The sequence below is a fragment of the Vombatus ursinus genome, unplaced genomic scaffold (genome assembly GCF_900497805.2).
Source record: "Vombatus ursinus unplaced genomic scaffold, bare-nosed wombat genome assembly UNPS02011431.1, whole genome shotgun sequence".
NCBI lineage: Eukaryota > Metazoa > Chordata > Mammalia > Diprotodontia > Vombatidae > Vombatus > Vombatus ursinus.
In genome coordinates, this window is record NW_020951209.1 from 6,886,925 (window position 1) to 7,031,103 (window position 144,179).

A 144,179-nucleotide genomic window follows, 5' to 3' on the forward strand; every position below is an offset into this window, starting at 1 on the left:
TCTGCCATTGAAGATGCCAAGGTCATCTACTGTATCCCAGGCCATTGACAATTGTCCAGGCTTCTATCTTGCCACTGGACCTCGATGACTCAAGAAAAGAGAGTGAGACTGATGACTTTGTGCAATTCTGCCTCACTTGAATCCAATTCACCCATGAGTCAAGACATCACCCTATGATGTCACTGGTCCTCTTTGAAATGGACAAACAAGGGTCCTGCTGGTAAAGATGAAGTGCCTTCTAGGTGGAGCCAGGTTTCTCTGAATGAAAGATGGAAAATCTAAAAGGAAGAAGTCTAGGAAGAAGGAAAGTTTGCCAAGGAAAGAATGGTGTTCCAGAGACCACAATGCTAAACTTGGAGTAATAAAGAATTGCACAGAATCCTGCCTCAGACACTTACTGTGTGATTATGGGCAAATCACTTAACCACTCAGCCTTGGTTTCCTTAACTGCAAAATGGGGTAATAGCAACTTCCTCACAGGGATATACGAGGATCAGATGAGATAATATATGTAAAGAGCTTTGTAAACTTTAAAAGACTACAAATGTTAACTGTTAATATCACCACTAGGCTACTGCTCTAAGCTGAGGCTAATTAAGATTTCTAGAGTCAGAATTTTTTAAAAACTGTACATAAAGCAGTTTTATGATACAAATCATTTGAAGGCAGAAATGGTGCCTAGGTTTGGTTCTATTATAAATCACTTAAACCCTTGTGGAGGCTAAATCTATAATATAACATTGAATAAAATCCAAGGAAATAAAGCTGTAATTGTATAACTCCTATATCTGCCATAATGCAGCTACAAAATGCTTATACTCTATTGGTATTGTTTACACATGGAACCACCGTCATCTGTATTACATCAGTTTGTGAATCTCCACACTCCCCCATGATAAATATTTACTATAGCATTCATTAACCACTGCTTTTGCATGATATAATAGAAAAGTTAGCAGACTCGGACTGAAGTCCCTGCTCTGCCACTACTTAATCACCTTAGTTCTTCTGAAATAGCGAGTTAGATAAGGGTCTCTTCCAGCTTTAAAATTCTAAAATTTTAAAGCATCTGCCTAATTCATTATTGCTAAATGATGAAAAAAGGAGATTTTAAGCAAAGATAGTCAAGAAGAGAAAGCAATGAAATGTTTGTATAAATTATTTTTTATTGACATAACATACAAAAGTTATAAACATGATTCATGTAAAACCAGAGTTGACTGAGGGTGGCATCTCTCTAGACACTCAAGCAGAAAGCAGGGTGACTCTTCTGAAGATCAAAGGAAAAGCAAAAGAGAAAAGGAGAGGGATTAAATTTACAGCCTCAGGGTTGGCTCCTAGCTTCCAAGTTTTTCTGTCCACAATAGCTGAAGACAAGGGAACAACTTCAGTTAACTACCAGCTTATTACATCTGGCAGCAAGTTAGTGACCGAGGTCTAAAGGGCTGTGGGGCACTTAATGATGAAGCACTTGAGCCAGGCCTAAAATGGAAATAAATTAACAAAGGGAAGATTGGCAGGGTTGGTCCAAAGGGGATTAAATTTAAAGTCCTTTGATCTCCCCCCAGATTAATTTCCTACTCTAGGCATTTTGAAGAGAAGAGGAAGCAGGAAGTACTGGGTAGGGACTTAAGAAGGCTGAAGCAGGGAAATACATTGACAATTAATTCCTAAATTTTGGTGCAGATGTTACTACTTGATTTATTGAGATTTTCTAATAATCAGAACTTGTCAAACAAAGATATTGTGATTTGTGAGTGAAAGCAATGAAAGGGCAAGTTGTACCAAAATACAAAGGCTTTGGTGACACTGAGCACTAGTAATATCTATGCCAGGAAGGGCCAAACTCTGCCCATCTGAGGGTTGTAGAGTTAATAAGATAGCTAATTCTAGGACCACCAAAATGTATAGGAACAAACACTTTTCCGCTGCCACCGTTTTTCCCTTTTATTTTTTAGACATATAAGATAGCTGAAAGCTTCAATAGATAATTCCTGCTGGAGATTACATTCCCTAGGTGAACGGCTTCATAGACACCTACACACAGGAGGCACTGCTGGGTTGAAAATAAGGGCAGCTGCAAAACCACTTGGTGAAGCCATCTCCAGTACTTGTGCCTTGAAGGCACCATTGGCATCATTCTGAGAAGAAAAGGATTTTAATCTTTACAACAAAATTAAGATAGTTACATTAAATAATCCTTCACTGGTTACACACTTGATAGCCACTTTTCTACCTGGGATTGGTGCCAGCTGACTAGTCAGTTTTGAAACTAAGAGGGTTTCACACTGACACAAGAACCTCTGGTCCTAAGGGAGAAACTAAACTAGTTTCAAAAAGCAGATGCTTAATCTCCTCAAAAGGGAGCTCAACAGTCAAACAGATAACATTCTGGACAATCTCCAAGGGCTTATATAGACTCTGGCTAAACAGAGCATTTCTTTGAGGATGGGGAAGAATGATGGATGCTGCTTCTTCCCATAGGACCGGATGTGGGTAAGTCAGCATACATGAGCCATTGGTGAAGTGTCAAAGTGATAAATCACTTTGGATTGCTCTGGCCCTGGTAGATCATTCTCTGGAAATCATCATTGCTCAAACAAGTCAAAAGCTGGATCCAAATGGACACATACTACTATGGACACATAAGCTTCATGGCCTTGGTCATTTAATCTACAGGATGGTAGAAGGAAGCAATAGCAGGAATGGAGGCTTTTTTTACATAATCAGTCCTCCCATTTATGAGCTCTGGACCACAGGCACAAGCTATAGAACCTCCTCTGTTGCTGAAAAGTTGTCTTAGCATGAGTTACTGATGTGGGCAAAAGAATGTTAGGAAATAACAGTCCCTTTCTGAAAACAGATAAGTACCTGAAATAATCTGAACCTGATGTCAGATGCAAGAGATTCCAGGCATAGGAAAAACTGATCTTTGAGGCACAGGATAAGTGAGCCTCATTAATGTGCTATAAGTAAAATTTTTTTTTGCAGCTTGAATAATCTTTCATCTATTCTGGGTTGGTAGGGGCTGGAAATTCCAGTGAACAGTTTTTTTGTATATGTTGGAATCAATCCAAAAAGTACTGGCTGACTTTTCTCATCTCTTTCACACTTTGGGGAGAGAAGTTATTTTCTCCCTAAGCTTCACGGAGTGAGAAACAGGTTTGGGGCATGACTTGTCTTCTTTCATTCACAAGCTAGCTTGCTGTCAAAGCTGGAGAGCCCAATAGCAAAGGCCTGGAGGGCACACATGGGATAGTTGTAGTCCAGTGTGAACACATCTTCTGCTATACGTCCAAACTGCATGACTATATATTCAGCTGCAGAGGCAGAAAAAACAGTTGAAGGAAATTAGAGAATGTTTAAGATAATGATAAGGAAAAACCTATTTTAATTTTAGAAAGAATTATAAAGCATAGGTAAAAACTAATTAAAATTTGTCTTATGTTAAAAAGTGAAAAAAAAAGAAACTTTTTGAGGTTAAAAAAGGGTTTCCCAATCTTGAGCAGTTTTAGTTTACTGCTTCTTCCATCCACTGGAAATGGAAGACTGTTCCTGACTACCATAAAGGATACTGGCAAGAAGAAGGAAAGGATGAAAACAACTAACTAAGGGCACTACAGATTAGTTAAACAAAAGGACTCAAGCTATGGGAAACCTTTGCCGTATGTCATCTGAGTTGGTCTTTCCCAAACAGCCCAGCCTAAGACTCTCTCTGTGGCAGCCACAGCAGCTGCTTGACATTCTCTTCACCTGTTCATGCAGTAGAGTTCAGAAGCTCTTCTCCTAAAGTACGACTGTCTTCCCAGAGGAAGTTGTCTCTCTCAAATAATCGTATAAACCCCATAATTTACCCATGAAAAAGCACTTTCAGAATTTATCCTACCCAAAATGCAATTCAAAATCTCCCTTCCAAAAAAGCCCCTCTCACTGCCCCCACTTGGTCCTTTCCAGGGGGCTTACGGTCATTTGCATGGACGATCTGAAAATTCTTCACAGATGCCTGAGTGACTCGGCCATGGAAATTTAAGACATAGGACTGAGTGTCATCATTCCAGACTGGGGCTTTGTTGTGTAGTTCTATCACATTTTCCATGTTTTTATTTTGCCATTTGGAAAGCAAGTTCTCATGCTCCTGCTCAAGGGAAAAAATATCATGTTGTATTGAGATTGCATCTACATCAGAGGCACTTCTGCATTATGATCTTATTCATCCTTAAATAACAGTCAGGGAGTGCTGTGGAGGTTCTGTTTGACATTTCAGAGAGGGTAAAGCTAAGGTACAGAAAGAAAAAAAAAACCTGAACTAGGATTTTCGATACTTATCCCAACGCTCCATGTTACTATTTCATAGAGAACATGCCTTTTAATCAGCAATTACACTACTGTAGCTTTAGTCAGTAAGTAATTATTAAGCACCTACTATGTGCCAGGTACTATGGTAAATGATGGGAATACAAGGAAATGCAAAAAAAAAATCCTTGCTCTTAAGGAGTTCACAGTCTAATGGAGAAGACCAACATGTAAACAACCATGTATAAACAAGATATATACAGGACAAGTGGGAGAAAATCAGCAGAGAGAAGGCACTAGCATTAAGGCAAATTGGGAAAGGCTTCTTGTAGAAGGTAGAAATATGAGGAGAGAGAGAATTCCAGGCAAGGAAGACAAGCAGTGATGATGTCCAGGGCCAGGAAGTAGACTGTCTCTCTCCAGGAGCATCAGGAGGCCAGTGTCACTGGATCAAAGAGTATTTGCGGGGGAGTAAGATGGAAATACAGGAAAGGCAGGAGGGAACCATGTTATGAAGTGTTTTAAAAGCTAAAAGGAGGATCTGATGTTTTGATCATGAGGGTAACAGAGAGATACTACAGTTTATCTGTATTTTAGGAAAATCAACTTAACAACTAAGTGGAGGACAGACTGGACTGGGGAGAGATTTGAGGCAGGGAGACCAACCAAAAGGTCACTGCAATAGTCCGGGTGTAAGTTGATGAACGTGCACCAGGGTGATGGCAGTACCAAAAGAACAACCCATACAATGACTAACAACAATTTAAATAAAGATAACACTAGTGCTGGTATCATGATGTGAAATTTAAAGCAAATATTATTCCTTTCTGGTAACTTACAATAGTGCAAAGTGATATGTATTTTCAGTGACAATCACACGTTGTTAGGTGACTTTGCTTAACTTTTCAGGTAATATATTTTTATAGGAGATGATTCTGGAGGTGTATTATAGGAAATGTTTTTCTCTATCACAACAAAAAGGATCAATAAATTTTTTAAAAGAAAAAATAAGGCTTTACCCCAGAGATCTGGCAATTATAATCTGAACTGGAATGCAGGGAAAATTGAACAGATTTCTTAACAGCCTTTCAAACCCTCTTTGCAAATTAGGTATGTCCCTACTTACATTTCGTGGCCGGAATGGGATTCTTTCATGACTCATATTCATCCCTGGAATAATCACAGACATTTTCCTGGGACCCTTAAACCCAAGCACATTGGTTTCCTAGAAAACAGAGAAACCTCTTGGAAAGTGAAGCAGAACTCTTGAAAAAAAAGAAAAAAAAGTGACAACTTTTTAACTATCCTTCTTTAGTGCTTTTTATGGTAGTAACAAGAAAGTAATAATAATAATAATATTAATAATGTCAATATCATGGTGAAGTGGACATAAAACTGGTTTGGAGCAAAAGGACTCCCTCAAGTTCTGCCACCTAATAGCTCTGTGAGTTTGGGGAAGTCACTTAACCTCTTCAAGCCTGTCTCCTCATTTATAAAATGAGGGGTTTAAAATAAATGATCTCAAAGGTCTTTCCCAGTTTACAAAGCATTTCTTTACTATAACTCTGTGAAGGACTATTATCTCCATTTTATAGATGAAGAAATTAAAATCCAGGGAATTTGCCCACAATCACACTGTTAGTAACTGATGGAATGGGATTTAATAAGGTCTTGTGATTCCATATGTCGTTTTTTTTCCCCTTTTTCATTAAACTGTCAAAAACAGGAAGCATTATCTCTGTAGGGTGACAGTAATGCAGTTGCTATAAACATAACAGAGACATAACCATATCAATCCATATAGATCTCTGTAACAGATACTGTTGTCCTAAAATTCATCTTCTTTTCTCTAATTAAAAAGAAAATGACAAGTAACTTTAGCAAATTATCTAACTTAGTCATCCTCAAATATTTAACAGAACTATGAACTATGGAAGTGATAGATTTCAAGTTAAATATGGTCTCTAATCTTGAGACAATTTAATAAGGAAGAATATGATCACATAATATTTATTTGGAATATATAGAAATTAAATGTATTATGGACATAAAGATGATAAATGGATAGGGTTTGGTTCGTATTACACAGAACAAATATTACTGAAAGACATAGGCTGAACTATTATTTAAGATCAAAAGGATAAAGTTTGGCAGATAAATTAAAGATATTTCTGAAGAAACACCTCTTTTGGAAAAGCACAAAAACTAAAAAATAGTTATCTGATTTAAACTTGTCAGCAAACTGGCATTCTTAGAGATTTATAGTATTGTGATTTAAAGTTGACTGAAAACAAATGAAAGTTTTTAGTTTCATTCCTTAATATTTGGGTCTATATCAGCTAGTTCTGTTTTAATTTTTGCTAGAGATTATGCACCAAATACAATAGGAAGTAACTTGAAATTACAACTGTTCATAATCCCTGGAGGTTAACCAAATTTCTCTGTTATTACCAAGTAATTACTGAAAGCATAGGGTTAGGTTGGGTCCTCTGGAATTACTTGGTTTATATTCTCCAGAAGTTTATATAATCTTACTGGGGCTTGTAGGTAGAAGCAACATAGTTCTAGATCCATTCTCTGTTTCTAATCTTAGCTGGGAGTTCAGAGAAGGGATTAAATAGCAAGAATGGCACTTACATAACAGATGGCTGCAAGCTCCTGACGAGTATGGGCCTTTTCCACTAGGCCCTGTGCCTTAGTTGGGCTGACTCCATGGTCATACACTGTAAACTTAGTTCCCATGAGATTGGACCTAGAACCAGAAAGAGACTGTCACCAATGTAGTCTCATTTTTCTCTTATGCAAACAAGAATATGCTACATTAAGTGACACAACAGGTAACTGTTTGTATATTCCCTAAAATGTCAAAGTATATTGATCTCATCTGCAGCTTTTACAAATTCTTTCATTAGAAAAAAGCAAGAACTCTGACTCAGTTCAAATCAAAAGACTGGGTTCCAACAACACTCGGTGGTAGCAAGTCTCATTGACTCACTGAAACTACCAGAATAAAGGCAGGACACCTTTTGGCAGAGGTGATGGATAAAGGTGCTGAAGGAGACATACATTTTCAGATACAACCAATGTACTAAATGGTTTTGCTTGACTATACATATTTGTTATGAGGGCATCTATTATTCAGTCAGTTGAGTCAATAAGCATTTATTAAGTGCCTGCAATTTGGCAGGCACTGTGCTAAGCAATGGAGATACAAGGGAAGGGCAAAAAACAGTTTTTGCCCTCAAAGATCTCACAATCTAATGGGGGAGACAATAGGCAAACAACTATGTACAAACAAGTTATATATAGGATAAAAAGGAAATAATGCATGGAAAGAAGGCACTAGCTGTGTGACCCTTGGGCAAGTCACTTAACCCCAATTGCCTCAAAAAAAAAAAAAAGAAGAAGAAGAAGAAGAAGGATTGATAAAGGCTTCCTGTAGAAGGTGGGATTTTAGTTGGTACTTGAAGGAAGTGAGGGAAGCCAAGAGGCAGAGATGAGGGAGAGCATTCCAGGTATGAAGGACAACCAGAGAAAATGGCCAGAGGCAGGAATGAATGCCTTGACCTTTTTTTTTTTCTTTAAGGAAAACATGAGGCAAAGTTCTCAGCTGAGAGAGTAGGTGGAGGGAAATCATGAAGGCATGGGAAATTTCAGGAGGGATGAAAAGGTCTGGAAGAGCTACTGTGATGAGTAGGAAAGTGAGTTAATTTAGGGTGGTGTAAAAGGACTGCCTAGCAGCAAACCCAGTTGAGTTATGTAACATAAATTTGTAGTTGATCCAGTCAGATTGATTGCTTGATTCTTCTATTAGCAAAGGACAGGGGAACAAAAGAATTGCTGGTGACAGAAATGCAAAAATAAAAAAGAATAATATATTTAAAGATATACAGAAGAAAACAGAAGAAAGTCTATAAGAATACAAACCAGGCAATTTTGTTACTATCACATTAAACTTAATACATTCTTAAAACAACAATCTGTATATAACAGAAGTTGATGATTTCATATGTAATTCTCTTTTTTGTTCCTTTGTATACTATAACATTCATGTTTGTTGATTATTATTAAGCTCACAATAGAAAAGAAAAATTTAGCTAAAAAAAAGAAAGGGCAAAGAATAGGGAAACTAAATAAAGTCCTTTAGTCCCTCTTGACTTCTGTTTGCTAATTTGTAAAAGGAGGGGTTGGACTGAATGGTTTCTGAGGTGACCCCCAATCCTAGACTAGAACACTTGTCGACCCTGGGGCTCTCACCTGAGTTTGCCAATGTAGCTATCTCCTTCCCGAGATAAATCTGTCGGGTCAATGGAAATGAGGTAATTGGATGTTTTGCTCTTTTTTCGCTTTCTCCCGGCAAGAAGGAATGTCTGAAAAATGCAAAATGTCAAGTCAGGTCTGGAATGAAGAGAGCACAAATCTTACTCTATCTACTCAAGCAGTAAACCTTTTTGATTTCTCATTCCAATCTCCAACCTACTTCCACAAATTGAGTGTCCAATGTTTTTCTTTCTTTCCTTTTTGGCAGTGAGGTAGCACAGTGGAGTTAGTGTGCCCAATGGTAAAACTGGGTCGTGAGGACTCAATGAGATAATTTTTGTGAAGTGCTTAGTGCCTGGCACATAGGAGGCACCTAATAAACACTTACTTCCCTTCTATAGTTTTCTAGGTTTGCTTCAAACCTTGTTCTCTGTATTGTCACTTATTTTTCTATCACTATGGACCCAACAAAACATCTTTCTCTCTCACCATGGACTTAACCTAATTGATCAGTGCAGTCGCCTTGTCCTACCTTTAGTTTTACAATCTTTACTGCAATAATTCCCTTGCTATTCTGCACCTCATCACTTCTGTGACATGACTACTTCAGCATTAAGTTCTGCCTTCCAATAAAATCAATTCTGGGAATCCTATGTTAACTCTTCAGCCCTGGTGTCTATACAGAATGAATTACTCATGAACAAGTTTAAAAGTGCTGAAAAGCCCCTTCCACTTCCGGGAGCCAATAAGGCAGAGTAAGAGGTGAGTCCCTCTTACCCTCCCTTATTAACCCCTGAAAACCTAGAAAATATTGCCCCAAGAAAAACCCTAGAACAGCTGAACCAGAAGAAAGATGGGGTGCAGAAGTCCAGTAGCCCAGGTAGCTTGAGGGATTAACTGGAAAGGCCCCTCTTACCCTGGGGGAAGGGAAGCAGTACAGAATGGGAGGCATCCTGGCAAGCTAGTGGAAAGCCCCACTTCAGCATACCAGGAGGAGATCCTGAAGCCCAGGTGGTGGAGCAGGCAACACCAGCACCTGGACTCCAAGTGCCTCATTGAGGGTGGAGGAACCGGTGGAAACCAGCTCAGAAAATCACCAGGTGCCTCATAATTCTACAGCAACTGGCTCTTCCAGTGCCTCAGCAAAACTAAGGGAAGCAGCGCTCCAAGGTGCCCCCAGTGGATAAATACCCTACAATATCCATCTGAAAAGAGCTGAAGAAAGCAAATGGAAGGAAAGGCCTGGGTGAGCAGGAAATCTCCAAGAGCCACACTCACTACCCAATCCTACCCTAGAGTTCCAGTATTGCTGTTTCCAGCCCAACACCAGGTAAGCTGCCAGAATCCTATAGCCTCCAACTGCTAACACTGGAGGCCCCAGCACACAAAGCCATCGACCAGGCCCTAGGCTCCCAATACAAGAAGCTTGGGTCAGTGCCCTCTGTTCCCCAGCAGGAGAGCCCAATCTGTTTAAAGGCCAAGAAATAAGCAAACACCATGAGCAAAAAGAAACATATGATAGATTCTTATTATGGGAAGAGCGAAGATCGAGGCAGAAATTCTGAAGAGGACAACATTGTCAACAAACTCACATCTGGAACCTCAAAAGGGAATATGAACTAGTCTGAAGGCCAAAAAGCCTTCTTAGAAGAGCTTAAGAAGGATTTTAAAAGTCAAATGAGAGAGGTAGAAGAAAAAATGGGAAAAGAAATGAGAGGTATGCAAGACAGAGTCAATAGCATTGAAAAGGAAGGACAAAAATTAACTGTTGAAAACAAGTCCTTAAAAAATACAATTGGCCAACTGGAAAAAAAGTACACTGAAGAAAACAAGTCCCTAAAAAATACAATTGGCCAAATGGGGAAGAAGGTACAAAATCTAATAGAAGAAAACAACTTGTTAAAAATTAGAATTGAGCAAATGGAAGCTAATGACTCTATGAGAGAGCAAGAATCAGTCAAACAAAAACAAAAGAATGAAAAAATACATGAAAATGCAAAATATCTCATTGCTAAAATAATTGATCTGGAAAATCAATCCAGGAGAGACAATTTAAAAATTATTGGTCTATCTGAAAATCACAATGAAAAAAAGAGCCTGGACAGTATCTTTCAGGAAATCATAAATGAAAACTGCCCTGAGGTCCTAGAACCAGAGGGTAAAATAGCCATAGAAAGAATCTAGCGAGGTCCCAAGGAAATACGCCAAGGAATATAGTAGCCAGATTCCAAAATTACCAGGTCAAAGAGAAAATACTGCAAGCAGCCAGAAAGAAACAATTTAAATATCACGGAACCACAGTCAGGATTACACAAGACCTTGCAGCTTCTACATTAAAAGACCGTAGGGCGTGAAATATGATATTCTGTAAGGCAAAGGAGCTTGGGCTACAACCAAGGATCAACTACCCAGCAAAAATGAGCATGATCTTTCAGAGGAGGAGCTGGACATTCAACAAAATAGGGGCCTTCCATTCCGTCCTGATAAATAGACCAGAGTTCAACAGAAAGTTTGATCTTCAAATACAAGACTCAGGAGAGACATAAAAAGGTAAACGGGACAGAAAGAAACAACATGTTATTAATAAGGGCAAACTCTTTACATCCCTACAAGGTAAGATGACACTTGCAACTCTTGAGAACTGTATTGTTATTACACCATGTTAAAGGGGCATACATAAAGGGGGTGGGTATAAATTGACTTTGATGTAATGATGAAAAAAATCTAATCAAGTGGGTCAAATGGATCCAAATGAATTAATCTGATCTAACTAAGAAAATGTACTGAGAGAAAAGGAAAGGAGGAGGCAGACAAGGGTAAATTACATCACAGGAAAAGGCACAAAAACCTATTACAAGCAGAGGGAAAGAAGGGAGGGAGATGAGCATTGTTTGATGAACCTTAGTCTCATCAGATACGGCTTAAGAAGGGAATAACATCAGTTATTAATTTATTAATAAAATCAGTTGGGTATAGAAATTCAACATGCCCCATAGGCAGTAGGCGGGAAAAGGGGAAAGAAAAGGGAGGGGGCTAGGGAGGAGGAACTGAGGGAGGCGGTGGTCAAAAGCAAAACATTAGTGAGGAGGGAAAAGGAGAAAGGAGAAAGAAAAGCATAAACGGGGGGGAAAAAGGATGGAGAGAAAGACACAAATAGTTATCATAATTGTGAATGTGATACATGAATGTAATGGAATACTTTCGTGCTGTAAGAAATGATGAACAGGCAGACTTCAGATAAACTTGGAAAGACTCGTATGGTTTGATGCTGAGTGAAGTGAGCAGAACCAGGAGAATGCTGTACTCAGTGACAGCCACACTGAGTGATGACTGACTTTGATAGACTTAACCCCTCTCAGAAATACAAGGATCTAAGACATCTCCAAAAGCCTCATAATGGAAAATGCTATCCACATCCAAAGAAAGAAATACGGAGTTTGAATGCAGATCAAAGCATACTATTTGCTATTTTTTTTCTTGCTATTTGTTTCCTCTTTCTGGTGGTTCCTCCTATTAGTTCTAATTCTTACTTACAACATCACTAATGTGAAAATATGTTTAATAAGAATGTATATGTATAGCCTATATTAGATTGCACACTATCTTGGGGAGGAAAGGAGGGGGAGGAAAATCTAAAACTCAAAAGCTTATGGAAGTAATTGTTGATAAATCAAAATAAATTAATTAAAAAAAAAGTGTGAAAAGCCCAAGTCTGAAATAAACTAGGATTGTTGGGGCATTTAGCTTGTCTCTTCTTCTGACTATACTTAGGTCATTCCCCCTCCCAACCCACATGTCCTTATTTTCCTTTGTCATTATTCTTCTTTGATTAAACCGAGATACTTCCCCCAGGAAAAAAAGAAAACATTTTATATTATTTAAAAAATAAATGTATGGATACTCTCTAATGTATCTTGTGTATCAAAACAAAATGAAACAATTTAAAATACAATTTTCCTTAAACAAATCTAACAAAACAGTCTATATATTAAAACTTTCATTTCCTTATATTTAATTCATTGAAGAGAGCACTAACACATATTTACAAGGAATGGAAGTTCACCCACTTGCACTGAATGTGGCCTAACAGCACAGGATAAAAGGATAATAGATGTATAACTGAAAGAAACCATGTAGGCCAACTCTTTCATTTTACAAATGAGGAACTGAGGCCCAGAGTCACAGAGTTATTGGTAAGCAGCAGGGTTGGGATTTGAATTCAAGTCCTGTGACAGTACTCTTTCCAAGGTACTATATTCCCTCCACCAGTATTTTTTCCTTATTATAAAATCCAACCTTCCATTCTTCCCCTCCTGAAAGCTTTGCCCTAAGAGATCATTCACATACCTTTCGATTTTCATCCCTTTCCAAGTGCATGTAATAGGTGGGGTAGAGGCCCCTGTCCATTCCCTTCTTATCCCTGGTGATTCGACACTTCACTGTAATCCCCCGAGGAGCAGGACGAAATGCAAAATCTTCTAAATTTTCTACTTCTCCTAGCTGGTTATCAGCCTGAAGGGATGATGTACAGGAGGCTCCTGTATCCTGAGGGAACAGTGATACCTGAGTAAGAGGAGACCAGGCCAGAAGCTACCACATTCTTGTTAGGGATAATCTGCCTTTGGATCTTCACAACCCAGGCCTTCTCACAATGGCAGAAGAAATTCAGGGACATCAAATAAAATGATAAACATTTGACACAAGAGAAGACAGCAAAAAGGTGATGCCCCTAAAAGTTATTTTAAATGAAGGTTCCTGTAGGCACTAATCTGTCTATATTCAGGTATGAGCCCTATAAAGCCATTTTCATTTAACAAAAATATTTTTATTGATATCTTCTGTTTTTACATTGCCTACATGTCACAGTAGGTCTTTCCTCTGTTTCCTCACCCCTCTCAAAGCAATCTCTTATAACATAGGATAAAAGGTGGGGGAGGAGGGAAATGTTTCTCAAAATTAACCAACATATACAAAAATTTGAAAATATTTGCAGCCATAGTCTCCCACCTCTGCAAAGAAATGGAGGGAGGGATGGGGGTAGAAATCACCCTAATTTAACAGTGCTATTACATTATGAAGATAAGCTCTGGGAAGAGTTGGTCTAATTTACCCAAAAGGAAGAGCTTCCAGAACTACATACTGTAGCTGATTTCTGGCTGGATCCAGAACTGGGTTGCTGTGTTTCTGAGTAAGGTGAATGAGTTCTTGATTTCTTTCCTTCTTCTTCCTCCCCATCAGTTGGCTCTTCATCAAAGTTCAAACTGTCAGAGATACCTGATCAAATATAGAGATAAAACTGTCAAAATTAACTAAGAAAGATTCTGAAAATTTAAGTAAAAAATTAATTCCCTTCTCTGCCCAGCCCCTCTACCCACTTCATATACACATACTCTAGTAAACCTTCTTATCCAAATTGTTGCAAATCTTTCTTCTCCTGGATTATTGCAACAGATTTTTTATTGGGTTTCCCCTCACCAATCCAAATTAATCATTAATCTTCCCAAAGTACCTATCATTCTGTTATTCCTTTACTCAAAACCACTTTTAGTGGGTCCCCATAAAGCACTATCCTAAATTTCTTAGTTTGGCACGCAAGCCTTTAGCAATCTTGCTACAATCCTCAGTTTACAGATTTTAACACTGAGGACCTATGACTCACTTAAGGACAGGAAAATAATACACAGTAGAGTTGGGATTAGACTCTAGATCCTCTAAGTCTAAATCCTATCCTCTTTCCAAAATTGTCTATTCACTGTTCCTCATATTTCCTTGCTTCCAAGACTTTTTTCCCTAGTGCTCTCCCTGCTTTTAATAACCTTCTTTCCCCCTTCCACCTAGAAAATCCCCACCTATGCTTCAAGGACTAAGTCCTACCCATTCTGTAAAGCCTTTCCTAATAATCCCCACCCTTACTCCCCTAGCTGGAAGTGATCTCTCAATCCTTTGAACTCTTAAATTAAAACATTTATTCTCTAGACCACTGATTTGGGATTTAGCATACTGCCTTATATGGTAAAGTTTTTTGTCTTTTTAAAAATGTTTATAAGCCTCCTATTTCCAGCTAGATTAAAGCTGGGATTGTACTTTATGAGTTTTTGTATTCTCAACAGAAAAACAGTGCCAAGCACATAGTAGATAATCAATCAATACTTCTTGATTCAATCAAACAATTCAACAAGCATTTATTAAATGCCTACTATGTGTCAGGCACTATGCTACATGCTGAACATGGGAAGACAAAAATAAATCAGTCTCTGCTCTCAATAAACTTACATTCTAGGGTATAGGGGAAGAGGAAATAACATATACACAGATAAGTAAACACAAAGTAATTTCAGGAGTAGCAGTAACAACCACGGGAATTAGAAAAGGTCTCTTTAAAGGAGTGGCCTTTAAACTGAAGCTTGAAGGAAGCTGGGACTCCAACAGGCAGAGGGAGAACATCCCCAGGTATGGGGGGAAGCCTGTGCAAAGGAATATAGAGAGAAGAGGTCATGAACAGGGTAGAGCAAGTAAGCCAATTTGGCTGGAATACCACGTGTGTACAGGTCAGTAATATGTGCTCAATCTAGTAAGATAGGCCAGAACCAGATTCTAGAGTTCTAAATGTGAAAGGAGTTTACATTTGATACCAGAAGCATTAGGGAGCCACTGAAGCTTTTTGAATAAGGAATGACATGAAGAGAATGTCAATCTGGCATCTGTGGGAAGGGAGAACCTGTATGATGGAAAGGCTGAATGCCAGGATGCCAAAAAGGAGGTTACAGCAGCAGCCTTGGGGAAAGGTGATGAGGGCCTGAATTAGGGTGGTGGCTACGGAAGTAGAGAAAAGGGAGCAGATACGAAGAAATGACAATGTGAATAGGAAGATCTGGCTCAACTGATCAATCTGTTCTATTCTCCTTACTGTTTTCTTAAAGAAAAAAGAAATGGGATTTCTTTTCTTTTATTATTTTTAGTAAATAGTATTTTATTTTTTCTAATTACATGGAAAGATAGTTTTCAACACTAATTTTTTATAAGATTTTGAGTTACAATTTTTCTCCCTCCCTGTCTTTCAACCCCCCCCCATGGCAAACAATATAGCTTACACATGTGCCATCATGTTTAATATATTTCCACATTAGTAATGTTGTGAAAGAGAAACAGAAGAAAAGGTGAAAGCCATGAAAAAAAAAACCAAAAGAAGTAAAACTAGTATGCTTCAATCTACATTCAGACACCATCAGTTCTTTCTCTGGATGTAAACAGCATTTTTCATCATGAGTCTTCTGGAATTTTCTTGGATCACTGTATTGCTGAGAAAAGCTAAGTCAACCATAGTTGATCTGTGCACAATGTTGCTCTTACTATGTACAATGTTCTCCTAGTTTTGTTCACTTCACTCAGCATCACTTCATGTTAAGTCTTTCCAAGTTTTTCTGAAATCTGCCTGCTTGTCATTTCTTATAGTATTCCATTACATTCATATACCACAATTTGTTCAGCCATTCCCCAAACTGATGGCAATTCTTCTATTTCTAATTCTTTGCCACCACAAAAGAGCTGCTATAAATATTTTTGTATATGTAGGTCCTTTTCCCTTTTTTATGATCTCTTTGGGATACAGACCTAGTAGTGGTATTGCTGGATCAAAGGGTATGCACAGTTTGATTGTCCTTTGGGCACAGTCTCAAATTGGTCTCCAGAATAGTTGAACTGCTTCACAACTCCACCAACAATGCATTAGTGTCTCAATTTTCTCACATCTGCTCCAATATTTATCACTTTCTTTTTCTGTCATATTAGCCAATCTTATAGGTGTGAGATGGTACCTCAGAGTTGTTTTAATTTGCATTTCTCTAACCAAGAAATGGGGCTTATTTTCTCTAGTTACACTGTGGACATGCAAAAGCTTTGAGAGGGACTCCAAAGCCACCCCAAAAGTCCACATCAGAACCTAGCTGAAACCAGTTCCTTTAGGTTAGGGTTTTCCCTAGCAGACAACAGAATTACAGAATTTCAGAGCTAGAATGGACCTCAGAGGCTATTTAGCCAAACCTCTACCTAAAAAGGAATACCCTGTGTTATAAGGTGATGGCTCTCTAAATAATGGGAAGGGGAGAAAAATATTTGGAAATGAAGGGGATATAAATCAATCAATCAACCCACAAGTATTTATTAAGTGCTTATTATGAGCCAGGAACTGAGGATACAAGTACAAGGAATGGAACAGTCCCTCCTTGCAATGAACTTACATTCAAATGGAGGACAGAGGTGTGTATGTATATTTTTACACACATACATGTACATATGTATGGATAAGGTTAATAAATATAAATGTATATATAAAGCAGTTAAATACAAGGGAGGGAGGGCTCCAGCAGTTGGGGGAGGGATCAGGAAAGGCTTCATGAAGAAAATGGTGCTTGAATTGCATCTCAAAGAGAGGGACTCTATGACGTGGAGGTAAGAAGGGAGTGAACAGAGATTGGCAAAAGCAAAGAGACAGGAGATGGGCATGTCATGTGTGAGGAACAGAGAGAAGGCCAACTGGGCTATCTCAGAGCATACAGGAAGAGACTTAACATCCAACAAGGCTGAGAGATAGGTTGGGCTGCTTGTACATGGATTTAAAAGCTTTGCAAAAGAGTTTACATTTTACCCTAGAAGCAGCAGAAAAACACTGATGTTGGCCGAGTATGGCAATCACAGTCAGATCTGTGATTAATGAAAATTACTTTTGGTAGCAGTGTGCCCGATGGACTGGGGGTGACAGACTTGAGGCAAGGAAATCAATTAGGAAGCTTTCAAAAAAATCTAGGCAAGAGGTGATGAGGGCCTGAACTAAAGTGGTAGTTGTTTGAGTTGGATCGGAGAAATATTATAAGAATGAAAATGGCAAAATGTAGCAATTGATGTGTGGTGAGGAATGTAACATAATGCTAAGATTATGAAACTGGGAGACTGGAAGGATGGTGGGACCTTTGAAAAAAATAGGAAAGGATGGGGAGGATTTGGGGGAAAGACAATGAGTTAAGTTTTAAGCATGTTGAGTTTAAGACATTTATGAAACATCCAGTTTGAAATATCCAATAGGCAATTGGTAATGTGTGACTGTTAAGATTGAAATTAAAGTAAATTGAGGCACAAAGTTCTAAGTACATTCAATTTATTGTTAAAGCTAGCAATTGCAAATAAAATGGTTCTTTCAGCTCCTCAGTAAGCAACATGAGGTAAGGCTTACTAGCCTTCACACAGTTTTGAGAAGTACAAGGGAATAAAGAACAAGAGTATTACAGAAGGAAAACAATATGACTGGTTACAGAGTCCGAAGTACCATAGATGATGGAAAACAACATGACTGGATGGAAATCTGGAATACAGGGCTAGCAACAACCTCTCGGTCCATCTTTTTGCTATGGAAAGCTCATTGCTGGTGTCCTCTTGCATGGCTAGTTAGTGTCACAGTGATAACAGAACAGACTTTCTTGAAGGATGGCCAGGATTGCAGAGATAACAAACCAGACTCCCTGTCATCCACCTGCACCCTTCAAGGAAAACAGATTTCTTCTAATTGTAAAAGGGCAGCTAGGGATACAGAGATAACTGTTTTCTTTCAATTAAAGTGATTTATAGGGAAACAACTTTTAAACTTAACTCAGATAGGAAAACTGAACTTTTGGATTCATGAACTTCTGAACTTAACTCAGAGACAAAGAAATATTGCTAAGGCCATGAATAGAATCAATATAGAATGGATTAAAAAATAAAATACAAGATCAGTATTTTATTTTCTCGGGACTAAAGTTCAGATTGGAGACGAGGGCTGGCTATATATATTGAAAAGTCATCTACATAGATATGATCATTAAACCTGTAGGATCCAATGAGGTTACCATGAAAAAGAGAACAGAAACTTGGACAGAACCTTATGGGATGTGATGTTGATGAGCAGCCAGAAAAGGGGACTGAGAAGGAGCGATCAGATAGGTAGAAGGTGAAAGAGAGTAGGGTCAGTTCCCACAAGCAGCACTGGTAGGATTTGACATCATCACCATGATGTCATCACACCATCATCATGCCCTCAAGCCAGGCACCTTCTCCCTCCACCTTTTTTAGCTTTCTTTTGTATGTTGCCTTCCTCCATTAGACTGTAAACTTCTTGAGTACAGGGACAGCCTTTCTTTTTCTTATTGGTATCCCCTGTTCTTAATACAGTGCCTGGTACATAGCAGGTACCTAATAAATGTCCACTGTATTGAAACTAAAAAAAAATTAATTAAAAATGTTTATTGTATTGTATTATTGTGTTGTGTCACGAAAACCTAGAAAGGAGAGAGTATCCAGGAGGAGGGGGTGGGGAATGGGAATGAGAAAAGATCATCAGATTTAGCAATTAAGAGATCAATGGTAACTTTGGTGAGAGTGTTTTCAGTTGAGTGACAAGATCCTAAGTCAGACAAGCAAAGGCTTGAGGGATGGAGGTAAGGTGTGGTTGGGAAAGAGAGGAGAGAGGATTATAGCCTGGTCTAGTGAAGGTTTTAAGGATATGGGAGATTTGCATATGTTTGAGGGCATGGAAGAAACAAGTTGATAGGGGGAGGCTGAAGATTTGAGAAAATTTGGGAATGCCTGAATAAAAAAACAGAAGGCATCAACTTTTAAAAATGGATACTATCTGCAACATATCTGACAGGTGGTCCCCAGGCTCTACTTTAAAGTTTCAAATGAGGGGGAACCTACTATTTCCAGAGCTCATTTTATGTTTTTAGCTCTAGTTTTTAGCACCACTTTCCTTGCTTCACGCTTCTATAGGCCTCTTTACAACTTCAATTCACTGTTCCTGGTTCTGTCCTCTGGGACCAAGGAGAATTAGTTTAAAATTCCCTCTTTCATGTGATAGTCTTACAAATATTTGAAGTCAACTATCAATTCCATGGGGCAGTTAGGTGGCATGGTAGATAGAGCACAGGACCTAGAGTCAGGAAGACTCATCTTCCTTAGTTCAAATCTGGCCTCAGACACTTACGAGCTGTGTGACCCTGGGCAAGTCACTTAACTCTGTCTGTCTCAGTTTTCTCATCTGTCAAATGAGTTGGAGGAGGAAATGGTGAACCACTCCAGTGTCTTTGCCAAGAAAACCCCAAATGAGGTAATGAAGAATAGAACATGACTGAAAAACAAATGAAAATCATTTCCTCCCTCCCACACCTTCCCATTTCACTTCTCTCCTCTAGGTTAAACATTCCTATTTCCTTCAATCAATACTCATATGCCATGAAGTTAAGAAGGCATGCTTATAATATTTGCAAATGACACAAAACAGCTTCCAGGAATAAGGAGGTTAATGTACACTAACGCACACTAATGTACTTTGCCCTGGTCTGAACATTTCTGCAGTACTGTTCAGTTTTGGATGCCACTTTATACTCAATGCCATTGACAAGCTGAAGAGTGTCCAGAATAGGACAACCAGGATGGAGAAGGCTCTTGAACTCAAGCCATGGGAGGATAAGAGTGAGGAACTGGGGATGTTAAGACTAAGCCTAGAGAAGACAAGACTTCTGTCATCAAATACTTGGAAGACTGTCATGTAGAAGAGGGATTAAAATTGCTCTGATTCATCCAGGAGGCAGAACTAGAAGCAGTAGGTGCAAAGTTGCAAAAGGAGAAATTTAGGCTTGATGTAAAGAAAAACTTCCTAATAATTAGAGTTATCCTAAAGTGAAATGTGCTGCTTTGGGAAATAATGGGATCCTACTCAGTAGGGGTCTTCAAGCAAAGGCTGGCTAATCACTTGTCAAGTGTATTGTAAAAGAGACTCTTTTTTTGGGCTATGGATTAGACTAGGCAGCAGTAGCAGTCCTCCCACTTCCAACTCTGAAAGTCTATGATTCTTCGAACTCAAGGCACTTCCCCATCCTGGTTATCTTCCTCTACATTTTCTCTAGCTTATCAATTTCCTTCCCAAAATGTGACCAGAACAGAATACAATATTCCACATATGGTCTGTATGGTGGGACATCACTTGGCCTATACATATGCCTCTCAATATAGCCTAAGATCAAATAAGCACAAGAACATAATATTACTTTCTGTACCAGTTTTACTTCTTAAAATACTTTAAATGTACTTTTGCAATTTTGGAATATGTTATTTCTTGTTTCCAAGAAATATGAAGTTAAAATTTCATTATCATCTTCTATCAATATTAATTGAATATAACAAAATGTGTGACTCACTGGTTCACTTTGTTAAAATTAACCTTAGTTGTACAATGCCTTATATAACAAATGTCTTCCAAACAAGCTGGATCGTTATAAGTGGAATCATATTTTTCTTTTTAATCATGTTGCTTTTGACTTACTTTGTAACTTAGAACTCTTTATTTCTGATTTAATGCTCAATTTAGTTCTCTATACTTTATGCCTTATTTTCTCCAACTGTGCCTTCTTCACAAAGTCACTCAGTCAAAAGTGCATATGAATTTGTAAACCATTTTACTTGTAAATATATAAAAGTTGTAAAAAACAAAACACCCCCCCAATTAAATCCCATAGAATTTAAATGTAAATAGGTATATATACACATACATGTGTCTGTACCATACACGTTGTCTTCCCTGTATAAGATAAGCTCTTTGAGGGCAGAGGTGTTTCACTTTTATCTTTGGATTCCCTATGCCACAGAGGAAGCATGGTGTGGGGTGTAGAGCACTCTGACTTCAAGCCAGCAAGATATGGGTTCAAGTCCTGCCTCTGACCCTGGGTGAGTCTCTCAGCCTCTCAGTACTTTAGATATTCTATAACTCTAAGGGGCAAAGAAGGTACAGACTCGTTGGAAGGAGATTCCATATAACAGTGAAACTACAGAATCCATCTCAGCACCTAACACAGAGCCTGGTACCTAAGTATTTAAAAAATGCTTGTTTAATGATTAATAAAAGTCTTAATATGGAGGAAACTTGAGGCTAATCTTTTGTTGTGCCAATTTATTTAACTTTTTAGGAGCAAATTTCAGTGAAAATAGCTATGTACCTCTTACCTTTTGTGAAAATTTGATCATTCCCTTGAAGACTGCATAATTTGTACAACCTGACACTGCTATGCTTCTGCTGTATTCCAGAATGTTTACTAAGACTTCTAGCATTTTGTTCTCACTCATATCTGGGGACTCTGGGAGTTGATAATAGCAACAATAATACTAAAACCTTGGAATTACAGAACATTTTTATTCTAAAAGTCTCAAGGTAAACTATTCATAAATTATTCATATCCCTTCAAAATTCTAATTTTATCGTCACATTTGAGTTACAGCAGATATTAACTTCCTTTGAGGGCTAGGGAGAGTGATTTGTACTCCTGCCTCCATCACGCAGTATGTGGCAGATGAAGGACTAAAACACTGAATCTAGAGTTAATGTCTTACTCTTTTTTCGCTCTTTAAGCTCAAGTTTACACTGAGATAAAGTTTCCAAATCACAGATTTCTAGGACTATTCTCATCAATGAATTCTGAACCAGGCTGTACCGCCTACTCTTATTCAACTTAGATGCCCTACTGAAATGAATGAGTTGTTCACATTTGCACATTGTCTAAATCAGTGGTGTCAAACAGGAGGCCCCAACAGGCCAGTGGCTAGAATCAGATTAAAAAGCAATTGGGAAATAGTTAACAAAATAAATAAAAAAACATAAATAATATTACTTTGTAGTTTTCAAAGTCAATAGGTGGTCCACAATGATCTTTACATGTGGTTTGGTGGCTCCTTTTTCTATCTGACTTTGACACCACGCTTTAAAGGATTCAGGGTCTGTGGCAGATTGATCGAGGGCCATCTGAATTCTCAAACTATTTTCTTCAGCTCTAGACTGCATTGGCTTAAGCCTTAACAAGACTTATTTGTATTTACCTAAATTGAATGAAATGTGTATTCTGGAGCAGCTATTTACCCTGTAAGATAAGGTTTTCATGCGGAGGTCCTCTGCCTACCATCAAGAATTATTGATTTCATTTAATATGAAATCCAAGCACACCCATCATTCTGAGAATTTTGCTACATGAAAATGGAAACCCAACATTTGAGATTGTGGGAATTTTGTGGAAAAGTAACTGTACTGCTTTACTCTCTTTTTTTTGTAGTTATATAAAATTGCATGCTAACTTAAGCCCATCAATGGAGCCTTGAATCCTAAGTATGTCCTAGGATGATTTTTATTTCTCAATCAACAAACAAATATACTGTAGGCCTTAAATAGTTGTTGAATTGAATATCTGAGTGCTTACTATGTGCAAGGCACAATTTTAGCTTTCTTTCTCATCTGTGTTGTTTTGGAATTCATAATCCAGAATACTTTCACTTAAGATTGCATAAAAGTTATTTGGTTTCAGTATATCATACATTTTCCCCAAGTGATACATATAACAAAGAGAAATAACACCACTCTTAATTCAAGTACTTTAGAAAATGAATTAAAATTCTTCCCCAATAATCTACATTGGAGCAATATGATTCATGTAATTTTCCACATTTATCAATGAAAATGTCTATTTGTAGAAAGACAGGGCCAACTTAAACAATTAGTGCTTAAAACTGAATTATAGGACATGGCATAATCTGAAATGCTAAGAAATTTCTATTTCCATTCTTTAATACATTTCTGAAACCCTCACAAAACAATTCAATATGTCAAAGAATAAATGTTAAAAGCTTAGCTGAAATGTCTGGAATTTTATTCTGAATTATTTTAGTCATCGTTAACTCAAAATACATGTAGTTGGAATACAATAATGAGCAGCTAGAGACTGGATATTATCTGTTCCAAAAGTAAGAGGAAACAGGGCATAAGCAATGGATATGATGGTTTTTCTATGCTACTAAGATTTCTTTGCTGGTCAAAGGACATGAATAGCAGCTTTCAGAAAAAATCAAAGCTATCTACAATAATATGAAAAATACTCTAAATCACTACTGATTAGAGATATGCAAGTTAAAACAACTCTGAGGTACCACCTCACACCTATCAGATTGGCTAAAATGCCAGAAAAGGAAAATGACAAATGTTGGAGGGGATGTGGGAAAATTGGGACAATAATGCACTGTTGGTGGAATTATGAACTGATCCAATCATTCTGGAGAGCTATTTGGAACTAAGCCCAAAGGGCTATAAAACTGTGCATACCCTTTGACCCAGCAATACCACTATGAGGTCTGTATCCCAAAGAGATAAAAAACAAAAAGGAAAAGGACCTAGGTATATAAAAATATTTATAGCAGCTCTTTTTGTGGTAGAAAAGAATTGGAAATTGAGGGGATACCCATCAATTGGGAATGGCTGAACAAGATGTGGTACATGATTGTGATATAATACTGTTGTGCTATAAGAAATGATGAGCAAGCACATTTCAGAAAAACTTGGAAAGACACGAATTGATGCCAAGTGAAATGAGCAGAACCAGGAGAACTTCATACCAGTGTCAACAATATTGTATGATGATCAACTGTGAATGACAGTTATTCTCAGCAATACAATGATCCAAGACAATTCTAAAGGACACATGATGAAAAATGCCATCTATAGAGAAAGAACTGATAGAGTCTGAATATAGTCCAAAGCATACTTAAAAAAAAAAACCCAACTTTCTTTACTTTGTTTTTTTTTTGGGGGGGGGGTGGGGGGGAGAGACCTGTTTTCTTTCTCTCTCTCTCTTTCTTCCTTTTTGGTTTGGCGAGGCAATTGGGGTTAAGAGACTTGCCCTGGGTCACACAGCTACTAAATGTTAAGTATCTGAGGCCAGATTTGGACTCAGGTCCTCCTGACTCCAGGGCCAGTACTTTATCTACTATACCACCTAGCTGCCCCCCTGTTTTCTTTTACAAAATGGCTAATGTAGAAATATGTTTTGCATGACTATATACATATAATCTATATAAAATTATAAACTGCTTGTCTTCTCAGGAGGTGGGGAGGAAAAAGAAATAATTTGGAATTCAAAATAAAAAAAACCAAATGTTAAGAAATGTTTTTACATTTAATTAGAAAATATAAAATTTTTAAAAATGTTTTCTACGTTTATCTGTTGATCGATCTATCTATTTATCTCGAATAAGTGACAGTCCCACTGTGCTCTGGACAGATGATACATGACATACTGTACGATGAAGAACTGTGAATGATTTAGCTATTCTCAGCAATACAGTGATCCAAGACAGTTCCAAAGGACTTGTGATGAAAAATGCTATCCATTTCCAGAGAAAAAGCTGTTGGAGTCTGAATGCAAATTGAAGCATAATTTTTCTCACATTTTTCTTGCCTTTTTATTTTTTTTTACAAAATGGCTAATATGGAAACATGCTTTGTATATACAATTTCATATGCATAATTGATATTTCATTTCTTGCCTTCATAATGGGTGGGGAAGGGATGTGAAAGAAGGAGTGAATTCAGAACTCAAAATTTTAAAAAAAGTTGAATGTTAAAAACAAATAATAAAAATTAACAGAGACTGCTTAGTTCACAATAAAAAAAGAAAATTTAATTAAAAAAAGAATGTTTCTGAAAGTAGAACAAGATATCATCAGTATATATATATAAGTTTTAAAGGATGTAATTTTCCTACCAATAACTTACATTTAATAGATTCATCTCTTGAAAGACATCAAATGATGCTTGCTCTTAAAGAGTTTTAGACTAAATAAATTGGAACTACTTAAAAAAAATCCTGTCAAACGAATACCTTTGAAGAGCCCCTTTACCTACATGATAATGGTAGATTTTAAAAATAGATATATTTTGGTGAGACAGACCTAAAATGGCTTCTTTTTATCCAGTATTTTAAAGCCACTTCTGAGGAGGAATATGTCAGTAGTTATAATATGGCAAAACAACAAGATCTAGTAGTTTCGTATAAAGAGCTAGCTGCTCTGGTTTCTGTCCCAGATCTTGCACTTATTAACTTAGCTATGTGACAGCTAGTAGGGGCAGCTAGGTGCTGCAGTGGATAGAGCGCCAGGCCTAGAGTCAGGAAGACTCATCTTTCTGAGTTCTAATCTGGCCTCATGATATTTACTAGCTAGCTGTGTGACCCTGGGCAAGTCATTTAACCCTGTTTGTCTCAGTTTCCTCATCTGTCAAATAAGCTGGAGAAGGAAATAGAAAACCATTCCAGTATCTTTGCCAAGAAAACCCCAAATGGGGTCACAAAGAGTCAGACACAACTGAAATGACTGAACAACTGTGTGTGTGGGTGACACTGAAGAAGTCACTTCATCTCTCTGTGTGCCTCAGTTTCATTTGTGAAATGGAGGAGTTGGCAAAATGATCTCTAAAGAGTCCTTCCAGCTATTAAATTCTATGTTTCTATTCCGAAGGGAGGTAGAATACTATGGTTAAGTAAAACACAAATGAGTTTTAGAAGAACATGACCTATTAAAAGAACACTAGAAAAAGAAATGTTTTGATTTAGCTTGTGCTCTTTCTAGGTTAGTTACTTATATTTTACCCATCACCTGCAGTGAAAGACACAGCTTCAGCATTCAACAGAAGCTTTGCCAGAGGAAGGGGAAGACACTGAAACTGAACATTCCTAAGACAGAACTAAATTCATGTACAACAATTTTGCTGCTGAGGCTCTGGTTTACTCTTAGAGTCATTCTCTAATGTGTTATTCCAGATTATTAAGATAATTGACAACAGTATTGAAAACCATCAATACTCCAGTGTCAGTGATGCTTGCTATCTTCACCTCTGTAAAGCCCTTTGCTGTCTTGATAAATTAATGATCCAGTTGGAAGTGGATCTGACCGATCAACTTAAACATTAATGACAAGAGTATAAAAAAAAAAATCACAAATGGTAAAATGAGACTGTGAACAGAAATCAACACCAATCCTCACCACGTTTCTGCAGAAGTTCCTGGAGATCTGGTTTTGAGACAGTGTCAACAATATTCTCCCCATCCAAGTCTGTCTCAGTCTCCTCTTCTGTGGTAGAAGAGCCCACTGAGAGAACGTGGAGTTTGGTTCTCAAATCTTGAGCCTCTGGTTTCATGAAGGCAGCTGGGCCATCAATTCCTAGGGGAAATAAAAGGAAAGGGAACAGAGAAAAGGGCTATCTGTTGTTCTCCTGAATAGCCTGATATATTTGGTCAAGTTAAAGGCTGTTTAATTGGATCATTTCTCCTTCTCCCTCCTCTGACATCCCTATAGTCCCTCATGATGTATTTACTGAGGAAGTATTCCAGTATCAATATTCATAGCAGGTACATATTAAAAGGCAGTGTGGCAAGGCTAACTTATTTAGAAGCTAGGAAGACTGGGGTTCCAGTCTGATACATCCTGGCTATGTGACTCTGGGCACACAATATCCTCTAAAATCAAATCTATGAACAAGAGAAATGTTGAAAGAATTACTAGTACTGTCCCTTTTGCCCACCTGTTTTCCCAGGAAATTTGCTGGCCTACCCTCAACCTTGGTAAGAAAGAATGCTAGCTAGGTACATACCATGTAAGACCACATCACTGCAAAGATGAATGTGAGGCTCTACCAAAGGGGTCTGCTCTTCACAAGCTTTTGGTTTTGACCGGCGCAGCCTGGCTTCTGGGTTTGGCTGCACCATGAGGGGCTCAAGACGCTTCTTCCTTTGCTTCTTTTCCAGCAAAGCTCGCTATGAAATAATTATGACATTGAGAACTACAGCTGTCATTTAGCATAACAGTAATAACAACAGAATCTTGGATTCATCATTTTAATAAACTTGAGACTTTGAAAGTATCTTTCAGTGATCCTCACAACCCTATGAGGTAATGAGGGAAGAGCTTATTCTCCCTGTTTATGATCTGGGGAAACTGTGGTATAGACGGGCATGTAATTGTCTAAAATCACACCATTTATTATTGGTAGAACTGAGACTATTATTCAGGTAAAATTAAAAACAGACAATGGGCAGCTAGGTGGTGCAGTGGATTAGAGTGCCAGCCCTGGAGTCAGGAAGACTTATCTTTCTGTGTTCAAATCTCAGATACTCACTAGTGTGTGACCTTGGGTAAGTCACCTAACCCTATTTACCTCATCTATCAAAGGAGCTGGAGAAGGAAATGGCAAACCACTTCAGTATCTTTGCCAAGAAAACCCCAAATAGGGTCACGAAGAGTCAAGACATGACTGAAAACAACTGAACAACAAAAAAACAAATTAAGACAACTTTTTGGGTAAACAATTCATATCCAACAAATTAGCAAAAACAAATGAAAGTGAGAAAATGCAATGCTATCTGGGTTGTGGAAGAATAGATAAATTCACAGATAAGTGCAAATGGACAAAATCTTTTTGAAGAATAATTTGGAAGCCCAGTTACAAAAATAATCATACTCTTTCACTTAATAATCTCATTATGGAGAATTTTTTTTAAATAGCCATCTGTGCAAAGATATTTATAACTGTTACTGTAATGATAAGTAACTGAAAATGTGTAACGGGGGTTCTAAATAAACTATGAGAAATTAATGTCAGAGAATATCATAATGAACTTAAAATGATTAAAAAGTATGGAAAAATATGAAATAATTTTAAGTAAAAAAGCAGAACCAAAATAACAGTATAAATATTGGTAATTAAATATACAAATAACACTGGTGAAATAGACAAACCAAGAGAACAGAAGGGATACACAAAAACTATTATTACATATATGCTTACAAAGGGAAAAAAATCTGTGGAATTGCTTTTAAACATTTATATGAAAGGTGAGGGTTGACACATGCTAAGGCTGACCACAGTCAAGTTACTTAACTTTTATGCCTCAGTTTCCTTATCTGTAAAATGGAAATAGTAATACTTGTACACTTACCTTAGAGTTCTTCTGAGGAAAGAAAGGCTTTGTGAATCTTAAAGTGCAATACAAGTGTGAGCTGCTGTCATGCTGAAGGTCATTTTTAAATGGAAGTTATCATAAATGAAAAATTGTTTTCATTTAAAGTTTTGTTAAAACACTTCAACATAATAAATTGTAAAGAAAAAAAAGACATAAGCAGTAAAAGCTGGGTACTATATAACTTTGTACTGCGGAGACAACCTGTAGTTAATATATCCTTCCTTTTAAACTTAACTACATTGTAATAAAAGTCTGATTAAACAGCCTTCACACATGTCCCTTACTATGAGTTTAAAAAGAGTTATTCAATTACTTGCATTTGTAAATAAAGTGCTATATGTATATCTTAAAAAGAGTAAATTCACAATTAAATAATAGGGTCCTAACTCGCTAGCTAATTCATTAAACTTAAAGATCCAATCTGAAGTGATTTTTGGGTTTGGATTTCTTACTAGAAGATAATTAGGTTTACTTTCTTTTTTTTTTTTAATTTTATTTATTTATTTATTTTGCTTTTTGGGGAGGCAATCGGGGTTAAGTGACTTGTCCAGGGTCACACAGCTAGTAAGTGTCAAGTGTCTGAGGCCGAATTTGAACTCAGGTCCTCCTGACTCCAAGGCCAGAGCTCTATCCACTGCGCTATCTCACTGCTCCTTAGGTACAGAAATGAATCAGAGAGGTACAGAGGACAGGAAAATAGCAGAACAGGGAAAGAATCTAAGAAGCTCAAGAACTCCCGTGGGAAGCTATCAGCAATCTGAAAAGTAAACAAAGAGCAGAGTGGTAAGATGGAAATAGTACTAAAGAACAGTAAAAATGTGAGAGACTATAAGGGGAAAAAAGGGAAAACCTCACAATACTGACAATTTTAAATGCTTAGCATGTAAATAGTTAAATAATCTACAATGCTTGAATCAACTGTCAAGTCTCAAGTTAAAAAATAAGAGAAGCCAAGGCTGTTAAACAAGAGTTCTAAGTGAAATTTGCCCACGAAGCAAAAGAACAAGCTTTCACTTTGCCCTTTTTCACTAACACTGCTTCAGAAAAGTTTTGGCAGGGAAGAAGAATCGATGGATAGAAAGGGAATAGATTGCTAAAATAACACTGTATTTCCCTCCAGTGATCTCTGAAGGCAACCAAATATTTCAGAAGGTATTGGGGAAATTAAGTTGTCTTTTTTTTTTTTAACCTAGTCTGTTTTGTATGGAAGAAAAAGGACTCAGATAATATGGTAACTTGGGCCATACCATTAGCAGTTAACAGTGGTTAGGGAGAGAGAAGAAATAATTACAACTAAGTTAATATGAGCTCATTTTGATTTAATGGAAGGAAAAGTCAAACGAGAGACAAACTGTAAACTGTAAGCCAAAGTTACTACAATATGGTGCTGAAATCTAACCTATTTACTACCCTGCCACATTGTAAACTACATATACAGTAATAGCAATCAGCTAGCAAATTACTGTCATGAGAAAGTAGTATTGTGATTCATTGTTCTAAATAACTTAGCTTCTTCACAAGGTCTAGGTTTTGAGATTCAATCTAATTCAGGAAACATTTATTAAGCAAGGCACTATGCTGTATAGGTGATATATAAAAGTAACCCAATATACTCAAGAAGTTTCTAATCAAATAAGAGCATAAAACATATAGACAATTAACTGTGTTATAAGAGAAAGTGAGACAAGTGCAAAGTATTTCAGGCATAATATTATGGGAAATTTAAGCCTGTTCTCGGGCTCACTAAGCTAAAGATAATGAGGAAAGGCTTTCATGAAGTGAAGTAGCACCTGTGTTAAGCCTTAAAGGCCAACATAAGGAGGCAGGGAGATGGGGGTGGGGTGGGGGTAACAATCAATTCCAGAAATGTGGATGACATAAAGACACAGAGATGGCAAAAGACAGAGTAAGAATGGAGGGGGTGAGGGCAGGATGAAGTAGTCAAATTTAGCTGGAACACTAATACATGAAGAGAAGTAGTATGAGATAAGTGTTGAAAGATGAATTGGAGTCAGGTTCTGGAAAGTCTTGAATACCAGGAATCAAGATGACAAATGCTAAGTAAATTGGAGCATAACATTGACAACTGACACCTATTTATAGTTTCACTTTTCTCTTAAATTCTAAAAGTGCTCAAATAGAAGAAATAAAAGTGCAATAGCTTTTTGGAAGTCAGAGAGGTGACAAATTTGATTAAACTCTATTATACTGTGGTTTTATCCACTGCTAGATCATATTGCCTTCATGAATACATACACACACACATACACACACACACACACACACACACACACACACACACACACACACACACCCCCATATGGACCAGAAATTCAGCAACTTCAAGAAGTTCCTTATGATTTGAATGGTAACTTGAAGAATCCTACTCTCTCTCAAATCTGACAATTTAGTTTACTCTTATAACCCTGGGGAGAACAACTGAAAAGCAAAAGTTGTAATAAAGGACAAAAGGATGGATTAAATTATACGGTAGTATAACTTTCTTTCACAGAGAATTAGGGACCTCCTCAGTTAACAAGAATAAAACTCAAGGGAGTTATCAGAAGCCCCAATTAATTACTATCTAGCTTTTCTGATAGTCATTTTTCTGAGGACTCCTCGAAGGCCTTACACTATCACCAGATAGGTTGGCTATGGTCTTTGTATATATCCAGTTAAAAGTACTAAAAGTTCTCTGACATAACCCATTGGGTCCTAGGCAAAAGGTCAATCTGGTCTACAAGTTCATTCCATCATCAGCCATTTGTTTGGGAAAAGTTTCTACACCTAAGAGGTACACTGAAAATAGGATATGGAGGACTAAGCCATTATCAAAAGGGCTGTGATAATTTAAAGTTTTCCACCAAATAGCTTTAATATTCCATTACTAAGATATCTCTGTGTTCCTAAGGAACTATATTCTGATTCTCAATTCTCTGATTGCCACACACTGCACTAGATGCTGGGAATACAAAACCAAGGGAAAACAACACACACACATACACATATATGTAAACATCTATGCATACATATACATATATACTCACACACATAATATTTTTCCAATTGGACTTATGATTTCAGCAGTGTAGGGTGGTCTTGGTAAGGAACTTCTTTTAACAATGGACACTGACATCTTTCCTGCAAATTTATAGTTTTAGAGAGTTGCCTGAGGCATTGGCAGAAATTAAGTGACTTGCCCATGATCTCTCACACACATACATAGCCAGTATGTGTCAAAGGTGGTACTAGAACTCAGGTCTTCCTGACTCAGAGAACAGGTTTTTATCTACCATGCCAAATTGTTTCTTGTAAAAAAATATATATATATATACACACACACACAAAAAATAAAAACAATTAGGAAGTTGATTTAGTAACTTAGGTATAACACCATGAGGGCCTATATTAATAAAATAGCAATGGGAATAGAAAGGAAAGAATAAGACACATTTTGAAAAAAAATAAGTGAAAGAATTTGATGACGTATCAATGTAGAAGGAAAGGGATGATCTGTATTTTGATTGAGAGACCAGGCGAATGGTGGCACCAGTGATGGAGGAAACTTGCTGCAGGTATGGAGATCATGAGTTCAGAATGCATGAGATCACTGTGGGTCATTCAAATAGAAATGGCCAATATACATCTGAAGATACAAGATTAGAGCTAAAACAAGACCAAGACCGAAGATAAAAATTATCAAGGCACTGGCATTAAATGATAAAACCATAAGAATGGATAAACTTTCTGAAATAAGAGTTAAGGGAGAACATGCCCAACAGTATGGATGGAGACAGAGAAGTATCTGACACAGTCCCTACCCTCTAAGAACTTACATTTCTAATCAAACTTCATTATAAAACATGTCACTTTTCATAGACTTCTCAAACTTACTAGATCAGAGATTAATATTGATTATATCATATTTGTCCTCTTATCCCACTTACAAAACTACCATTCTAGTTCAGTGTCTTATCACCTCCCATCTATATTACTCAAATAGCCTCCTTATTGGTTTTCCTACTTCTAGTCATTACCCTTTCCAGTATATTATCCAAACAGAAGCCAAAATAGTCTTCCTAAAGCGCAAGTCTGCCTACATTTCCCTTGCTCAAAAATTTCCAGTGGTTCCCTATTGCCTCTAAGTTGAAACACAAACCCTCACCTTGAGCATTTTGAATCTGTCACAATACGGTTCCAGTCTATCTTTTGTATTACTTCCCTTTAAATCTCTTGGATTCTCTTAGCTACTTCATTCTAACACTAAAGATGTCTCCTTACGTAAGGTGTAAATATACTCCTTAAGACTTGTAAGGATTAACTAAATCACATAAGTCATATTCATGAGCTTGTCCTTGGAGAGAGAAAGACAGAGACAAAAGACAAAAAGAGAGATAGAGACAACTCACAGAGAGCCGACATAGGTCTCTGTTGGAATGGGGAGAAGCCTACACATCTAAGTAGCCCGCCCAGGAAACAACACAGCCTGGAAACAAGAGCAGAGTGGCAAAGGAATGCCTAGAAGAGAAGCCATATAGCTGAGGACTCCCTAGATCAAACCTTCTGGAAATTTCTGGAAATCATGTATTTCCTGGGACAACTATAAGAGGATCATAGACCTGGAGCTGCAAGGAACCTCAGGGCTATCTAGTCTAACTCTCTTTTTTCACAGACGAAGAACCTGAGGTCCAGAGAGGTGAAGGAAGTGTCAGGGGTGGGATTTAAACCCAAGTCAAGTCCTCTCACTCCAGGGCAGAGCCAATGCTCCTTCCATTATACTAGTAGTTCTGCAGCAGAAAAGGACACAGCCACAACATAGAGAAGCAAACCCTAATCTGGCCCTCATTAGCCAGAGAACATGATAATTTACATACAGTTAATTCATATAGATGAGTTATATGGACTAGGTAGGGCCAAAGGAAAAAGGATTATCTATCAATACTAAGTTCTTTTCCTTCTTAGAGAAAGCTGAATGAAGGTAATACCTTTGGACTTGGAGTGCCACAATAAGTCCTTGGGGAGGAGATGAGCCCACCAGAAAAGGAAGGACTTACCTTCATCATTAATGAGGTGGAGATCTGTGTTCTTTTTGTCTTGAATTGTTTTTGTTTAATTAAATAAAGGCTGACCTGTAGCCTCTGTATTATCAGTCTGAATTCTTACATTAGAAGCAAAGAACACTTTTATTTTTCTGTAAAGATATAGACGAGCTATTTTCTGATCCTTCTACAGAAGCTGCCCCCAAGACTGAACCTGGTCTATGTAAACAGAGAACTGTATGTTTTATACCAACTCAAAAGACACCATTTAGTGAATAAACTTAAGTACCTATCCCTTCCCAGCCCTTGTTCCATTAAGTGATCAAGGAGAAAATCTATTTTGCTTAGGAAGAGTCAAGACCATCAAAGACCATGATATTATTAGAAGGAGTTCAGCACTAAAAAGTAGACTCTAGCTTACCTGATTATCCAATTTCAATTGCCGGAGCTTCATATTTTCATCTTCAAAGACCCTATTTTAAAAAACAGACAGAAAGAAAAAAACTTGTGAAAAATCTGGCTAGTTTCATCTCACACATGGACCTGCCCCTCTGAGTTCTCTCAAGGCAATTGATTTTGCCCAGGGAAGATCAGTTTCTTAGACGTTCTTCATACTATGTATGACCTGTCACCCTGCCTGCCCAACAGAGCCCACAGGTATTCTTGACAACATCTGTGCGCCACTGCTCCAGCCTGAAGCCACCATGAGAAGCAATAGATCACAGACTTTTAGTCTATCAGGAATTACAGACCTATCATAAAGGGAAACTCGTCCTAAAAACAGCTTTTAAAATATATTATTTTTTAGAGATGGTTCTAGACTACCCCAACACATTAAGAAGAGTTCTTGTTCCAGCACTAACAATTATTTCTTTATGCCCAAGGATAGAACTTGTCTGTATTTCCTGGGTCTGAGGTAGTTATGCAATGCAGAGCTATCCTGGGATTTAAAAATTTCAAGATCAACCCAGTGAGTTAAATTTTGTGTCAATGTATATGTAATTAAGATTTAATAAACTCCATGAATTTAGATATGCAGTACTTTCTGGTTCTCCCATATCCCATTTTTGTATTTTATTGTTTTTGTTTTTAGGCAATTGGGGTCAAGTGACTTGCCCAGGGTCATACAGCCAGTAAGTGTCAAGGTCTGGGACCAGATTTGAATTCAGGTCCTCCTGACTTCAGGGCTGGTGCTGTATCCACTGTGCCACCTAGCTGCCCCCCCCCATTTTTGTATTTTAGAACACACTGTATGCTCACAAACAATTCCAAACTATCTAAACAGACTATTTTTGGGGGGGGGGGGTGAGGCAATTGGGGTTGTGACTTGCCCAGAGTCACACAGCTAGTGAGTGTTATGTGTCTGAGGCTGGATTTGAACTCAGGTCCTCCTGACTCCAGGGCTGGTGATTTACCTACTGTGACACCTAGCTGCCCCCAAACAGACTATCTTAACTAATCTTCTAGTTCCTTATTCCTATTTCATTTCCTCCAAGAAATCTGATATTGACCTAAGGTGGTGAGATATCTTAGTGGACCTTGATTCAGGAAGATATGAACTCAAATTTAGACTCAAAACATACTAGCTGTTTGATTGTCAGCAAGTCATTTAATCTGTCTGCCTCAGTTTTCTTATCTCTGTGATAACAATAGCACCTACCATACAGGGTTGTTGTAAGGATAAAATAATACTCGTAAAGCTTTTTGTAAACCTTAAAGTGCTACGTGAATGGTAGCTATTATTTATTAGTAGTAGTATTATTAAAGCTGTTACATGGAAGAAGTTTAAACTATTTAACCCCAGAAGGCAGAACTAGGAGCAATGGGCGGAAACTTTAAAGAAAGAAGCAAACTTAGGCTTGATATAAAGTAAAACTTCCTAACAGATACAGTTATCTAATAGTGTAATGGAACTGCCTCAGAAAATGGTGACTTCTTCCTCACTGGAGATCTTAAAGCAAAGGCTTGTTCAAGTATAGGTTGGACTACGTGCCCTAAGGTCCCTTTCCAACTTTCCTGGATTCTGTGATTCTGTAACTATTAAGATCTTTGCAGGGATTCTGTAAAGTCTGGGTCGCTACTTTTATCTTGGCACATGCCATGATGTAAGAAAGGTCAAGTTAGAAATGAAACAGACTTACTCCTATAGAGCAGTAGTTTCTACATTGTTACATAAAGCACATCTAGGGTACTCCCTGAAAGAACAGTCATGGATATGTGTTTAATGCAATATTACTCCACCATCAACATACCCAACCTTCAATACTGTACCAGAGTTAAGGTACTTTTATGAAAAAAAAAATGTATGCCCCAGAAGTATGCCACACAACCTTTGCTACAAAATAGAACTCTTCAAATATTTCTCTCAAGGTTTCTAAAGATGAAGAAATTACCACACCTTTCTAACTAAGATGTTTTAACTTGTAATATTCTTACAGGAATTCTTCCCCAACCCCTCTTAATTCTAGTGCCTTCTCTCATTAATTATTTCCTATTCATTCTGTATATAGCTTGCTTTGAATATATTTGTTTGCATGTTGTATCCCCATTAGATTGTGGACTCTTTGAGGGCAGGGATTGTCTTTTGCCTCTTTTTGTATCCCCGATGCTTAGCACAGGCACCTAAAAAATGTTGACTGATAATGTAAATATCAACAGATATAAACCATTTAAATAAAATTTTTAAGGGACTAAAGCCAAAAAGTTTTAGAACCGCAGGGTCATTTTCAATCTTCTTACATTTTTTCCCCTATTCTTTCATTTGTAATTTTGTTCTAATAATTCCAGCTGTCTCTTGGGGTTATTTTTTTTTGTGGTCTATTCTAGTTTTCAGGGAGTCCATTTCTTGGGTAAGGTTTACCACTTTTTCCTCTAAGTATTTTATTCTGCTTCCAGTCTTTTCCTTAAGAGATTTTACTTTTTTTTTAATTAATTTTTTTTTTTGGTGAGGCAATTGGGGTTAAGTGACTTGCCTAGGGTCACACAGCTAGTAAGTATCATATGTCTGAACACAGATTTGAACTCAGGTCCTCCCGACTCCAGGGCCAGTGCTCTATCCACTGAGCCACCTAGCTGCCTCTACTTTCTTTTAAAAAAAAAAATCTCTTGCTTCATTTCTTCTAGGTATGTAAACCTTGTAGAAAAACTATTTCTTGCAATTTGTAGAGTTAAATTTGCTATGATTTTTGATACCAGATAGTGTTTTCTTGGATTTACTCATCTCTTCAGCTTTAGTTCCTGAATTAGGACTTTATGCCAAGTCAACCTCCATCGCCTGCTGCTCTTTTGAGTAAGGTGATTGCCTCTACTTGGTCTGCTCTGAGTCCCCTGGATTCTTGTATCTCCCCCTCCCAAGTTCAGCCCTCCTAGATCTTTAAGGTTCAGAATGCTGGATCTTCAGGGTCTTCTCTGGTATGTCAGGACATAGTATTGGGGGCATCAGAGTCCCCGGATCTGTGCTTTTTGGATCTGAGTGCTGGGGACATCACATTGTTTTGGTCTCTGCCAGGTGCTGCCACTCCCCAAGGTTTCCAAACTCTCCACCATGGGACTTTTTCAGAGATTTCTCCACTTTTCCTGCCTCAGGACACAGAACCTTGAAGGTAACCCACATTCCTTGTCTCTTGTCACACTGAGGCCCTGCACTGGTGCTGGCTTTGCTGATAGAAGCCTCAGTTGACTTTTTGTGCAGTTCTGAGGCAGGCATCCCTTTACGTCATTTTTAATTGGATTTCTTGATCATTATCTGGTCTGGTCTTGAACTTCAGTGTTTTTCAATACATCAGTATGTGAGAGCTGGGCCATTCAGGCAGCTACTTTGGCTTCCCTGGCTTTAGTAATGAACATAATACACACCAACCTTTAACCCAATCTAGAGTCCCTCAAATTTATTTAAAAAAAAAAAAAAAAGATAACTGAAGGGGCCAAATGGGAGCTTGCTAATAGTAATATAGGCTAAACGTAGTCTAGAATGGGCAGCACAGGATAATGGATAGAGAGTTAGCCAGGAAACCAGAAAGACCTGGGTTCAAGTTTCACCTCTGACACATAGCAGCTATGTAACTCAGCAAGTCACTTAACTGGTCAGTGCTCTAGATCACAGGGTATCCAATATATATATGCTGACCAAAAGAGCTCCCTGCCAGAATGAGATTAAAATGTAACTGAGAAATATTTAACAAAATAAATAGAAATACAATAAAACAAAGGTAATGTTAATATATGGTTTTCAAAATCACCATCTGATATTTACTGGAGTTTGCTCTCAAGACTGTAAGCTACAGAGAAGGTGCTAACCTGCACTGGTAGAAAGAGTTTCAGGTCTAGTGCCTAATTTTTTCCTTAAGAATGGGCTAATTTCCTTAGTAGTTAGGTAATTCTGGTCAATGAATAATATATTTGAATTTCCATGACTTTTATTATAATTTTGGAGTATAAGGTTCAGTTAATATTTGTACATACTAATTCTGGGTAGACTTTTACAATAAAACTAGAAACAGACCTCTTGTCTTTCAAATAAAAGGTTCTTAATAAATGTTTGTTCAATTTGTTATTTGTACTATATATAATTCAAGATTTTGCTAAAGATTTTTCCATGCTGTGGATCTTGTGTTAACCTTTACAAATCACTTAGGGCATATTTCATAGTATTTTAGGAAATTAAAGGGAAGGAGCAGTGAAATATGGAACTAATGAAGAAAGAGAAATAATTTAATCAAGATCAAACAGCTGCACTCATTTTAAAATTTAGGGTACCTGATTCCCAGTTCATAATCTACCCAACAAACCATGTTACCAAATGAAGTTAAAGGTTTCAGGATAGCAACATAGCAAAGACAGAGTGATCTCATACCAGGCTCCCTCAGTTTACAATCAGTGTATTTATCTAGCTGCCAATGACACAAAATTTTAAAAGTTGCTGAAGACCATATGTTTTTGCTACCTACATCATACTAGATAATAAGTATGCTGCAATCAGCACTCAGCTAAAATATGGCTACAGGTGGAAGGGATAAATAAATAAATTAATAGGCTCCTATGACACTTAATAGAGAAATATAGGCTTTTCAATCTAAACTGCTCTTGAATTTTTCCTTTACTGACTATAATATAGTATCCTACAACCAACAAATCATTATTTTTTTGAGCAATCAACTTAATTTGAAAAGTCTATGAAGCAGTTTATTGGCAAAACATAAATCATTATGAATTATCTAGCCAATTTCAAGCTTTGGGTTTTTCCTTATATTTTAATGATGGAGTGGGTCCTTTATCACTTATAAATATACCACCAATGAAACATTTCATTCTTAGAAATTATAGTTAGGAAAGGGGGAAGAAAAGCTTTATACTTTAACTTTGGGGGACTAATGATATATACCATCTTTCAGTGGTAATTCTCTGTTTTCACTACCACTGAACAACCTCCAAAGCAATGCTTTTGCTGTATTCTTAAGAGACATATAATATGGTGACTTGTTTGAGGGCTTTTAAGTCAATTCTTCTAGCAACTCAAAGAACAAAAACAAATGGCAGGACTTTCAAAAATTACAAGTATTCAAATTCTCATTCCAGGGTTCTATTTACTTGATTTCTTTAGTCTTACAGGGAGGAATTTTTCATCAAAGTATAAAGTGGATCTAAAATAATGTATTTTTTTGCATTTTTTGCATTATTTTATTTTTCAAAATTCAAATGAATCTGCTATAAACTTAGAGATACTCCTGGAATCTGTAGGATGTCCAATTACTATATATAGTGTTCTAGTTAAGATAACTGGCTAAAGCTCATCTTCTCCAGTGTCCTCTGCTAAGTTTTCAACAAGCTTTATTGTCATCTAGATGGTGACACACTCTCATCTCTATCTCTTCCTAAGGTAACCAAAAGTATCACTTCATTCCAACTGTGGAGCCCACCACACCCATAAAGTATCAGGGGGGACATGTCACTGATCCCCAAATTCCACCTGGACTTACAAAGTAGAACAGGATGATGGAAGAGGCATGCTAATGACCTGTTGGTAGTGCTGTGAACTGATTTAGATTTTCTGAAAGGAGTTTACAGCTATACCCAAAAATCATTTCTCTGTACATACCCTTTAACCCAGCAACACCAGTACTACCATTACCAAAACAATCAAAGAAAAAAGGAAAGAATCCATAAGTTTATTTACAATAGCACTTTTTGCTGTGGCAAAGAAATGGTCAATTGGGGAATGGGTGAACAGATGAGGGGCAGCCAGGTGTCATAAATGGATAGTGAAATCCAGAACACCTGAGTTTAAATTATGCCTCATACATTTACTAGCTGTGTGACCCTGGGCAAATTACTTAAACTCTTTGAGTCTCAGTTTTCCCATGTGTAAAATAAAAATAATAATGGCACCTATTTCTCAAAGATCAGTAAATAAAGGAGATATTATATGTAAAACACTTTGCAACTTGGTCTATCACGCCACTTCTCTTAGACAGACCCTAGAGATAAAAATGAACTGAACCCAGAACAGAACAGAGGAAGAGAGCAGCCTGAATTGCATTTGGAAAATTACACAATGCTTTCAAAGACCTCAAGCTTCTCCATGAAACTTTTAATATCAATATCCCTCTAGATATGCTATATAACTGTGAACAACAGACCTCCATAGTCTACTACAGACATACCTTGTTTTATTACATTTCACAGATATTGCAGGGTTTTTTTTTTTTAAACAAACTGAAGGTTTGTGACAAGCCCGTGCTGAGCAACTCTATTGGCACCATTTTTCCAACAGCATGTGCTCACACTGTGTTTCTATGCACCATTTTGGTAATTCTTGTAATATTTCAAACTTCATTATTATTATTATTATTACTATTATATCTGTTTTGGTGATCTGTGATCAGTGATCTTTGATGTTACTACTGTAATTGTTTTGGGGCACTACAAACCACATCCATATAGATGGTAAACTTAATAGATAAATGCTGTATGTGTTCTGACTGCTCCACTGACTGGCCATTCCCCCCATCTTTCTTTCTCTCCTCAGGCCTCCCTATTCCCTGATGAGATACAACAATATTGAAGAATATTACACAGACTAAGCTGATAAAGCTGTGGCAGGGTTTGAGAGGACTGACTCCAATTTTGAAAGAAGTTCTACTGTGAGTAAAATGCTATCAAACAGAATTACATGCTACAGGGAAATCTTTTGTGGAAGATTTCCTTCTTCCTTCTTTGAAGGAAAAGTCAATCAATGAGGCAAACTTCATTGTTGTCTTATTTTAAGAAACTGCCACAGCTACTCCAGCCTTCAGCAATCACAACCCTGATCAACCATCAACATCGAGGCAAGACTTGCTAAAGGCTCAGATGATGGTTGGCATTTTTTTTTTTAGCAATAAAGTATTTTTAAACTGAATTGTGTGTGTGTGTGTATTTTTTTTTTTTGGTGAGGCAATTAGGGTTAAGTGACTTGCCCATAGTCATACAGCTAGTAAATGTTATGTGTCTGAGGCCACATTTGAACTCAGGTATTCCTGACTTCAGGTTCGGTGCTCTATACATTGCACCACCTAGCTGCCCGGTGTGTGTATTTTTTTAAAGGGGGTGCAGGTGATATAGCACCAGGCATGGACTCAGGAAGACCTGCCCATCTTCAAATCTGGCCTCAGATACTTACTAGCGGTATGACCCTGAGCAAGTCACTTAACCCTGTTTGCCTCAGTCTCCTTATTTGTCAAATGAGCTGGAGAAGGAAATGGCAAACCACTCCAGTATCTTTGCCAAGTAAACCCCAAATGGGGTCATAAAGAATCAGATATGACTGAACAATAACAAATACATTGTTTTTTGGACATAATACCATTGCACATGTAGTAGACTACAGTATAGTGTAAACATAATTTTTATATATATTTGGAAACCAAAAAATTAACATCACTTGCTTTATTGTGATATTTGCTTTATTGCAAGGGTTTGGAACCGAACCCGCAATATGTCTGAGATACGCCTATATGTTTAAATAAGAGACAGTTGTTTTTGGAACAAACAGATTCCTTCAGATAACAAGAAACACTTCAAAGGAATATAATGATGCAGTATATTAAGGAAAAATTGCATGTGGTTCTTTGAGAGAAAAGTATTTTAAAAGAGAAGGATAACAACAGCTATAGAGTTTATATAGCTTTTTAAAGTTTACAAAGCACTTTACAAATACTCTCCCATTTAATCCTCAAACAACCTTATATGGCAGGTGCTATTACTATCTCCACTTTGCAGCTGAGAAAACTGTGGAGGCAGTTGAGGCAAACAGAAGTTAAGTGACTTCTCCAGGGTCACACAGCTGAGGTATATGTGAACTCCGGTTCTCCTGACTCAACGTTTAGCACTCTATCCACTGTACCACCAACTGACTGCCTTTTGATATGACCTCCTGGGAAAACTGGAAAGCAGTTTGGCAGAAAGTAGGCTTAGACCAACATTTTACACCATATTCCACAATGAATTCAAAATGGATATATGACCTGAATATTAAAGATACCATAAAAAAATTGTAAGAGAAACAGACCTTCCATAGTTTTGGGCAGAAGATGAATTCTCAAACAAGGATAGAGGAAATTAGAAAAGATTAAATAAATAATTTTTATTAAACAAATTGAAAAGCTTTTGAACAATCAAGAATAATGTATTTTGGATAAAGGAAATAGTCAATTGAGAAAAAAAACTCTGTATCCCTATTTCTTGGATAAGGGTATTAATATATAAAATACATAGACAACTAAGAGAAATATATAAAACCAAAATCCATTCCACAATAGATAACTGCTCAAAGGATATGAACAAATGGTTCTCAAAAGAATTGCAAATTATTAGCAACTATATAAAATAATGCTCCAAATCACTATTAATAAAAGAACTGAAAGAGTTGGGGAAGAGGCAATGCTGGAGAGTTTGTGTAAAGACAGGCACACTAATGCAGTGTTGGTGGAGTTGTGAATTAATACAACCATTCTAAAAAACAATTTGGAATTATGAAAACAAAGTAGCTATTGTTTAAACTAGAGATTCCACTGACTGCCAGGCATGTATCCCAAGGCAGTCACTAATAAAATGAAAGACTTCACATATTCCCAAAAACTAATAGGAGCATTTTTTTTATAGCAGTATTGGAAAATGGCTAAACAAATTCTGATACACAAATATAATGACTACTGCTAAACTATAATTGATATCAAATTGCTTGCCTTCTCAAGGCAGGGAGAGGGAGAGAATTTGGAATTCAAAATTTTAAAAAATGATTATTTGTTATAAGAAGTTATAAACTGGTTGATTTTAGAAAAACAGTGGAAAAACTTGTATGAAATAATAAAGAGTGAAATGAGCAGAACCAAGAGAACATTGTATATAGTAACAGCAATTTTGTTCAAAGAACAACTGTGAATGCTCCATTAATTTGAGTATTACAAAAACTAAAATCAGCTACAAAGGAAGATGCTATCCAATTCCAAAGAAAGAACTGATAAACAGAAGTATGCTTAGCATGGTTTAACATATACCCATACATATGTGTGTATGTGTGTGAGAAATGGTGGCCTTCTCTGGTGTGGGGTAGGGAGGGAGGGAGTTTGGAACTTAAAATGTAGCAAAAAAAAAAATTTAAAAATGTTAAACAAAAAAACTTTCCATATAATTGGGAAATACTTAACAAAATAAATAATAATATATTTTAAAATATTACTATAAGAAATGAGAATGAATTACTATAAGAAATGAGAGACTTACAGGAACTGATTAAAAAGGAAAGTAAGCAGAGCCAAGAAAACAATATATACGACTACAACAATGTAAACAGAAAAAAAAACACAAAATAATAAAAAATGAATTTGCAGAATAACAACGAACATGGGGGAAGGGGCCAAAGAAGAGATAAAAGAAAACAACTCCTCACTTCTCTGTAGAGGTGGGGGGAGTCCACTGGGGTGAAATATTGTGTGTGTGTGTGTGTGTGTGTGTGTGTGTGTGTGTGTGTGTGTGTAAACAAGTATTCAAGTATTGATGGTTCCTTTTTTCTTTTCTTTTTAAACTTTTTGTTGTAAGGCATGGCTCTCTGGATGGAGGAAGACGACTGGGGAAAATCTACTCAACGGGAAAACAAAAGCTATCAATAAAATTGGTTTTTAAAAGACAACAAATGGATATTGAGAAGCAAATGGATAGTCTTATGTATTGCATATATGTCCAGTAATCAAGAAATGCAGAAGGCCCCTAGAACATTGTATGGACATGCTGTACAGGACATGGACAAGGGACACAAAGGATGAGAAGGCATGTATGGGTTTTGATCAATATTGGAGAAGAGAATGCACATATTGATTATATCATATGGAATACAAGGCATTTTACTGACCCAGACACTGGGTCAAACTCTCTACAACACTCCAAACACAAGGCAGTTGGAAATATAAGTCAAGTTATCACAGGACCTGGAAGTGGAAGCTCTGATCAAAAGATTCTTCCATCATCCTACAAGTGGCTCTGGCAAACTCCACCCACCTCTTGGCCCTATGATTGAGGGTAAGTGCCCACTGAGGTGCAAATACTTTCTCTGCAACTGCCCCCATATTTTCATCCCTATCCACTTGAGCCCTTCACAGTCCATATCCTCCTCTGCTTTTCTATTCCACTGAACCCTCAGGTATGACTTCTACAGTTAACAAACTCATAGGGACTTCAATATGCATATTGATGCCTGATCAAACACACTGACCTCCCAGGTCATCAACCCCAACTCCCATGGTGTGAATCTGTTCCAATTCAGAAGTGATAGTTGTACCCTAGATTTCACCATTACCTACTACAAATATGCCACAATCCTGAACTCTGAAATTGTCTCTGATTATAACATTTTATCTTTACACTTCTCTGCTTCATTCCTAAGCTATGTTCTTTATTCACTTATTTTGGATATTATTTCATCTATCATCTACCTTTCCTGTTCCTACTAAAATGTTGATTAAGACTGCTAGAGAAAGGCAACTGCCAATTAGGTTTTCAATGTTTCATGGACATCTTTTTATTCTTCCCTAATTGACACTATCTCACACATTCTACAGTAGCTGTTCCAAACCTTTCCTCATGTCACCTACCTCTCCCTTTTTCCTCAGAGTACTTCATCACTTACTTTACAGAAAAAAAATGGGAGTCTATACACTGTAAGCTACCCTGAAACCTCTCTACTTCATCCCCTATTTCTTCAAGTCTTTAAGGAAGGTATGCCAACACAAATTCCTCTAATTAGGTCTTGAACCAATTTTCTCCCACATCCTTTAGGAGCTAGTCTCCTTAATCATTCCCTGCCCCCAGCAATTTCATTTTTACCCAATCCACTGGCTTCTTCTCTGCTGCTGACAAACATGCCCAGATATTTCCCTTATTTAAAGAAAACAAAAGCAAAACCTTCTTTAATCCTGCTATTCCCTCCAAACTCTTTGAAGTTTATAAGCCTTGCTTCCATTTCCTCACCTTCCACTCACTTAACTCCTTGAAGTTTGTCTTCCAAGCCCACTACTTTACTGAAACTGCTCCAAGGTTTCCACCAATCTCAACTGCCAAACTGATGGCCTTTCCTCAGCTCTCATCCTACTCAATTTCTTGGCAGCTTTTGACCAGGTTGACCATTCTTCTCCTAGTCTCTCTGTGGATACTGTCCCTATCTGGGACACTCCTCTCTCTTGATTCTTCTCCTACCTATCTCCTCCTAACTATGCCTTCTCAGTATTCTTTGCTGAATTATCACCCATCTTGGCCAAGTGAAGATCCCTGGAGCACATCACTAAACATTGCCTGTTAAAGTGACACAACTATTCTTTAAGTCTAACTATTTAACTGTTTAGAATCCATCTAATAGTATTATTTCTGGGTTCAAATCTCTATCATCTTTTCTACAAAATGTGAGATACTTTACCAAAATTTTGTTTTATAAATCTAGGCAAACTCTACCTCCAGTATTACCCTCATATACAAATTTAGTAGTCTTGTCAAGAAAAAATGTTAGTCTAGCTTGACCTGTTCTTGTAAACTATGCTGTCTCTTTGTGTTAGATACTCACTTTAATAGTCTGATCTATATGAGAGAAATTAACATCTTAATAGGCAGAAAAGAGTTCAAGATTTAACTGAATCAGAAAGCTTTATTCATTATACAATCATTAAGAAAGTCCTAATATGGTAAAAAATCAGTAGATTTAGTGGCAGATTATTTCCAGTGACTAGATAAAAAGCAGTAGACATAAATCTGCCACAGATTTTCCATAGGAAAAAAGCCTTGCCAATTTGTTACCCTACTTTTTTTTTTTAAGGCCATTGGGGTTAAGTGACTTGCCCAGAGTCACACTGCTACTAAGTGTTACGTGTCTGAGGCCACATTTGAACTCAGGTCCTCCTGACTTCAGGGCCAGTGCTCTATCCTCTGCGCCACCTAGCTGCCCCCATTGTTACCCTACTTCAAAATAGCAGAAAGACTAAATTAATTGTGTGCATGATTCTCAAATCCTAAGTGGAGCAATGAATGAAGTGCCAGGCCTAGAAGCAGGAAGACCTAAGTTTAAATCAGGCCTCAGACACTTACTAGCTATCTTACCCTGGGCAAGTCACTTAACCGGTTAGCTTCAGTTTTCCTATCCGTGAAATGGAGATAATAGTATCTACCTCCCAGAGTTGTTGTGAGGTGCTCTAGCATAGTACCTGACACATAGTAATCACTAGATAAATGTTAGCTATCATCATCATCATCATCATCATCATCATCATCATCATTCTCAATGAAGCTTCTAATCTACTGAATGATTTAGAGATTTTTCACTTTTTGTACTAAGGGGAAACATCAAATTGGAGAGAAACAAATACAGAAGAAGCAACATAATTTCACACAGAAGGATGGATAACAGTAGAGCTACACAAAATCAAAGGTTAGGAGACCCAGAAATGTCCAATTTTTCTCCATTAACAATGCCAAGGAACAAAAATAACTAAACACACAGAAACTACCTTTCTAGTTCTGTAGGACTCAAAAATTGGGGAAAAACCCAAACAGGATGGATGTTTTTATCCATTTGCTGTAGCACTTTGTATCTGCTATCAAAATAATTTACTAAGTATTTTTAAAACACGGGGGATGTATATTTTGCAACAACAATTTGTGAATCTGATGAAACTCTGAGGAGCTAAGGGAGAGAAATAAAATGAAAAAGTTTACTTTGCGCAAAATCCCAGCAGAAATTGAAGTTTTATTTTTAACATCTAAAGAGAAATCACAGCTGATGAATGAATTCCATTATAAGAATTTTCAGCTCTGAAAATGAGCCACAACTAATCCTGATTCCTTTCATCAAAAGAACATGGTTCAGCCAAGCCCTATCATGAGGAAGAAATTTATACTACAAAACAGCCAATTCCCAAGAGGCTCCTGTGATTTAATCCCTATCAAAATCGCAAACTTGGCTTCTAATTTAAGATTTGGGGAAGGTTTATTTTACTTTGAAGACTTTTCTATTTATTATAAGCACATGTCCACTTCAAGGCAAAACAGACCAAGTACAAATTTTGTTTAGGTTACGGATTACTCCTCCTCTTAATATACATCTGTAATTTTTTGAACCTAGCCAACCCCTTATTTATCACCCCGAAATGAAAAGCATTTCTTTGTCCACATCTTTGATAAAAAATAAAAAATCTGAAACCTAAAAGCCAAAGTCAGTTCACACTCTCTAAGCCACAGATGAACTCAACAGCAATAGAAAGCTATACTACTATTACTTAGCAGAAACAAAAAACTTACCTGATTAAAAAATTATCCTCTGGTGTCAGTTTTCATTTTTAAAGGTAAGATTTCTTTTTTTAAGAAAACAGTCTCCAGTGGACATTCCTGCATTGTTCATAAAAGCTTTCTTTTCTCCCTACTGCTCCCTCTTGCCTGTCATTCCTCTCTTCTCTCCCTTTTCACTCCTCCAAAAAATTATCTCTTTAGATTTCAGATTCAGGGAATTAAAAATCTTTTACCTCCTGGTTACTGGATCAGAAAAACCTGCTTTTAAAGGCCATTAGTCATGTGAAACGTTAACTAATACCCATGTAATAAAACTTTAAATTCTTTAATTCATTCAAACCTCCACCAAAGTCCTGCTTGGGGGTGGGGGGTGATGATCTTGGTTCTAGCACAGCAGGTTCTTCCAAGGTAGACTTTAATCCATCCAGCAGACTAATGTCTGTCTAGCTAAGTCTTGAGAGGTTCATCACCAGGACGATGAACATCAGAACACAATTTTTTTCTAGTCACAGCAATACCATTAAGTCTACTCACAGCAATACACTAAGATAAATTATTAAAGAAAGCAGTGAGAGGAATTGTCATCTACATCAACAGAGGGAGCACTCAAACCAATGAAACCACAGATGCTTGAAGTTTTAGTCATTCAATAAATATCTGAATACCTACTATGTGTGAGGTATCTTGCATTCACTCAATAAATGCAATCAGAGAAGTAGAATATTTCTCATCCTTTTCCAAATACAATGAAGTCTAAGAAGAAAAAAGTGTGGATATAAAATAAATAATTAAATCAGTGAATAGGTTTCTGGGAATGCCAAATGAATGGAACTTGACTGAAGAAGGGGTTATCTCTTCCTCTCTACCCTTCCTACAAGCATTATGTCTATTCAGAGCAACTCATCATGAACATAAATTATTAAGCAGTGAAAGGAATTGTCATCTTCATCAGTGGAGGGAGTACTTATACCAAATGAAATCAAAGATCCTTGAGTATTTAAATATTCATTCAATAAATATTTGAACACCTACTATGCATAGTTCCTTGTACCTACCCTTCAGTAAGAAGTAGAGGAAAAAGGACCCATCTTCTTTTATTAAGTACCATTTTTAGCCAAACGTACTCTCTAAAATATGTTCACTAATTTATTTATTTTTCTGTCCAAAGGAGCTGCATCCACAGCTTCCTGGAAATCAGTGTGCTTGGAAAGGAAGGAGAAATTGCAGGGGAAGTATTCAACTTCTCTGATTGCATTTAATTAAAATTTATACGAACCAGATCTTTATCTGTAAGGAAACACATGGATTTAGGTTTACAGATAAGCTAAATGTCTTTCTCCAAAGATTTCAACCTTCTCAAGTCTCAGGCTGCCCTCTCAACACCTCATAAAGAAAGCAATCTGGCATCGTGGAAAGCATCAAAACTGAAGACCAAGCATACACCACTTAATCTTAGAACCTCAGTTTACTAAATGTAAAATAGGAGTAATTAATCATTACACTACCCATATCACAGAGCTGTTATGGGGAAAGTTCTTTTCAAACTGACAGGCTGTATAAATGTAAGTTATACAAAGGAAAACAGATTTCAGATGATTTTATTTCCCCAACTCTCCCTCTGACGGAAAAGCAAAGGGTGTGGGTAACGCACATACTGTACACAAAGATCTCGAATAATTCTGAACTAATAATACTTTATATTTGCAAACTAATTTTGCACTTTCAGCCTCCTGGTAACGTCCAAAAAGCTTCGAAGTTAGGGTCAGTTACTAAATCCTACCCAACAACGCTTCTGCCTCGACGTCCTTAAAAACGAACACACTTGGTTTTATTTTATTGATGTTATTTGGATACAGCATCTCTTGAAAGCAGAGCCTCGTTTTATCCTCCAACGAGAAAAAAAAGAGGCCTAGCGCCGGCAGAACTAGAAGATGCGACCCCCCTTTTCAGGGCGGAGAACGGGCAAGAAGGAGCAGCTTCCGAGGTGGGGGCGGCGCGGCCGGCCCGCCCCGGCTCCCCAGGGCTCCTCGCCTCCTGGCGCGCCCCTCCCCTCCCCCGGGCCCGCCGCGAGCCTCCCCGGCCCTCGCCCCCCAGGCCTGACCGCTCAGCCCCGATCTCCACAGCCAAGCTCCGTTCTCCAGACCCCAGGAGGAGACCGACCACTCCCCAGCGCTGACCTATCCCCGCCGGGCCCGAGCCTGTTGCGCGCCGCCTCCATGCCGGTCCGCTCGGAGAGCGGGAGCGGTATCCAGTCCCGGCGGTCCCAACCCCGGCTCCCGACGACGCCGCCGCCGCCGCCGCCGCCCGCCTCCTGGCAACCGGACCCCGCACCACCGCCAACCCCCATTGGTCCTGAGCGCCGCCACTGCCGCTTCATTGGCTGTCGCTCCGGTCCAGCGATGCGGGAGGGTTTCTAAGGAGGGGAAGGGGAGAGGGAGCGCAGAGCGCCTGCGTGGGAGCTGTCGGCCCTGGGACTGGGCGCCCGGGCTGTGGGGGAGAGGAAAGGGTCCGGGCCCCGGCGCCCCCAGCAGCCGCTGCCCGCAAGGGGCAGGCACGGCGGCAGACCTCGTAGCCTTCCCTCTCACCACGCGTCCGCAGCTCGCCTTCCACCAGGTCACATAGCCACCTCTCTTCTCGTGGCCCACCCCCTCTGCTTCTAGTCCTGGGGCTGTTCTGTAGGAATCCAGGCCACCACCAAGCCCACCTTCGAAGCACCAGTGTCTTGGTGGTCCAATGGATGGGGCTCTGTCCCATCTAGACTTACTTAGCTGTGAGACCTTGGGCAAGTCACTTAATCTGTTTACCTCAGTTTCCCCAACTGTAACACAGGAATAATAATGCACTTACCTCGAAGGTTTTGAGGATCATATGAGAGAATGTTTGTAAATTAAACCCATATCCCTTCTCTTTTCCTAATCTAAAATGAGAGCAGTTGTCTGACAAAGGATATTATTTGTGCAAAGCTTAACTACATATACACTTTCCTGAAATCTGGACTGCCTTGGAAAATTGGGACACAGCTATGCCCTAGTGCTTAGCACAGCACCTGGCACATATATTAGGCATTTCATAAATGCTTACTCCCTTCCCTTCCACCCAGCCTAAATCTGCTCTTCCTCTGGTCATCTACTGAATTTCCTTTGCTCAGTCTTAGACCTGCCCTAGACTACCTTGAGCTCTCCAGTCTATCAGGACAACCCCAAACTTGCCCTCTCCTGACCAGCTAGAGGCTTTCCTTTCTTCAGGCACCTATACCACCTAAGGAGCGGAAGCATTTTGTTAAATTGAAATAGTGCCCTACTACAGGCAAAAAGAAGCAGCATTCACTAATAGTTTTCTGCATTTATTTGTAATTTTTAATATTTTCTAAAAGTTATCTTCCCACCCTTAAGTGCATATTTACAATTTGTTGAAAATATTGTACCACCATTTTCCCTCTAACTGCTATGAATTATCTTTAAACTGGATAAATGGCAGGAAGAAAAATATAAAAAGAAGGGTTTGTATATGCTAACTAACAGTACCAAAAAACACATTAGGAAACTTCAGCTTTAGTTCACATAATGATTCTGGGGCATACGGTTCCCTATTAAATCAACAGAAAGGACCACAAGGGTCCTAAATGATACTTGAGTCTGTTGATTTGATATCTTCAAGGGCCAGAAATTGATTTAGCAGCACTATAAAAACCATCCATGGGGCAATGTAAATTTCTGCCCTTCTGGATCCAAGTTATTGGTAAAAAGAGATCAATATTTCAAGGTTCTACTCATGTCTTCACAAGAAACTGGCTCATGCTCAATTTTCCCTTCTCCCTGAGGTATGTAAGAAGTTGATATCGTCGTCTCCAAGTTACCTTCAGTCCATATTTCTCCTCTGGTGTGTCTGCAACTAGTACAGGGCTAGGATCTGGGCTCTTGGGAGGATCCATTAGGGGGCAGCTCCTTCTCATATGCTGTCTCTGGTCTGTGGAAATATGCCCACTGTCCTTCACAGGGGACTGCTCTGGGGTCTGGATATCAGGCGGGATAACCATGTAACCTGAATTTTGAAGGTCATGAGAAGACAATTCCCCACAGCTTTGAGAACTGAAAAGAGGGTTCAAGGGCCTTCTGGCAGTGTCCTTTGGACACTGCATAGGAAAGTCCATAACTGAGAGATTGTCCAAAGCAGCTTCACTGGAGGAAGACACTGAACTCCTGAAGGACAGTGGTGGAAACCTATTCTTGGTCGCTTTTCGACTTGAACCTTTTGCCAGATTCCGAAGATTGTAAGGCACCTGATGTTGTTTCTGGTAGACTGGCAACCAGCCTCCTGTATTCTCAAACTGAGGAGATACCTAAGAAACAAACAGAAGCAGTCAGCCCAGACCCACAAACACCTCTGAAAACTGCTTTGTCTCCAAGAAGCCACAGATATAATACCCAAATTTTCTAAAATGAGAGCCTATCCATATTAAAATCAGCAGCATATTTAGTTCATATTCTACAGCTACGAGCACCAGACTTGGAGTCAGAAGCTTTGGGTTCAAAACCTATGAAGTTACAGGATTTTTATGAGAAAAACACCTTATAAACTTTAAAGCACTATATATTTGTGAGTTAATATTTTTTATTGGGTATCTACCCTATTCCTAGAGTATGGATTATTGCTTTTCCAGCAACTTCTAACAAGTCATTTTTTAAAGCACTCTTTAAGCAGAAGCTGAAGTCCAAAACCGGCCCCTGCTCTTAACTTCTACTTCTCACAACATAACCCAAAACTCTTTCAGCTGGTCTTTAGACTGTTAAGACTGTCAAGTATGGGGTGTTATTTTGTAGCAAGCTATTAAACAGTAAACAATGTACCTAAAGAAGAATATACATTATCTGGGACCAATGAAAAAACCATTCCCCATCATGAGGCTACTTTTAACATCAGACACTGCATTTTTAAGAGTGCTTGGAACCTTTTTTCTAGTCCTTGTCACTCTCCTACTCAGTCAACCCTAACAGGTCCCTATTGCCCCTAAGATAAAATAACAACTTTGGCTTTTAAAGCCATTCACAACCTGGTCCCAAACCATCTTTCCAGCCTCAGTGAACATTATTCCACCTCCCACAGTCCAGCCAAAACTGACCTTTTCTCTGTTCCTTAAGACGCTCAGTCTATCTCCATGTTTTTCACTGGCTGCCTTGAATGTAATTCCTCTTCATATCTGCTCTTAGAATCCCTCTCTTCTTTTAAGACACAACCTAAGCACCACCTTGCCCATGTACAGATCCCCCCACATGCTAATGCTCTCCCTACTAAACTACTTGCTACTTTGTATTCTATTTTTCCATATATATGTGAATGCATGTTTGTTTAGACAGATATGAACACATATATGCATGTACATGTTGTTTTATCTTTTGGAATATAAACAACTCCCCAAGTAGGAATTGTTTAATTGTTTTTTGTATCCCAGTGCCTGTCACTTAATTAAAGCTCTTAATAAATGCTTGCTGATTGATTGAATCAGTGGTTGGGAGAAAGAAAAGGAAGAATGTGGGTTCAAACCCAAGTGTTCCTGAAGGAATTAGATGACTAATTGGGGTAGGTAATGTCTTGATTTATCAGGCCAGCCACCCAGGGTTAACAGTAAAAAGGGAACACTAAAGCAAAAGCATATACTACTGAATCTTCAGACTACTGTTTAGTCTATTTTTGGGGGGGGGGGAATCTTCCAGAGAGGAAAAGGAACACAATGTACCAAAATTCCCCACTGCTCTTTAAAAAGAGATGCAGAGCAAAGTAAAGCCAGTCTAAATGTCAACAATTCTCCCTCTGACTGGCTATTTTCTGATCAGCCTCCAATTATCTAGCTCTCCCCTCATCAAGATATTTGAATCTACCCATTTTTACAACTTATGGGAAGAGCAGTTGGTTAAGCAGTTTCAATAGATGGCTTAGGAATGGCAGATAGCAATAGACAGAAACAGTCTCTTGCCCCTGTGTAGCACTAAGTGGGTGGGTGACCTTTCTCCCGATATAGGTCAAATACAGTACTGCAAGGCCGTCTAGTATCAAATGCACCTAGTGTAAGAAGTCGCTGGCCCTACCCAAGAAGTGATGGTCTTGTGGTCTATTGGTTTGACTGGAGCATGCCTTGGGAGGGCTGCGGCTGGCTGTGGGGATCCATAGGGATGCTTGGGTCCCTCCAGAGGCCCTTCTCGGAATGCCAGTTGGGATTTCCGGGACTGGCTTTTGCATTTCTTCCTGGGAGGCATCAACAATCGAGGAGGGAAGGGCAGTGAGTAGCCTCATGTTGCCTGGGTTAATACCTCGGGGAGACTGGCAACGATCCTCACCCATCCCTAGAGACCAAACAACAAAACAAGAATGGAAAGAAAACCGATCACTGGCCCGGGAAGTAAAGCCCACCCAAACTCGGCTGAACTAATCAGCGCTATCAGGGTGAAAGGGGGGCTGCCATCTAAGTCCCTGAACCACCAACCTGAAAATGCAGGAGGGACTCAAGGAAACACTACAGATTAGCGCTGCAGGAAAAGGAAGGGGTGCTCTAAGAAGGGGTGGGGGTGGGAAGCAGCATGGTCACTTACACTGGATGAGTGCAATTCCTCCAATGAAGAAAGCACCTGGAACAAAAACTCGAGCTCGTAAAAAGGGGAGCGAGACTCGGACACCTGGCGCTGCCTCCCTGCATCCCAGCTCCCCCAGCCAGCCCCGGAAGTCCGCCCTCCTCCCTCACCCCGGAGGCTCCTGCCTATCAGTCCCCTGGCCCCGGCCCCTTGACAGCCCAGGCCGAGTTCCTGCCCGAACACTTAAACGACGCTCGGCCCCGATTGGCGGCGCCCGCGTCACGTGACCGGCAACGCTCCGCCGGCGCCAATTTCAAACCGCGGAACAAACTGAAAGCCCCCTTTACCCCTTCCTCCCCCTCCCCTGGCCTAGGACTCCCCCCTCCCCCCTCCCGGTGACCCCACCCATCCCCCCCGCTGCCGGGGACCTGGCCGACCCGGCCCCCAGCGGCCCGGGGCCTGCTCCTGGACCGTGGCTCGGCCCCGGCGGGCTGAGGCTAAGGGGAGGCCCGGCCTTGGGAGGCCTGCCCTGGGGCAGTGGTGGAGGCAGCTGCCGCGGTGCTGAGGTGAGAGGTCCTCGGGGGCGGCCGGGGTGGGGGTGGGCTCTGCTCCCGAAGGGGGAGGGAGGGAGTCCCCGGCGTGCCTCCCTCCCGGGAGGGCCCTAGGGAACCCGGCGGGGTGGGAGCCCTGGGCCGGGGAGGGGGCTGGGCTCCGCAGCCGCCCTCCCTAAAATGGGCCCCCGCGGGGAGCCCCGGAGAGAGGGTCGTGGGCCCGAGCTTGGATGCCAGTTCTGCACCGGCTGCCGGGCCCCGACTCCCTGTCCTTATGATCCGGAGGAGGCCGTCCCCGAGGTGCCGCAACCCCAGGAGATGGTGCGGCCGGGCCTGACACTGCACCGGGACCGGCGGCCAGCGCTCTCTTCCACTGCGGGCCCGATCCGGCTCGGCCACTTTCTGCCTGTACCGCCCCAGCCCCCTGCTTTACGAGCCGGCTGGGCTCAGTGACCAAATCTGCAATCCCAGAACCTCCGGCCTCCCACTCCCTTGGGTGTATCGTGGCCTCCTCTGTTCAGTGGGGGGCTTTCTCTAAAGGACCTTGGATGTTGAAACCTCTTAGCATTTTGTTTGATGTTTATTATGCACCTGAAACCCTGTATTACTATTATTTACAAATGTGCATTATTAAGTTTCGCATTTCTTGAAGACGAGAGCTAAATTTTGTTTCATCTTTTATGTATCCCCTTCAGTGTTTTAACACTGGGTCATACAGGTACAGTAGAATCCATAACTGAACTAGGTTTAGGAGTGGAAGGAAGCAATAAGGCTTACTTTTGGGAAAGGGCATGTTGAAAAGAAAGAAGCAGGAGGTGGTGGTTATGAGAGGAGGGGGGCAATTTTTAAAAGGTAGAACTTGAGAGGTTGGAGAAAAGGTAAAATTGGAGGAACCTGAAAGAAGTGAGAACTTAGGTCCAAGAAATTAAAAGTTAAGAGCTCAAGGGAGACCCAGGTCATCTAGTCAAATGCCTATAAGGTCAAGAGTTGTGATTCCCCAGATTGCATAGCAGGGACCTAGGAAAAAGAATTCCTCTGATTTCCAGGATGACACTTCCTAGTAGTGACATACATATGAGGGTTGAATCTTCTCAAATAAGTATTTGACGGTTCCAAGCCAAAAAATGTTTCCTTCCTCCAGCCTTACACAGCTATCATAGCATGAAGAAAACATCAGAGACCTGAATTCTAGTTCTGACCTTGCCACTAACTTGTAGAAATTGATCAAGTCATTTCTCTATACCTCATTTTCCTAATTTAAAATGAAGCTAATAGCTACTCTGCAGGGATGTTCCACTAATTAAATGAGGCAATAGATATTAGATACTTAGAAAAAATTAAAACTCTATACAAATCTATAGTGCTAGCATTGCTTTGGGTTTATAGATTGAGACCTAAAAGGAGCCTTAGAGATGAAATGCCTTCTCATCTAATAGATGAAGAACCTGAGGCTCAAAGAGGTTTTGATCAGCAAACATCTGAAGCATTGTGTTTAGTTCTAGGAGCTATACATAGTATCCATCCCAAGGAGATGAGATGATAAGCCAGAATGGTGAAGAATATTGAGATGATAAAAACAACACAAAGATCAGTGAAGAACTGGGTTATGTTTAGTTGGGAGAAGAGAAAACTTAGGGGGATATGATAGTGAAGAAATTTGGGGTGCTGGGACCCCAAGAATGCCAAGGCAGAGTTGCTTGGAACAAATTCACACACTCAAGCCTTCTCTTAGTCAAGTGGCAGAAGTTTTATTGTAACCACAATAGTAGCGGTCCAAGTTCCTTTGGGGAACTTGCAACTTAATGGTGGTGAATCTAAAGCTTAGAAAAGGGGTAGGGAAAGCAATGTTAAGCCTGCTAATTAGGTAATGCATTGGGTCCAGGTGTCTTTGGGAGCAGATGTCAAGGATCTAGGAATGGGAAAATTCAGGGAGTCAGCAGAGACAACTTTGTTGATACCAGACATTGAGGGAGAAAAGACAGTTTTTGCTTAGCTGCCAGAGGCATGGACCTTGGGGATATCTGGCTTGAGGGATAGTCCTTGGGTCAGCTACAGACAAAAATCCTTGGGCCAGGCACCCCTGTGTCTGTCCTTTATCTAAGGAATTACAGGGTCTGGTCTGCATGTATTCTGCAACAAGGTGAGAATTTTCTCGTGGGGTGGGGGAAAGCGGCAGGGATTCTGGGTTGTTTAGACATGGTCTTAGGACTTTTTGGGGTCTAGGTCCCATCACCTCATAAATAGTATTTGAAAGACTGTCATGCAGAAGAGAGATTAGACTTATGTTTGACTTCAGAATGCAGAACTAAGAGTAATTAGTTGGTAGAAGTTTCAGAGCCAATTTTAGACTATATAAGGAAAAGCTTCCTAACATAAGCCTTACAAGGTGGTGGGATCCTTCTCAGTGGAAATCTGCAAATGAAAGCTGGATGACCTCTTGTCCAATATGTTTTGAGATGAGGTATAGATTGGATTAGATGGCCTTTGGGGTCCCTTTCAACTATCAGAAATTCTCTAAGGTTATGATTTTCACAAGGTCATATAATTAAGGAATAGCAGAAACAGAATTCAAATCCAAGTTGTCTGACTCCAAATCCATCATTTTTCCTCTATGCCAGGATACAATAAATAAAAATCTCCATTCTACCCCCCCCCCCGATACTGTCTTAAGGCTGAAAGTTTATTGTAACAACTTTAATCTGAATTTTCTAACCCCTGGGGTTATATCAAGAAAATGTTCCTACCAAAAACAGCAAGCCATAGTGGAGATAGTGCTGGCTTTGGAAGATCCAAGTTCATTTATTTTGCCAATAAATGTAACTTAGCCAGGAGCTTAGGTCTCACTTTTCATTTCATTTGCTTCAGTGATCTGCTTCCTTACCACTAGATTGAATGTTCCTTACAGACCAGGACTTTATCTTTTTTTTTTCTTCCTGTCAGAAAATGTATTAATATACATGCATTTGTACTTTTAGAGAAAGATTCAGAATTCCTTCTACTAATTAGAATAATTTAACTGAAGCAACTTTTAACTTACATTTAATAGTAGCTGTAAAATAAGACACAATTCCATGGCAAAGTAAAACTTAAGATACAGAGTATAAGCTGGAGGGCTTTGATTTGCCAATCAGAAAAATATTAATGTTGATGCCTAGGAGAAAATATCTTCCAGAAACTAATTATTCCCTTTCTAGCCAGTTCCTGTAAGAGTAGATTAAACAAGAAGACATACCTACTTTTACTTTGGTCACCATAGGGACAAGGACTGGACCTATAATTTCAATAGTTCAGGGAATTCCCAGATGAGAAAACCATCTTTATAATTTATGGCCTTATTGCCTAGAATATGAGAAACTAAGTGACTTGTCCAGAGTTACAAAACCAGTATTTGCAAGTGGTGGGACTCAAACCCAGGTCTTGGTGGGTTTGAAGTCAGCACTCAAGGACAGGGACTTTTTCTAGTTTGATCTTGTGCCAGAGTGTAGTGCCTTGTACTACCAATGGGTGGTTAATATTTGACTAAAATTGACTTCTGTTTAGTGGAGACTAATTCTTTTGTCACAGAAGCATAACAATTCTCTGGATTCATTCTGATTATCAAGATTTGCTCTTGTGAAAAGGAACACCTTTCTCTACAAGCATTTTTTTCTCAACCTCACAGTCCATGTCAAACTGTCCCTTGTTCTTTATAGGTTCTATTCTTGTTTTCAATGGAGAGCAATTGCACAGATTCATGATGAAAACTAGCCCCCATCGGCCCCTGATTCTCAAGAGACGGAAAGTCCCCCTTCCTATCCGTGATGCCCCAAGTGAAGGAGCAAAGGAAGAGCCCAAAGGGACTCCTGCTCAACAGGAGTCTGGCCAAACACAGCTGTCCAAGGAGGTGGCAGGACCTGATCTTCAGAAGTTTCCAACAGGCATCAAGATCATCAACCATCCCACCATGCCAAACACCCAAGTGGTAGCAGTTCCCACCAACACAGATATCCAGAGCATCATTGCAGCTCTGACTGCCAAAGGGAAAGAGAGTGGTAGCAATGGGCCCAACAAATTCATCCTTATTAGCAGTGGACGGGCCCCTGCCCATCCTCCTGGATCCCAGCCCCCAAACCAAGGAGATGAAGTGGGCAAGAGGGCAGAAGTGGCAGCTGAGAGCATGGGACCAAAACCTGTGACTAGAGATGTGACCCTACCCAGACCACTAGGAGCCCATTCCAGTCGGGGATGGGAGCTGGAGGGCTGTGGTATGTAATCTATAAAACAAGTAGGTGGGGAGGCTTGGCATACATTACCAGACAAAATGGAACAGTGGGAAACTATCTTTGATGACAGGGTTTTTGTTTACATTGCATTTACTAGACATTTAATGCCTAGGATGTGTCACATCTAGCCTGAAACTCTAATAGAAATTAATCTGTTTTTTGATCCTGAAACCTTGGTTCTTAGCAACTGGGTTCTGAGACTGCTATTAAAATTTAGTATTTCCATATCCCTTCTTAATTTGATAAAGGACTTCCTGTGTTTATTATTCTTTAAGTTGATCTTGCAAAGAGGATAAGATTAGTTTTTAGTTTATGTTGAAGTACAGGGACAGAAAGCAACTTATCTTGAGTGAGTAGCTTTTTGGTAAGATTAAATTGCCTTGTTTTCAGAGTGGCTTGAGTTAAGATCCAAGTTGAACTGTGCTTCTGAATTTCTCCCAAAATCTAGAATGGAACAAAGCAACTGAGGGCCATCTTAGATTCACAGACTCCCTGATTCCAAAGTATTGAATACTGTGGGAATGTTCCTCAACTGTCTGTTTGGATATCAGGGAGACCTAGCTACTGGAACAGCTGGCAAGCAGGTAAAGAGATTCCCTGATTTATTTCTTCAACAGCTGGAAGTGAGGCAGCAGGCTGTCTTCTGGATGATAGCCTGACCAATATTCAGTGGTTAGGAAAGATGAGTTCTGATGGGGGTTCCTGCAGCATCAAGCAAGAGATAGAGGAGAAGGAGAATCAATGTCTGGAGCAAAGTCAAGTCAAGGTGAGTTTTCTTAGAGTAATGTGGGCAGAAGGGTCAATCAGGATCATTTCAGGGAGTTCCCAAGAAAGAGAAATGTCTTGAATGGTCAACTATATCAGAATCTCTTGGTTCCAGTTCATTTTCCACTACTGCTATGATATAGAACTATGGGCAGTTTCCTTCTGAAACTTTTCCCCCTCATGCATGAAATGGGAAGACTTTTCATAAATACTACTGTGGTAAGTATGAATCATTGAATTGGAAGGAACTTTAGAAGTTGTCTGTTTAAGTGATCCCATCTGCCCAATGCATCAGTCCTGTCTAAAATATCTTCAACAATTATTCAGTATCTGTTTGAATACTTCCTTACAAGGAGGAGCTCACAACTTCATAAGTTCAAACATTCAAAGGCATCTCTGTTCTTCTAGTTGTCAAGGTTCAAAATCTCATTCAACTATGCCTCTTCCCTCTCATTTACCTTGCTATGTCCAGTTTTAGCAATTCCACTTTTTCACTATCTCTACCATCTGTCCCCTTCTTTGCATTCATGCTAGGATCACTTCAGTCCAGATCCTCATCACCTCTCCCCTTTCCAATACATCCCTCACATAGTTGCCAAAGCAATATTCCTCAAGTGAAGGTCTGACCACATCTCTCCTGTTGAAGAAGCTTCAGTGGCACACCACTACTTTTAGGAAAAACAAACTTCTCTCTGCCATTTAAAACTCTTCACAGTATATAGCTCCAGCCTCCCCTTCTAGGCTGATTATGTGTTTTGTTTGCCCCATTTACACACAGCTCAACTGGCCTGTTTGCTATTCTCTATACACATCATTCTGTCTCACAACTCCATTCTTAGTATAGGCTTTGCCATGTTGGAATGCTTTCTTCTCACCTTTGCCTCTTGGAACCCCTAGGTCCTGTAAAGGTTCAACTTGCACACCATTTCCTTTTTCCTGATTCCCCCAGTTTTTAGTGCCTCCTTGCCAAATCACTGTATTTATTATAAATATGACCTGTGTTTTCACTTGTCTGTGGACAGATGACAGGGACCTTCACAATTTTGTTTACCTAATACATAGCATAGTTCCTAGCACATAGAAGGTACTTAATTGTTTGTTGATATGTTGATCCTATTCTAAAATACCTGTTATGGTTAGGAAATTTTCCCTTCTACTGAGCAGAAATTTGCCTCTTTGTAATTTCAATTAAACAAGCTTTTTTTTTTTTTTTTTTTTTGTTAAAGAAAAGCCAACATACCACATTGTGTCACAACAAAACTTGGAAATTCTTATGATGGAGGGAGAGTAAGTGGTAGTAGTTTCTCTTACTAAATCACTTCACAGGATAATGAATGGGGGATGGAGACATGGAGAGAGAAGGAACATGGGAGTGGGGGTTATTAACAATAGAGGAGCTGAGATGTTGAAGCTGTGCTGTCTTTCAGTTTTTTGTGGAGAGTATGCATTGATTTGTTGTGACTATTGAAATGATGACTGGACTTTCATTGTGTTAACTTTTTCTTTTTTTTTTTTTAACTTTTCTTTATTCTGAACTTAAGAATTAAAACAAGCATTTCTATAACAAAATAGAATTAAAAAAACAGAGGATTGCACCTGAAACTGCAGATTTATTATGCACAACTTTCTATTCTTTTCAAATATATAACAAAGTTATCATATAACTTCCTTTTTTTCCCTTCTCCTTTACCCCTCACCCTAGAGATAGTTTCTATTAGACACAAATATGCATATATGCACGCACACACACACACACACATATACAGACACACACACACATACATGTCAGCTCTTTCTCTGGATGTAAACAGCATCTTCATAGGCTTTTTGCAGTTAATTTGGGTATTTGTAATAGTTAGAAATTTACTTTGTACAGGTGTCTCCATGCTTTTCTAAAATCATCGAGCTCATCATTTCTTACAGCAGAGTAATTAATAGTCTATCACGAACATATACTACAATTTGTTTAGCCATTCCCCGATTGACAGGCATCCCCACAATTTCCGGTTCTTTGCCACCACAAAGAGATGCTATAAATATTTTGGAACACATAAGTTCTTTTCCTTTTTTCCCTAGTCATCTGGGAAATATACCTAATAGTGATATTACTGGTCAAAGGGCACAGACAGTTTAATAACTCTTTGGGCATAATTCCAGATTGCTCTGCAAAATGGTTGGATCAGCTCACAGATCCACCAACAATGAATTAAGGTCCCAGTTTTTCCACATCCCCTCCAACATTTGTCACTTTCCCCTTCTATCATTTTAGCCAATCTGATAGGTGTAAAATGGTATTTCAAGATTGTTTTAATTTACATTTCTCAAATCAATAATGATTTTGAGCATTTTTTCATATGACTATAAATCTTTTTGATTTCTTCATAAGAAAACTCCCTGTTCATATCCTTTGACTATTTGTCAGTTGGGGAATGACTCAAATTCTTAAAGATTTGATAAAATTCTTTGTATATTTAAGATATGAGACCTTTATCTGAGGAACTGTCTATAAAACTTTTTCCCAATTTTCTGCTTTCTTTCTGATCTTGGCTACATTTGTTTTATTTGTACAAAACCTTTTTAGTTTAATGTAATCAAAATTACTCATTTTACATCTCACAATGCTCTCTATCTCTTTGTTCATAAATCGTTCACCTATCCATAAGTCTGATAGGTAATATGTTCCATGTTCTTCAAATTTTCTTGTAATTTACCTCCCTTTATATCTAGGTTAGTATATCCATTTTGACCTTACCTTGGTAATTGATGTAAGATATTGGTCTATGCCCAATTTCTGCCGGACTGCTTTCTAGCTTTCCCAACAATTTTTACCAAATGATGAATTCTTATCCCTAAAACTTAAATCTTTATACTTATCAGACACCAAGTTACTATGTTGGTCTGCTGCTGTAAATTGCATGTCTACTCAGTGCCACTGATCTACGTTCCTATTTCTTAACCATTGCCAGATAGTTTCAATAATTACTGCCTTATAATATAAAGATCTGGTACTGCTGAACCTCCTTCTTTTACAATATTTTCCATTAGTTCTTTTGATATTCTTGACCTTTGTTCTTCCAGTGTTGAATATTTCTACAAACAGCCCTTGAATATAACAACTAGTTCAGTTCTTGGAATTTAGGTAGTTGTGAAACCTTGATAACTACTTGTTTAAGACTCCTCCAAATCTCTTAGAAAAACTACAAGATAGGAAAAAACAGTCAGACATCACTAAATAGGTTTAAATTGCCTCAGTTGTCCTATAGATAAGACTCCAAGTGGCTTGTTCAATATGGCGTTGAAAAGATCTACTTTCAAAAGGTAGAGGTTAAAAATAAGAGGAAAGGAAGGTTGGTCAACAAGCATTTCTTAAGTACTTACTATGTGTGGAGTGTAAGGCACTGGTGGTGCAAATGCAAAATAAAAAATAGTTCCTGCCTTTAAGGAGCTTCTACTGAGAGGATACAATATTTAAACAGATAAATTAAATCCACTATAATTTGAGTCAGAATACAGCTCTAATAAGTGAATCTGGAAAGGTTTCCTGTTGGAGATAGTATCTGAGTTGGACTTGAAAATAGCTAAGAATTCTAAGAGGAGGTGGTACTGATAAAGAATATTCTATTTTCTGAGCCAGCTAAGTGGCACAGTGGATAGAGCACTGGCCCTGGAGTCAGGAGGACTCTGAGTTCAAATCTGGCCACAGACGCTTGACACTTACTAACTCTGTGACCCTGGGCAAATCACTTAACTCCATGGCCTAGCCAAAAAAAAAAAAAGAAGAAAGTAAAAGGATCATTCCAAGAAGAGGTTGAAATTAATAAAAAAAAAATTATAGAAAAAAAATGGGGGTAGCTAGGTGGCACAGTGAATAGTCAGGAGGATCTGAGTTCAAATCCAGCCTCAGACACTTAACACTTACTAGCTATGTGATCCTGGGCAAGTCACTTAACCTCGACAGCCTCACCAAAAAGCAAAAAAAAAAAAAAAAAGAATATTCTATTTTCTACATGTTACTAAATATATACTAAATATACTAAATATAATCTCTCTTTGGCATGACAACCCATCCAATATTTAAAATGTCAAGATTCTAGATGCCCTACCAGGCAGACCCCTGGATATGTTTGCACAAGCAGCAGACAGCTGAGCACATGGACACTCTTCACATGTAAGGCAAATTCTCCTTGCTGAATACTAGTGTCCTGGCTCTCTTTACCAACTGCTTTTAGAGACCCACACAGACACTACTAATGGTAGTCCTTGGCTGGCACTGTCTTTGGGAAATAGACAAGATGGTTCCTCAAATCTCAATCAAGAAGACCAAACCATTTAGAGAGACACAAAACCCCATGGGGCAGGGGGCCTGGACTTTCCGAGTAGACATGGCTATTTCTGTGTTGTGAGGCATCCAGTTCTCTTTCTCATATTTACTCTCAAAAATTGTACTCCATCACTGTAGAATAATGAGACCTAGCTCCATCACAAACTGCCTTCTGATACTCAGCCCTATTATAATATATTGCAAGCAACTCCCACACCCATCTAGTTGAATTGTTGAGGTGCATCCGCAGCTATCAAACTCCCTACATGTACTCACTACCCCTAAAACTATACCAATCTACAAGTGTCCCTAGCTACTAAAATGAAAATAGTCACATACCCTCTGAATCTTCTTTTGTCCAGTTAAACATTCACAGTTCCTTCAACCACTACTCAGAATGGCACGGTGGAAAAGCCTTGGGTTTGAATCCTAGTTGTGCTACTTATTACCTATATGATCTTATGCAAATCACTTAACCTCTTTGGGCTCAGTTTCCTTCTCTAAAATAGAGGTCAGAACAGATGATCTCTAAGTACCTTCTTGGCTCTAAATTATGATTCTATGTTCATATGATATGATTTATGCTCCTTTCACCATTCTAGTTGTTCCTTATAGCATTATTCCATTGCATCTCTTAAAATGTAATTCCCATATAAACAATATTTTAGATGTGATCTAACAAATTCAGGGTAAAGTGAGACTGCTAGATCCCTTGTTCTGGACATATTAATACAGCCTAAATTCACATTAGCCCTTCTGTTTGTAGTATCACACTGCTAATTCATATTAAGCTTACCATCAACTAAAATTCTTAAATCTTTTTCATATGGTAAGGTTTCCCCTGTTCTATATTTGTGCCATTCATATTTTGGACTTACATGCCCATTAAATTTCATCTTGTTACATATAATTGATCTGGCTGATTGAGATTTTTTTTTTTAAGATATTGATTGCCATCCAGTAAATTATCCCTCCCAACTTTTTATTATAGGCAAATTTGGTAAGCATCCCAACCATATCTTTATTCAAGTTGTCTTAATTCAACTAATAAATGTGTAAAACATAATAGAATCAAGAGCAGAATCCTGTAGAATACTTCTAGAGACCTATCTCCACATCCATACTGATCCATTAATTAACATTCTTTAGTTCTGATCATCCAGCTGGATATCATCTCCGACAGCCCAAATATCTCCATCTTGTCAACAAGGGTATCATGAGAGACTTTGTCAGATTTTTTTTTACATGAAATCTAGTTATACTACTCTGCTACCCTTCATAAATCCACCAGTCTAGTAAGATTATCTAAAAAGGAAATGGAAGTTATTGAAACATGATTGGTTCTTAGTGAAGTCATGCTGGCTCCTTTGCTAAGTGCTTATAAAGCATTCATTTAATAATACATTCTATCAAAAGGCCAAGAATTTGAAGGATAAATAATACAATCTAGAATTTTGCTATTATCAACACCAAGCTCACCAATATTTAAGACATTTATCTATCTCCAGTCTTACATCACCATTCTTCTTCTTTAAGATTACTTAAAGATTACAACAGTGGCCCCATAATCAAATCTGTGGGTAAATTATTTCCCACTTTGGTGGGAGAGTTGGACTTTTCAAAGTTGCTAGTTGTTTTCTATTGCCTCAGCTATGTTTGACTTCAAGTCCTTATTCGTATTTATCTACCTTTTCCAATTTGAAGATCATTTTCTTTATTAGAAAAGATGGAGACAAAATGATTAAGTATGGTAGAATCTTGATGCTGGAAGTTATCTACTCCAATTCCTACCTGAAGCATAAATCTTCTACATCATCCCTGACAAGTGGTTATGCATCTTCTGCTTCAAGAATACCAGTGACAGCATATTACTTTCTAAGACATATTATCCTGTTTTGAGGTAGATGTAATTGTTAGGAAGTTTCTCCTTACCTTGAACAAGATTTGGCCTCTCTATGATTTCTACCCCATTGGTCTTTGTTCTGTACCTCAGGATCAAGCAGAACAAATCTAATCTATTCTTCATGACAACCCTCCCTATATTTGAAAACAGTACTAAGGTGTAGTCCTCCTCCACACCAACCTTTCCAACCTCCAGAAATTCTATCCAGAATTTCCAGCCTAAACATCTTCAGTTCTTTGAATCAATCTTTGTATTACATGGTTTCATGTACTTTCATACTTTAGTCATCTTCCTCTGGTCCCTCTCCAACTTGTCAACATCCTTCCTAAAAATATGACACCCTCTTCTTATCCCTCAAACTGTAAATAATCCCAATATGGTTTGACTAGAACAGAGTACAATGGTATAATTCCCTATCCTTCAGGTACTTACACTTATTAATGCAGCCTCAGATCACATTAGCTTTTTTTGGCTGTCACATCATGCTGTTGGTTTTTTTTCAACTTGGGGTTCACTAAAACCCCTGGATCTTTTTAACATGATCTGCCATAAGGGGCAGTTAAGTGGTGAAATAGAAGAGCGCTGGTCCTGGAGTTGGGAAGACCTGAGTTCAAATCTGGTCTCAGACACTAGCTATGTGAGTAAGTCACTTAACCTCTGCCTCAGTTTCCTCATCTGTAAAATGGGGATAGTAATAGCATCTACATTGCTGGGTTGTTGTGAATCAAATGAGATAACAGTTGTGCAGTGCTTAGCACAATGACTGGCACATAGTAAGCAATATATAAATGTTAACCATTATTATTAGCTGTTATCATGTCTTTCTCATTATATAATTGTACACTTACCCTTTAGAACCCTGGTGTAGTACTTTTACGTTTACTCCCATTAAATTTCATCCTTAAGAGAGTTAGCCCACTAGTCCAGGATGTCAGGATCTTTTTGGTTCCTGATTCTGTCATCCAACATATTTAACTATTTTCTCTAGCAACATCTGATATGCACATTTAATACACATGCCATCTTTATCTTTAATCAGAATATTGAATAGGAGAAAAACCTGTGGGATTCCACTAGATAACAGCATTTAAGTTGATGTCATTCTAGTAATCAAGACTCTACATCTGATTGTTTACACAATTGTGAACACACTTAACTGCACTATCATGCAGGCCATATCTTTCCAATTTGGAAAGCTTTGCCCAAAATAAAGATTCTTAACCCATATAGGTTCATAGCAACCACTTCTTTCCTTTTTTAAATCCTCATAGGCGACTTTGCAGGAAGAACCCACCTTTTTGTGCTGATGGTAATCCCATGGCATCTTTTCTCAGAGGTCATGAGCAATGATGCAGCATTTATTCTTAAATTCTTCAGTATATTGGAATATAATTTTGCTTCTGCCAGATGATTTAAAGTCTTTAAGAGCCTTTAGATGTTCTTTTGCCATCTTAAGTATCTTGGATTTCATTTTCCTGCTAACTTTTTTTCCCCTATTCTTTGCCATCTGAAGATCATTCTTATTAGTAGTGAATATAGAAACAAAATAAATTTGATTTTTCTTCTTTGTGTCATGTGTTATAACCTCATCTCCCTAAACCCTGGTCCTATTATGTGTTTATCTTCTTGCTTCCAACATAACATTTTTTGTTGTCCTTAGTATTTATTGCAGGCCTCAGTTCAGGTTAGATTTTTAACCTAATATACTTGCAGAATTTGTCATCCTTTTGTATTAATCCTATTACCTATCTCTGATGCCATCTCTTATACATGTTCTTTTAAAATCTGATCTCATCACTGAGTTCTCTCTCCATATTAATTTCTTTAGGTACTATCCCCCACTTTCTTCTTCATAAGAATCATTTACACTTTTGTCATCAGAATTTTATTCTCCCATTCTTGAGCTTTGAGATCTTTCCTACCTTTTTTCCAAATTCATATTTCTTTAAACTCATGTATTATACTATGTTCAGGGGTTCTCTCTTTATAACAACTTCTAAAATGACATAATTCTTTTTTTAATGTCTTTTATTTTTTTAAATTGATTTCTTTTTACAAGCATTTATTATTCCTCCCTCATGCAACCCCACTCTTTTTAGGACCTCAAAAAACAAACCCCGTGTAACAAATATGCATAATTTAGCAAAATAAATTTCCACATTGGCCATGTCCAAAAATGTATGTTTCCTTCTTCATTTTAAGTCCATCACTTCTCTGGCAGGAGGTGGGTGGCATGATTCATCTTCAGTACTCTTCACTCGTGGTTTATCATTGCATTAATCATAGTTTTAAAGTTTTTCAAAATTGTCTCTATAATGTTGTCATTGTATAAATCGTTCTAGATGCACATTTTACTCTGTATTGGTTCAGAGAGGGCTTTTCACAGTTTCTTCTTTAATTGTTCACTTTGTCATTTCTTGTAACACAATAATATGCTATTGCATTCATGTCCCACAATTCTTTAACCATGGAGTTTCTTCTTATTTGTTCGAAATCAGGTCTAAAATAATGGAATCACGATGTGCTTTCCTTTTGTCATTTCTTCAACCTTTGGGAGGTCATAGGATTTCACATTTAGAACTGGAGGGAACCTTGTAGATCATCTAGTTTCAACTATCTCATTTTACAGGTGAGGAAACTGAAGCATAAAGAGATTAAGTGACTTCCCTAAGATCCTTCAGGTAATTAGTGTTAAAGCTGGGATTTGAACCTGGGTCTTCTGACACCTAATCTGGCATTCTTTCCTCTGTACCGTGGTTTCTCCCCAGTGAAAATGAAAATTGTCCCCAGGGAAGTGAAAAATTCATCATCTTCTCAACTTTTAGTAGAATCTTTCAACATATGTCTGACCTATTGGCGTTAACCATTCATTATTATATTTTGTTTCTTTGCTCAATTTGTGATTTGTATTAAAAACTTACAATCTGCTTTGTCCCCTTGGCTTAGAGGACTGCAATATACCCTCACAACAATATCATTTCTGTGATGGAGAGCTCATTTTTATATGGCATATAGTAATTTGAACTCCAAACATGAGTTCTAGTTGAATAATAAAGCATCTTAAACTTAATCTCTAGTTTTTCAAGAATATATGGTTTGAATATTGTCGTTACTCTTTCCATTGAAGTAGATTGTAGTCCTTAGTAACTGAACCTTAGTAATTGGACTTTGTGAATTGATATGTCCAAAAAGTCAATCACTCTGCAGCCAACTTGGTGTTGAGCTTCTTGAAATTACGTAGGTTGATTCTCGGGTTGTTGTTGTTTGTCTTTTGTTCTCAAAGAGGGCCATGACATCAAGAAGGTGATACCATGACTTGCAAGTAAATTGGATTTAAGTGAGGGAGAACTATGCAAAGTCACCAGCCTCACTTTTTCCTCCAGAGCCATCTGGGTCCAATGGCAAGATATAGATCAGGATGACTGGAGATGGCCTCCATTGGTTGGTTCTCAGACAAAAGACTTGTAGTCCATCACAGGGACTTTACTTAAAGCTTTTCTATGCTGGAAGGAATTGTCACAGCTTACGTTCTATAAACAGTTCCATACCACCATGACGTATCAGCAGGACTTCTGTGAGCTAGAAATCATTTCTGGAGAATTCTTTCCAATGCATAAGGGCTATATAAATTGATTAGCACACAGGAAGAGTATGAAGGGAATGGATATTTTCTCTGTGGAACAGCATTTGGGGCTTTGCTGCCATACCAAGAAATGCTCTATTTCTTTAAAATAAATTTTATTGTGCAAAAAAGAGCCATCTTGGTTAATGTATTATATTCAACTTTACCATGTATTAAACAACCAACCAAGCATTAGGTTTTACAGATCTAATGGGGACATTTTAGAATATATTATATGTGATTATGAAGACAAAAGGAAATGTTCACATCCACCCTGGGTGATGGTTTTATTATTCAGGAACAGAATGTTTTACTGTATTTTATTATCTCAAGAAGAGAAAACTTATTTAGAATAAAAATATGTAAAAACTGTTGCCAAAAGATATACACACAAATACATATGCACACTAGAAAAAATAATATTGGAAGCAAAGGAATCATATATGAGTTAAATACTTCCCAGTGTTGTATTTGAAGCCAGAGGACCTGGGTTCAGATCTAGACCTTGGACAAGTTACTTAACCTGTGATCCTAAGAATAATCCAGACTGATTTAAGCCAATCTATTGGTCTGATGTTATCAGAAATTCAGTTCCTTTTGATTCCATGTAACCATTTACATCAGACCACTGGTTTGGCATAAGTCAATCTGAATTATTCTTAGGATCACAGACTTAGAGCTGGAAGAAATTTCAGAGATCTAATACTGAGTGGTCTGATATAAATAGCTTTCACAGAATTAGAAGAAACTGAATCTCTGATAACTCCATGTAGGGCAGGTCCCACAGTAATATGGCTGTGAACATGTTTCCTCTAGAATCATCCTCTGGATAAGAGGGTTTTTCCAAGAGATGGACTCTAAGTGGGCAGCTTTGATAACTGGTTCCTTCCCTCTTTCTTCTTTTTTGTCCTCTTCCTTTGGCTCTTTTGCTGTTCTCAGGTGGAAGAACCCCCAGCTGCATCAACCTCCTGGCAGGATTCTGTAGCAGAAAGACCACCTTACTCCTACATGGCCATGATCCAGTTTGCCATCAACAGCACTGAGCGGAAACGTATGACCTTGAAAGACATCTATACCTGGATTGAGGATCACTTTCCCTACTTTAAGCACATCGCCAAACCGGGCTGGAAGGTCTCTATAATGTCTCTATAACAACCAGGGTCCAGGTGACCGAATCCCCACTCTCTGATGTCATGGAAGAACACTTGAAAGCAGAAGAGACTAGACCTAAAAAATAAATTGATCTGAAATTTGGGTGTATAACATACTTCCAACAACCTAGGCAAAATGGCCAAGCAGTTACTATTCAGACGCTCCTACTTATAATACCGTGATACTTTGTTGTTCAGTCCACTGTAGAAGGTGGTTCAGAATTCCACTTTGCCCCTGCTCAGGAGAGCTGGACGAGATTTCTCAGTAGAAAATACTCTTAGAATGTGACTAGATGTCATGTCTTACTATATAACTTACACTGAAGTAATCTTTTAGATTACTGAATTTCATACTTGATAGTCTCTAGAACATCTTCCCAAGTTTCCATGGTTCCTAATAATATTTTCAGAATCGCTCTAGACGGGTGTGTTCCAAATAAACCTAGCTATCTGAGTTGCAATTAGGGTGTCTACAGTGGCTGGTGAATCCCCTCTCCTATATATTTGTGGGATTGGCAAGCTTTTTAGGCATTATTAATTTATTTTGATTTATCAACAATCACTTCCATAAGCTTTTGAGTTTTAAATTTCCCCCCCTCTCCCTTCCCATCTCCTTCCCCAAGATGGCACACAAGCTGATGTAGAACAAGTTTTTTAAAATGGTGTGCCAAGTCTGATCCCTCAGGAGAGAGGGTGATGGCACAGAGTGAGGCAGAGTGCTGTGCATTCCATAGACACTGCTGGCCTCTGATCTGGTAAAGAATACTCGGGCCCTGATGGGGAGCATCTCCTGGGCAGGGAGGGTAAGAGACAGTGTAGAAGAAGCACTAGATGGTGGCGATCTCCATAGGAAATGGTCTTGACTGTTCTTCAACCTCTATTCAATTGACCTGAGATTTCATGAATGAGTATGGTCCTTTTTTAGGTGCTACTTGTGTTGGTAAATTCCATATCGGCCAGTACCCTTGAGGCCTCCCTCCTGTACCTTTTGTGTCTTTTGGATTCTGATAGGCTTCTTGATCTGTCAATCTTTTGTCTCCTGTTCTTGCTGCATGAATCTTTCTTTTCTGGTCAGCCTTGTCTTCTGCACAAGTCATTGTTGTCTAACATGTTGCTGCTTCTTTATTTCATATATTTTTATATTTTTGGAACGTGTAGAAGGACTAATCCCCATTTTACACATGGGAAGACTGAAGCACAGTCTTACAGCTCTGTCAATTAACAAGCATTTATTCAGCACTTGCTGTGTGTCAGGTGCTATGCTCAACTCTGGGTAGACTCAAATGAAACAGTTCCCACCCTAACTGAATTTACATTCTAGTGGGGAGATTACATATGCACATGCCGGGTATCCCCAAAGTCTTAGTACTCTTTTAAGCTCTGGAACCTTGATAGCATAATGTGGTCTACCCCAAAATTTAATTTTTAACTAACAAAACTTAAAACTGCACTAAGACTTTGGGGACATCCTGCATAAGAATATACAAAATAAGCAGGATAATTTGGGGAGGGAAGGTATGAGCAACTTGGGGGGATAAGGAAAAGCCCATATAGAAGTTAACACTTGGGCCGAACCTTGAAGGAAACTAGCTAAGATGCAGTCATAGAGAAAACAAAACTGATCGGGGTGTTATGCAAGGGAATGAGTAATAGATTTTGGGACCTGAGGTCCTAGTTCCAGCTCTACTGTTTACTACCTCTGTGATTTTTGGCAGGTCATTTCAGTCCTCTGGCCTTTGTTTCTTAATCTTCGAAATGAGGGGGTTGGACTAAATAATCCTTTATGGTCCCTTCCAACTTTAAGTTCTGTGACCTTTTTATATTTTTGTACCTATGCACTTGTAATTGCATTGATATAAGGAAACTTGCCCCACAGCTCTGCCACTCTTAAAGAGTTGCCTGAAAAAAAAAAATGAAAAAACAAAAACAAAAAAAAGAGTTGCCTGGGGCTCTGAGTAGTTAGGTGATTTGCCAAGGGTCACATAGCCAGTATATTGTCAGAAGTGAGACTACTACCCCACATTGCATCTTGTTATATGAACCATGACTCTCAATTCTCAGCCTCCAATTATCTAACATGGCACACCTTGACTAATTTCTATACAAGCTTCTCTTGGTATTACCTATTGCTTCAATCTAAAACTGATTTTTTCCCCATCCCCTAACAACCATCCAGACTCATCTCTTGATCACTAGCCTAAAAAATGGAGTGAATCACTAACCTGTGTACTGCTTGAGATCCTTGGAATCATGGCTGAGCCTGGGGACATGCAGTGGTGTTTTGGAGTGAGAAATGTAGTTAGCCACCCAGAGATTTGACAGATTCCAAAAGAGGCTTTATGATGAAGAAGAAAATTAAAGTTAGAGAGCTGGGAACCATCATCCAATAATAATCAAAAGTCGTGTTTCCAAAACTGAAATCTGAATGTCTTCATCTCATTTCAGAATTCTATCCGCCACAATCTTTCTCTACATGACATGTTTGTTCGGGAGACATCTGCCAATGGCAAGGTTTCCTTTTGGACCATCCACCCTGATGCCAATCGGTATTTGACACTGGACCAGGTGTTTAAGGTAAGCATCCTGGTATCCAGTGGATGGCAATTAGTGATTACTTTTAGACTTAGAAACCCCTTCAGAATTGAGCGTGACAGTACCCATGAGGGAGTAAGATCATTTTGTTCTCTGATCAGTCACACGATCAACATGTACAGAGAACACAACGTATTAGGTACAGTTGAAAAATAGTGGGTAAGGTTTTGGAGGACAGGGGGCAGGGGAGAAATCTAGCAAAAAAATTTAGAGGTAACAAAAAAGGCAAATTTTGAGTTTTTTACATATTAAACCAGAGACCTAAGACTTAATTCATGATGTGTTTTAATACTAAGGGGTTCTTTGTTGAAAGGAACAGTTGTTTCGGTGTTACAGCCATGTTCATGTATCTGATAGAGTTCTTACTCCCATTCTCTCTCATACCTAAGCCCTTCAAGGAGTATTTTATGAAAGTGTTCTTCACTATGTCAGGTTTATGTTTCTTCCCCTACTGGTGAAATTGACCAAATTGGTTGGTAACTTCAATCTTATTTCTTTCCCAATGCATTGCTGCCTCCAGCCACTGGACCCAGGGTCTCCACCATCGTCTGAGCACTTGGAATCAGTAAGATTCTCTCTCTCCAGCTCGGGGCTTGGCCTTGTTCTCCTTTTGCTGCTCAGCATGACTTCAGTGGACAGGGACAAGATGTTAAAGGAAGGGCAGGCAATCCCAGGGCCATGTGACTGCTGGCCCTAGACACAGACTACCCCAAGGCTATCTTAGACATGGGAGAACTCAGCTGCTTCATTATGACTGTCGCACCTCCCCCAGATGCATACCTCTTTAGGGATCACAACTACTTCCCTTTCCCTTCCCACAGGCAACAGCAAGGTGTTCAGCAGAGTGCAGCATGACAGGAGAACAGTGCCACAGACTTGGCATGGAATAGCAGCAATGTAAATGACATGAGTCTTGCAAGCAGCTATTTTCACCCACATTTCTCTTCTTTGCTCTTCTTTTCCACTTATTTAGCCATACAGTCTAGCTCCCCAGGGAGACACCATGGGTATGGTTGGGGGCACTGTTCTGGTACTGTTGGTCACTATGCTGCTCACCCTTCCCACAGACAGGCCATGGAGACAGGACCCATGGCGATCCCCTTGGATCAGCTTTTTCTTCCTTTATGGCTATCAGGTGGCAGAGAGACAGCACTGTTCCAGAGCAGAGCAGCTGGTGGGGTTTGCTTCTCATCTCCCACACCTCTGTAAACTAGGCTTCTTTCTTTTCCCTTTTTTGACAAGCAGCAACAGAAACGGCCCATCCCTGATCTCCGAAGAAACCTGGGCATCAAAGCTGAGCTCCCCTTGAGTGCACGTGAGTATGTGGGAAGAGCTAAGTTCAGCTTTTGTTTAGGAGCAAGTTTAAAAGGAGTCAAGACTCTTAGGTTAAGTTCTTGGCTTCTATCCTTGGGAAGAGGATCTGGGATTGAGAAAGGGGAGGAAGTCTGGCCCCCAGTGATCTTGACCTCATCCTCTCTCTCAGGACGGAAGATGAAGCCACTACTCCCAAGGGTCAACTCATATCTAGTACCAATCCAGTTCCCAGTGAACCAATCCCTGGTGCTGCAGCCTTCAGTGAAGGTGCCATTACCGCTGGCTGCCTCTCTCATGAGTTCAGAGCTTGTCCGTCATAGTAAGCGAGTTCGCATTGCCCCCAAGGTGAGTGGTGTCCTTTCTCAGTCAGTCAACAAATATTTACATATAAGTTCATCATACTAGGTTCTGTAGAGTATACGAAGTTGAATGTGACCTGATCCCTTTCCTTGGGAAGATAAAACAGTTATGAAAAGATTACATTCTGAATTATGTTATTAAGTTCCATAACAAAGAGATGGGGGAGAAGTGCTTTAGCAATTAAATGGAAGAAGTTACTTCCAACTAGGAAGGATCATTAAGGAAAGTCTTTCTGAAGGACGTAACCTTTGAACTAGTTGTCCTTAAAGAATGGGGTGGGGGAGAAAAGGGTATTTCAGAACAGGATAAGCAAAGACAAAGAGGCAGAAAAAATGCAATAGCTGTTAAGGAAATGATAGTAGTTTACTTTGACAGGAATGTTAATTTGTCAAGGGAAATAGATTAGGCTGTAAAGGTAGGTTGGGGGACATTTTATAAGTCTTTAAATATCACGTTAAGGAATTTTTTGAGCTTGATTTTTGGACAGTGGAGAGCAATCAAAAGTACTAGCAAGAGATTAATATGATTAAAACTATGCTTTAGCAAGGAAGCACCTGGTAGTGGTCTGAAGGCTAGACTAGAGAGGGTAGAGACTAGCAGTAGAGAAGCAGTTGATATTATTGTTGTAGAAGTTTGGGACTTGATAATTTAATAAGGACTTGAAATAGAGAGATATCAGTAGTGATAGACAAGAGCAGACAAATACAAGAAATATTTCCAAAGCCAAATCAATAAGAATTATTAGTTATGGGGGCAAAAGAGAGAGAAGTCCATGTTAGGGGGAAATGGTGGTACTATTACTAGAAATAAGAAATAAATTACTAGAAATAAAAATTACTAGAAATAAGAAATAAGTACTATTACTAGAAAAATTAGGGAACTATGGGTTTAGTCTGGAAAGTTGATTCTGGATTGAAATATCCAGATGGAGAATTCCAAAAGGGATTAGAAATGTTGGCTTGGAATTTGAGAATGGAATTAGGGATTTGGCAGTCTTTACCCAGCTACACAGAAGTAATTAAGAGATTACCAAGAGAGAATTCAAAAAGATGAGAAGAGGTATGATGAAGGAGTCTTAGAGAACCCTGCATTTGGTTGGGAGAGGAAAAAAAAACAACAAAGGAGGAATTGTGATCAGCCAGAGGAATACGAGAAGAGCTAGAAGAGAACCATGACAAAAGACCAAGCAGGAGAGGGTTTCAAGGAAGCAAGTTGGTTGCTTGTGTTAGGGGCTGCCTAGAGCTCAAGGAGGATGACTGAGAAAAGGGCCATGGGCAACAAATTAGATTGATTTCATTAAGCAACCCCAGTCCAGAGACCAGACAGATGGTGGAAATGGGGGAGGGTGAAAGTGGAACACTGTATTTGCAGTCATTTTGCAAGTTGGTCCTAACTGTTCAGTAGGGAAGAGAGATGTGACATGTAAAAAAATAAAAAAGCATTGATAAAACTGGTTACAGAAAAAAAGGCCATGAATTGGGTGATTAGGAGGAAATCCTATTGGATTTTGGGTGATTATGGGAATTGGGTGATTATGGGAAATTGGGTGATTATGGGAAAACTTTGAAGGGGCAGTTTCAGAAGGGTTGTGGAAGCAGAAGCCCAATTATAAAAGATTAAAGAGTGAAAATATATTAAACATCATTTTTATGAAGGCATTGCACTAGGCTCTAGTTTTGAATCCAAAGTCAGCCAATAAGCATTTATTAAGTACCTACTATGAGCCAGGCACTGTGCTGAGGATACAAAGAATGGCAAAAGACAGTCCTTGCCTTTGAACTCACAATCAAATTAGGGAGAAACATGCAAACAAACTATATACAAAATAAATAAGAAATAAATCAGCAGAGGGAATGTGCTAGAATTCAGAAGGATTGAGAAAGGCTTCCTGTAAAGAATGGGCTTTTAGTTGGCACTTCTTAAGGAAGCCATGAGGCAGACAGAGATGAGGAGGAAGAGCATTCCAGGTATGGAGGACAGACAGTGAAAATGCCCAGTCAAGACATGGGAGTATCTTGTTTGAGGAACTACGAGGAGCCCAGTGTCACTTGATCAAAGGGTATGTAGGGAAGGTATAAGGTATAAGAAGAAATCTGGAAAGGTGGTGGAGATGGCCAGGTTATGAAGGGCTTTGAACATCAAACAGGATTTTATATTTGGTCCTGAAGGTGCTAGCCACTTTAATTTATTGAGCAGGCAGGGAGGAGGGGTGATGTGGTTGGACTTGTACCTAAGGATGATCTCTTTGGCAACCGAAGGGCGAATGGACTGAAGTGGGGAGAGACTTGTGGCAGGCTTTCTGCAATAGTCTAGGCAGGAGGACATGAGGGCCTGTACCAGGGTGGTGGCAGTATCAGAGGAAAGAAGGGGGAATATGTGAGAGATGAAGGGGAAAGTGACATGCCTTGGCAAGGGATTAGATATATAGGGGCTAGGGAGGGATGAGAAGTAATGAGGACTTGAAGATAACGTCTGGGTTTTGAGTCGGGCAAACTGGGAGGATGGCAGTGTGTGGCTGAGGTGGAGCAGGTGATGGGAAATGAGTAGGTTGAGGAACTGGGAAGTTAGAGTGTTTGAGGAAGTATCTGTGTGTGTTGAAGTCCCTTAGTATGGAGGGCAGGAAGTGGGAAGGAGAGAAAGATTGTGAGCTCAGCAACTAACAGGATAGTTGACATTTATATAATACTTTAAGATTTACAGTATGCTTTATATTATCTCATTTGATCCTCAAAATAATCCTTTTGAAGTAGATACTATCTTAGATATAATAATACTATGTGTATTATTATATCTGCTTTATAGATGAGGATAGCTGAGGCCCGGAGAGCCAAAATGACTTGCTCCAAATCACAGGGAAGTAAATAGCAAAGCTAGGGTAGCAAATAATAAATAACAAATCAGGGAATGGGACTGTATCTCTAAGGTCTATTTTCCAAGTATGACATTCTATGATGCTATGAATTCTTTTCATCTGGAGAAAAATTTTCAGAGTGATGTCATAGACATAAAAGTGGGTTAATACCTGGTGGGGTGAGGAACCTCTGAGAACATAGGAAGCTTAAACTGTAGAAGTGATTTAACTTAGGCAAAGAGAACCAACTTCTTAATCAAAAAGCTGTGTTAGATCCTGAGACAGGTAACCGTAGTTAGTGAAATTGCCTCCCAAGGAGCTTTTTAATAACAGGCTAGGGTGATTAAGTTCTGCTAAAAGGTCTAGAGGATTGAATATGGTCAGGAGACATCCCTCCCACCTTTTTGTGTTCTACTTTCAGGTGCTGCTAGCTGATGAGGGACTATCTCCCTTTTCCACTTCTGGATCATTGAAAGAGGAACGAGCCCTACCTGGGGAAGGGCTATCTCCTTTGTTTCGGGCTCAGTCTGTCAAAGAAGATCTCCAGCCCATGGAAGAACTATCCCAGTTCACAAGACCCATCAAAGTGGAGAGCCCACCACTGGAAGAGTGGCCCTCACCCTTTCCGGTGGTCAAGGAAGAAGTATCACACCCTTGGCAGGACCCTTCCCTTTTCTCTGCCTCCAGACCCAAGAAGATTTTCACAGGGCTCAAGTCCCCACCACAGGGTGTCTCTGACATGCTTGTGATTAAGCGGAGAGAAAGGAGGGAGATGAGCCGATCCAGAAGGAAACAGCACCTTATCCCACCTTGCTTGGAAGAGCCAGAACTATTGTTCCCAGAGATCCCTGGACCCTCCAGACAAAACACAGATCTCCCCTTCCTCCCAGAGGCATCGGAGTCTACCTCCCAACTGAGCCACTCTCAGGATGAAGGAGGTCCCTTTAAAACACCAGTCAAGGATATGTTATGCAAGCTACCCATTTCCTCCACTCCCAGCAAAGCTGTTCTCCCTATGACCCCAGACCCTTGGAGGCTTACACCCCCAAACAAGGAGACAGGGCTCGATTTCAGCCCAGTGCGTACTCCCCAGGGATCTTTTACCCTGCTGCCAGATTCCATGGGGCTGCTGGATCTCAGCACCACCCCACTGAAGAATGTTCCTCTCTTTGAGTCACCCCAGGAGCTTCTTAATCCAGAGTCACTTGACCTGGTTTCTGACCCTTTTAACAGCTCTCCCACCTCAGATCCTGAAGCCCCCAAGCCTGGCTCCCCTGAGATGCATGTCTCCAACCTTTCTGCCAACCGTTCACTGACTGAAGGCCTCGTTCTGGACACAATGAATGACAGCCTCAGCAAGATCCTGTTGGACATCAGTTTTCCTGGCTTGGAGGAGGATCCCCTGGGCCCTGACAATATTAGCTGGTCTCAGTTTATCCCTGAGTTGCGGTAGAGCACAGCGTACCCCACTAAGTCCACTAGTTCAGGTTTGACAAGTAGCTGGGTGGTCCAACGGTTAGACCAGTTCACACACTGTGTGAAGGCAGCAGGCCTGCCAATAGCCGGTGAACCTGTCTACTTCTCTTAGCTCTGTTTCTCCCAATTAGTTCAAGGTAGGCAGTCACGTTCTAGCTGTCTCCTGATCTTGCTGACTACAAGCTGGTCTCCTGATGGCTGGTCATTGCCTATCCTGGAGCTTCCCCCAAGAAAACCTGTCTTCTTTACCTCCATCACCAGCCTGACCTCCTCATCAGGGCACTAATGGTGGGAACAGCAGCACAAAAGCTAAAAACCAGAGGAGGAGCTCCCAGCCTTATTTACGTCTACAAGCTTCTTCATCTTTCCCTACTCTCCTCTCAGTGACCCCTTGGGGCCAGGTGGTCATTGTAAATAGAGTATATTCTCCAAATTATCCTCTAATTATTAACATAACTTTATTTCCTTAGATCAGTACTGTGGGGGTTGCCAATGGGCGGGTTGGGGGACTCAGGTTTTTTTGTTTGTTTCCATGGCTTGCTTTTGGTCTTCTCTGGGAGATAAGGGCTTCAGGTTCATGGCTCGAGGGTTTTTCTGGATGAAGAATGCACTTCTCAAGGTTTCTTAACCCACCATGCATTCAGAATAGGAGATCTGTTTTCCCTGCACTGGACTCCTACAATAACTTTCCTGTTGAGGATTGGAGGGAGAGCCACAACACTGCTGCAGATTCTCATTGTAATGGGGTCAGTTCCCCAAAGCTGAATGGGGGGAGACGGCAGGCTACTAGAGTATTTCTTTTAAGATTCCAGATTTTGTTGGGCAACCCTGAGAAGGGAGCGTTTGGCCAGAGGATGGGTGGGATGGGGGGTGATCGTAAGGTCACCCTTATTTATACTGGATCCCCTCCATTTGCATTTCAGCTTTTATAACCAACCCACCCCATAAGCCAAAGTTTCATCATTTATATTAGGCCAGAGTCTTAGGCACACACATTTGTAACTACCTACTCAATAAAGGCTAGGGTAGAGATGTTGGGTTTTGTGAATGAAGTATTTGGTGTCTGGAGACTCTTCTCTGAGTTCTAAGGAAGGTATGAATCATCATATGGCAGGGGGTAGGGGATAGAGGGCAGGGATAAATGTATTGAACTTTGGGAATAGGAGGAAAGAAGGAAGAAGTATGACTGTTCTAAAGAATCACATATCTAAAGAAAGTTCAGGACTGACCATACTGATAAGGACTTGGCTCTCAGCCTACTCTCTCTTTTTCCAATTTCTATCTTGAAATATACTCTTTGCATCTTGGTTCTGTAGAAAGAATTCTTCACTCAATATCTAGGGCAGTTGGCTAGCCTAAAATCCTTTCATCAGGTTTTCCCTACCCACATTTTTATTTGCAACTGCATGTTGAAGTAAAGGAAATAATCTTTACCAAGTCTTGAATGAGAATTTTAGAGTCATCTAAAAATCAGAAAAAGGTGCCTTTCAGCTCTTTAGAAAGGGCATTTCCCTCTTGGTTTCTCCCACCCCCTACAGTTCCTTATTGAGGATGAAACTATCCCAAGCTAGTGACCCATTTTCATCTGGGGCTCCTGGGGAGGCTTCTCTCTGTCCTCAACAAGAGAGTTTTGTGTCAGTCCACAAAATGCACTCAGGCTACATGCTTAGGAGGGCAGTCACTGGGTGCTACTAAACATAAGGGGTGGTGTGGGTGAAATTCAAGGTTTCTAAGGTCTTAGGTTATGAAGACTCCCCACTGTTTCCTCTAGCAGTTGTAGGCCCAGATAGTGCAAATGGTTTCACACACAGTTCACTCCTGATGCATCACCATAGCAACTCATATGGGCAAACAATGGGGGCCTAGGAACAGAGGGGCATTTTCTAGCTTTGATAGTTTTTTTTTTTATTTAAATGTATCTTATGATCAGGAATAACTCCTGGAGAAAATGAGCCATCTCAAAGTACAGAACCTCTCCTACAGGTAGGAAGACTGCATCCTAGAAAGCCGATCCCCATGTCCAGAGTACCTGCCTTATGTAGCTCTTGATTTTTATCATGTAGTCCTCAACGGAGGTTCTGTTTTCTACTATGGCCTGAAGGAACTAATTATGCTGATATTCTATCTACTTAGCCTCCTAGTATTCCCAGCTTTAGCCATGTGAGATGTGGGGGTCAGAGCTAATAGAGAAGGCAGGACACCTGGATCTAATCACTTCTGGACTTGCTGGAGGTGGTCAGAGCTGGAGGAGTGGGAGATTTGTGGACATCAGCAAACAAGTAGGGGTGATTGGAGGGAAATGGCATCAGGATTGAGGTGTATGGTAGTGTGAAGAGTAATGGATTTGGAGACAGAACCAAGTTTGAATCCTAGCTCTGTTCCTTGCTATCAGTCAATAAGCAGTATAATTGTGTGACTTGGGCAAGTCATTTCACGTTTGGGAGCCTCAGTTTTCCTCATCTATAAAACAAATGGGTTGGATTAAAAGATCTCCAGCTCTAAATTCTAAGGAAACGTATATAATGAAGAAAGCTAGGACTATAAAGTGACTCCAAATGTAAGAAGAAGCAGGGGCCTGATCTCCATGGTAGACTCAATAGCATCACACTGCCCAGTAATGGTGGATAGGTACTAAGTCAAATATTTGGTAACATCAGTTCCCTAGGGAAGTATCAGGAGTCATTTTTGAGGAGAGGAAACAACTGAAATTTAAGGCTTATGCAACACTTATTCTTTCCTTGGTTGCAGCTGAACAAAATAGAGGGTGGAGAAGCCGATTTCACCACCAACTCATCTGTCACCAGGTCCCATCTTAATTCTTACCTAGATGACCTGTTACAACGATTCCTTCACTGAGAAAACATGGGTACAGCGAGAATTCTTCCACCCAGATATCCCCTTGGTGTTTGGGGGCTTCACTCCAAAGCCCTACCATCAGCTTGCTGTGAAGCAACCACCCTGTACAAAAATAAAGTCCATCACATGCCAGCGACTCCTCACCCCTTGGAAGGGTACATCCCAACATACATGGGGCTACCACACGTGGATAGATGTGGGGCGTCTACCCCCAGTCTTTCCCACAAGGCCTGATAAACCTTACGATAGTAATGTCTGGCGATGGCTCACTCGTAGTGAGGCCCATAAATGTTCTTTAACCAATTACTCTATCCCTCCACCTTCCTGGCTTGGGAAAAACACTTTATTGCACTTTATTGACACTCATCCTATCTTCATGGATCCAGTAAGAAAGGAGAAGGTGGTCAACCGGGCCAGGAAGGAAATAATGAAAGCAGAAATACTCAAAGCAAGAAGTGAAGTGAGGGTACCCCCATTGGATGCCCAGGGTAACATTTTGCCCCCCAAGAACTTCAAGAGGTAAGAAAACCCTCCCCTAGCTGCCTGTCCCTCTCCAAAAAAAAAAACCAATCTAAATGTTAATAAGTACTGAATATAGCATTGAGCATTATGATAGGTGGTGTGGGATAGACCCCTCCAGAAGCATATGAAATAGGATCCCTTCCCCAAGGAGGAGGCTATCTGGAGTGATTGGGCACACGTATGCAAGTGCCAAGTGAATACAGAGTTCAGAGGAAGGAAAGAATGCTACGGACTGTCGTCGGGTTAAGTTTGTTGAAGGAGATAGGACTTAAGCTATATACTTGAAGGATGGTAAAAAGGATAGATAGGCATTTAGCCAGGCCTTTGTGTTATTTGGAGCCACTTTATTGACTCTCCTGCCTTGCCTCACCTCACTTCCACCCACTGTTGGGACCTGATAGTCTATAGGAACCTGAATAGTCTATAGTGAAGGATGTGGATTCAGGCTAACCAGACAAGATTCTATGCTGGAATAGGACAGTGAAGTAAATACAACCTACTCATGAATTCAAGGTCCAGTGATCCAGTAAATAACCAGAATCAAGGCCTTTGCCTTCTCTTTCCTCTCTCCTGTTGCTCCCTGCCTTTTGGACCATCTCTCTGCAAAAGCAGAGAGAGAAGCATGTCAGAGCAAGTTATATTACTCCTATGAGTAGCTTTGGTAAGGGATTGAAATAAATGGCTAAAATGAGGTTTGGGGATTGTGGATTTTTGAGATTTCTCCTTCCTGTGACTCCATCACCACCCATCTCTGGTTATTCCTGACTATGGATTAGAATGGTTAGAATGGATTCCTGACTATGGATTAGAAAAGGTTAGAATGAACTTTAGAGAGATCCTAGTCCCATGTATACCTGAATGAAAATCCCTTCTATAACATGCAGTGGTATATATTTAGAACTAGAAGGTATCTTAGAGGTCATGGTCATCCAGCTTTTGTCTGAAGACCTTCAATGAGGGGTCACTGTCTGCCTCCCAAGCCCATTTGGCTGCTGGATTGCTCTTTTGATAGGAAGCGTTTCCTTACACCTGGACCTAAATCTACCACTGCGATTTTCAACCACTATTCTTAGTTCCAACCTCCAAGGCCAAGCAGAATCGTAGAATCAGATTTAGTGATAGGAGAGACCTTAGAGTTCCCCCTCCCTCACTTTACAAATGAGGAACTCAGGGCCAGAGAATTAAAATGATTTGTCCAAGGATGCAGTAAGTGAAAGTGCTGGGATTCAAAGAGCTGGGATCCCTCTTCCACATATTTCATTTTAAACTGGACCTGTGGTTTCATTGCTCTCAGAAATCCCTTCTACCAATGCAGATTGGAAAATATTCTGCAAATTATAGTCTTAGAGAGTGACCTGGGGCACTGAGAAATCAAGTGACTTGGTCCAGGTCTCAGCCTCCATGTGTCAGTAGCAGCTGCTTCTCATATGAAATATGTATAGAATAAATGCAGAGCAGTTTGGAGCTAATGAAGGAAAGAAAGCACAAACAAATTGCTGATTAGGAAAGGCCTGTAGGTTGTTGCATCTGAGCTAGGCTGTGAAGGAAGCTAGGGTGGAGGAGCCCGCTAAAACATCTCATCTCACTTTTGGATAGCTCTAATAGACTTCTGACATCAAGCCTAAACTTGCTTCTCTAAAACTAAAACAGTCTCTAAAACATCCCATCTCACTTTTGGATAGCTCTAATAGACTTCTGACATCAAGCCTAAACTTGCTTAGTTAACAACCTCCACCCATTCCTACTGGTTTTGCCCTCGGGGGCCAAATGCAAATAGAGTTTAAGTATAGTCTCTTTTCCACATGATAGACCCTTCAATCTATACGTCCCACTTAAGTATTCTTTTTCAAAGTTAAATATATTTGATTCCTTCCACTCATCTTCAGTTGGCGTGTTCTGATGATCTTTGATTACTTTGATTGCCCTTGGCATTCTCTCTAGTTAACTAATCAATTAATTGATTAATTAACAAATATTTGCTGAGTGCCCCCTATGAGCTTAGCACCATGCTTGGGTAGAATGCCTTCCTGAAATACCTGGATGTGTCCTATTATCCCAAAACCCCATGACAAAAAAAACCAAACAAATAAAAGGGATGAAAACAGAGCTGACTATCTCTTCCTACTTCTTTTCCTAACTTGTGTATATCCATCAGGGCACCACCAACCTTCCAATCACCTCAGAGTCATTCTCAATGCTTCACTCTCCCTCACTCCTCTCCTTGTCCAATCAGGTGCCCAGTTTTATTGATTCTACCTCCACATCTCTTGCTTCCATTCTTTTCTCTTACCTGGCTGCCACCCTGGTTCAGGCTCTCATCAGCTTCTGTTTAGGTTCATAATTGGTCTTCATTTCTCCAGTCTCTACTTCCTCCAATTCATTCTCCACATAGTTGCCAAATTGATATTACCAAAGCATACATGGGATCATGTCACTCCCCTTCTCAAGAAGCTTCAATAGCTCAGAGATCAAACTGTTAGGCATTTTAAACCCTTCACCATTTAGCTTACTTTTCCAGACATGTTTCACTTATTATTCCTCATATACAACAATCTTTGTCTTTGCAGACGAACTCATTTCCTGGAATAGTATGCTCTCTCCTTCCTTCTACCTTACAGAATCTCTTGTTGTTCAGTCTTTCAGTCATATCCGATTCTTCGTGACCCTGTGACCATAGCACACCAGTACTGTTCATGGGCTTTTCTTGGCAAAGATACTGGAATGCTTTGACATTTTCTTCTCCAGTGGATTAAGGCAAATAAGAGGTTAAGTGACATGCCCAGGATCATACAGCTAGTGAGTGTCTGAGACTAGATTTGAACTCGGGTCTTCCTGGCTCCAGAGCTCTATCCACTAAGCCACTTAGCTGACTCATAGAGTCCGTAGTCTTCTCCTTCAAAGGTCAGCTCATCAAGGCTTAGTCTGATTTCCCCCAGCTCCAGTGGTTCCTCCTTCACAAAAGTTACTGTGCATTGATTTTGTATATATGTTATTTCTACTTTATATAAATACGTGTTATTTTAGGGATAGAATATAAACTCCTTGAGCATAAGAAATTATTTTGGTTTTGTGTTTGTATCACCAGCCTCCCATGTAGTAGGTGCTTAATAAATACTTGTTGCTTACTTGCTTGATTGATTGATGAGAGAAGGCAGAGAAATTCACAAGGGTACCACCACTGGATGCCCACACACAAACACACATATTAGGCTGTCATATTATGTATATACATATATACACATGCATGCATGTGTATGTATGTCATGCATACACATACACACATGTATGACAATCCATGTGTATGTATACACATTTATATACATACTTCTTATCAAACTTTAAGTTCCCAAGCCTCTTAGTCCTTTTTTATATGTAATTGTGTATGTTGGTGATTGTTACATTCCCAATAAAAAAGAAAAAAAATTTAAATGAATGGAGAGATAGAGTGGTCAGATGAGACTTTGCAAAGGAGGTGGGGTTTATGTGGTTTTGAAAGAAGCTTAAGAATTTAGGGAATAACCAAGGATAGGCCATAAGGATTGCAGATCTAAATCACATCACAATTCAATTCAACAAAAATCTTTTAAGTACTTATTTGCAGAGCACTGTGATTGGGGGACAAGAGAGATGCAAAATTTAGATTTTCAAATTCTCCTTATAGATGTGAATTTAATATCAATAAGGAAAGAACACAATACACAACTGATACCCAGGCAGTTAAATCCATGAATCAATTTTCTTTGTTAATTATTTGTCATGCATTATTGCCAGGATGAGGGAAGTAAAGGGCAGAGACTGCATTTGAATATTTCTTTACATGTTGTCAATAGCTAATTTGTGAAGAGAAGTCATTCCCTCCCCAGCCTCCATTAGTACTCCTACACAGGATCTCCCCTTACCTCTCCATTCTCTCTTCATCACAAACAGGTACAGACATGTGACACCAGGTGGACGATTGGACCCTAACGGCTTCCAGCTTGTGCCCAACCCAGTCCCCAATTTACTCTGCAGGGGTTGGCCCTGCCCTAACCCTCAACCACATTATGAAGAGTTGTCGATGAGGCTGTTACTGCAGCCTGCTCCTCCCCTGGACCCTGAAATGGTGAGGAATTACCAGATCCTTGCAAAGGACCGAGCAACTACTCCCATCTGCTATGTCTCAGAAGAACCCGGCCTGGCATGAGGGCAAGGGGTACAGTTAGGAGATGGGGTGTTGGGAGGGAGAGGGCTGTCTCATTCCCTATACAACTTCACACAGGAGAGAAATTGGGTAAGACCAAAGGATCCTCCAACTCCAACAGAAATATTGGTACATTATATTCTGTGTTCCAGAGACCTTAACCTGACACACCCCTGCTCTAAGCAAGAAACATCCTAGGGTGGTAGAAACTCCAGCTTATCTGTGTTTTTCAGTCTACAAAGTTCTTTCCTCACAATCACCTTTTGAGGTAGATAGTCCATGTATTTTACAGTCATGGAAACCAAGATTAAGGGTATAATTTGGATTAATCATAGGATTTTAACACTTTAAGGGACCTTAAGTCATCCAGCCTAATTCTCTCATTTTACCTATGAAGAAATTGAAACCCCAAAAGGTGAAATGATTTGTTCCAGATTCCATATATAGTAAATTCCAGAGCAGGGGTGGAATCCAGATCATTTGGCCTCAATTCCAGTGTTCTTTCTTAAGGGCCTCTTACACATACATACCAACGTAAACATGCACTCTAATACAAAGAAACATGTCTGTAAGGCAGAGAGATGAACACCATTTCCTCTCTCCTCTGATGGCCTGGTACACTCTGTTCCTCACTGGAGAGAGAGAGCTGCAATTACTACAAATGGTTTTTTTTCCTTCTTTCTCCTTGTTCTCATCCCTAGAGGCTGAGCCTCTAGTACACTGGAGAGTATGTGTGAAATAGGAGTAAGTTGAGATATATATTCCATTTATTGGCTAGCCTTAGGATTTAGCTTAGGGAAACCTTTGGGGTCATAAAATGTTGAGGGACCACCATTCCAACCTGCATCTGCTTCTACCTCACAGGGAAGACGTGGACCTTCTCAAAGAAGTCTCCCTCTCAGCCAGCAGCACCCCTAACCCAGGTAGCCACACAGGCTGTGTTCCATTTCCATTCCATAGCCTCTTTCCAAGATGATTTTCAGAGCCATCTTTTCTAAAAACAAACTAAAAACCACTTTTTAAAAGAACTGATGCCTTTTGTGTTTACATCATAGTCATTTCCTAACCTCTTCCCACCACGAACCCTCTCTTGTAGCAAAGAATAGTGAGCAAAGGCAACTGACAGTGTTGACCTTACCTGGCAGCATATGCAATATTCTGCACCTGTCAATCCCCACCCCTCTCTCAAAAGGCATGTCATCAGAGACATCTTCCCCAATTTACAGGGAGCTGAGCCAGACGTTCGTAACTCTTAGCTTCCCCTTACTTTCCCAAAGAGGGAGATATCTTGAGAGGAAAACAGGAATAGGCAATTCTACATCCTCACCCCAACCCCCCCCAACACTCATACACACACACACATACCACACTTATCTCCCATGAATATTGCTATCCTCACTGATACTAATTACTGCCCATTGCCAAAGGCCTTTCAAGACACTTTCTCTCTAACACTCTTCTGGGGAAACCTTTTTCTCAAGAACAGACTCATTAGTCAGAGTCAACCAACTTCTGGTTGGCAAGTACCACATTTGAGGAAGGGCTGTGGAGAGGAAGAAGGAAACGCAACATTGCTAGGCCTTGCCTTTAGTTTCGATTGTCTCCAAATTTTGCAGAGACTTCTCACCATGGTAGGGTTCAGTCAGATCCAAAGACCTGGTTTGTTGCTGCAAAACTTGGCTGTCAGCAGGCTACCTCAGACACCTTCCCTTTTCTGTGTTCTAGCCTATTCCCCATATGTCTCCTCCAGGCACACTGAAGGAAGCCTTCCTGGACTAATCCTAAGGTGAGGGGAGATAATCACTCCCTCCTAACTCTGTCTTGATTGAACTACGCCTCGTCCGAAGCAGGCTGAAACCCTGAATCTGGATGTCCTGACTCATATGCCACAGCTACTAGAGCATCATTACCTAATCTGTTTTGAGGAGGGCCAACCTCTGTATTTCGTAAAGTATCCCCAGGGTCGGACAACAAGGGCTGGTCCAGTCAGATCAAGAGGAAGCCATCTTGAATTTAAAAAAAAAGTCCCTATATCCCCACGAATAGTTATCCTTTCTATGTGTATATATGTATATGTATGTGTGTATATATATATATATATATATTATGAATTTGTTCTGTGGATGTTATGTCCTTTCTTTCTGTAAATCAATATGCTTGACTTAGATAATAAACTCCAAGAAGGCACACAGCCTACCTTATTTAACCCACTCTGAAAAGTACCTATTACAGTGACTAATAAATGCCTTTTGATGAAGAAAATGTCTTTTACTGATTGAACAATCATTGGGAATTTGGTCAATACAAGACTAGGCATTGTGAGATATTTAAACAAAGCACTCTGGCTCTTGCTTAGAGCATTTGTGTAGTGTAGGCACTTGCTACTATAAATTGCTCTCACTACGGAAACCACAAGACACTCCAAGCTTAAGCTAACCCAGCTACTCCAATGAACCTGTGTAAACACTGAGTGCTAGGGGGCGCCATAGTGCATACATACAGTGCCAGGCCTGGAGTCAGGAAACCATAAATGAAGGAAATGCCAAATTTAAACACCTCGGGTCCTGATGCATTTAAAAGTGAATTCTGTTGAACATTTAAAGAGCAATTAGTCCCTGTGCTGCAAAATTATTCTCAATAATAGAGAAAGTGCCAAGTCAAATACTTTTTATGACACAAATATAACCCTGATACTCAAACCAGGGGATAACAGAAAAAAAAAACAAAAAAAAACCTGTAGGTCAGTATAATATGAATTCACTGATTTATTCAGAACTTTAAAATACAAGTTTATTCAGAACTTTAAAATATAAGTTTAGCAAAGAGACTATAACAATATTTCAGAAAAATTTATTATCACCAATAACCAGGGATGCAAGGATGTTTCAACATTAGAAAATAATTGGCATAATTAATATCATAAATAATACAACCATGAAACCTGCAAGATTATGTTAATAGAACCTGAAAAAGCTTTAAATAAAATATAGTATTCACTTATGTTAAAAACCATTAAAAAGGGGGGCAGTTAGGTGGTGTAGTAGATAGACCATCAGCCCTGGAGTCAGAGTTCAAATTCGGCCTCCGACACTTCAATAGCTGTGCGGCCCTGGGCAAGTCATTGAATTCCAATTGCCTCAAAAAAAAAAAAAACCTGAAAAGAATAGGTAGGGAAGGTCCCTTTTTTAATATAATAAAACATATTCATCTGAAACCAGAGCTATCATTATTTGTATAGCACTTTGGCTGTGCAATCACAGTATACACAGGCTCTCAGAAAAAGCTATTTCAGATTCAAGGCACTTTCTGTAGGACAACAAATAAAACTATGTATCTTATAACCCCCCACCAATGTTTGTTTACTTTTACCTACCCCTGGATACATTCATTCAAAACATGTAATTAAGCATTGTAGCAAATAAAGAGAAAATAAAAGGTCCCTGGATGCATACACAGGGAGTATTCTCCAACAGGTTACCCCATCACCAATGGATGAGAGTATAAATACGGCGACATAGACAGGGTACAAGTGGCCTGGTCAACTCACACCAGTGATGCTGTAGAGCTGCTGATGCCCTCTGATGACTTTATGATGTTCTCTGCTAGGTAACCAGCTGTGTATCCTCTCTGCAAGGCATCTCCACCGGTCTTGTGATTACTAAGCTGCTCTCTTACTCTTTTCAGGGCATCAACTTTTCAGAGCTGTCTACTGCTCTCTCTGACTGACGTGTGCTAGCTAGAAAGCCTCTCCCAAGGGCAAGCTTATGGTCTATTTGTATGTACCTGAGGTTATGTGCCACCACCCCAATCAGACAACTAACCAAAGCCAGTAGCATGCCCCAGGCTGAGAGTCAACCAACAAGTATGTATTACACACCTATTACATGTCTAATAATAATAATAGCTAATGTGTATATAGCTCCCACTATGTGCCAGGCACTATGCTAAGTGCTTTACAATTATTACCATATTTGATCCTCACAAAAACCCTGGAAGGTAGGTGCTATTCTAATAACAGCATTTTATAGATGAGGAAACGAAAACAGAGGTTAAATGACTTGGCCAAGGTCACACAGATAGTGTCTGAGGTCAGATTTAAACTTGGCTCTTCCTGACTCCAAGCCCAGTGCTTTATCCCTACCTAGTTGCCCCTAGGTGCTGCATGTACAAATTCAAGGAATGAAATGTTCCCTACTCCCAATAAACATATTCTAATGAGGGAGAAAATAAGTAGATATAAAAATACATACAGCATGAATATCTCTGTCTATCTGTGTCTATATGTAGTAGTATGGCGGGTGTAATCTGAAATAACTGAGGAAACAAAGGTTCGAGCTTCTAAGCATGTCAATTTATTAAGCCATGCATGCCAATTGCATAACAAATCAGGATCTGGCCTCCTCAGCTTAGCACTGGACCTTGAATACAGAAGGAGACAGATTTTTATGCATTAAAAGAAAACAACAGGATATAAAACAGGGTATGAGATTAGGTAACCAGATTTCTTACTGGAGGAAAGATTAGAGGCTTTCCGAGTTGGGAGGAGAACAAACAGGTACAATTTCCTGAAATCAGAAAAAGAGGTGTCCACTCCCCTCAAGTGCCTGTATTCAATCAAAGCAACGAGGATACAGGAACTGATTGACCAGTAGAGGAGCAGTTTTCAGATAAGACATATGGGTTGCTTGAGATATATAATTGTGAGAAAACTCCTTGCACCAGTCTTTAGATCTGACTGGGTTCCAGGTCAGTATAACCTAAGGCCTTAGTTAAGGGTCTCTAAATAACAACTAGATGTGATCCAGCTTCCCAGCCATGCAGGGCTAGGTTCAAACAATGCAACAAAGGTTTGGGTTTTTTTTTTTTTCACATTCCCAAGATTGAATGAAGTTTTCTCACAAGACAGAAATTGGCGTAGACCCATAACTGAATAGAAAGAGAACTGAGCTAAATCCAGAACTGATCCAGGAGTCAGTGTGGTTTACTCAATTCCCACAAATCCTATAGTAGTTAGGTACAAGGTAATGTGAGAAGGTGGGCACTGGAAGTTGTGATGATTAGGAAAGAATTCACTCAGAATGTGGTGTCTGAGCTGCATCCCAAAGGAAGACAAAGGACTCTGTGATGCAGAGGTAAAGGGTGTGTGTTGGGGGGGGGGGGTACATTCCAGATCTGGAAGACAGTCAGAACAAAAGCACAGGGAGAGAGGGTCATGAGTGAGGAACAGAGAGAAGGCCAGCTTGGCTGAATCAGAATGAGAGAGAAGAAGTAGTGTCCAATAAGGCTGGAAAGATAGATCGGAGCCAAATTGTATTGGGATTTAAAACAATTTGTATTTTATTCTAGAAGCAGCAGAAAGCCATTGGAGTTAGTTAAATAAAGGAGTCGCATGGTCAGCTCTGCATTTAAGTAAAATGACTGTGTGTATAGGATAGACTGGAGCGAGGAGAGTCCTGAGGAGGGAGACCAAGGAGGATGCTTTTACAATAATCTAGATGACAGATGTTGAGGGACTGAACTAAGGAGGCATTGTGTGAGTGAGTGGAGAGAAGGGGTGAGAAGTTGTGAAGATGGAAACCACAGGATTTGGCGACTGATTAGATATATGCAGTGAGGGAGAGTCAGGAGTCAAGGATAATGCCAAAAGTACAAACTCTGAAGACTGGAAAGAAAGGTACCCTAAATGCCTTTGGCAGAAGTGGGGAAGTTTGGCAGAGAGGAAAGTTTTGAGGAAAAGAACATGAGTTCAGTTTTAGACATGCTGAGTTTAACATCCATTTTAAAATATACACTAGACAATTGGTAACATGGCATTGAAGCTCATCAGAGAAATTGGGGCTAAATTTGTAGACTGGGAGTCATTTGCATAGAGATTCTAAGTTAAACCCATGAGAGTTGATAAGGTTACAGTAGGTAAGAGAAGAGAGTCCAGGACTAAATTCTGGGGAACAACCACAGTTGTTAGGGTGGTGTGATGTAGATAATGAGTCAGCAAAGGAGACTGAGGAATGGTCAGATAGAACAACAACCAGGAGAGAGTAATGTCATGAAAACCCAGAGAGGAAAGAGTAATCAGCTGGACAGAGAGTCTAACAATGCAAAAAGCAGCAGATAAATCGTGAAGGATTAGGCCTGAGAAAAGACCAACAAATTTGGCAATTAAGAGGCCAGTGGTAACTTTGAAGAGAATACTTTCAGCTGAGTAAAGAAGTTAGAAACCAAATCATGAAGAGGACAAACTCAGGTGACTTCTCTGACCCTTTGGTGGACATGAACACACAGTGTCCTCATCTAAATCACCATCTAGATACTTACTATATATGCTGATTTCTGGTATTACCAGTCCAGCAACTTGTAAGTGGATTCTTCTCAAACTCTCCATATATTATCAGTTTCTCCCTCTCAAATAATCCTCCAATGTGCTTTCAGTGTAATTGTCTGCAAAGGGTCCCAATCACACCCTGGAGTTCTTTCGTAGATTGATAAATTGTCAAGTCTTTCAAATACTTCTTATAGGATAGGTTTTCAGCGTCCCACTACCTTGCGTGTCACCTCCACACCAAGATTTCTTTGCAGAATTCTACCTCCTTGAGGTGGTTTCTGACAGGAAGAGGAAGCATTACAGAATTACTTGTTTCTGTCAGAAGCAATAAGCCATCTTCAGTTAATCTGTCAGATGGAGATGATGCTGGAGTACTAACTGTGAATCTCTGGTCTTCTCTATCTTTAGACATTACAAAGTACAAGATAAACACAGCTGGCATCCAAACGTCATCAAGTATAGAGACGTCATTCTTGGTCCCACCGTATGCATGCAATGGAAATGTCTTGCATTGACTCCACTAAGTATTCTTCTAGGAACTCAGGATTCCTGGCATATTCAGCAGTATATGATTAAAGTGCTCAGATTGTGGGTCACTCTGAGGGCAGTAAGGTAAATTCTAGATTTCTTGACTTCTGCCCTAAAGTCAAGAATTCCTTAAATAACTTCCAGTTGAAGTTTCTACACAGTCAGATTAGATCCATAGAACCATAACTTTTTTTTGGGGGGGTGAGGCAGTTGGACTTGTCATACAGCTAGTATTATCTGTGTCTGAGGTTGGATTTGAACTCAGGTCCTCCTGGCTCCAGGGCCGGTGCTCTATCTACTGTGCCACCTAGCTGCCCCTACATCCATAACTTTTGGAGCATAGTTCAAATTTGCTTTCCAGAATGGCTAGACCAATTCACAGCTCCACTGACACTGCATTAGTGTGCCTTTTTTTTTTTTTTTTGGTCAATTTTTCCAACATGAATGGTGTGGGGTAGAACTTCTGAATTGCTTTAATTTTATTTCTCTAATTAATAGTGATTTAGGGCATTTTTTCTTATTGATAACTTGGATTTCTACCCTTGAGAACTGCCTTTTTCATATCCTTTGACCATTTATCAATTGGAGAATGACTTATTTTTATAAATTTGAAGAGTTCCTAATATATCTTGGAAATGAGAAACTTATTGTACTTTGTTTTTTCCATTTAATAGTTTCTCTTCTAATCTTAGGTGAATTGATTTAGTTTCACAGAGACTCTTTAGATACAAGCAATTAACAAATACTTTTATCTTATCTGGATCAGGATTCACTCCCAGTTGAGACAGTATGTGACATTTATGTGTGTGTGTGGAAATAAATATATATACATATATATAGATAGAGAAAGTCATAAATGTGGAGCTGAAGGGGTCCCCAAAGGTCATATAGTTAGACCACCTCATTTTACAGATGAGGAAACTGAGGCTTAGGTAGGTTAAATATTTTCCCTAAGGTCAGAAAGTGAGATTTCAACCTAGATCCTCTGTCTCCATAGCTGATACTGTTTCCACTGACAGAGACTTTGCAGAATAGAAACTGGTCAATTGACAGCTTCCTACCAGCATCTTCCAGCTGATCTAACACTTTTGTTAGCCTTTTGTTATTTTTTGTTGGTTCCCCAGAGAAAAATCTTTCAACTACAACAATGCTAAATAGTATATGTCTCTAATCATCTTTTCCCTATAGTGTGGAAAAATATCTGGTGTCTCTAATTGTTCTTGCAGCATACATTCACTCTGGTAGGATCCTGCTGGACAGATGGAGGCTATGATCTCCTTGTCTTCCTCTGCCATTGAAATCTGATAGTATTGAGTGTACCTAGTCTAGAGGCAGCTGGTGGTGCAGCGGATAGAACCCTGGACCTGAAGTCAAGAAGATGTGAGTTCATATCTGGCCTCAGACTTTTACTAGCTATATGACAATGGGCAAGTCACTAAAAAAATCTCTGACTCAATTTTGTCATCTTTAAAATGGAGATAACAGTTATACTTAATGCCCACGGTTGTTGTAAGGATAAAAACGAAATATTTCTAAAGCTCTTTGCAAATCTTAAGGCACCATGTAAATGTTAGTTAGCGTGCAAGTATAATACTGAAAATCATTGGCTGTCTAACAAATGATAAAGAACATCTTGAATTCTGGGCATGATGTACTGGTCTAATTTGGTTCTCCTGTTCAGTGTCCAACAATCTGCACAGTCCTGATCTCAGTTCCACACCATCAGTATGGGTAAGGCACATAGGTTGCAGGGCTCCATGATGATGTCATTGAAGGAGGTGGCACACAATCCTGGAAGGGAGCCAGTGTCTAAAATCTGAAAAGGCTGAAATTAAAATCAAGAGCATTCTAGGCATGGTTGACAGCCTATACAAGGGAAAACAATCAAGTGATGGCATGTCATGTACAAGGAAACAGTAAGTAATCCAGTTTAGCTAGAGTGTAAAGTATGAGAAGGGGAGTATAATTAGCCTAGTGGAAAAAGATAGTCTGGGAGAGGCTGAGTCAAGATGGTAGAGTAGCAGGAAGAAGAATAAATTTTTTAAAAAGCTGAAAAAATAGGGAAGAAAATGAGAGGTATCTCATTGCAAAAACCACTGACCTGGAAAAACAGATCAATAGATAATTTAAGAATCTTTGAACTACTTGAAAGCCACAACCAAAAACAGACCCTAGACATCATATTCCAAGAAATCACAAAAGAAAACTACCTAGATTTCTTAGAACCAGAGGACAAAATGGAAACTGAAAGAATCCACCAGTCACCTCCTGAAAGAAACCCTAGAATGAAAATTCCCAGAAATAAAATGCAGAGCTTGAAGATCAAAGATAAAATACTGACAGCATCTGGAAAGATATAATTCTAATACCTAGGAACCATAATCAGAATCACACAAGATTTAATAGTTACCATCATAAAAAAACAGAAGCAGAATATGATGTTCTGGAAGGCAAAGAATCTAAGATCTAAGAACAACTTATCCAGAAAAACTGAGTATAATTCAATAGGGGGAAATGGACAGTTAATAAAATAGAAAACTTTCCTGATGGAAAGACCAGAGCTGAATAGCAAAGGTGATTTTTTTTTGTTTTTTTTTAGTTTTTAGGCAATTGGGGTTAAGTGACTTGCCCAGGGTCACACAGCTAGTAAGTGTCAAGTGTTTGGTCTGAGGCCAGATTTGAACTCAGGTCCTCCTGACTTCAGGGCTGGTGCTCTATCCACTGCACCACCTAGCTGCCCCCCAAAGGTGATATTCACACAGGACTCAAGAGAAGCATAAAAAAGTAAATATGTGGGAGCAATCATAAGGGACTAAACAAGATTAAACTGTTTATGTTCTTACATATAGAGAGGATACATGTAACCCTTCAGAACTTTATCATCACTAGCACTCTTAGAGGGAATCTAAGGGCCTGGGTATGATTCTATTATGCTGGGATGATCTCAAAAGAAGAATGGAACAAGGAGAAAGAGGTATGTACTGGGACAGGGGAAAGGAAGAGGAAGAATAAGGAAAATTCATTCACATAAATGAGGCATGCAAGGAAGAGGCAGGCAAAGCATACAATGGAGTGGACTGTGAGAGCAGTTCTTGAACCTCACTCTCATCAGAACTTATTCAAGGAGGAAATAACAAACATATACACACAGCTGGGCATGGATATTCATCTTACCCAACAAGGAAGTAGGAAGGAAAGGGATTAAGAGAAAGGGAGAGGGGGAATCAGGAGAGTAGATTAAGGGAAGATTAGTTAGATACAAAACAAATTCTTAAAGAGTGAACAGAGAAAAAAGGAGAAGGAAAAGCATAAGCAAATGGGATGGAGGGAAATCATAATTGTGAATGTGAATTACATGAACTCACCCATAAAATGGAAGAGGATAGTGGAATGGATTAGAAACCAGAATCCAACAATCTATTGTTTAATAGAAAGACACTTGAAACAGAAAGACACAGTTTAAAACTGGCGGGGGGGGGGGGGGAATGGCCGGAGGAAAGAAAGGGGACTGGAACAGAATCTATAATGTTTCAGCTGAAGTAAAAAAGGCATGAATGGCAATCATGATCTCAGACAAGTCAAAAGCAAAAATAGAACTAATTAAAATAATAAACAGGGAAACTATATTGTCCTAAGAGGTACAACTAATTACTATTCATACTGAACATATATACGCCAAATGGCAGAGCATTCAAATTCATGAAGGAAAAGGTAAATTTATTACAAGAAGAAATAGACAGTAAAACTATACTAGTGAGTAACCTCAATTTATTCCCCTCAGATCTAGACAAACTAACAATAAACAAGAAAGAAATTGAGGAGATAAATAAAATTTTAGAGTGGATATGACAGGCCTCTGGAGCATATTGAATGGGAATAGAAAGGAATATATCTATTTTTCACCTGTGCATTACAAAACAGATTAGGTACATAATATACCGAAGCAAATGAACACAATAACCTAGTGTTTGATGAATGGTCAAAGCTCTTTGAGACAAGAACTCATTATTTGACAAAAATTGTTGGGAAAACTGGAAAGAAGTCTGGCAGAAACTAGGCATAGACTAACATCTAACACCACACACTAAGATAAGCTCAAAATAGGTATATGATTTAGGCTTTGAGGGTGATATCATAAGCAACTTAGTGGTTATAGAAGAAATTGCTTGTCAGATCTATGCATAGGGGAAGAGTTCATAACCAAAAACAAAAGACAGAGAGCTTTATGAGGAAGAATGGATAATTTTGATTATATTAAATTAACAAGATTTTCCACACAAACAAAACCAATGTAGCTGAAATTAGAAGAAAAGTGGGAATTTTGGAAAAAATCTTTGCAGCAAGTTTCTCTGATAAAGGTCTCATTTCTCAAATATAGGGAATTTAGTCAAATTTAGTAGAATAAGAACCATTTCCCAATTGACTGAAAAATATATATGAAGTTAGTTTTTAGTGGAAGAAATCAAAGCTATCAATAGCCATAAAATAAAACCTCAAAATCACTAATAATTATAGAAATGCAGATTAAAACAACTCTGAGGTATCATCTCATACCCACGGGATTGGCTAAGACAACAGAAAAGGAAGATGACAAATACTGAAGGGATGTGGGAAAATAGGCACACTAATGGTGGAGCTGAAAACTGGTCCAACCATTCTGGAAAACAATTTGTAACTATACTCCACAGGCTATTTACTTTTCATATACTTTGACCCAGAAGTACCACTATTAGGGCTATATCACCTGAGATCAAAGGATAAGAGGAAAAGGACCTATATGTACTAAAAAATTTATAGAAGCTCTTTTTGTGGTGACAAAGAATTGGAAACAGAGGGTATGCCCATCAATTGGAGAATAGGTGAACAATTTGTAGTGTATGAATGTGATGGAATACTATTTTGCTTTAAGAAATTATGAAAGGAATGGTTTCAGAAAAACCAGAAGAACAACCTACACAGTAACAGTAAAGGCAATCGACTTTGAAGGACTTAGTAACTCTTTTTTTTTTTTATTGTTTGCTAGGCAATAGAGTTAAGTGAGTTGCCTAGGGTCACACAGCTAGTGTCATGTGTCATGTGTCTGAGGCCAGATTTGAACTCAGGTCCTCCTGCCTCCAGGGCCGGTGCTCTATCCACTGTGCCACCTAACTGCCCCAGGACTTAGTAACTCTTTTTTTTTTTTTCAGCCAAAGACAAGGTTTATTAGAAAATCCATCATATTGGGCAGATTCTTAAGGAATCTGAACATATGTGAGCTATTGACTAGATTGTAAGAATCTGAGCAGTGGCTGGATTATAAGAATCTGAGCACCTTAATAGAGACAAGATGGGCCCTATATACAGAAAAACTGTGGGAGGGATCTAGGAGTGGCCAAGTAGTATGTGTGTGTGTGTGGGGTGGGGGACTGTGAGGTAATAGAATGCCAGAGACCTGGACCACGTGGCCAAGAGATAATGGAGCCTAGCTAGGATTAAGGGTGGGAAGTAGCCAGGGGCCCTAGGGAGGTAACACAATGAAGGGCTAGGCTAGGTTAAGGGTAACAGAGAATTAGGAGATTGGGTGTAGCCACAATAAGGCCAGTTGATGGGATTAGAGCCTCAGGCAAGATTTGGTCCAGATCCTATCCTCATCATTCCCCCCTCAAACAAATGGGACCCAAATTCTTTTGGGGTAAGGGGCAAAGGTCTTGGCTTCTGCAACTGCTTCCTGCTAGCAAGGGGCATAGAGCTGTCCCTGCCTCAAGGGGTCCCAAAGAGGAGGTTGACTGGAACCGAGCACAGGCTGCATCCAGGGTAAGATGGGGAGACATTGGCTGCTACCTGCTGTTTGCTACCAACTGTAGGTGAATGGCCTGTAGTCTGGAAGACACAAATCTGACAGAAAAGACTGCAGGGCCCAAATGACAAGATAAAACATCCTTAGCTCTGTTTGGATTCAGATAATTCAGTTTTCCAACCATGCTGTATCAAATCCACTTCATAGCCAGACTCAGGAATAGCCAGGTGGGTAACATTCCTTTTCAAAGAAACATAATGGGGAAATTGAACCAGGAGGATCTCATCTTAGACTGAGGCTAAAATTGTCCTCTCAGCTAAAATTGTCCTCTCAGCTTTCTGATGCCAGTATCACATTTTCTCTGAGTAGCTTGTGGCATTTCTCAGATGGTGGATTATTGATTTATTGGTGGATTATTATGATCCATTAGACAACTCGAAATAAAATCCTATAAGCTTTTACCTCACACAGCAAGTTTCACTAATCACAGCTTAGGAAAAAAGGATTTTCCAGGATTTATTTCTCTCTCTTTTTTTTTTTTAGGCAATTGGGGTTAAGTGACTTGCCCAAGGTCACACAGCTAGTAAGTGTCAAGTGTTTGGTCTGAGGCTGGATTTGAACTGAGGTCCTCCTGACTTCAGGGCCAGTGCTCTATCCACTGTGCCACCTAGCTGCCCCTAGGATTTATTTCTCATACTTAAATTTGTCTTGGTGTAAAAAGCCAATCGTTAGAGATTTTTATACACTTGCAAATTCTCAGCAAGCCATAACCCAAACAAGCTCTTTGGCAAGTTTACACATTAAAACAATAACCAATAGCCAAATTATTTTAGCGGTAACCAAATTATGAAAAGTTGCTTGACATAACTGATACAAAAAGTTCACCAATTTGAAACTTGAAACAAACCCATTACCAATCAGGTGACTTCAGTTTTGTTAAATGCATTTCCAAATTACTTTACACAGACAATCAACATCTCATCATTAACAGTTAAAATTACAACTTTAAAAAGAGCATGCTTACCCAAGTTTGGAGGCTAGTTTCTTTACCTTGAATAGGATGTGCTGAACCTGGGTGATGCTTCCAGGCAAAGGTTGCCCTAGGTCCCAAGGCCATTGTCAGTGGGACCCATGCTGTAGTTAGTGCCCCTCCTCCCTCCTTCCTTTCCCCAGGTGGGGGAGGGTGAAATCAAAGGTGAGGGGTAAATGGTGAAACTCTCTTCTCCTATGAGAGGGGTTAACAGATACCCTCTTGACTCAAGGGAAGGGAGTGACTAGGATGGTACAGAGGTGTTTCAAAACTCCTTAATGATCAATTACAAAACCTCCAGAATCTGCTAAAATTATTTTAGCTGTTCTAACTTTTCCCTGTAACCTCCATGAAGGAGGATCCAGGGGTTTAGAGGGAAGGAAGGAAGAAAGCCTCAGGGAACCAAAAAGCAACTGCAATTTTCCCAATTCCCTAGCACTGAGAGAATTGACAGAATTGGGCATACACTTCCAGATAGGGCATCAGTCCTTGTCCTCCATGATGCTGAAGGTGTATCCAGGTCCATGGCCTCAAACCAAACCAGTGGACTGAGAGCTTGAGAATGTCAGGCCGAGCGCGAGACAGCCTCATAACGGTCTACCTGAAAATCACCTCTAAGTCTTAGCGCTTGAAGAGTGACCCCAACTGCAGAGCAAGAAGAGGGAGGGGGGAGGCTTACATACCTTCCAGTCTTGGCTATAGAAAAACTTGAGGTTAGGCAATTTCCCCATACAGGCCACCAAAATGTTGAGGTTTAGGGGTTTAGAGGTGCTGGGACCCCAAAATCACAACATGGAGGTCCTGCCCAAAAGAATTCGACCCAAGCCTTCTTTCGATGAAAGACAAGGTTTATCAGAACATCCGTCATGTTGAGCAGACTCTTAAGGAATCTGAACATCTGTGAGCTATTTGGCTAGATTATAAGAATCTGAGCCCTTAGTAACTTTTTTTTTTTTTAGTAACTCTTAACAGCACAATGATCTTCTACAATTTCAAAGGACTCAGTATAAAACATGCTATCTCTATCCAGAGAACTGATGGACTCATTGAGTCATGTTTTTCCTCTTTCTTTTTCTTACTTTTTCTTTTTTTTTTTGGAACATGGCTAATGTGGAAGTTTGTTTTGCTGTACATATACATACACATTTGCTATACATATTTGTGATAGATTTTGTTTTTGTTGCTTTCTCATTGGGTGGGGGAGGGGGAGGGAAAAAGAGATAATTTGGAACAAAAAAAAAGAATATAAAAGTCTCTGGGCTTAAAAAAAGGAGCTAAACATGGGATTTGGAGTCTGGAAAAGAAAAAAGGTAAACAGGAGCAAGGAATCATACTAAACAAGGTTAAACTGTTTACATTCTTATATGAAGACATGCTGCATTTAGCCCTTCAGGACTCTATCATCATCAGAAGGTGCCTAATTAGACAGACAGCCTGGGAATGATTCTGTTATGTTTTGGCACTCTTAAAAAAAAAAAAGAATGGAAAGGATGGAGATGAGGAATACAATGGGAGAAGCAGGAAGGAATGGAAGAATGGGAGAAATTATCTCATGTAAATGGGATGGGCAAGTAGAAGTCTATACTATATAGTAGGAGGGAGTGGAGGGGGTACTCTCATCTGAACTGGCAAAAGGAAGGAAGACTACGACTCACAGTTGGCTACAGAAATAGATTTCACCAAACAAACAGGACAGAATGGGTTTTAGGGAAAAAGTGGGGAGCATAAGAGGGAGGGTAAATTAAGGGAAAGATTAGTCAGAAGCAAACCAAACTCTTAAAGGGAAGGTGGGAAACACAAGAAGAAAAAATACAATAGAATCAGTGGGCAGAAATACATGATTAGCAATCATAGGGATAAACTCACCTATAAAAACAGAAGAGCATAGTAGAATGGATTAAAAATTAAAATCCAACAATATGTTGTTATAAGAAATTTGAGACAGAGAGGTACACACAGAGTTAAAACAAGGGTCTGGAACAGAAGCTATTATGCTTCATCTGAATTTTAAAAGGGGTAGCCATTATGATCTCATATAGAGTAATGGCAAAAATACATCCAACAGATAAACAGAGAACTACATTTTGCTAAAAGGTATCATAGACAATGAATTAATATTAATACTAAATTGATAGTCACCAATTGGCATAGTATCTAAATTCTTACAGTGAAAGTTAAATGAGGTACAGAGAAAAATAAACAGCAAAAATAGCAAAGTGGGGAAACTCAGCATACCCCTCTCAGATCTAAATAATCTAACCAAAAAAATACACACAAAAAGAAATTAAGGCCCCAGATAGAATTTTAGAAAAGGCAGCTATGCTAAGACCTCTGGAGAACATTGAATGAGAATTGAAAACAGTACACCTGTTTCTCAGTTGTGTATGGCACCTTCACAAAAACTGACCATGCCTTGGGATAAAAACCTCACAAACAAATGTAGAAAAGCAGAAACATCAAATGCATCTTTTACTGACTATAATATAATTTTTAAAGCTTTTACATAGAAATATTTACTTCAAAAGATATAATCATAAATATATAAACTTACTCCCCCAGCATATGGGAGGCATAATCCCTGTTCATCTTGTCCCCATCTCAGTCTATAGGAAAGGGAAGATGATTAAGTTTATAATTTAGCTCAGTTCCTATAAAGTACACAATCCCAGTTCCAAATCCAAAACCCACCTTGGGCTTAAGTACCAGGCACCCTGACTTCACTTAAGCTTCCCTACTAGATTGGCTGACTGAAATATCCCATGTAGAATACTGACTCCAACTGTAACCTTTATCCTCTAGACAGCAAGAAGGAAGATGCAGGAAAGACTGCAAGCCAAAAAGAGCCCATAATGCAATTTAAGTAATATTCAGTAAAGGGACTTAGAAACAAAGCTTAAAAATTAGTTGGAAGGAAATAACTTATCCTAAAGAATAGGGGGGTCAAAGAGAAATCGTAGCAACAATAATTTCATTAAAGATCATGATAACAATGAGACAATATACCAAAATTTTTGGGATATAGTCAAAGCAGTACTTAGGGGGAAATTTATATCTTTAAACACATTAATCAATAAAAGAGAAGAGCAGATCAAAGAATTGGACATGAAACAAACAAGCAAACAAAAAAACATAGAACACCAACCCATTTGAAATCTCTAATTAAACACCAAAATAGAAATCCTGAAAAATCAAAAAAGAGATGAGCAAAATTGAAAGCAAAAAGACCCCCAAGTACCCAATGAATTAATAAAAGAAAGTAGGGATTGTTTTGTTTTGGAAAAAAAAAACAACAAAAAAAGATTCATCAAAAAAAAGGGGGGGGAAAGCCAAATTACCTTTATCATGAAAAAAAGGTGAATTCACAACAAATGGGAAAAAAAATAAAAGAAATTATTAGGTGCTACTTTGCTCAACTACATGCCACTGACAATCAAAATGAAGTGGAGAATATTTAAAAATTATAAATTATAAATTATCCTGATTAATAGAACAGAAAATAGAGTATTTAAATAACCCTATCTTAGAAAAAGAAATTGAATAAACCACAAGTGAATTCTCACATACTCCTCCCCCCAAACAAAATCCAGAATCAGATGAATTTACAAGCAGATTCTGCCAAACATTTAAAGAAATATAATTCCAATACCATATGAACTGTTTGAAAAAAATTGGAAAACAAAGAACTCTGCCAAATTCCTTCTATGGCACAAATATGGTCTTGATACCTAAACCAGGAAGAATTAAAACAGAAAAAGAAGAAAAAAAAATAGACCAATATCCCTAATAAATGTTGATGCAAAAATTTTAAGTAAAATATTAGCAAGAAGACTACAGCAACATATCATAAAGATTATTCATTATAACCACACCAGAGTTATGCTAGAAATGCAGGGTTGGTTTAATGTTAAGAAAGCTAAAAACACAATCAACCATGTTAATAACAAAAACAACAAAAATCTTATAATTATATTAATAGATACAGCTTTTCTGCTAGAAAGCATATGAATAGTTTTCCTTAAAATAATAAGTGCATATATCTTAAAACTAAGAGCAAGAATTATCTATAATGGGGATAAACTAGAAGCCTTTTCAATAAACTCAAGAGTAAAGCAAGGATGAGCAGCTAGATGGTGCAATGGATAGAGAGTAGGGCCTGGAGTCAGGAAGACTCCTCTTCTTGAGTTCAAATTTGGCCCCAGACACTTATTTGCTGTCACTTGCTGGGCAAACCACTTAACCCTGTTTACTTCAGTTTCATCATCTGTAAAATGAGCTGGAGAAGGAAACGGTAAAACACTCCAGTATTTTTTCCAAGAAAACTCAAATGGGTTTACAAAGAGTCAGACACAACTGAAAACAAAACAAAAAAACAAAACAAAACAAAACAAAAAAAAACAAGTATCTCCATTATCACCATTGCTATTCAATACTGTGCTAGAAATATAGCAAAAAGACAAAAAGAAATTAAAAGTCTACGCACCAAAAACATTTAAGAAAGAGGGAAAGGACTCATATATGCAAAAATATTTAGAGTTAGCTCTTTTCATGATGGCAAAGAATTAGAAACTAAGGAGGTGCCTTTCAATTGCTGAGAAGCTGAACAAATTATGGTATAAGAACGTGATGGAATACTATTGTAGTGGAAGAAACAATAAAGGGGATGGTTTCAGAGAAACCTAGGAAGACTTGTATGAACTGATGCAAAGTGAAGTGAGCAGAACCAAGAGAACAATTTATATGGTAACAATAATATTGTGAAGACAAATATCTTTGAAAGACTTAGGAACTCTGATGAACAAGATGATCAACCACAATTCCAGAGAACTCATGATGAAACATGCTATCCACCTCCAGATAACAGAAACAATGAGCTCAGGGTATAGACTGGAGAGTATATATTTGACATGATTAATTCGGGAATTTGTTTTGCTTGACTATACATATTTGTAATGATTTTTGCTTTCTTTTTTTCTTTCTCAATGGGTGAGGAAGGGGGAGAGTGGAATAAGAGAGTTCAAAGCTGTAAATAAAATAAAATTGAATTCAAAAATAATTTTAAAATATAAATGATCAAAATTTAAAATTTCACCAGAAACAAAAAAATTTTTTTTAAGAATTGAAAAAAAAGAAAAGAAAAAGGGAGGCTGGAGTCAAATGATAAAGGGCTTTAAGTGCCAAACAAAAGGGTTGGTTTCTTATCCAAAAGACAATAGGAAGGCAGAAAGAAATATCTGAACTTCTCCAGAGCCAAAATCAAGATGGTGGAGTCAGTACTCTTTTGATGTTCTCTGTCACCATTTGCTTCTACTGTACAGTAAAATTTCTGCATAGCATAAATTGTCAAAGTATCCACATATTGAGTCCCTGATTTCTGCTTGTAATATTTTGCTATTTTGAATAAACTGAACTTGGTCCTAATCACTGCAGACACACAGGATTCACCTTTTTGGTGATAATCATAATTTCCTTAGGGCACACTGATATAATTTAAATGTGAATTTCCCTTATCACCCATGCCACAGAGGTTTAATCCTTGCATATGCTACAGAAATGTCTTTTTCAAATGTCTCCCCCAAAATGACTGTGATTCACTATCCTGCACAGTAACATACTGCATCTTCATTCCTCACTGTCATTGTAACTCAAGACTGAAAGACTAGATTGTGAGGACTGAGAATTTGTTGTTTGATGGGACCCAACTTAGTTTTTTCAGGGCCTTGAGTAATTCCCATGATCTCAGACAAAGCAAAAGCAAAAAGAAACCTAGTTAAAAGAGATAATCAGGGAAATTATATTTAGCTCAAAGGTGCCATAGATAATGAAACAATATCAAAAAATTTTACAGTAAGTTTCTCTGATACAGTTCTTAAATTACATGTATCATCTTCCATATAGGAATGTAAATAGTTTAACTTTATTGAGTCCCTTATGATTATTCTTTCATGTTTACCTCTCTGTGCTTCTCTTGAGTCTTGCATTTGAATGTAAAATTTTCTACTCCATTCTGGTCTTTTCATCAGGGAATGCTTGAAAATCCTCTATTTCATTAAATATCAATTATTTTTTATTCTTGAAGATTATAGTCAGTTTTGTTGGGTAGGTTATTCTTAGTTGTAATCCTAGCTTTTTTGCCTTCCAGAATATCATATTTCAAGTCCTCTACTCCTTTAATGTGGAAACTGCTAAATCTTCTGTAATCCTGACTATGGCTCCGTTATATTGAATTGTTTCTTTCTGGCAGCTTGCAATATTCTCCCTTTGACCTAGAAGCTCTGGAATTTAACTGTAATATTCCTGGGAATTTTCATTTGAGTATCTCTTTCAAGAAGTGATCAATAAATTCTTTTAATTTCTATTTTACCTTCTGGATCTAAGATATCAGGGAAGTTTTTCTTTATAATTTCTTGAAATATGATGTCTAGGTTCTTTTTTGGATCATGGCTTTCTGGTAGTCCAATAATTCTTAAATTATCTCTCCTCAACCTATTTTCCAAGTTAGTTGTTTTTCTGATGAAAGATTTCACATTTTCTTTTATTTTTTTTTATTCTTTTGACTTTGTTTTATTGTTTCTTAATGTCTTATGGAGTCATTAGCTTTGGCTTTCCCAATTATAATTTTCAAGAAATTATTTTCTTTAGTGAGTTTTTATGCCTCTTTTTCCATTTGTTCAATTCTTCTTTTTAAGGAGTTCTTTTTTTCAGTGAATTTTTGTGCCTCTTTTACCATTAGGCCAATTCTGCTTTTTAAGGTGTTATTTTCTTCAGTATTATTTTGTGCCTCTTTTACTAAGTTGTTAATTCTCTTTTCATAATTTTATTGTATCATTCTAATTTCTTTCCCCAATTTTTCCTCTACCACTCTTATCTCTTTCATCAATGCTTCCAGGAATTCTTGTTGGGCTTGGTTCCAATGAGCATTTTTTTTTTTTTGAGGCTTTTCCTGTAGCTGTTTTTACATTGTTGTCTTCTTCTGAGTTTATGTCTTGTCTTCTCTGCCATCACAGTAGCTTTTTATGGTCAAATTCTTTTTTGTTGTTGTTTGCTTATTTTCCTAGTCTATTTTTTTAACTTTGAACTTTATCTTAAAGTTTGGCTTTGCTCACACGCGGGTGAGGAGGCATTGAACCAAGCTTCATGCTTTTTCATGCTGCTGTTTTCAGAGGTAGCTCTGGGGTTATACAAGTTTTCAGTGCTTCCAAGATGGTGTGATCTGGGGAGAGGCATGGTCACTGCTCTCATGGTCTGTGCTCTGGTCTTTAGCCAGGAAAGGCCCCTGGTCTCCTGCAACCACAAGTACTGGTTCTCCTCTTGGCTCTTGAACTGTAACCAGGTCCCATGCTCCCTTGTGACCAATCACAAGAATTTTTTATGGGCAATAAAGTTGCCAATAAGCATCAGATGTACCCAGTGTCAGGAAAAGGTCCCTGAAAAATCTCTTTCTGACCATTGGTCTGACTCCCCTACTGTCTCTGAGCTCAGAGCTCCTGAAGCTGCTGCTGTTGCTTTAGCTTTTGCAGCCACCTCCAAGGCCTGTCTCTGGTTTGCTGCTGCTTGTGCTATGCTCCAAGTCAATGTCCCTCTCAGTGTCTCTCCTTCTCAGTGTCATGGACCTCTGCTACTGACCTCCTAAGTCAGTAGGCTTAGGCTGGAAAAAATATCTCACTCTGACATACTGTTGACTCTGTTGTTCCAAAATTTGATTTGAAGAGTTATTATAAAGTTGTTTGGAGGAAAATGTTGGGAGAGCTCAGCTGGGTTGCTGCCTGTACTCTGCCATCTTGGCTCCCTAGAATTCACATTCTATTTTTTTATTATGAAAACCTCCTAGCAACAAAAGCACTGATCCTTTATGTATTGTATTCCAACTAGCACAAAACTCTAATCTCCTTTACATTTATATTAGAGAAACATTGAAAATTTTCCCACTGAGTTCATGGACAAAGCAAGGAAATGTCCTTTCTCCATTATTATTTGACATAGTACTAGAAATGCTAGCTATAGAAATAAGACAAGGAAAAATTAAAGAAATAATAAGTGAAAAAGAGGAGACTATATACAGATGATATAATAGTTTGCAAATGCCTTTAATGAGACCTCATCACTCAAATGAACTCTCTCCTAAGTTATCAGTGTTCCCTAAACTGTCAAATCTAGTGGCCTTTTCTCAGTCTTCTTCCTTCTTGACCCCTCTACTGCATTTGACACTGTTGATCACCCTCTCCCCAGCATATCCTTTCCTCTCTAGGTTTGTTCTCTTTTAGTTATCCTCCTATCTGACAGCTCTCTCAGTCTCCTCTGTTGCATCTTCTTCTGGGTCATGTTCACTAACTATGAGTGCCCCTCAAAGTTCTTTCCAAGACTCTTTTCTCCCTCTGTACTAGCTTGCTTGGTGATATTATCAGCTTTCATGGATTGAATTATCATATTTATGCAGATAATTCTTATATTTATATATCCAGCCCTATTCTATCTCTTGGGCTCAGGTCTCACCTCATCAACTACCTATTGTACATCTTGAACTTGTATGTCCTACAGAAATCTCCAACTCAGTATGTCTAAAACAGAATATCTTTTCCCTAAATCTTTCCCTCTTCTAAACTTGACTATTACTGTTGAGGGCACCAGCATCTTTCCAGTCAACAAAGCTCACAACCTTGGTGCCATCCTTAACTCTTGCATACTCATTCTATCAATACAATCTCTTGTTGAGCTTTGTCATTTCTACCTACACAACACCCCTCAAATACATCTCCTTCTTTCCCTTTATATAGCCACTACCCTAATTCAGGCTTTCATCACCTGATGCCTAGACGATTGCAATAATCTTCTGGTTGGTCTCCCTTCCTTAGATCTCTCCCCACTCTGATCCATCTTCAACTCAACTGCCAAAATGATTTTCCTGAAATGCAGGCTTGATCACATCTCCTCCCCACTCTCCCAATACACTACAGTGGTTCCCTATTACCTCCAGGATCAAATAGAAAATCCCATGTATGGCATTTGAAGCCTTCTATAACATGGTCCCTTCCTACCTTATACTTAATTCCCTTCTTGTTGTTGAGTCATTTTTCAATCACATCTGACTTTTTGTGACCCTATTTGGGGTTTTCTTGGCAAGGATACTGGAGTAATTTCCCATTTCCTTCTCCAACTCATTTTAAATATGAAGAACTGAGGCAAACAGGGTTAAATGACTTGCCCAGGGTCACACAGCTAGTAAGTGTTTGAGGCTGGATTTGAACTCAGGAAGAGGAGTCTTCCTGACTTCAGGCCTGCCACTGTGTCCACTACCACTTAGTTGATCTACTTATTCTATAATACAGATACTGGTCTATTTGCTTTTCTTCACATATGACATTGCATCTTCTGTCTGTTTTTTCCCTATCTATTTCTCATGCCTGGAATGCTCTTTCTCATCACTTCAGCCTTCTATATCCCCTGGCACTCTTCAAGACGAAACTTGAATTCTACCTTCTACGAGAAGTCTTTCGCAATCCACCTGATCTCATTCCTCCTCAACTTCTAGTACTTCCCCTCTGAAAATACCTATTGGCTACCATTGGAAATTTGTGAAAAACTATGGCATCATCTCAAAGTCAATGATTTCATCCATTATTATGTTATGGAGGGAAAAAATAGAAGGGCAAGAGGGAACAATCTGGCCTGAACCTTTTGGCCTTATTTGGAGATTACTGAAAAAAGAAATGTGAACAAGCATTTAAGGATGTAGTTTATTATTTGCTTTGAGATCCAAGCAGATCCTTTACATTTTACATTTATGCTAGCCTGCAAGGATTTGAAGCAATTTTATATTAGGAATTGAATGGTCACCCAAAGCCCACAAATTAGCTGTGATGAAGGCTGTGACTGGTAAGCTCTGGGACTGTATATGGAGTTCAATTCTAAGTATCAATGGATAATAATCCACTGACAAGTTTTAAGTTGGATGCCACCAAGCAGAGATGGATAGTACTACCAACCAATTTTGAGTTTGGCCAGGGAAAAGCAAAAGTGTGACAAAAGTCCTATCATATGAACAATTTTGCTTCAGAAACCTTGGCAATCACCACAGATGGGGTGATGGTGATCATAGGTAACAGGTCCATTTACATAAGAAAACATAGCTAACAGTCTTGGACTTGCCCTGGGGCATATGACATCAATCAGAGCTAGTCTTATTGCACTGAATCAGTCCCTTCTTCCCTGATTGTCCACAGACAGTAAAAGAAACTTCAGGATGAATGACTATTTTTGTTGTTCAGTTGTTCAGTCATGTCTGAATCTTTGTGACTCCAATGGACTACAACACGCCAGGCCTTTCTATCCTCCACTGTCACTCAAAGTCTGTCCAAGTTCATGTTCGTTGTTTCCATGATACTATCTATCTCATCCTTTGGCATCCCCTTTTCCTGTTGCCTTCAATCTTTCCTAACATCAGTGTCTTTTCCAATGAGTCCTATCTTCTCATTATGTGACCAAAGTATTTAAGCTTCAGCTTCAGTATTTGACTTTCCAGTGAATAGCCTGAATTAATTTCTCTGAGTATTGACTGAATTCACCTTGTTGCCATCCAAGGGACTCTCAAAAGTCTTAGTGACACATGTATAACTTATATCAAATTGCTTGTCTTCTCAATGGGGTGGGGGGAGGGAGGGAAGGAGAGAAATTGGAACTCAAAGTTTTAAAAATGAATGTTAAAAATTATTTTTGCTTGTAACTGGGGGGGGGGGAATCTAATAAATAAATAAATATTTTAATAAGACAAAAAAAAGTCTTATTGATAAAGGCCAAACAAGATCATGATCCTTGAGAGCTTCAATTTACGGATGACCATGCTATGACGAAAAGACAGTTGGTGCTACCCAAGACCAACTGATCCATGGCTATGAAACACCATGATGTAAGTGGTGCCAGGTACAGGTAGTTTTATGTTCTACAGAAACTCCTGCATCTCACAGGCACAAGATGTGTAAATTCCAATTGGTGGGCAACATGGATATGTGCCTCCCATAGGTGTCTGGAATAACTACTCAGTATGTAATCACTGCTTACACCACTAGGTGGCACTCCTACTCCAAACCACCAGACCAGGCCTCTAATACAAGTGAAGATATGGGCTGCTTGCCTAGATTTCTGAGCATGTGATCATAAGCACTCCCAGCCTCCCAGTGCCTACTTGTATTCTTCCCAACTAGATCTAGGGTTTAACATGTGAAACTCATTCTACAATAGTTCATTAATTTACCAAAGCTGGATTATTTGCCCTTATCCTTCATTGAGATTTTTATTTCCTTCTCAATTTTCTTTGAGCCAGAGGCATACACACTCATATAAATTAGATTATGTTTACTAGGAGGTAGGGTTGGTGCTGAAATCTCATAGGCAAATGTGAAATATCTTGGGTGATAGAGAGACAGTCTTCCTTTTTCCCCTCCTCTTCTCCCATCTAAGAGAAGATGGAGAAAATATTACGTATTTTGGGGTCTGGGTGGGATTTGGAGAGGTTCTTGAAAGTTTAAGACTAGAAAGAGAGGAAGGGAAGAGTGCTAAGGGCTGTGAGGTAGAAAATAAAAAAAAATGAAAAATATATGTGAAGGAAAGGGGCCTAGCAGCATCATATCTAAAATATACTACATAGCAGCTATCATTACAAATATTTGGTAGAAGATAAAAAAAATACAGAAAATTGATCAGTGGAATAGATTAGATACATAGTATAGGTAAGCAAACATAGTAACATAGTGTTTGATAAACCAAAAAAAGGGGTGAGGATTTACTATTCAATTCAATTCAATTCATTAAGCAACTACTAGTGCCAGGCATGGTGTTAAGTGCTGGATATACAAAAAAAGAGGCAAGACAGTCCCTGCCCTCAAGGAACTTATAATCTAATGGGGAAGACAACATACAAACAAATATAAATATAAAGCAAGCTATATACAAGATAAATAAAAAATAATAAATAATTAAGCATTGGAATTAAGAGGCATTGGGGAAGGCTTCTTGTAGGAATTGGGATTTTAGTTGGGACTTAGAGGAAGCCAGAGAGGTCAATATTCAGAGTGGAAGAGGTAGAGCATTCCACGCATGAAGGACAGTCAGAAAAAATGCCCCAAACCAAAAGATGGAGTATCTTGTTCATGGAACAGCCAGGAGAAGCCAATGTCACTGCATCAAAGAGTATGTGTTGGGGAATAAAATATAAGAAGACTGTAAAGGTAGGAGGAGATTAGGTGTTGGACGACTTTGAATTCAGCAAAAACTGCTGGAAAATGAAAAAGTAATTTGGTAGAAATTGGGTTGAGACCAATATATCACTGTAGAGTACAAGCTCCAAGTGGATACAGGATTCAGATAGAAAAGGTCATATCACAAATAAATTAGAGGTGGAGAGAAGGAGATGCTTATCACAACTATGCATAGGGGATGAGCTCTTGACCAAACAAGGGATAGAAAGGATCCCAGGAGATAAAGTAGACATTTTTTCATTTTATAATATTGAAAAACTTTTGTACAAATAAAATCAATGCAGTACAAATTGGAAGGGAAATAGGTAACTGGGTGGAAAATCTCTGGGTGGATTTTACTTGGATAAAGATGTGAAATCCAAGATATAAAGGGAATCGAAAAAAATATATAAGAACAAGTTGACCCAGAGATACTGGGCCTATAAATCCTGTGATTGGACCACTATCTATCAGGGATCCTCCTTCATCCCAAAACATGGGTTAGGCTAATTTTTCCCTAAAAGGTAACAAAACTGATCCCAGACTTTATTGTCCCAGAAGGCTAAGGTTCAAGCCGCACCTCCGTTGATGCCCTTTCCTGGTTGCCTCTAACCATATTGATGGGTCTTTCAGGTCACTAATGCCCATAAAAAGCCCTACCAAAGGCTCTCCAAAGGGAGTTGGGGATCTCTCAAGACTGGTCCAGACTCCATGCCCTGCCTGCTGACCACACATGGAGACAAGGCGGTCTGTGTCCAGCCAAGCTAAGTGCTGGAGTTTCCTTATTGAGAGAATATTTTGAATATTCTATGGTTAAATAAAACTCCTTTTGTTAACTGTTGAATGACCTATGAGAGGGCTCATTTTTATTCCAACATTGAACCTGAACTAACAGCATATAAGACTGAGTCAGAAACACTCCTAACCTCCCCAAAGAGATAAAAGGTAAAGGGCCTATGTGTACAAAAATATTTATAGCACTACACTTTCTGTTGTAGCAGATAACTAAAGATTAAGGGGGTGACTATAAATTGGGGAATAACTAGACATTATGGAATATAAATGTAATGGAATGTCATTGCACCATAAGAAATGACCAGAGGGATGGATTCAGAGATATTGGGAAGATTAACATAAACTTATTCAGAGAAAAGTGAGCAAAAGCAGGAGAATAATTATACAATGACTCTAAAGTTATGAAGAAAAACATCTTTGGAGGCAGCTAGGTGGTGCAGTGGATAAAGCATGGGCCCTGAAGTCAGGAGAACCTGAGTTCAAATCCGATTTCAGACCAAACATCTGACATTTACTAGCTGTGTGACCTTGGGCAAGTTACTTAACCTCAATTGCCTAAAAAAAAAAATCCTTGAAAGACTTTAGAAGTTGTTAATATAATAACTAACAAAAAATCCAGAGGATTGATGATCAAGTAGGCTTCTAGTCTCCTGACACAAAGATAACAGAAATTCAGAATGAGAGGTTGTTTTTTTTTTTGATGTAGCCAATGAATGGACTTATTTTGTTTGATTATGATTGTTTGTTACAAAGATAGGTTTTGAGGTATGGGGAGGTGAAATTAGTGAGAAGAGAGTGATAGTGATTTAAAAAAAGGAAAAGAAACAAAAGAGTATCATTAAAACATATTTTACAAATGCACAGAAGAGCTAGGTGTGGTGGCACAGGCTTGGTAATTCCTGCTACTGGGGGTTGTTTAACTTGGTGGATTGATTATGTTCAGGAGTTCTGAGCTACAGATGGGCTAAAGCTGATTAGGAGTCCTAGCCTAGTATGTTGAGCTGCCCAAAAGGTTGGCGGACTAGATGCCTAATGAGGGATAAACCAGTCAAGGTCAGAATCAGAGCAATTCAAAGTTTCTATGCCAGGCATTGGTGGGATAGTTAGTCAGTCAGTTAATAAGCATTTATTAAGAGCCTACTATATGCCAGGCACAGTGCTAAGTGATAGAGATACAGAAATAGGCAAAAGATAGCCCTGCCCTGCCACAATCTGGTGGGGGACACAAACAAACAAATACGTACAAACAAGCTCTACACGGGATAAATTGGAAATGATTAAGAGAGGGAAGCCTGTAGAATTAGGAGGAGATGGGAAAGGCTTCCTGTAGATGATGAGATTTTAGTTGGGATTTAATTGGAACTTGAAGGAAGCCAGAAAAGCCTGGTGGAAGGTGGAGATGAGAAGGGAGGGCATTCCAGTCATAGAGAACAGTCAGAAAAAATGCCTGGAGCTGAGAGATGGAATGTCTTGATTGTGGGACAGTCAGGAAGCCTTGTTGGATTGAAGAGGACATGACAAGGAGTAAGGCATAAGAAGACTGGAAAGGTAGGATGGGCTAGGTTATGAAGGGCTTTATCTAATCCTGGAGGCAATAGGGAGCCATTGGAGTTTACTGAGTAAGAATTGACATGGTTGGAAAATCACTTTGGTGGCTGAATGGAGAATGGATTAGAGTGGAAAGAGATAAGGCAGGAAGATCCATTAGCAGGCCAATGCAATAGTCCAGGCATAAAAATGATGAGGGCCTGCACCAGTGTGGTGGCAGTGTCAGAGGAGAGAAGGAAGCATATTTGAGAGATGTTGCATAGGTGAAATAGATAGGCCTTAACAGATTGGATGTGTGTGTGTATATGTGTGTGTGTGTGTGTGTGTGTGTGTGTGTGTGTGTGTGTGTGTGAGAGAGAGAGAGAGAGAGAGAGAGAGAGTCAAGAGATAACACCTAGGTTGTGAGTCTGAGGGTATGAAAGGATGATGTTGCCCTGACTGTAGTTTAGGGCAGGATAGGTATATTTGAGAATTGTCAGCATAGGAATGTTAATTAAATCCATGAGTGTTGATGAAATCATCATGGGAAGTAGTATATAGAAAGAAGACCCAGGACCAAACCCTGTGGCCAGCTGCTCACTTTCAACCTGAGCAAGAAAAAGAGACCTAGTCTCAAGAAAAAAAAACAAAAACAAAGTTTTTGAAAAATGTACAGAAGAAAGTAGCAATATGTTCAGAGGTAGTCGGACAAGTAGAATAGCTTAAAAAGAACATACTGAATTTATTCTATACTTTAAAAAATATGTGTGTGTATTATGTAATAGATTCAGTTTCTATTCTTTATGTATGGAAATGTTCATATTGTTGATTATGAAATTCAGAAAGACAAAAAAAATTCTTTTAAGGAACAGTGGTACTCATGAAGGTGAGACTGGCCCTCCTCATTAGCCAAGTCTAACAACACTTCACCCCACTCCATTTCTAAACAAAGAATAATAAAAGACAATTGCATATGAAATGCTGAACTATAACATACAGTTTTTTGAAAAAAGTATATGCAGGATATGTTCTGGCCATATTCATGTGTATATCCACATAAGATGTCTAAACATTTAAACAAGCAGTTTTAAGTAAAGTATATAGCTATCTCTAGGATCTTACCCACTCCTCTCTAAAAGAGACTTTGATTCTTGCTTTGAGGAGAGCAGACGAAGGGGCCATGAGGTGTTCTCCTCTAAGGGAGGACTGGATTAGAATCATTTTTAGATAACATTTCTGGTCTAGGGACATGATTCTTTTTTTTTTTTTTAGGTTCAAAAAGCTGCTTTTCTGGATGCTATCTCTTAGATGGGGAGGGTTTCCCAAGCTTACAGCCTAAGGCTTGATTCCTTCCCACCAAATGCTAGTTACACAAAAGATCATTACAAATAGTGAAATCCAGTGAATCCATTTATTCAAGTAAATACCAGAGAGAAATTAGAGTTCTGTAGATTAGAATATACCAGAAAATACATAAGAATGAATGAATTCTTTCGATGGATGCAAGCTGCTCAACCCAAACACAAGAGAGACTATGATCCGACCCAAAGGACAATTTCCCAAAGTCTCTAGGGCAGGGGTGGGGAACCTGAGGCCTCAAGGTCACATGTGGCCCTCTAGGTCCTCAAGTGCAGCCCTTTGTCTGAAGATTCCATCAAAGGGTTGCACTTGAGGACCTAGAGGACCACATGTGACCTAGAGGACCACATGTGATCTCGAGGCCTCAGGTTCCCCACCCCTGCTCTAGGAGAAAGCAATTGAAAAATCGACGTCATGTTAAGATGCTAGCTTCTCCTACATGTCTGCCTTCCAAAGTCTGTCTCCCTTTCTCCATATGTCTGGATTTAGTCCCCAAGAGTCTGAAACCATGCATGTCCTTTCTTGAAGAAGGAATGAAGAATTCTCCAAAACTCAACAACTGCCCCTCATGCCTACATTCTTGAATTAATGTTCTCTCCACCAATTAGGAGAGTCTCATGAAAAATGTTCCAGGTTTAAATGGAAACCTGGGTTACACATATATTTAATTTAACACTATAGTATTAACAGTGTCCTGCTTGTCTGTGCCCCGTCCTGAACTTCCTTCTAATCTCTTCCTGTTTTAAAAAAAAGTTTCATTTTTCTTTTTTTCTTCATTTTCTTTTTTGCATCACTGTCACTATCCACTACTCCACATAAACATACAATTCTCCCCCACAAAAATAAAAGCACTTTCTTTTAACAAAACATAGTTGAAGTTATTTCATAGATGAAGGAACTGAGGCGTAGGTTAATTGACTTGCCCAAGATCACATAGATAGTAAATGTTAGAGGCAGATGTTGATTCTTCATAGTTCTGCAACTTATGGTCTTTGGGGAGAAGTTAAGTCATTTGCCCAGGATCACATAGCTATTATGTGTCAGAGGCAAGACTTGAAACCAGGTCTTTTTTTAAAATTATTTTTTATTATTTAGTATTTTATTTTTTCCGCAGTTACACGTAAAAACAATTTTTTTTTTTAGGCAATTGGGGTTAAGTGACTTGCCCAGGGTCACACAGCTAGTAAGTGTCAAGTGTTTGGTCTGAGGCCGAATTTGAACTCAGGTCCTCCTGACTTCAGGGCTGGTGCTCTAAACACTGCACCACCTAGCTGCTCCCCCATTGCACTACCTAGCTGCCCCCATAAAAACAATATTTAACATTCATTTTTAAAACTCAGAGTTCCAAATTGTTTCCCTTCCTACCTCCCCACCCCCAAACCAGTTCTTCTTTAATATAAGATTGGTTCTCTGTCCACTACATGCACCATGATGCCTCTCTTTTTTCCTTTTCTATCCATTGTCTAAATAACCATGTAATATTTCACTGGGCTAGCTAATGGTGGCACTACCCCATCCCCTCTTAGGCACATTGTATTACTATATATAAATGAATCCACTTCTATGAGGGTGGAGGTAGCAGGCTAAGCTAGCAGAACATAAATTCTGGCAGATTCTGCCCAGTAGGTCCAGCAAGAGACTGGCCTGGTGATGGATTGTGAGTCTGTTATCCAAGAGACAGTGAAACTATTTTTAGAGAGGCTCATTATCAGGTTGCTCACAGGGTGATCAAATTTTGGGCCACATCAACTCTCAAAGACCATCAATTAAATTATGGTGAGGTTACAATGTGCATGGGCAAAGAATGAGTACTCTTACTCAGCAAATCTTGATCTTGAAATATTGACACATGTAAATATATGGAAAAAGTAATGTGAAAGTGAGCTTGCCCAGGATAATTATCCCAAAAATCAGAGATCTGAAAGGAAGTAGTAGGATAGCCCCTGGCTTCCTCATCTTGATCTGTTCAAGTTGCTTGATCTAGGTGAACTAGATCCTTGGGAAGATATGACTGCTGAGCTACTATCATTGACTTTTAAAAGGTCATGAAGGTGGGGCAGGAGGACTTGAATTCAAATGCGGCCTCAGAACTTGACACTTACTAGCTGTGTGACCCTGGACAAGTCACTTAACCCCAATTGCCTCACCAAAAAAGCAATATATAAAGCAATATAAAGATATATATATATATGCATATATATATACACATAGATATCTTTTAAAAAAAGGTCATGAAGACTAGGATCATGAGAAGTAAAGCAAGATTGGAGAAGGACAAATGTCATCCTACTTTTTCGCAGAAAGGAAGTCAATGGAGTTCATAAACTTCAGGTAACTTCCATTCTTGGCAAAATTCTAGAAGGTATTATTAAAGGGATAGTCAGCATTTAGAAAAAAGAAGTGGTGATTACAAAGAGTAAGAACAGGTCATACAGACTAACTTTGTTTCTGCTTTCGACAAGGTTACTAAACTGGAAGATCAGGCAAAGTTGTATAGTTTATCTCTACTTTAGCAAAACATTCGATAAAATCTCTCGTGCCATTCTTGTGGAAGAGATGGAGAAAGGTGGGACAATCAGACTGATCTGGAAACGGCTCAAAAGCCTGACCCAGAAAGTAGTTATTAATGGTTCAAAGTCAACTTGGAAAGAGATTTTCAGTGGCGTGTCCCAGGGATCTGTGTTTGTCCCTGTTCTGTCTGACATTTTCTCAATGCTGTGAGAAAAAGGCAAAAGCACACATATCAATTTGTCAGATGACACAGAACTAGAACAATGGATAATAGGGTCATGATTCAAAAAGATCTTGACATATTAGAACATTGGACCAAACTGAATAGGATGAAATAGAGATAAATGAGGGGTATTCGTGTAAATGTTTAACAACCAGGTCTCCAAATGATAATGATGATAATTGTAAGCAGGAAACACTTTTAAATATAATCTGTATTATTAACATTTTTTCCATGACTTTCTTAAGCCTAGAAAATCAAGGAAACAATAAATCAAGTCCTGATTTGTAGGATTTGCCCATTTCCAAGATGTAAACATTCACAATGGAAGCTTAATAATTGTCTCCACCACACCCCTGTATAAACATAGAATTTCACTCACAAACAAAAGTGGGAGATGTCTTGAAGTTAATCTGAAAAAATTCTGGAGACAATGAAAATTCAACTTACCTAAAGCAGAATTCATTTAATCTCTAGCTTCCCCTTTTCTGCCGAAGGCACCAACATCCTTCTAGTCACTCAGGTTTGAAGCCATTTTCAGCTTCTCACTTTCCTTCACTCAGTTGCCAAATCCTGTAGTTTCTCTCTCCACACTATCTCCCCTATTCATCATAACCTACCTAATTCAAGCCCTGATCACCCATTGCTTGGGTTACTGCAATAACCCCTAAATGGTCTTCTTGTGACAAGTCTTTCTCCTCTTCAGCACCTTCACAGAGTTGTCAAATTAATATTCCTAACCCTAATTGTGCCACTCCCTTCCCTGTTCTAGAAGATTCAGTGGGTCTCTACTGTCTCTAAGATAAAATACAAACTCTTTTTTCTGTCATTTAAAGCCATTAACAACCTTGCTCCATCTTTCTTTCCAGGATGATTTCACATTACCTAATACTATGTTTCAAACTAGCCAACTTTGCACAATATTTTATCTTAGCACAGGTTGTCCCCAGTGGCTGGAATGCTCTACCCACCAGCCTTGGCCTTCAGATGTCTGAGTTCAAATCTGGCCTCAGACACTTACTAGCAATGCAACCCTGGGCAAGTCACTTAACCTTTCTCTGTCTCAGTTTTCTCAACTGTAAAATGGGGATAAAAAAAAAAAGGCACTTACCTCACAGAGTTATTGTAAAGATCAAATGAAATCATTGTAAAATGTTTAGCACAGTGCCTAGTCTCTGCCCTCTCCCACCCAGCTTTATCTTCCTAGGGCCTAGCACAGTGCCTTGCATATAGTAGGTACCTAAAACAGACTTGGTGAATTGAATTGGCGTCTGCTTAGATGAAAGAAGGGAAGGGAAAGAAAGAGGAGTAATCTCTCTTCTTCAGCCATATACTCTTGGGCTTGGTGGTGGTATGGGTTGGGTTGGGGGGAGGTGGGGTGAGTGGAGGGAAGGAAGACAAGAGGAAGAGTGTCTTCAAATCCACCCCCTTTCCTAGTTGCCAGTGATTTTCTGAATCTAGGACAAATTCTCTTGTTCTCCAACTCCTATGTTCCTACAGAGTTACCAAGCTGCAATACAGCCCCACAGAGAGGCAGCATCTGTCCATCCTTTGGGAAGAAAATCATTCACCTTCATCCTGTCACTGCAAAGGGCAGAACTAGGGACATACACTTGCACACATCCCATAGCACATACATCCTAGCAGAGAGGCAGGCAGGGGCGGTCACATTTACAAAAAACCTGCCAAGAACATCCCAACAGGTTTTCATAGTCACCCATGGCCTTTCAGCACCCCCTCCCCCGTTCCATCATTATACCAACCAAGCCCCTCTGGCCAGTGCCCAGGAAATAGACAAGCTGGCTGGACTGCTGCGGGCTGCAGGGCCCACCAGCCCTCCCTCTCGCTACGGTTGGGTTTTTCCAGCTGGAGTCTCACTCTCTCTACTGCAATCACTGGAAGCCACCACTGTCTACCGCGGCTGCTCCTGAACATCATTTATTTATTTATTTATTTGCTTATTTATTTCCTCTTTTCTGTACCAGAGGACCCCTTTGAGTCAGAGAAAGAAGCGCTGCAGTCATTAAGAGGGAAACGGAGAAGAGCCTGCAGTAGGGAAGGAGGGTGGGGGAGAGACAGATTGTGCGTGAAGAGGTGGGAGAATCCCGGAGCAGGAGGGTAACTGGAAGAAGGGGTGGGGAGCTCCGTAGAAATCTCTACACGTCCCCTCCGTCCCCCACCTTAGCCACCCTCTCCCAGAGCCATGAGCGCTACTAGACAGAAGGCTGAAAGAAGTGACGGCAACATGGGCAGGAGGGAACGAGAAAATGAGCTGCAGGACAGAGCCCACCTGAGCCAGGAGCGGAGGCTCAAACAGGCTACCCAGTTCGTACACAAAGACTCTGCTGACCTACTCCCATTGGACAGTCTCAAGAGGCTTGGCACCTCCAAGGATCTGGTGAGACATCCCATGCCCCTACCTTTCCCCTGTCCCATTGGGTCCTTTGCTTCTTGGTCCCAGGAAGGTGCTCAGGTTCATCTCATAAGGAGTGGGGGCCACCAGACCTACTCTCTGAGATTCAACCCTTACTTAAAGTAAAGATGGGGCAATCCCACCAACTTTGGGGTATTCACTTTGCCCATTTATCAGGAGTCCATTGGAGATGTCCCCTCTATTGGGGAAGGAGGGGGCGGTGAGGATTTATTCCTTGTTCAGCATCTCACCTTTGATCCTAATAATTTCAAGCTAGAGAAAGGAGAGTCCAGGTAAGTGGGGGGATGCTAGGGCAGGTGCGGAGGCTTGAAGGAGAAAAAAAAATCTCTTCGAAGGTGGAATGCCCCTTGAGATGCCTGGAAGCTTGGGATCAGTAAAGGGGAAGAAGGAATACAAAGGAGAAGGCTGGGACTGACCAATTCAGGGAGGTAATTTGTCCTCTCTCCTGAATTCCCTAAAGACCCCCCGTGACTCCTCAGCAGCTTTTTCTACTCTCCACGATCCTGAATATCAGATTTTAGGCTGTCATTTGCTGAGGTTACTGGCCTCCTTGATTTTCCTTTCTTACTTAGTCCTAATCATTCCTCCCCAGGCTCAGAGGCATTATTTTCTGCTTACAGTCATCACCCAGAAGAGGCATCTTGGGAAACTGCTGATTTTAGGGGGGAAAGCAGCTGAAAGGGGGTGGGTAAGGGGTTTCTCTGCTTTTCCTGCTCTCCTTATAAACCAGGAAGAAGTCAGCTTTGGGAAGTTCTGGGAAATCTATGTGGAGAGGATGATGAGGAATGAAGGGCTGGCCTCAGAACTATGTCAAGAAAATATAAAGGAATGGAATAGAAGTCACACCAAAAGAGCTAGAAGAGGATGAGGATGATGGAACCATATACATGGGAGGGCCAGCCCCCTAGCTGCTCCCTCAGTTCCTATCTATACCCCCATTCAATTGCCCTGGAGATGTTACCAGATACCTAGAAAAACTGTCAGAACAATTACTGTAACCTAAAAACAGGGTTGCACTGTGTTGGGGACCCCTTTGGCAGTCATGATCTATTGACCCCTTCTCAGAATACTGTTTTTGAATGCATAAATAAAAGATATAGGATTACAAAAGAAGCCAATTATATTGAAATACATTTAGTAAAATGTTAAAAACAAGATTCCAAGTTGAGAACCCCTGCCTAAAAGGTATTCTAGTGAGTTATGGCCCTCTTGTGACAGCTTCCTCCTTACAGAGATGAAGGGAGTTTCTCATTGCCCTTCATGCTCTATCCCTAGAGGCCTTTGCCAGTAGAAGGCCCTGGCTCCCCATTGCTAGAATGTAAGCCAAATAGCCCAGAACTGTTGCCAACTCATCAACCTCCTCTGTCTGGTCCTTACCCTCTGCCCTCCAAATCCCTTTTAATCACCAAAGAAAAAAAGTAACAGGATTCAGATTTCAAACTAGGACGTTCAGACTTTACAGAAACAAATTGCCAAAGTAGTTGGGAGGTTTAAGTTGGAGCCAGAAGGAAGGGATAAAGCTACTTATATTTACTGGTTTCCCTCCAGAGATTGGGGCAGGATGCTCCTTTATCCCATCAGAGTCTAACCCATTATCCTTTTTTTTTGTTTTGTTTTGTTTTGTTTTGTTTTTAGGCAACTGGGGTTAAGTGACTTGCCCAGGGTCACACAGCTAGTACGTATCAAGTGTTTGGTCTGAGGCCGGTTCTGAACTCAGGTCCTCCTGACTTTAGGGCCAGTGCTCTACCCACTGCGCCACTTAGCTGCCCCTTAACCCATTCTTTAAGACTGGGATAGGTTTTGATTTGTTTTATTTTTTTAGTCTGGATCTGAGATTTCATAAAATTAGGGAGTTTCTGGTGAGGGACCATCTTCTCCCCTTGTAGATAGGCAACTGGGATAGGTAGATTTGTTTAAATAATAGAATTCAGTCATGCTGGTAACAGCCTGCAGGCAGCAGTAATATAGAAATATAGAATTACCAGTAATAATACAAGTAATATAGAAAGTGGCCATGCTACCTGATGAAACTCTGGGGCCTGTAGCCCCTCACTCCCAATATGCCTCATTGTTTCAGGACTTTGAGTACTGGGGCTCTATTTTGAAGAGAGAATCGAGTGGGAAGAAAAAGAGCTCTCTACCTAGCCTGGTTGGTAAACTGAATTGCAGTCAGCCATGGGAAAATGGCCCAGGCCTCCGTGGGAAAGGTGGGAGGGGAAAGCCTGGGAGATAGAAAGGGATAGCTCTGCTGCCAGGCCCAAAAAGCTCTTTGCCCTTTTCCCAGAGCTAGTGTTCCTACCAGTCCAGCTGTCAGGGAGCAGCCCTCAGGGGCCTCATTAAACCTTGGGAAATAAACAGTCCCAGAAGCTGGGCAAGGAGAGCAGGTGAAGGGGAGGGAGAACGGAGCCATTGATATCTTCTGTCTTCATAATATTCCCTAATAGCCCAAAGGGAGGGCAAGAAGGGAAGATGAGGAGGGAAGGAGAGTCTTCCAAGTTAAAAACCTATTCAGAGGAACCTCATTCTTGCAGAAACCCTAAGCTGAGGATAAAGCCTCTGACAGAGATGATCCCTGGAATAAAAACCTCCTTGCCTAATTAGCCAGTTTGACCATTGAGATGATTGATGATTATCTTTTCATTATTTTTCACTGCATTCTCTCCCAGTCCCATTCTACCTGGTTTTGACAGGGTAGAGAAGGAATATGTTTTGGTCCTATGATTCACTGACCTCAATTACCAGGGTTTTTTGTGTATCCCAGGAAACTCTATCCCTTTCCTGTCTGTGACTCACCATTCCTTATTCTTTCCTACTTGTCACCTTTTCACATCTAGCCTTCAGAATGGGGTAGGGTTAGGGATGGGGAGGCCCAGACACTTGCATTTAACTCTTGTCCAATTGCCTCATACTGGAGCCAGCAGCCACACAGTGTGATCCAGCGTCGCCTGATGGAGGGGAACCTGGACCAGTTTCTTGGGGAGTCCTCCTTGGTTTGGGGCCAAGTTCATGGAGCAGAGAGCAGTAGGAACATCAACAGAAAGGAGACTCCGGCTCTTCTTGTTCACTGCAAGGTGAGGAGAGCCCCTGACCATCATCATGGTAACTAGAAGTTGATCCTTCAAAGGTTTCAACTGTTTGTGAATGTCTCTACCCTCTTTCTCTCTGTACCTCCAGGAGGGTAAGAAGCTCTCCTCAGATTTTTCTCTTAGCCTAGACTCAGAAGATGGAAAGATTTTCTTTCTTCTCTGCCTCCACCACTCCTGCTGCCCCCCACCCCTGCTGTTTCCCCCTTGCCCTAATTAAACCTGTAGAGTGTGTATGCAGGTGTATATATGTACACATGTATGTATACACACATGTACACACTTATGCATGTGTACATGGGGATATTGTATATAAACATATAATATACATACATGCATATTGTGAATAGTCTCTGGTTTTCATTTGTGAATTGTATACACATGTGTATACAGGATTGTGTGTGGACTCATTTTAGAGGGCAGGATTATATATCTATATAGGCTCCATATATACACATACATATATGCACACATTTACATATATATATATAATTAGATCTGTCCTTTGACATTTTTTTCATTAACTCTTCCTTCCACCTCTCCTTTCTATTGAAAAAAAAGAAAAGAAAAACAAAATCTCTGTAACTAAATATGTCATCAAACAAAGTAAATTCCCATAATGGCCGTGTAAAAATGAACTTTGTTCTGGTCTCTGAGTCCATCACTTCTCTATAGGAGGTGAGGTAGCACTCTTCATTATCAGTCCGCTGGAATGGTGATTGATCATTGTACTGGATTCTTAAGTCTTTCAAAGTCGTTTGTCTTTGCAAAGTTGTTTCTAAGTAAGTTGTTCTCCTGGTTCTACTCACTTCACCCTGGTTTAGTTTATACATGTCTTCCCAGGTTTCTTTGAAACAGTACTTTTCATAATTTCTTACAGCACAATAATATTCCTTTACATTCACATACTATAATGTGTTCAGCTATTTCTTTCCCAATTGATGAATGCTTTCTTACTTCTTTGCCACAACACAAAGAGCTGCTATAAATATATTTATGCATATGGGTCCTTTTCATTTTTTTTTTAATTCTTTGGAGCATAGGCCTGGTATTGTGGCATTATTGGGTTAAATGGTATGAACAGTTTAGTGATGTTTTGGGCAAAGTTCCAAATTGCTTTACAGAATGGCTGGAACAGTTGACAGTCCTACCAACAGTGCATTAATGAACCAGTTTAAGCAAAGCCTCTGCTACATTTGTTATTTTTCTTTTTTGTCAACTTTGTCAATCTGATAGGTGTGTGGGCAGTTGGAGCTTAACAAATTGTAGAAAGCACCATCCTTATCTCTGGGCATACAAAGATGAAAAATGATGATGTGGGACTGGAGCTCAGGAGAGAGAGTAGGACCAGATAATGTACAAGATCAGGAAGTCATTAGCATAACAATAAACCCTTATGAGTTGATGAGGTCACCAAGGAAGATAGTTCTTGTCCTCAAGGATCTTACAATCTAATAGAGGAGTTATGACTTATACAAATTTATAATTTAGGATGAAATGAAGAGAGGTATGAAAAATTCAGAGAAGGAGGGCTCATTTCTAATTGAAGGGATAAGGAAGGCTTCATAGAAGAAGTGGCACCTGAGAAGGAAGGAAGGGATTTTAACAAGAATCCACTGCAGGCACAGGAAATGAAATTAAGGAATGGCTCATATGACTATGAACGTATACATATGGAATATGCAGTATATGAAGGGGAATATTGTGAAAGCAGGCTGGAAAGATATGTTGGAACAAGGTTGTGGCATATTTTAAATGCCAGAGTGAAGAATTATATTTTATCTTGTAAACACTGGGAAATCTTTAGAGGTTTTTGACCAAGGGAATTCAGACCTATATATCAGCAGGATTTCTTTGGCAGGTATTTATTACAAACGCTTCACCTCTCTAGGTGGCATAGTAAATGGACAGAATGCTGGACTTGGAGTCAGAAGGACCTGAGTTTGAATCTTACCTCACTTATTAGTCATCCTGGACAAGTCACTTAACTTCTACCAAACTGGGATGATAAGGGTTACTGTGAGGATCAAAGGAGTGATATATACAGCACCAAAGTACTATGGCTCTTATTATCGAAAAATAATTCAAAGTTCATATCAGTATTTACCAATCATGTGCTGAGCACTATGGTAAGCTCTAGGGATGCAAAGACAGAAATGAAACTAGTCCCTGCCTTCTAGGAGCTTACAATTTAGTCCAGAGAGACAAAATGTATAAAAACAGATATGTTCAAAGCAGACACAAGGGAAAAGCACTTGCACATCTTTGGTGACCGAGGAAGTCATGGCAGGAGGCCACCCAGCTGGGGCTCAAGCCCAGTAGGATACTCTTGTGGGGTAGTGTTTTGGCAGGGGCTAAAGCTGGCAGCCTGCGCTAGCCAGGAGCTCTTTTTGGTTGCAGGTGCCAAGGTGGCATAAACGATAACAATGGTCTCTTATAATCAGAGGAAAAGAAAGGCAGAAACTGAAAAGGAGGAGCTAGCATCCAAACTAGATTAACTTCAAAGCCATCCCACTCTAGAGGATCTGGCTCCCTTGATAAGGATCAAACTTTGATTGAATTGGGTCAGGAAAAGGCTGCACTAACTGGTTATCAATTAGCAAGCTTGGGCATGAAATTTGATCAGACACTCTTCTAAGACTCATGGAATAGAAACAACTGACATAATCCCCAAATACCTTCCAGGAGTCAAAAAAAAATCAGCATTAACTAACTAGCAGAGTTCTTAATCTGGAGTCCACAGATTCCCAAGGGTCCATGGATAAATTACAGGTGGTCCTTGACTTTGTTTTTTCTTAATATTTTGTTAACTGAATTTCAAAATAATCAATTTCCTTTGTAATTCTATGTATTTTATCTTATGCATTTAAAAACATTATTCTGAGGCTTTACCAGACTGCCAAAAGTTGGGGGTGGGGAAATGGAGTAAGACATGACATAAAACACGTTAAGAACCCCTGTGCTAAGGGAATGATCTCTCCCTGAGTAAGATTTCCTGTATTTGATGGAAGCCAAAGAGGTTGGGCAGTATTATGAAGATGGAGCTCATACTGAATCTGCTCTTCAAAATATTATTCATAGTGCAGGTACCAAGTAAGAGGAGGATGGCCATGAGATGTTCTGACATCCTGCTAATGTGATCACCTATACCTATGTAGTTTTCCTGAAGGCTGTCTCTACATGTCTCTACAAAATGGCAGCACAACTCATGTGGTGATTCCTCTAAGTGGAAGGGTGGCATTAAGGCCAATATGGGGTAGTGGATTCATTCCTTCTGACAAAATCACTGGTGTTTGAACACTTTCTGTTCACGGCTGTTAGATATAGTTCTGCATGTCCATTCATCCAATTCTGTCCTTGTTTGTAATGATTGGCTATGATGCAGGGTTTTCGAAAGGATACTTGGATTTCCCCTTATTTTTTTTCCATTCCTGTCTACACTTCAGTCCTGAAGAAGTGTCTGGTAGAAAACTGTTTAAATGCCCCTGTTTCTGTCAAACGGTAATATTTAGCACCTTCCTAGCCTGGGAGGAATAAGACAATATCAGACAAATGTCCTTTACAGGGTTCAGAAGAGCCTGGATGTGGAGAAGTTACTTCTCTTTGACTAAAGCTTTTGTCTACTATAAGTGAATAAAGCAGAATGGTAGAGATTAAAGTTGTATGTTTACCATGTATGTATTCATAATGTGGCATGACATATTACTGATGTGACAGTCTTTGCAAGTCAGACACTAGAGTAAATTTCATTATGAGAAGATCTAGCCTAAAGCTAAACTGCTGCCATCTTAGTTTGTTCCTTTTAAACTAAGGACTTCAGCAGTATGCCAGCACTGGGTACAGCTGTTTACAATGGAACAGTTTGATGTAATATATTATGCAGTTGAACAATAACAAAAAATCGCAAGGTAATTTTGGCGGAAAGGCACTAGCCGCTGGGGGAATCTGAAAAGGCTTCATGTATAAAGTGGTCCCTGAACTGAGCCTAGCAGGAGACTAGGGATTCTAAGAGGTAAAGTTAAGGAAGGAGTGCATTCCAGGTATGGGGGAAGTTACTGAAAGGCAGACTATGACTAGGAACAGGAAATGGACTATTGTGTGCAAAGAAAAGTAGAAGGCCAGTGTGTCTGTAGTGTTTGTGAGACATTGGGACTAGGTTGTGAAGGGCTTTCAATATTAAACAGAGGAACTTATATTTGATTCTATAAGTAATACGGAGCTAATGGAGCTTATGAAGTAGAGGAGAACAAGGTTAGACCTGCTCTTTAGGAAAAATTGTTTTGACCACTTCTCGGAGGATGGATTGGGTTGAAGCGGTTGTTAGGCAGGCAGACCAGGCAGACCAGTTAAGTTACTGAAATAGTCCAGGTGAGACTGGTCCTGAGTTAGAGTGATAGCTGAAGATAGAGTGATAGTTGAAGAGAAATAGATATGAAAGAAGTTGTGGAGGTGGAAATGATGAGATTTGGTTACTGATTAGTTATGTGAGGTGAGAATGAGGAGTTTGAAAGCTGACACTAAGGTTACAAACTTGGACGACAGGAAGGATGGTTGTGCTCTCAACAAAAATTGAGAAATTTGGAAAAAGGGAGGTTTTGGGAGAAAAGACATGTTCTGTTTTGGACATGTTTAATTTGAGATATCTATAGGATATCTGATTTAAAATGTCCAATAAATAGTGATGTGGAACTGAAGTTCAGGAGAAAGACCATGGCTAGTATATAGATATGGGAGTCATCAGCATAAATAATATTGATAATGATTATTATGGAATAGTGTTATGCTATAAGAAATGACAAGCAGGATGGTTTCAGAAAAACTTGGACTTACATGAACGGATGCAAAGTGAAGTGAACAGAACCAGGAAAACATTGTACACAATAACAACAATATTGTATGATGATCAACTGTGAATGACTTGGCTATTCTCAGCCATATAATGATCCAAGACAATTCCAAAGGACTCATGATGAAAAATGCTATCTATTTCCAGAGAAAGAATAAGAATCTTTCAGACTCAGATCAAAGTATACTTTTTTAAACTTTATTTTTTTTGTCTGTGTTTTCTTTGACAACATAGCTAATATGGAAATGTTTTGCATGACTGCCCATGTATAATCTGTATCAAATTCCTTGCCTTCTAAAGGAAGGATGAAGGGAGAAAATTTAGAACTAAAAACAATTTTAAAAATTAATATTAAAAATTGTTTACATGTAATTGAAAAAAAAAACACTCATTTGATAAAACACTGATAAAACCATATGAGCTGATGAGGTCACCCAAAAGGAGCATAGCAAGAGAAGAGCAGCAAAAGATGGTGTGTATGATGAACCCAAAAGGAAGACTGATAAAGAATGCTCAGCAGAGCGGAAGAATCAAGTCAGAGCAATGTCACTAAAACCCAGAAAAAAGATAGTATTCAGAAGGAAAGGATGGTCAACAGTATCAAGTGCTTCAGAGAGGTCAAGGAGGGTGAGGATTGAGAAAAGGCCATCAGGTATGGCAATTATGAGATCACTGGCAGCCCTGGGGAATGAAGTTTCAATTGAGCATAGAGTTTAGAAACCAGTTTTCTGAAGTTTGACAAGTGACAGGAAAGGAAATAAGAGTGTAGATAGCTTTTCTAATTTACCTGAGAAGGTGGGGGGGGGGGAGATGATCCGTAGGCAATAGGGAAGGATCCAGTAGAGAGGGAAAGATTGAATATTAGAGAAAGGAGGGATGATTGTTGGGATGATCTTCTGGTAAAGAGGGCAGATGAAATGAGGATTTATAATAACTATTAATATTTATAAAGTGACAAGGTTTGCAAAGCACTTTTTTTTATCCTCACAACAAAACTTGGGAGGTAGATTCTATTATTATTGCCATTTTACAGATAAGGACACTGGGGCAGGAAGACGTTAAGTGACTTCTGTAGGCTCACATAGCTAGTATGTAGCTGAGTTCAAATCCAGGCACCAGTCTTCTTGATTCCAGGTCCAGTGATCTAAACATTGAATCACTTAGCTGCCTTGTAGTGAGAGCAGCCTTGGTTAAAAAGAGTCACCTCTTTATCAGAGGCTGAAGTAAAGGGTTGTGAGATGTAAAAGAGATAAAAGGGAGTTCTCAACATATAGCCATTTTTTCAATAAAGTAAAAGTAAGGCAAGATTGTGAGAGTAGTGGAAAGGGTGGCATGTGAGGCTTAAGGAGAGAAGGCATAGGACAGCTTCTCTGGAGAGTAGGATAGAGAATCCATTAGAGAGGAGTCAAAGAATTGCCTTCCTACACTGAGGGCCTGGTTGGTACTGTAGTGGGTGAAGGCAAGATTGAGGGTTTGATCATCCTCTGTACAGCTGGGTGAAGTAGAAGTCAGTTATAGGAGTAGATTCAGGAAATGGGAAGTCTGGATATTTAATGGAACATCAATAACATGTATGTTTAACAGGAATTGGGGTGAAAAGGAAGACAGTGAGCTAGATACTGTACTTGAGAAAAAACAGAGAATAATCTGAGGATCTAGAGGTAACAGCCACCAAGATCTACATTGGGTGACAAATTTGGATACAGTAAATGTCAAATGAGGAGAGGCGGTAATGGCTGATGGTGGGTAAATCAGGAAGTATCTCTGCCAAGTGAGGAAAGTACACTATGTACATGTGTGATGCCCATATATATATGAGACTGAACTCACTCTTTTCTATATCCAAATGACGCGTCCCTACCTGACCTTAGAACTTCCTAATATGAAGTTCCTTTCCCAGTAGTTCATTCCTCTTCCCAAATGGAGACCTTTCTCTTTCAGTTCCCTAAATATCCATCTTCCCATCTTTTGCTTCCGTATCCATCTTCTGGTTCAATAGTTCCTAAATGTGTGATGGCATGGCATTTAGCTTCTTTCCCTCTCCTCATTCCACCTTTTTATGTGTACCAGTCCTGGCTTTCCCATTTTAATCTTTTTTTTTTCTTTTAATTGAGAAGTCAATTAAATTCCTCCCTCTTCTAAAAAAAAAAAAAAAAGCACTGATTTGGCAGAGGGTGGAAGAGGAGAGAGGAACGGAGGCAAGGGAAGTTCCTGGAGTTGACCCCAACTCATTCAGTCCATTTGGATTCCTCTCTCCCAGTGCCGGGACCAGGTATTAAGAGTGGCAGTGGATACAGGTACTCAACACAACCAAATCTCTGCTAGATGCCTCGGTCGTCTTGGGTAAGAATGTGATTCCCTGAAGGTATGAGGGGGTATATAGTAGACATGCCATGGTCTCAGATATTGTAGGACTCCAGGAAATGGACAGCAGACCAAATGATTGGAGGGAGGGATGACTAACTGATAATTGGGTTAGCCACAACCATTGCTTCTCCACCACAGGCTAGGGGAGGGGGGCCTAAAAGCCCCAGGTGGGAAAAAGGCTCCTGGTCTCCTGACCCATGTGGAACAGCTGGAGCTGCAGTTAGGGCAAGAGACGGTGGCATGCTCAGCTCAGGTGGTTGGTAAGTTTTGGCTTTATCAGCTTCTCTACCTCCTCTATCTTTTCTGCCATTCTCTTTTTGTGGCAAAAAAAAAAAAATCCCACAAAGAATTATGCTTCCCATCCCCTACTAGCAACAGGCAGAACACTCTGCATAGGTGTTCCCATTGTCCCTATTCTTTTTTTATTTAATTTTTTATTTTTAGGCAATTGGGTTTAAGTGATTTGCCCAGAGTCACACAGCTAGTAAGTGTCAAGTGTTTGGTCTGAGGCTGGATTTTTACTCAGGTCCTCCTGACTTCAGGGCCAGTGCTCTATCCACTGTGCCACCTAGCTGCCCTATTGTCCCCATTCTTTCACAATATTTCTAGATCTGGGTGATGAGTTAAGCAGCAATACCTTTGGGGTGCCTGCCAGCTTTTTCTATGCCCCTTCCATTCCTGCAGATGATGAGAGTCCTGAATTTTGCCTGGGATTGCAGACACTGATATCTCTCAAGGTAAGAGAGGAGAGGGTGGCCTGTCCTGTAGCTCCTGGTGCATGAGTTTATGCCCTGGAAGAAGAAATAGGGGTTTGGGAGATGTTGGTAAGAGGAGCCCTGAATTAGGACTCAGAATTTCTAGTTTCAAAGCTAAGCTTCACTTCCTCAGATACTACAGTAGTTCCTGGCCTGCTTTCTCCCATGTAAAATATGAAGGTGGGACCTGGCTCCCTCCCAAGATGGAAATAGAGAGTGAGAAGATGGAGAGAGATAATACTTTTAAAATAGAGGTTGGAAAGAAGTGGGTGGGAGCTGTGATTATCATCTCAGCTGAACAGAGAAGATAAGGGGGTAGGGGAAAGGTAGACGCAGAGAGTTTGGGTGAAATTGTTTTATGGGAAGAAGTCTATGTATGAGGAGGAGGACTTATTCCCTGTAGTTTTTCCATGTGGCGGTTCAACTTCCTCCCCATTCTCTTTCCCAATAGTGCTGTATTGACCTGGAGCATGGTGTACTACGGCTGAGATCCCCCTGCCCAGGACTACCATTCCTGCCTTTCCATCAGGAGCCTGGCCAGTGACAACAACCACAATCTATCCCCAGGAGAAAACACTAGGCCTTAGGGGAAGAGTCGTGGGCAGCGGGCATAACATATGAGCAAGGGTCAGGGTAGTGGGCTGCCCACTACCCTGACCCTTGTTCATATGTTTTGTTTGCCCACATGTATTCTTTTCTTTTTCACCAACTTCTATGTAAAAGGTTACATCCTAAGTAAATTGGAGGAGCAGAGAAGTAAATACCTTTAGCAACTATGGACTGGGGAAGAATTCATGACCAAACAAGGGATAGAGAGAATCACAGAAGATAAAATGGATAATCTTGATTACATAAACTGAAAAGTTTTTATACAAATAAAACTAATGCATTTAAAATTAGAAGGAAAAAGGTTAACTGAGAAAAAAATCTTTTCAGCAAATTTCTCTAATAAAAGTCTAATTACACAATATGTAAGGAATTGAATGAAATATAGAACAAGAGCCATTCTCAAAGCATACAAACGGGCAGTTTTCAAAGGAAGCAATTCAAGCTTTCAATAGCCATATCTAATCAATAATAATTGGAGAAATGGCCTCACTTTTCCAGGAGATAGTTCTTAGGGAAAGTTTTGAACTGAGGTATCTTGTCCCCAAAACCACCTCTACTCCTCAAATGGTTTTCTTTTCACAAAGGAGACAACCCTGGAGCAAGAATGTCTCAGAAAGTGGTAAGGCTACAGGGGCACAAGTCTTGAGGTTTGGTATTGACTGAGTTGACTTGCATGATGACTGCCAGGTCCCCATCACTGATACCCAATATTGATCCTTAATGTCTCAACATCTGCCACACCATCTGGGTCTTCTTGTTCCTAATGTCCATGACCTAAGTACTATACCTCCTAGTTTCTCCATGGGGGATGCTCTGACACTCACCAATCCTTCTGACACCCACCTTTCTAACTCTCTGCATATCAGCTCATTAACAACTGTTTTTTTCTGGAGTGCCAACCCCACCCCCGCTGCCCAATATCGATCTTACGTTGTTCCCTAGATTTTACGTAAGTATAAACTCATTTGTAGTTTACCTTTCACCCCTCAACTCTTGTATCCATTAGTTAGTCTGGTATTAGACACAATCGTTATTGGTTTTTTTACTGATGACTTTTGTTCTTTACACTACAGTCATATGCCCTCTTAACATACGCCCTCCCCTAAATGCCCACTATGGATTTCCCCTTTAAACAAAGAAAGCCTTTAGGTAAAATCCAACCAATAAATTGACCCTCTAATAGCTTATGTCCCTTACCCTCCACGGAGAGAAGGAAAGAATTTTTTAATTACCCAAACTCGTTGCTATAATTAATCTGTTTGGTTGCATTTCAGTATAAGTTTTATTTGCATTATTGTAGTCATTGTGTATGTTATTCTCTTGGTTTTATACAAATCTTCCCACTTTCTTCAAATGTCTCACATTGGCTATTTCTTACAGTACAACAGCATTCCATTACATTCATATACTACAATTTCAGTTTTTCCAATTCCGATTGATTGGCAACCATTTTATTTCCAATTTTTTTGTTGTTGGTTTTCTGTCACCACAGAATGTTACTATTATTATTTTGTATATTATGTATAGGATCTTTCTTTCTGTCATTAACTTCCTTGGGGGTGTGTGTGTGTGTGTGTGTGTGTGTGTGTGTGTGTGTGTGTGTGTGTATGCCTAGTAGTGGGATCACTAGATCAAAGAGTATGAACAGTTCAGTGATTGCATGGTCATACCCTATAGGGAATATTTTTCTCCTGAAGCATGAGAGATGGGAGTAGAGGTCGTTAGCTTTAGCTCTGGAGCCCCTTCTAATTGCTATGGCCTCTTTATCTTTTCCATCCTCCATTTCTACCTCCATAAATTTGGAGTTCACCTAGCCTGAATCCTAGTAGCTTCCCTCAGCTGGGTGCTGTGCCAAAGAGGAAAGAATTTCCCTTGTTTTCATTTTTAGGAGAGAGATATGGATGCCAAAAGGTTGGGCCCCAGTGCTTTTCTGGCTGGTTGTCTCCCTTCTCCCAAAATATGACTCATAGGGAGGGGAAAGATATGGCACTGGCCTATGGGCTAGATTAGGTAGAAACTGGGTCTTCTTGGTTCTGAGGATAACCATTTCCCCCTGTCTATTCTCTTGCCTTGTTGAAGTGGATTAGAATAGGGAGGGATACCCCCTTTCTCAATCCCTTTCCATCAATCCCTCTAAAACAAAAGACAATAGCTCATTAAATTATAATCTTGCCCTATCCTAGGTCTCAACAAGTTTCTGTCATTCCCCTCAACCTAATTTTCTTAAGTCTGCTACTTTCATCGTCCTTCCTTGTTCCTTTTCCTAGGTCTGCTTCTAGCAAATCTCCAGCAGGTCCCAGCCCAAATGACTCTTTATTTGAATAAACACTGCTTCTCTAATGCTAAGTCCTTTCTGGCTTCCTCTTACCATTAACCCCATCCTTGGTAGAGGAAACTCAACAATTAAAGTAATGCATATGAAACACTGTGCAAACCTTAAAGCACTACATAAATGATGACACTATTGTTATTATTATTATTGTCTCTCCTCAGGGAGAAGAAGAAAGAATGGAACTTGGATTCCATCTGACTCATATAAATAGGGCTGATTAATGGGGACAGTATAATCCAAAAGGACAATCAAGAAAGCAGACAGATCAAATCAGGCCAAAAAAAAAAAATGCTTCAAATTGACTCCCACACAATGAACACCAAAAGGCTACCATCAAGTTTGAAATGGTGATTTCCAGGTGAATGGCCCTTCTAAGAGTTGAGGGGGGGAGGGGAAGTCTTTGACCCAGAAAAAAACTTTCACAATATTATGACTTAGGGCAAGTCACTTAAAAACTCCCTGGACCTCAGTTTCCTCATTTGTAAAATGAGAGAGTAGCACTAGATAGTCTCTGAGGTCCCTTTCACCTCTATGATCCTATGGACACAGCTCTTCTAGGAAGGAGTCAGGTCAAATTATTTTTTCTGTATTCAGCTCAACTTTCTGCCACAAATATGCTGTCTCTTTCCTTCTCTGCTCCAAGTCTCTTTCTTGATAACCTGGGGAGAAAAGTGTCATAGATGCTCTAAAGATGAATGTAAATAAAGTACATCTCACTCTTTGAAAGAGTGCAAGAAGAAAGAGGATGCACTCCCACTAATTACCATTAATGATAATGTGTCCAGATTCACTACATAAAAAGTAATATTCTAAATGGGGTGGGTCACCTGAGTATTCTTTCTCCCTTGACCCCAAAAGGGTAAATGGAGCAAGAAACATAAAACAAAAGGGACTACAGCTGATTGTATCACCCCACTCCCCCACCCCTCTGCCCCGAGAAATATAAGCAGTCGAACTGATGGTGAGGAAGTAAGGGAAGGCTATCAGGGTGGTGCTGTTACCACTAAGTTTCTGCATCACTCTATTCTGGTGATTTTCACACTGGGAAAGAAAGTCCCTCATCCCCTGGGAAAGCACTTCCAGTTAAGAAGGATCTGGGTTGCTTGAAGAATTATCTGGATAGTAAAGTGTCTGATGGATCAATGCTCGGACAGCAGTGAGGTCATCAGGATCTAGTGTCAAAGGAAGGAACAATGGGAAACTGCTGGATTCCTGGGAAACCCAGAGAGCCAGACTTCCCCTTCTCTACTTTCTGAAGGACTCACCCACATCCAAATCCTGTAGCAGGCCCCGGTACTCTGGCTCAGCCTCCAGTACTTTCACCAGATTGGTGGACTCCATCCGCTCAAGCAGCACATCCCAATATATGTAAATTTTCTGGTTGAAGGTCACATATACTAAGCAGGGACTGTTTTGACCTCCTTTGCAGGCATACAGGCCTGAAGGTAGAGGATAAGGAAAGAAAAGTTTAATGGTTCATGCCCACAAATGATAAGGTTGGTAACAAGATCTTGGGATTAGAATTGGCACAGTCTTACATCCTTCCTCGAGTACTGAGCAAAAGAAATGAAGCTATCCCTCTACTTTCTTTCTATCACTCCTGGGCTACTCCTAAAAACAGATTATTGTAAATCATTTGAACCAGATGTGCAGATATTTCCTTGTCCAGATTTGGCAGCAACAAATAGATCAACTGCCAAAAAAGTGCTTTTTGAAGACTTTTCCCACTTAGATGGTAGCATCTGAATGACCAGACTTGGAAGACACAATCAGGAACTCCCAGTTTGCACTTACATAGCCAGGTTCTTCTATGGTTTTAGCCCCTTCCTGGGAAGATATCTTAAGCATTGCAGGTCTCCAGAGTTATGGATTCTAGAGTATATGCTGAGCATATATTATCCTAAGTTATTGCTTCAGTTCACTAATTGTCCTTTAACTGGCCTGTTGCTCCTCAAGGTGTTTAACTTAAATAAAGAGAACAATTTCTAATTTAGAAGATTCATTTCCATTCCCCTAGGTCCAGACAGGACAGCAGCTTAAACCATCTCAGATAGATAAGACTCTCTCCTGTCCAGGGATGTCCAGGGAAGATTTCCATGATCTTCCTTAGTCAATCATTTCTGTCCTGTGACCTTCACCAGATGTTTGTTATCGAATCTTCACATTAGCTTCTTCTTATAATTCTTCAGTGAAAAAGGAGAATGTCTACTACCCTTGAATAAAGTAATGTGACACAATACCATAAGTCCAGTTTTTTTCTGTTACACCCTAATTACATTTTGTAAACCATAGCTTGTTTACCAAAGCCTGCATAGAGGCAAGAAGGAAAACGTATGGAGTGTTGGATACTCAAAGGAAAGGCAGGGAAGCTTACCTGCACAAAAGGCACGGACATTCTCATCTACCTGGAAACGAGCCACAGTTCGGTTGTGATCAATGATGTATGTCTGTCCATCCCAGGCACATGCCACTACCTCCTCACTTCCATTGCCCTAAAAGCAGTCAGGGAATGACAAGAATGTGGGAATGGGAAGGAATCTCTTTGAGTGTTAGAAAAAACTGAAGTTGGTTTTGGCCATTGCTTTTAGAAAATAAACATTGTGGGAGATGGAAAACAAGAATACCAAGAAGGAAATCAAAGTTCCCCCCTTCCCTAAACTTAGGGAAAATATCTCTATCCAGGGAAGAGTAGAAGATGTGAAAAAAAATCCAGTACATATTGGAGCTAGGCCTACACTAAGTCAGTAGGTCCTAACTGCCACTTATTTGCCCTATGATCTATATCACCATTATTAATTTTGAAAAATATCAAAGTGATACAAACTTAAGGCAAACATAGATTGCTGGGATGGGAGGGCAGTTCTAAATTCACTTCCAAATGACTCGGCTGAACTCTAAGTGAATGATTCTATTTTCTTTCGATGTAGACTTGGTTAACACAGTTTAGTGAGGATGGCAGAAATTCAACTGCAGTATAAAAAAGTTCAATTTACTACTGGCCCACAGGGAAGAGGAAATGTAATTTCCCCACTCAGTCTTCTACTCACTGTAACGTCCAGTTTTTCTAGGGCGAAAAGTTGATGATCCACCTGAACTGACCACAGCAGCTTGTCTGCTCCCTCCATGAGTTTTAGAGTTCCTGCAGACGGAAAAAAAAAATACAGGTGGGTTAAACTCTGAGGCCAGTGGGTATACAACTGCCTCTTCTACTCCACCACAGATAAAGCAGGTGTGGGAACTCACCATCAAGGGTGCAGAGAGCAAAGAGACTTGAGCCACTATTCTCACTGCTTCGGCCTGTGAGGATTAAAAAGATAAGGGGATCAAGGAATCGGTGAGGTACATAAGGAAGACGAGAGCAAGAACAAAGTTAGGAGGATGAGGCTAAGGCAGATGACTTGGATCTGGGAGGGGAAGTACAGCTAGCAGAGGGAAAATGCAGAATTGAAGGGTCATCATTTGGGTGCAGCAAAAGGTCCAGGTGAGAGGATTTTCTTATCTCTTCTATTCCCAGGAACAGTTCCTTCTCCCACCTGCCTTTCTTACCATGTCTAATGTTGCCAATGAGGTGGGTGGAGACATTCTTATTGTGGATACGGCCAGACGTCTGGTGCAGGATAACATCCCGGATAGTGGTGGTCTCTCTATGGGCAGAAGAGTACACAACTTAGCGGATAGGCAGTATGGTGTAGTGGAAAGAAAACTGGACTTACGAGTATGGAGAGCCCCAGGATCTTGCTTCAGACACTTGTAGTGTCTGTGTGAAGATGGGTAAATCACTTAACCTCTCTGACCCTCACTTTCCTTATCTGCAAAATGGGAAAAATAATACCTGAAGTATCATCACAGGACTGGTGCAAAAATCAAATAATTTCCAACTACTATTGTTAGTAATAGAAAGTCAAAGGAACTGCATTTCCCAAATGAACCTGAGCTAGCTTGAGGTCTCCATAAAGAGTATCCTTGCCATTGGGATTATAGAATATTCTATGTATTTATCCCCTTCCTGACTTATTGTGTTAAGTAAAGATGAGGGAAATGGGGAGGGCTTTGTTCTCTCTTCTAGATAGTGCAGAAGTGGATACCAAAGTTCCACAAATCCTTGAATGCATTCTATGCAGTAAAAGGTTCAGGTCTGGGCCCCAGATGAGGAAACTTTTGCCAACTCCAAGCCTGTATCATAGGCTGTGCTCAGCTCATGCTAAGCCCTTTCCTAAGGGAGTCCTGCCCTCAGGAACTCTTTTCATCACGACTTGTTATCTTTGAGCCCATCTTACTTCCCTGCACTAACTTTACTCCTCCAACACACATACTACTGCCCCCAGCTGATCTTACCTGTTAATCTCCTCAGGGACAGGGAGGGGGCCCTTGTTCCAGGTACACAGTAGAATGGCATAAGCACAGCCTGGCTGGGATACCATCAGTTCAGGGGTTCCCTCAGGCCCCAGAGTCACTGACAGATTGTCTACCTGTATCAAGGAGAGGTGGTTTAAGGTAGAATTGGGAAGATGAGAAGTTTGGCAAGGAAAGAAATGGCATTCTGCATGTAGTAGGAGGAAAGGGCAATGTAGAAGGATGCTGAACAGACCAGGATGTATTCTGGAGTTTCCAAAGTAACCACATTGTACTATCCTCTCTTTGTTGACTTTTCCTAAATGCCCCTGCTTCCCCTACTAATTTGTCCCGAGACCTTGATCCCAAAATGGATTCTTCTGATGTTCCCTATCAACATCCCCTCCTGCCTCAACCTTCAGCTGGTCAACCCATCAAACCTTCCCTATATTGTCCTTCCCCTCTCTGCCTTGATTCATGGTCTCCATGCCACCTGCTCACCTGTCCCTCCAGTAGCCATTTCTTAAGTGAAATCAGCTGTCCAGTCACATGTTCCATGCCATCACTGGCATCCTCCCACCGGAATGCCCTCACCACACGGTCTGTGTAGCCTACCACCAACTCACAACGCCCATCCCCATCTGTGGATACAGAAATAAGGGATGGTCTAGAGCTCAAATGATGCCCATTATTAACCATACTTGCTCTGCCCACTACTGTTCCCATCCTCTTTCTGGTGTCCATATCATGATCTGTTCTACAACACATCCACCTTGATACCCTTTACCAACTTATCTACTAAATTCACAACCCACAGTAATGTTAAACTCAAACTCCTGTACTCAAAGCACCTTCTTATCCAACTTTATTATTACTCCTTTATTTCTTCTTTCCTAGTCTACTGTCTTCCCCTACCTGCTCAGCTCAATTCTCTTTCCACCATGAACAATTTCTGAATAGCTACCTAGAAAGCACTCCCCTATAACTGCTTAGTCCAAGACTTATACCACCTTCACAGAGACCTATTCTCCTCATGATATATGATCTTTCAGTGCTCATTCCTCTAAGAGAGGAAAAAGACCTAGGCTCTCTTTTTCTTGACCATTCTGCCCTTTCTCTGGGACCTGACTCCTGCTCTACCCAGTGGGTGCCTGAAAAGTCACTGAGGCCCACCAATATCACTGATCAGCATGACTTTGGTGTTGGCGGGGATGTGCTGCTTGAACACTGGTCGATGCTCCTCGCCCGCTGGTGCTTCATGGTACCCAGAGGTATCTGGAGTCTTGGCAGGCATCAGGTCAAACAGGTGAAACCAGCCCTCAGCACTTACTGCCACAACCAAGTTCTGAGAGAAACAAGGATATGTGAGAAACACTGATGAGTGGAGAAAAGTAAGGAGATAAGAGAGGGCTGATTGTGTCACGGTTTAAGAAGGGACAGAGCCACCCATTATATCCTAAAGGAGGGCCAGGTCAGAGCCATTGCTTTCAGTGGGGTTGGGAGGAATGAGAACCATAATTTCTTCAGTTATCAGAGGTAAATCAGAATACTTACCTTTCCCTTGTTACATATGTCGCCTACCCCAACACAAGTAAGCTGCAAGATAAAAGAGAAGATGGTCCAGAGAGTCATAAGTGTTAAAGAAAGATCAATTTACCTTGATCCTTCTGGGATGAATTAAGGAGGAGCTTTAATATTTATCACTCACTGAGAACTTGTCCATGTGTGTATTCTGCATACACAAACATGTTACTGTGCTATAGGCTATATGTACAAATAAGCTGAAAAGAACTGCAGCACTATGAGCTGATATCCCTCAATTCAACAGTCTAATTAAGTGCTCCTTACATCAAAAGCTTCCTATGTAAAGAAGACTGCGCTTGGTGGTAGAGAGTCAGACAAAAAGAAAACAGTCCTTGCCCTAAGGAAGCTTGAGTTCTAACGGGGGAATACAACATATACAGAAACAAAGACATACAAAGTAATTGCAAGAGGGAGAGACAGCCAACAACTGGGCAGATCTTCATGTAGGAAGACCTGAGCTGGCTTTGAAGGAGGCTAAGTATTCTAAGAGGTAGAAGTGACTTGGGAATATATTTCAGACAAAGAGTCTGGTGTGTCTTTAAATGCTATTAGCAACATGGCTTCACCCTGGCTTTCCAAACTGGTCACAGACTAAATTCCCTTATGTAATCTATGTTCCAGTTTGAACAGGTTCCTTGCTGTTTCTCATACAAGAACTTTTGTATAAATCAAAGAGAAAAGTAACAATTTACTCCTCTTGGAACCTCTTAGAGGAAAATACTGACCATTCCCTGGCAGGAACAGGTGATCCATGGCCGGGTGTCATCATTCTTGTATACTGACAGCTTCCCACCAGTGTCTCCCACCACCAGCTCATTCAACTTCAGACAGAGAAAAAAGAGAAATGTCATTGAGGATGGAGAATAATTATCATTACAAATTTTTTCACTCTGCACTTGGCCCCAAAGAAATCCTAGAATTCCTAATGAATGTTGTTAAACCTTGTTCTTGGGATGTCCATCAATAGGGGTATGGCTAAACATTTGGCCACAGGAGAGTGAGGAGTGGAGGGTAACACGCAGGTTGTGAGTCTGGGTGACTGAGAGGATGCTGGGCCCTCCACAGTAACAGAAAAGACAGCAAGAGGGAAGGGTTTGGGGAGAAAGATAATTAAATTAGTTCAGTTTTTGTTATATTGAGTGTAAGATGACTATGGGACATCTACTTTCACACGGCTTGTGAGTCTGAAGATTAAAGCTGGATAAGTAGTTCTGAGAATCATCAGCCATATGAAAAATGTTTTAAATCACTAATAATTGGGAGAAATGCAAATTAAAGTGACTCTGAGGTTCCATCTCATGCCCATCAGGCTGGCAAAGATGACAAAAAAAGAAAAATGAGAAATGTTGGAAGGAATATGGAAAAACAGACACATAAATTAATGCTTTGTTTTTACAGCTGAATTTGTTCCAGCTTTCTGGAAAGCATTTTCAAACTATGTCCAAAAAGTTACTAAACTGCATATATACCCTTAGACCCACTGATATCACTACCAGGTCTATATATTAATGAGATTTTTTTTTAAAGTGGGAAAAGACCTATACGCTTAAAATTGTTTATAGCAGTTCTTTTTGTGGTGGCAAAAAACTGGAAACTAAAGAAGTGCTTATGAATTGGGGAATGTCTGAACAAACTATGGCATATGAAAATGATGGAATATTATTACTGTGCTGTAAGAAAACATGAAGTTTCAGAGAAACCTGGGGGAAAGACGTGAAGCAACTGATACAAAATGAAGTGAGCAGAACCAGGGGAATAATTTATACAACTACAACAATGTAAAAACATACAACTTTGAAAGGTGTAAGACAAAGCAGAATAAGATACACGTTTCTGGATATAAGCAATGTGGAAATTGGTTTTGTTTGATTACTTTACAAGGATTTTTCTTCTCAACTATGGGGAAGGGAGAAGGTCACAGGGAGAAAGGTAGTCCCTCCCCAAATGAGACAAGAATGTGAGAAAGGTCTGAGGGAATCATATATGAGTAGGACAAGTGGGAAAATTACATATTAAACTTATTATAGAATTTTAAAGAAAAGTAAGCAAACTTATAACAGACTCATGGTTTCATATGCAGTTATCTCCTGTTATGCAACATATATATGGAAATGCTCATTTGATTTGGTGTTTGTTTAGTTCAGAATAAAAAAATAAAGCCTACCGTGTACAGACAGTGGGTGAAGGGATACAGTGAAGAAGCTGTAGTTTGTGTTCTAATTCCCTGAGTTGTGTGTCTGGCGCCCTCAGGTGGTCAACAGGCTCCCAAGTGGGGAGGTTCACTCTACTAATCCTCTTTCCTATGTTGTGCCCAAATTCCCAGTGGATCTCGGGAAGCAGCCTGTCACTGGTCTCTTGTGCCAGTGATGATGGCAAATGCAAGTGGGTTCAAAGTCTTTTCTGATTTCTTCAGATGAATGCCTTCATTATTTGCCCCCTCACACAACTGTACCCAACACAGTCACCTGTGAGTTTCTCTAAGAATTCAACTCTAATATTAATATAATTTAATATGATTTATCATAAATTACATTATTACAAAATATAAATAAGTTTAATATAATGTATTAATATAAACAGAAGCAATAAAGCAATAGAAGAAAAGCCATATGCTGTGGTTTATTAAGAATTATTTTAAAAAATCAATAGCACTTGAAGTAACCTCAATAGAAAAACAGACTAGCAATATTGAAGAAGTCCTTTTGAGATTCCCCTTCCCCCTCCTGGTTTTCAAAGCTTTCCTCTTCTCCAGTGTGGTGTGGCTTTTGGGGGCAGACCCAGCTAAAGTATAGGTCCTATTCCTGGCTTCCTGACTGAAGGGTTAAACACCTAGCATATTCTATGATCCAGACTAAACTGGGTGACTCTCCCCCGCAATACCACACTCATGCCTCTCTCTTTGCTCACAGTTAGTCAACAAATATTTATTCAACACTTACTATATGTCAGACAACGTTCTTAGGTGAGGATACAAAGATAGGTTAAAAACATCGGCCTTCCCCTGAGAA

General features: G+C 39.6%; 6 protein-coding genes across 13 annotated transcripts in view; 3 read left to right on the forward strand and 3 right to left on the reverse strand.

Annotated features, from left to right (window-relative positions):
* Positions 1-1,146: 1,146 nt before the first annotated feature.
* TULP3 (tubby like protein 3) lies at positions 1,147-49,509 on the reverse strand. 4 transcript variants are annotated; one of them, XM_027856403.1, is made up of 11 exons: positions 49,423-49,509; positions 33,867-33,918; positions 27,038-27,200; positions 26,431-26,607; positions 13,694-13,827; positions 12,901-13,098; positions 8,551-8,663; positions 6,931-7,045; positions 5,420-5,518; positions 3,964-4,135; positions 1,147-3,320 (listed from the first exon to the last, which is right to left on the reverse strand). In XM_027856403.1, exons 1-11 carry the CDS (start codon positions 49,461-49,463, stop codon positions 3,187-3,189), a joined length of 1,398 nt encoding a protein of 465 aa, XP_027712204.1. In that variant the 5' UTR covers positions 49,464-49,509; the 3' UTR covers positions 1,147-3,186. The 4 variants fall into 4 exon arrangements, with proteins under 4 accessions (XP_027712204.1, XP_027712203.1, XP_027712202.1 ...); XM_027856402.1 differs by having other exon boundaries at positions 3,964-4,138; XM_027856401.1 differs by having other exon boundaries at positions 13,664-13,827.
* Positions 49,510-50,589: 1,080 nt separating this feature from the next.
* RHNO1 (RAD9-HUS1-RAD1 interacting nuclear orphan 1) lies at positions 50,590-53,964 on the reverse strand. Its single transcript, XM_027856433.1, has 3 exons — positions 53,830-53,964; positions 53,329-53,583; positions 50,590-51,584 (listed from the first exon to the last, which is right to left on the reverse strand). The coding sequence occupies exons 2-3, from the start codon at positions 53,494-53,496 to the stop codon at positions 51,015-51,017; spliced, it is 738 nt and encodes a 245-aa protein (XP_027712234.1). The 5' UTR covers positions 53,497-53,583; positions 53,830-53,964; the 3' UTR covers positions 50,590-51,014.
* A 330-nt stretch (positions 53,965-54,294) lies between these two features.
* Positions 54,295-80,028, forward strand: FOXM1 (forkhead box M1). Of its 3 annotated transcripts, none has more exons than XM_027856470.1 (9): positions 54,295-54,374; positions 58,052-58,603; positions 59,239-59,387; positions 70,172-70,363; positions 72,829-72,957; positions 73,496-73,540; positions 74,218-74,290; positions 74,459-74,634; positions 77,922-80,028. In XM_027856470.1, exons 2-9 carry the CDS (start codon positions 58,093-58,095, stop codon positions 78,951-78,953), a joined length of 2,307 nt encoding a protein of 768 aa, XP_027712271.1. In that variant the 5' UTR covers positions 54,295-54,374; positions 58,052-58,092; the 3' UTR covers positions 78,954-80,028. The 3 variants fall into 3 exon arrangements, with proteins under 3 accessions (XP_027712271.1, XP_027712273.1, XP_027712274.1); XM_027856472.1 differs by having other exon boundaries at positions 74,221-74,290; XM_027856473.1 differs by lacking the exon at positions 73,496-73,540 and having other exon boundaries at positions 74,221-74,290.
* Positions 80,029-81,418: 1,390 nt separating this feature from the next.
* On the forward strand, positions 81,419-86,537 carry TEX52 (testis expressed 52). Its single transcript, XM_027856415.1, has 2 exons — positions 81,419-82,351; positions 86,282-86,537. Exons 1-2 carry the CDS (start codon positions 81,804-81,806, stop codon positions 86,535-86,537), a joined length of 804 nt encoding a protein of 267 aa, XP_027712216.1. The 5' UTR covers positions 81,419-81,803.
* Positions 86,538-120,916: 34,379 nt separating this feature from the next.
* On the forward strand, positions 120,917-132,917 carry NRIP2 (nuclear receptor interacting protein 2). Its single transcript, XM_027856438.1, has 6 exons — positions 120,917-121,227; positions 124,182-124,334; positions 131,453-131,535; positions 131,698-131,819; positions 132,244-132,296; positions 132,766-132,917. Exons 1-6 carry the CDS (start codon positions 121,033-121,035, stop codon positions 132,856-132,858), a joined length of 699 nt encoding a protein of 232 aa, XP_027712239.1. The 5' UTR covers positions 120,917-121,032; the 3' UTR covers positions 132,859-132,917.
* Positions 132,918-134,494: 1,577 nt separating this feature from the next.
* ITFG2 (integrin alpha FG-GAP repeat containing 2) overlaps positions 134,495-144,179 on the reverse strand; it is an 11,650-nt gene continuing 1,965 nt past the window's right edge. For 2 of the 3 annotated variants that reach the window (XM_027856467.1, XM_027856468.1), the window contains exons 2-12: positions 141,897-141,992; positions 141,142-141,183; positions 140,761-140,932; positions 140,089-140,228; positions 139,591-139,724; positions 138,802-138,899; positions 138,499-138,552; positions 138,303-138,394; positions 137,630-137,747; positions 136,521-136,694; positions 134,495-136,427 (exon numbers count right to left, since the gene is read on the reverse strand). In XM_027856467.1, the coding sequence (XP_027712268.1) occupies positions 136,339-136,427; positions 136,521-136,694; positions 137,630-137,747; positions 138,303-138,394; positions 138,499-138,552; positions 138,802-138,899; positions 139,591-139,724; positions 140,089-140,228; positions 140,761-140,932; positions 141,142-141,183; positions 141,897-141,992 (1,209 nt within the window). In that variant the 3' untranslated portion in view covers positions 134,495-136,338. The remainder of the gene's footprint in view (positions 136,428-136,520; positions 136,695-137,629; positions 137,748-138,302; positions 138,395-138,498; positions 138,553-138,801; positions 138,900-139,590; positions 139,725-140,088; positions 140,229-140,760; positions 140,933-141,141; positions 141,184-141,896; positions 141,993-144,179) is intronic. The other variant, XR_003568607.1, reaches the window with a different exon arrangement.

Coding starts and splice junctions, on each gene's coding strand:
- TULP3 (XM_027856400.1), bottom strand. CDS start 49,463: ATGGAGGCGGCGCGCAACAGGCTCGGGCCCGGCGGGGATAG. Junction 13,099..13,663: donor CTGGAAGCTCTTCCTTTTGG/GTAAATTAGACC, acceptor CTGTTCCCTCAG/GATACAGGAGCCTCCTGTAC. Junction 7,046..8,550: donor AGCTACATTGGCAAACTCAG/GTGAGAGCCCCA, acceptor TTCTGGTTCTAG/GTCCAATCTCATGGGAACTA.
- RHNO1 (XM_027856433.1), bottom strand. CDS start 53,496: ATGCCTCCCAGGAAGAAATGCAAAAGCCAGTCCCGGAAATCCCAACTG. Junction 51,585..53,328: donor ACAAGACCATCACTTCTTGG/GTAGGGCCAGCG, acceptor TTTGTTTCTTAG/GTATCTCCTCAGTTTGAGAA.
- FOXM1 (XM_027856470.1), top strand. CDS start 58,093: ATGATGAAAACTAGCCCCCATCGGCCCCTGATTCTCAAGAGACGGAAA. Junction 58,604..59,238: donor ATGGGAGCTGGAGGGCTGTG/GTATGTAATCTA, acceptor TTTCTTCAACAG/CTGGAAGTGAGGCAGCAGGC. Junction 74,635..77,921: donor GAGTTCGCATTGCCCCCAAG/GTGAGTGGTGTC, acceptor TTCTACTTTCAG/GTGCTGCTAGCTGATGAGGG.
- TEX52 (XM_027856415.1), top strand. CDS start 81,804: ATGACCTGTTACAACGATTCCTTCACTGAGAAAACATGGGTACAGCGA. Junction 82,352..86,281: donor CCCCCCAAGAACTTCAAGAG/GTAAGAAAACCC, acceptor CATCACAAACAG/GTACAGACATGTGACACCAG.
- NRIP2 (XM_027856438.1), top strand. CDS start 121,033: ATGAGCGCTACTAGACAGAAGGCTGAAAGAAGTGACGGCAACATGGGC. Junction 131,536..131,697: donor AGATGCCTCGGTCGTCTTGG/GTAAGAATGTGA, acceptor TCTCCACCACAG/GCTAGGGGAGGGGGGCCTAA. Junction 131,820..132,243: donor ATGCTCAGCTCAGGTGGTTG/GTAAGTTTTGGC, acceptor CCATTCCTGCAG/ATGATGAGAGTCCTGAATTT.